Source organism: Danio aesculapii, chromosome 10 (assembly GCF_903798145.1).
Source record: "Danio aesculapii chromosome 10, fDanAes4.1, whole genome shotgun sequence".
Taxonomy (NCBI): domain Eukaryota; kingdom Metazoa; phylum Chordata; class Actinopteri; order Cypriniformes; family Danionidae; genus Danio; species Danio aesculapii.
The window spans coordinates 762,897-873,952 of NC_079444.1; the positions used below are offsets into that span (position 1 = coordinate 762,897).

At 37.5% G+C, this 111,056-nt stretch overlaps 5 protein-coding genes across 8 annotated transcripts in view; 2 read left to right on the forward strand and 3 right to left on the reverse strand.

Moving 5' to 3' along the window:
• LOC130236459 (endoplasmic reticulum aminopeptidase 1-like) overlaps window positions 1-25,383 on the reverse strand; it is a 27,505-nt gene extending 2,122 nt beyond the window's left edge. The window contains 19 exon segments of the mRNA XM_056467170.1: window positions 1-618; window positions 1,026-1,107; window positions 1,806-1,946; window positions 4,879-5,040; window positions 6,862-7,046; window positions 9,167-9,323; window positions 10,797-10,980; window positions 11,066-11,154; window positions 13,434-13,582; window positions 13,992-14,075; window positions 14,152-14,283; window positions 15,809-15,940; window positions 16,522-16,635; window positions 18,174-18,205; window positions 18,208-18,327; window positions 20,112-20,235; window positions 20,315-20,449; window positions 23,089-23,227; window positions 24,507-25,383. The exon segment at window positions 1-618 is cut by the window's left edge and continues 2,122 nt beyond it. Coding sequence (XP_056323145.1) covers window positions 469-618; window positions 1,026-1,107; window positions 1,806-1,946; window positions 4,879-5,040; window positions 6,862-7,046; window positions 9,167-9,323; window positions 10,797-10,980; window positions 11,066-11,154; window positions 13,434-13,582; window positions 13,992-14,075; window positions 14,152-14,283; window positions 15,809-15,940; window positions 16,522-16,635; window positions 18,174-18,205; window positions 18,208-18,327; window positions 20,112-20,235; window positions 20,315-20,449; window positions 23,089-23,227; window positions 24,507-24,994 — 2,799 coding nt within the window. The 5' untranslated portion in view covers window positions 24,995-25,383 and the 3' untranslated portion in view covers window positions 1-468.
• Window positions 25,384-35,736: 10,353 nt separating this feature from the next.
• On the forward strand, window positions 35,737-39,039 carry LOC130236464 (occludin-like). The gene is made up of 4 exons (XM_056467181.1): window positions 35,737-35,984; window positions 36,153-36,324; window positions 38,570-38,611; window positions 38,741-39,039. Exons 1-4 carry the CDS (start codon window positions 35,749-35,751, stop codon window positions 38,837-38,839), a joined length of 549 nt encoding a protein of 182 aa, XP_056323156.1. The 5' UTR covers window positions 35,737-35,748; the 3' UTR covers window positions 38,840-39,039.
• A 3,310-nt stretch (window positions 39,040-42,349) lies between these two features.
• Window positions 42,350-67,080, reverse strand: LOC130236677 (endoplasmic reticulum aminopeptidase 1-like). Its single transcript, XM_056467428.1, is given in 19 exon segments — window positions 42,350-42,447; window positions 42,449-42,520; window positions 42,925-43,006; window positions 43,703-43,843; window positions 46,782-46,943; window positions 48,886-48,956; window positions 51,076-51,232; window positions 52,709-52,892; window positions 52,978-53,066; window positions 55,350-55,498; window positions 55,908-55,991; window positions 56,068-56,199; window positions 57,728-57,859; window positions 58,441-58,554; window positions 60,096-60,250; window positions 62,047-62,167; window positions 62,247-62,381; window positions 65,084-65,222; window positions 66,516-67,080. Coding segments are annotated over 19 exon segments (2,679 nt in total). The 5' UTR covers window positions 66,998-67,080; the 3' UTR covers window positions 42,350-42,369.
• A 1,458-nt stretch (window positions 67,081-68,538) lies between these two features.
• On the reverse strand, window positions 68,539-91,750 carry LOC130236461 (cell division cycle and apoptosis regulator protein 1-like). 4 transcript variants are annotated; one of them, XM_056467171.1, is made up of 19 exons: window positions 91,664-91,744; window positions 91,366-91,428; window positions 91,183-91,268; window positions 90,992-91,106; window positions 90,313-90,448; window positions 89,149-89,266; window positions 88,865-89,014; window positions 87,182-87,392; window positions 86,992-87,102; window positions 85,173-85,336; window positions 83,871-83,988; window positions 82,432-82,560; window positions 80,355-80,492; window positions 78,192-78,398; window positions 76,085-76,231; window positions 74,178-74,286; window positions 72,350-72,538; window positions 70,618-70,789; window positions 68,539-68,978 (listed from the first exon to the last, which is right to left on the reverse strand). In XM_056467171.1, exons 2-18 carry the CDS (start codon window positions 91,375-91,377, stop codon window positions 70,731-70,733), a joined length of 2,199 nt encoding a protein of 732 aa, XP_056323146.1. In that variant the 5' UTR covers window positions 91,378-91,428; window positions 91,664-91,744; the 3' UTR covers window positions 68,539-68,978; window positions 70,618-70,730. The 4 variants fall into 4 exon arrangements, with proteins under 4 accessions (XP_056323146.1, XP_056323147.1, XP_056323148.1 ...); XM_056467172.1 differs by having other exon boundaries at window positions 91,366-91,425; window positions 91,664-91,736; XM_056467173.1 differs by having other exon boundaries at window positions 91,366-91,395; window positions 91,664-91,733.
• Window positions 91,751-92,017: 267 nt separating this feature from the next.
• Window positions 92,018-108,118, forward strand: ddx56 (DEAD (Asp-Glu-Ala-Asp) box helicase 56). Its single transcript, XM_056467224.1, has 14 exons — window positions 92,018-92,088; window positions 94,409-94,570; window positions 94,871-95,025; window positions 97,001-97,171; window positions 98,735-98,825; window positions 100,228-100,469; window positions 101,946-102,074; window positions 102,159-102,272; window positions 103,250-103,344; window positions 104,368-104,441; window positions 104,515-104,604; window positions 104,703-104,808; window positions 105,484-105,578; window positions 107,736-108,118. Exons 1-14 carry the CDS (start codon window positions 92,032-92,034, stop codon window positions 107,817-107,819), a joined length of 1,665 nt encoding a protein of 554 aa, XP_056323199.1. The 5' UTR covers window positions 92,018-92,031; the 3' UTR covers window positions 107,820-108,118.
• The last annotated feature ends 2,938 nt before the right edge of the window (window positions 108,119-111,056 follow it).

Consider the following 111,056-nt stretch of genomic DNA (forward strand, 5'->3'; position numbering starts at 1 on the left):
ACAGTGAAAAAAGCCAGTGCAGTGTGCCTGTCGTTCTCAGAACAGAAAAGTGCATTCGGTGCGGTCAGCACAGAAAAATGAGGAGGTCTTTATTGTAGATTGTGTGAGTGCTTCACGTAAAGCCTTGTTTGGAGCCGCTGTGGATGTTCTACAACAGTGCAGTTATGCTTGCAGTGTGAAACCGCTGTAAATGGGGACGTTCCATAGGTTTCCATTGTTTTTGTACTGTACAAAGTGTATTTTATATTTCCCTAACCCCACCATAAACCCTAAACCCCAACCCTCACAGGAACACACAGTTTTACTTCCTGTAAAATACTCATTCTGTGTGATTTGTAAGCTTTTGGAGAACTGCTGACGTCCTCATATTTCACCTTCCTGTAATACCAGTGTCATACCTGCTGTATGACATCCAGATTTGAGTCCTGATATGTCATTCACACACAGCTGAACACACTTTCTGGAGCATCATGGACTGTGATGGTCCAGCCAGGCTTTGAGCAGTGGGATGTTCCTGTCCATCCAGAGGATGTTCTGCTGGATTTTCTCCAGAGCCTGCTGAATACTGCGAAGCCCGGAGCCCTGATCCTGCGCCAGAGACCCAAAGAACAACTCCACCTACATCACAAACAAACAAAGATGGAGTCATTTTTTTTTTTTCTTCTCCCCCCTTATATATGTACTCTGACCATCCACCCAGTTACCTTTACATGCACACACACACAAACAGCTGTGTGTGTGTGTGTGTGGACTATCCTGTCACAAAACGTGGTGAAAAGTCCTACATGAACGGTAATAGTTTGATTGCGGTGTTTCCATGTCTGTACTGCACTTTAATAATGCCACTAATATCTGCAGACTCCACACGTCTTAATCCAATCTCTCTTTAGTTTGATTATGACCTTAATCGAATTAAGTTGATCAAAACTCGCTGTTTACATGGTCGACTCTTAATCGGAGGATTGTCTTAATCGCGTTCAAATCAAATTATTGGTGTCCATGTAAACATGCTCATTGTGACGTACCTCATCAAGCATTTCTTTGGTGGAGTATTGATCGGTGACTCCGACGACCACACGAGATATTGCTGACGAGCCCAGATCAAACCTGGAACGAGGATTTACATGCATTAATACAACTCCAAATCAGAAAAAAACGTATAGAAAACACAAATAAAAATGTACTTTGACGTGTTTCATTGCAGATAACACAACAAACATTAATTAATGTGTGTTTTTCTACAAAATAAACCGGTCTTCCAACTTTGGTTCTTGCAGCACAGCAGTTTAGGGCTAGTAATCAGGTAAAATGGTTCAATAATAATGTGATTTAAAACAGGTGATGTCAACAGGCGATTGTAATTTTCATTTGGTACAAAAAGGCATCCAAGAAAGGTGCTTTAGGAGCAAACGTTCAGCACACATCGCTGGCTGTGGAGGAAGAGAATACAGGTACTTGACTGGCCTGTCTGCAGTCCCGACCTGTCGCCGATAGAGAATGTGTGGAGTGGAAATGCGACAACGAGGATCCCGTACTTTTGCCCATCTGAAGACTTGGGACAAAATGAAACCTGAAACACTTCATCACTCGGTGTCTCCAGTCCCTAAACGTCTATTAAGTGTTGCGAAAAGGAACGGCAACATTACAAAGTGCTACAGTAAATGCTTTACTGTTACAACTATTCTTAAATGTGTTGCAAGAACCAAAATTGGACGACGTGTTTATTTAGAAAAACAATACAAACTCATTTTCTGGTGGATGTTAAAGCTGTTAACAATATATCAGACGGATCGTTTGCCACGCACTTTTTCACAAGTTTCCCCCAGTTGCTTTTCAGGAAGTCCCAGGCCAGTTTGAAACCTTTGGGGTTTTTACTGACGCTGATTAGCATCGACGGCAGGTCTTGAGTTTTCATGATCTCTCCTTCACTGCTTCTTTCCAAAAGCCTAGACGGTATGAGACACACCAAAAGGGATTAAGGATTGAAAACATGAGAAGTTCATCATGTTGATGTTGTTTTGGTTTTATTTCAATTTCATCACTTGTTCTTTAAAAATAAATCAATTGTGCTAAATAATCTGGGAACACACAATATGGGATTGCAGTCATGCAAAGGTGACTTGTTACATTTATTGAAATTTATAATAATCTTATTAATATAATAATAATAATAATATAACACATTTCTAATAATTTGCAAAAGCAAACAATTAAAAATATCAAACAGCAACACAAATAAATATCAAATGGAGAATTTCAATGTGTTTTAGAATCTTCATTCATTCATTTTCTTTTCATCTTAGTCCCTTTATTAATCTGGGGTCGCCACAGCGGAATGAACCGCCAACTTATCCAGCATTTTTTTTACGCAACGGATGCCCTTCCAGCCGCAACCCATTTCTGGGAAACATCCACACACACTCATTCACTACAGACAATGTAGCCTACCCAATTCACCTGTACCGCATGTCTTTGGACTGTGGGGGGAAACCGGAGCATCAGGAGCAAACCCATGCGAACGCAGGGAGAACATGCAAACTCCACACAGAAACGCCAACTGACCCAGCCGAGGCTCGAACCAGTGACCTTCTTGCTGTGAGGCGACAGCACTGCCTACTGCGCCACTGCGTCGCCCCTTGTTTTTAAATGTTAAAATATACATTTTGTGAATGTATATCACACATTTCTTCAGCCTGGTTTATACTAGATGCGTTCGCTAGTTCGCTTGAGTGTGCGTGTGGAGAATGTGACCTCATTGCGGTGTTTGCGGAGGTTTGCTTTGGGTACGACAGTACACACATCTTTATGATACGTGATCATAGAGATAACCAGATCAATAATTCTTGGCTAAAAATTGCAACAGCAGCGGGAAAGGAGGAAAGTTTTTGTTAAAAGGTTTGGAAAAACCTGAGGGATGAGCCGTGGCAAAAGTGGAGACCCATGAACACAATCCCAGAATGTTTTTCCACCATACATAGGTTTTACACTGAAGTATATACCACAATTCAGAATTTAAAACAATTTAATAGTTACAAAACTATAATTAAGGAACAATTTATTTCTTTGATAACTGGAAAGTTGTAAGATCACTTTGACCCTATCGGTTTACAATATACTGATGCCCTGTTTCTAGGCTTTATTGGTGATAATGGACAGGAATGTTGGACCATTATTGCCTTTTAACATAAGAAGAGGACAGAAACTAGCCAGACAGTGATGTGTGAATTGTGGAGCGGGCTAAATCTAAATAAACATCTGTATTTTTTAGTAAGTATCATTTTTTTTTTGCTTTGATTCTTGCCATAATAAAAATATATATTTGTAGAGAAACCCATGTTCTCTGTTATTAATATTTTAATCAATTTTAATAAGTAAAAACTGTCTGAGATACAAACAAAAGCAACTGATGCATCAAAGTTTGATTTAAAAACATCTTGAATGGTTATAAAAATCCTTATAATCAATAAAATAATTAATAAAAATAATAAGTTTAAAAACATCAATAATATTAATGATATGACGTTGTTCTGAAAACGCTCTGCTTCTCTGTTCATCCGTCTGACTTTAAGGTGGGTTTCTTTTGACTGCCCCCTGTTGTTTAAAAGAATATCACAACGGCGAATGCGGGAAGTATAAAAGCCTCGTCCATTTCATGAGGTGTGCGTGCAGTCAGCGGAGGTCTGTGACGCGGTGCCAGGTGAAAGTATAAATCCAGCTTAAGGAAAAGTTTGCCGAAGCATTAAGCCTAAAAATGAAATCTCTATGGACCCCTGCTGGATATATGTGGAAATTACACTTTCTGTTTTTAACAAAAAATCAAAACGGTTTTCTCTAACCAGCAGAAGGTGGTATTTTATCCCTTAAAAATATGAGCCAACATCCAGAAACCTTTTAGTTTACATTTTGGTCAGAATTTTAGAGAAAGTTTTTGTAATTATGTCGTTGTTTTTATTAGTCGTAGTTTTTTGTCGTAGTTTTTTGTAATTATGTCGTAGTGTTTGTGTTGTAAATGGGTAAAAAACAATATAAATCCACAAAAACAGCCTAAATGCAAAGCTGAGAAGCAGATGTAAATATTATATAGTCATGTAATTCCTTATGTAATTGCTCTGTAAAAGTTTGGGGTCCATATGACCCCAAGGAACCTGAGTGTGATTTTTTTGGGGGGGATTTTTAAAGTCCATGTGAAATCAAAATTCACAACGTGTGCTAGCTCACATTGTTATTCTTAAGGTCAATAATTAATCCATGCAAGTTAATCCACTGGAAAAAAAGTGTTTGTTGTGGTAATCTTTAGTCAAATTCTGACCATTTACTTCTGTTGGGGGTCCTTCTGTTGACGTCAACCAGAGGGCTTCCATACAGTAGCAACTGCATATTAATACCCTCTCTTACCATTAGTTGCTAAGAGGGAACGATGCGCAAAAAAGCCCCGCCTCCTACTCAATATTCCGTCTCAATTGGAAGTACATCAACAATCATTCATTCATTCATTCAATTTCCTTTGGCTTCGTCCCTTAATTCATCAGGGGTCACCACAGTGGAATGAACCACCAACTTATCTAGCATATGTTTTACGCAGCAGATGCCCTTCCAGCTGCAACCCAGTACAGGGAGACATCCACACACACTCGCTCATACACTACAGCCAATTTAGCTTATTCAATTCACCTCTAGCGAATGCGTGGAGTTTGCATACAGAAATGCCCACTGACCTAGCCAGGACTCGAACCAGCGATTTTCTTGCTGTGAGGCGACAGTGCTAACCACTGAGCCACCATGCCGCCCTGTACATCAACATATTGAAATAATTCTGTTTCACGTGGACTTCAAGGGTTATTGTCGGGTTTGGGTGAACTTTAGCTGCTTTAGACTCACCACTGAAGCTTGTGAGCTAACGGACTGTACGAGAGGGCAGCTTTAATCATCCACTTCTCTGATGGAGAGACGGATCGCTTGTATTTCTCTAACAAAAAGTCCCAGCCTTCGTCTGTTCGCGCCCCTTCAGTGTAGACCACCAAACTGACGTCGGTAGGAAGCCTGAAACAAATAACACAACCATCATGTTTGGAATGAACAGTTTGAGGTGCACATCATTCCAGGCTTTGATTACGATATAAAGTATTATGGCGATATTGAGCTAAGCTGCAAAAAAAGATTCGTTTGACACTCAGAAGAACCAAAATAATACTTGGTGTTCTGTGTATATACACATTCAGAGAAGAGAAATGCTTTAAACAGATTCATTTGCAAAAGCAATATAAGGTACAAAAGGATAACACTTTATAATATCATAGTAAACGTTAGGTAATGCATTCAAATGAACAGTGAGAGGTAACCAAATACTGCAGCTATAAGTTGAGTTAATAAAACAAATACTGAATTTTGAAATAATTTTGATAAAAGGATTACGGCTTTTTAATGTGTCAGTAGACGGCTGACAGGAATACTCGCTCCTGATTGGTCAGTTGTGACATTACAAGGTATGTTATTCTTAGATAACAACCACTGAATAACAATTCTTCGATATACGGAGCTAATAAAGAAAATAACAGAATTTCGAATCACCTTCACCATCGGTTAAAATATTCACATCCATATACTTGCATCCACACTCGTATATATCTGCTCGTCTGTCAAGCTTCTTTTTTTCTGCCGTCTTGTGAATTAATAACATGTAAAGTAATATCGTTCAGGGAGTTCATTTTCTGTCAGCTTTGTTATTTTGACTGTTTGGCGCCATCTTGTGTCTGAATAATGCGCAGGTTAGTGTATACTCCATCAGCTGTTTTCATTTCTGTCAGCTTTGTGTTTTAGACTGTTTGGCGCCATCTAGTGTCTGAATAATGCACAGGTTAGTGTATACTCCATCAGCTGTTTCTGTCAGCTTTGTGTTTTAGACTGTTTGGCACCATTTTGTGACTGAATAGTGCACAGGTTAGTGTATACTCCATCAGCTGTTTTCATTTCTGTCAGCTTTGTGTTTTAGACTGTTTGGCGCCATCTAGTGTCTGAATAATGCGCAGGTTAGAGTATACTCCATCAGCTGTTTTCATTTCTGTCAGCTTTGTGTTTTAGACTGTTTGGCGCCATCTAGTGTCTGAATAATGCACAGGTTAGTGTATACTCCATCAGCTGTTTTCATTTCTGTCAGCTTTGTGTTTTAGACTGTTTGGCGCCATCTAGTGTCTGAATAATGCGCAGGTTAGTGTATACTCCATCAGCTGTTTTCATTTCTGTCAGCTTTGTGTTTTTGACTGTTTGGCGCCATCTAGTGTCTGAATAATGCGCAGGTTAGTGTATACTCCATCAGCTGTTTTCATTTCTGTCAGCTTTGTGTTTTAGACTGTTTGGCGCCATCTAGTGTCTGAATAATGCGCAGGTTAGAGTATACTCCATCAGCTGTTTCTGTCAGCTTTGCGTTTAATTAAAGAATTAATAAACTATTATGGCTCAGAGCAATGTTTTGTGTGTAATGTTTATGTTTTGTGGCAAGTAGTCATGTAATAAGCAGGATAAAGTACATCCAGCATGGTTGTTTTCGCAGAATAAAGTCCTTCAGTCCTATACATCAGTGCTCCCCTTTGCGTCGGGCTGTAGATAATCCTGTCAGGCTTTATTCTAAGATAACAGCCTCCTGGATGCACTTTGGCCCTAACACAACTAAGAAATGAACATCACTTAAGATAAATAAATGCTTTTGTAGCTTGCATTACATTGACTTTAGTTAAATTAACTGATGTTAACAAATGAAGCCTTACTATAAGCCCCGCCTCCTACTCAATATTCCATTTCAGTACATCAACATACTAAAACAAAGCTCAGTATAAATATATTGAAGTCAAAACTCAAACTCTTTACCACATTTTGCCATCAGACTCCTTCCATTTGTGAAAGAGCTGTGTGGCGGTGCTGACGCAGGACGGGTAGCGGCGGACACACGCAAAGAGCAGCAGATAATTCCTAAGCATCCGCTCGGACACAGACCCGTCATCAGACCAGCTCTGCCGGTCAATCAGCGGCTGGAATAACTTCACTAGATGACCCTGAAAAACACAACAAAACAGTCTGTCCAAAATATATGCTCTTATTTGCACCTTATATCTAAAGGGACGGGTGGCACGGTGGCTCAGTGGTTAGCACTGTTGCCTCACAGCAAAAAGGTGGCTGGTTCGAGTCCCGACTGGGCCAGTTGGCATTTCTGTGTGGAGTTTGCATGTTCTCCCCATGTTGGCCACAGAGTTTCCTTGCGGTGTTCCAGTTTCCCTCACAGTCCAAACACATGCGTTGTAGGTGAATTGCGTAGGCTAAATTATCCGTAGTGTATGAGTCTGTGTGAATGGGTGTTTCTCAGTACTGGGTTGCAGTCGGAAGGGCATCCACAGCGTGGAACATATGCTGGAGTAGTTGACGGTTCGTTCCGCGGTGGCGACCCCTGATAAATAAGGCACTAAGCCGAAGGAAAATGAATGAAATTATATATGTCGCCTTATACTTCAGTTCCTCGTCAAATCTTCTGACCAATCAAATGCTCTCTAGTATCTGACATGTCCCGCCCCCTTTAAGACGCTTTACATTTGATGTCCTTGAACTCAACCACTCTCACTTGCAGAGCTGGGATGAAAACAAAATTCTATTGGCTGTTTTTTTAAAGGGGAGGAGCTACTCCACATTTCAAAGCACTTTGAAGCTTTTTAGTTCAGCAATATCATTTGTTGTTCGTCCTAAGGGGGCTAGGTCTCTGTTAGTTTGTTTGTTTGTTTCTGTTCAATAAATACTTTTGTTTGTACTGCATTTGGAAACGTCCTTTACCCATTTTCGCTACATCCATAACTTTTTAAATTCCTACTACAGATGCTTTTTCCAGGGTTCTCCAGAATATCTTGTTTGGTGTTCAACAGAAGAAAGAAACTCACTAAACTTCAGAACTACTTGAGTGTGAGGACATTTGTTCGATTTTTGAGTGAACTATATGAACTTGAGTTGTTTATCTGTTACAATAGTTCATTCATTCATTCATTTTCTTTTCGGCTTAGTCCCTCCATCAATCCGGGGTCGCCACAGCGGAATGAACCGCCAACTTATCCAGCACATGTTCTACACAACGGATGCCCTTCCAGCCGCAACCCATCTCTGGGAAATACAATAGTTCAGTGAATAATAATTTTAGCAATAATTAGTTTATTAATTTATTTTCCTGTGGCTTAGTCTCTGATTTATATGTGGCCGCCATAATGGCAAATTTTGCTTATCTAACTCACCTATAACGCATGTCTTTGATCTTTGGGGGAAACCGGAACACCTGGAGGTGCACCCGACAATGCTAACCACTGAGTCACTGTGCTGTCGCTAATTATTATTCATTCATTCATTTTCTTTTCAGGTTAGTCCCTTTATTAATCTGGGGTCACCACAGCGGAATGAACCGCCAACTTATCCAGCACGTTTTACGCAGTGGATGCCCTTCAAGCTGCAACCCATCACTTGAAAACATCCATACACACTCATAAATTACGGACAATTTATCTTACCCAGTTCACCTATACCACATGTCTTTGGACTTGTGGGGGAAACCGGAGCACCTGGAGCAAACCCACGCCAACACTGGTAGAACATGCAAACTCCACACAGAGATGCCATCTGACCCAGCCGAGGCTCAAACCAGCGACCTTCTTGCTGTGAGGCGACATCGCTACCCACACTGCACCACCGTGTAGCCCGCTAATTATTCGTTAATAATAATTCATTATAGTAATGAGTTCACAAAACGAAAAGAACGATTCTGGAATGCAAATGAATGAATTCTATTAAAATGGAATCAACACCTTTCATTTTGTTTAGGTATGTTTTGGTTTATCAGTTTAAGCATCAGCGTGATGTGCCTGATGTTTCTTCATATGTATTGTTTTACTTTCTCATCTTTATTTTGGCAGATTCAAACACATTCTGTGTACTGTTATATAGTAAATTAGATTTGTGTGTCGAGCTTCTGTGATTACATTTGTGATTTCTGCATTGTGGAAATGATGTTTTTGTCTTGCTTAGCTATGTTAAAATATCTAAATATGTAACACGACATCAAATATCTGAATATGACACTTCATTTGAATATTTAAAAATATTCCACATTTCATCTTTAGCTGGACGGATTTGTCTGCATTGATACCTTGAGCTGGTTCTCCAGTTCCTGCATGTTTCTCTTCTCCATGAGTTTGTAAAGCGGCACCAGTTCACTGAAGCCCTGCGTCACCGGCATGATCTCTGACTCTTTACTGAGATACAAACTCAGATTCAGAGCTTTATCCAGAGGGACCTTCTCAACGCTGAGGGGAAGACAAACAGATTAATTATCAGGTCATCAATTATCTGGCTCTGAAATAAAATAAACTAGTTGAAGAACTTTTTTTTTCTAAATAGTTTTTTTTTGGCTGGAAAAAATATGTTAATTTTTTTTCTTTTCTAAATTGTATTTTTTCAAAATTATTATTCTTGATGAAACAAAAAAAAAAAAACGTACTCATTATCAGGACATCAATTATCTGTCTAAAATAAAATCAAATCAATAAAAAAAAATAAAAATAAAAAAATAAAATAAAATAATAAAAAAAAATAATAAAATAAAATAAATAAAAATAAAATAAAATAAAAATAAAAAAATAAAAAATAAAATAAAATAAAATAAAATAAAAATAAAAAAATAAAATAAAATAAAGAAAAATAAAATAAAAAATAAAATAAAACAAATAAAATAAATAAAATAAAATAAAAAATTAAAATAAAATAAAATAAAATAAAAAAATTAAATATAAAAAAAAATAAAATAAAATAAAATAAAAATAAATAAAATAAAATAAACATTAAAATAATAAAAAAAATAATAAAATAATAAAATAAAATAAAATAAATAAAAAAGGCGACACGGTGGCTCAGTGGTTAACTCAATTCAATTCGACAGTTAACACTGTCACCTCACAGCAAGAAGGTCGCTGGTCCCGGTTTCAGTCTCGGCTGGGCCAGTTGGCGTTTCTGTGTGGAGTTTGCATGTTCTCCCTGTGTTGTTGTGGGTTTCCTCCGGGTGCTCCGGTTTCACCCACAGTCCAAACACATGCGCTATAGGAGAATTGGGTAAGCTAAATTGGCCGTAGTGTGTGTGTGAATTAGTGTGTTACCCAGTACTGGGTTGCGGCTGGAAGGGCATCCATTGTGTAAAAGATATGCTGGAATAGTTGGCGGTTCATTCCTCTGTGGTGACCCCTGATAAATAAAGGGACTAAACTAAAGGAAAATGAAATAAATAAATAAATAAATAAATAAATAAATAAATAAATAAATAAGTTGAAGAACAGTTTTTTCTAAATGGTATTTTTTTCTAAAATATTGTTTTTACCCCTAGTTTGGCTAAAATAAAAATAAAATGTTATCTAAAATAAAAAAATAATAAAATAAAATAAAACGAAACAAGATATTGCGATGTTTCAGATTAGATATCGTACCATGCCAAATTGGTCAACATCGCCCAACCCTAGTGAGTACACCCTGAATGTCACTTTAAGCTGTATAGTTCTGTATATAATCTGAAGTGTCTTGAAGAATATCTAGTCTAATATTATTTACTGTCATCATGACAAAGAGAAAATAAATCAGTTATTAGAGATGAGTTATTAAAACTATTATGATTAGAAATGTGTTGGAGAAATCTGCTCTCTGTTAAACAGAAATTGAAGGACAAAAATATACAGGGGGGCTAATACTTCTGACTTCAACTGTATATGTACTCTATTCATGAAAGCACAGACCTGACCAGCTGGAAGATGTCATGTATGAGACTGGCTCTGTCGTTGCTGCTGAACACAGTGTGGTTCATTCGGAGCTGCTTAATCAAACAATCCCAGCCTCCAGACTCATAATGCACAATATAATATCCTCGCAGATCCACGTTGAATTTAATCCACTCCACCTTCTCTGGCAGGTAAAACACATCTGCAGGCACACACAAGAGTTCAATCTCAGCACAGCTGAAGGTAAGATGAGTGGGTTTAATATTTGATCATGTGACGCAGCAAACCTCTTTCAGTTTTCAGCAAGAAACGCTGCACTGCATTACTGCCGCTGGTGATGTACGTCAGAGGAACCTGCCACAGGAAGCTTGATGAACTGGGAGACATGAAAAATACAGAGGATCAATATAAAACTAAACTATACTAATAATAATATAATGATAGTAATACACCATGAATGTGTCTGGTTGTGAGTACTAATTTAAATTTAGAAAACTATTCTTAACTATTATTATTACTATTATTATTAAAAAAATGATCAAGAATCTGGGTCTGAAATAAAACAGAATGTTAGGACAGAATGTTAGCCTGGTTGTCTCACAGCAAGAAGGTCGCTGGTTCGAGTTAGTAGGCATTTCTGTGTGGAGTTTGCATGTTCTCCCCATGTTGGCGTGGGTTTCCTCCGGGTGCTCCGGTTTCCCCGACTAAACTAATAGGGTTGTATGAGTGTGTGTATATGAGTGTGTACAGGTGGTTTCCAGTACTAGGTTGCGGCTGGAAGGCCATCCGCTGTGTAAAACATGCTGGAAAAGTTGGCGGTTCATTCAGCTGTGGCGACCTCTGAAAAAGGCTGCACTCACACTATGCTATCCGAACCGTGCCCAGGCCCATTTCCTGGATCTTTGAGAAGTGTGAGGCACTCATTCAGTTGGAAGAGGTGTGCCTGAGCACGGTTCACTTGGGCTTTGGGGCAGTACGCTTGTTTGTGAGTGCAAAGCGCGTCTGAGCCCAATACTAAAAGCGAGACTTTTAAGGGCCTGTTTCATATGTGTTTATTAATCATTCTTACTGTTCAATGAACGCAAACTGTTGTAGATTATTAAAGACGCAAACCCCTCACTGCACCACAGCTGCACCTTCAGCAAACCTTCTAATACCTGCAGCATGAGGACTTCATGATTGTTTATGAGCGTCAACAGTGGCTGATCTGTTCGTGTCTGCGTGTCACTGCATCTCAAATCACTAAAACGATAGAACTAAAGAAATCTCCACTGTGCTGAGCGAGAGCGCTTCTTTAACTGAACAGCGCATCATCGATGACGTAAGCGTGCCCAGGCCCGAATGCCATGTGAGTGCGGGCCGTCTGGGGAGACGGGAGGGGGGACAAGCGTGCTTTGGCCTGGTTCAATGCAACTGTACACAGTGTGAGTACACCCTAACCTGAAGGAAAGGAAATGAAAATATTCCTCAATCATTTTTTTTTCCTAAATTGTTATTCTTACTTTCATATTATCTGAATAAAAAAAATAACACAAATTACAGGGCTGTCTAAAATACTTGATTCTGATTGGTCAATTGCAACACTCCAAGATATGAATAAGAATTTCAAGAGTTCACACTGAGCTGATGATTGATTATAAAGCGTGTTTGGCATGCTGTCCCGGGAGAGAGCCCTGAGCTCATAAGATCCTCGAGCCTGGGGCTCCCTCCCATTTGCAAGGTGAGAGGGGAGTTTGAGCTCAGGTAGATCTGGAGAACTCCCCTGCTGTAGTAGCTAATGAACAGATAGTGATCGCTCTTGAGAGATAACTACTTACTAGGAGCATGTCTATGGTGCCGATTTGGATTAGTCGATTAACTTTGTGTTTTTGGATGGTGGGAGGAAACCGGGGAACCCGGGGGAAACCCACGTGAGCATGAGGAGAACGTGTAAACTCTGCACAGAAACGTCGTCTGGCTTGGTAAGGACTAGAACCAGTGATGTTTTTGCTGTGAGGCAACAGTAGGGGTAGATGGGGGGGATTCTTCAAAACGAAGATGGCTGTTTTATGGAATTAGAGTATTTATAGTGGCTTAGGCATCGTCTGATTGGTGAATCATAAATTGGATAATGCGAGACCAGCCGCAAGCAATCATAAGCACGTGATCCTCTCGACATTAGTTTATAAATAAACCACATAAAAATAAAAAACTATAATAAAAAAATCACTCATTCTTCTCAATACAGAGTGAATGTGTTCAGAATAGCACCTCTGTCTTTGTGTCGTGTCCTTTTGAAGGCCAAATACAGAAACAGAAGAAGCTCTGTGGAAATAGCAGCGTTTGAGCTCCATTTTAGCTTTCTCTGCTGTAACATTTCAGCGCCTCTGGCCACGCCCCTTCGCAGCGCAGAGTGTGTGCGCACGGTGAATGCGTGTAACCTGAAGTGTTTGTGATCTCACCAACCCGAATGCATTTTTTTGTAGTCCCCAAACTTTGTTCACTGTAGGCTTCGCTAAGATAACTCTGTAAAAGCCAATGTCTTCCTTTGCATTAAACAGAGCGTCTTACATTCAGAGATGTTGTTTATGTTCACAAAGCTACATTACACATCAACTAAAGTTTAACACATGATATCGTAGTGGACCATCCGTATACGACTTAACATGGCCTTACTTTGAAGATTCTGCTCCTTTCAGGAAGCGCTCCTGTTTAAGAGTGACCTCTTGACCTTTGACCTCCACAGTGATTAACGGAAAGCCCTCCTGCAGAGTCCAGGTGTCCATGATGGCTCCAACGTCAACACTGTCCTCCTTGAACCACTTCTGCCAGAACAGGTTTTAATGATTACTTAAAGGGATAGTTCACCCAAAATGAAATTGACGCATTATTTACTCACCCTCGAGCGGTTCCAAACCTGTTCTGTTGAACACAAAAGTATAACCACAGACTTTCATAGTCAGAAAAACAAACACTATGGAAGTCAATGGTTACTCGTTTACAACATTTTTCAAAATATCTTCTTTCCTGTTCAACTCAAACAGGTTTGGAACCACTTGAGGGTGAGTAAATGTTGACAGAATTTTCATTTTTGGGTGAACTATCCCTTTAATACTCTGATTTATTCAAGTTGAAATTTAGGGAGGAAACATTGTAAAAGTAAGCCGAATATCCCAAATACACAAATTATTTGAACACATTAAAAATATTCGAATCATTTGCTGCAGCACTTACAGAGGCTGGCGTTTCAGCCGTGCTTTTGGAGCAGAATCCGTCAAGTTTTAGTCTCCCTGAATCCAATCCATCTGAAGTGCAGATCTGAAGAGATTGAGAAGCATTGGGTCTCAACAGCAAGCATTTAAATGACTGAATAACTCAGACAGAGGTCACTCACATTGGTAAGACTCTCCCAGAGGTGTGCGTTGACTGTGTTCTGGTAGCTGTGTTTCTTCAGGTAATTTATAATACCATACTTGAACACCTCCGGAGTCAGAAAATCCCTCAGCATATTCAGGATACACGCGCCCTTGAGAGATGATTAACCATCAGTTAGGAAGGAAATGATTAATATAATCAAAATGTATATATAGGCTGATATGTGCGCTATTTAAAACCACCATCTTCGGCTGACAGTTTGTGATTGGCCAGAAGCTTTATTTTTTGATATACTCTGACACCATTAACCCCTTAACTTCCACTCCTTTTCGCACAATTTCTTTGGTTAAATTGTGTTTCTTTCACTACTGTAAGCAAATTTAAAGGGTTTTTTTTTTGTAATGTAATGTAATGTGTATGGTCATACACCCAGAGCGCTTTACAATCATGAGGGGGGGTCTCTCCACACCACCACCACCAGTGTGCAGCATCCATTTGGATGATGCGACGGCAGCCATAGGGCAACGCTGCCAGTGTGTTCACCACACACCAGCTGTAGGTGGAGTGGAGAGACAGTGATAGAGAGAATTCAGTGGATGGGGATGATTGGGAGGCCATGATTGTAAGGGCCGGATGAGAGACTTTGGCCAGGACACCGAGGCTACACCCATACTCTTTTCGAGAAGTGCCATGGGAGTGCCATTTAATTCTTTGTATAAAAGGCTTTTTGGTAATGGCTCTTGTATGGAGAACGGCGTTGCCTTGCTCAGGTGTCATTTTTCCCAGACTTCAACAGAGTCTTCAAATTTTGGGTCTCGTCCGTCAACTCTGATCTTAGTTCTTTTTTTCTACTGGCTTCAGCTCAGGTGATTGGCTGGGCCATTCTAGCAGCTTTATTTTCTTTTCTCAAAGCATTTGAGAGTTTCCTTGTCTGTGTTTGGAATCATTGTTTTACTTAAATGTCAACCTTGGTTTCACCTTCATCATCTAGTATTGTACACTAGGTGTTGCTGAAGCAGCTAATATTCATTTAGACTGATAAGGTTGCTGAAGAACTACTGAAATATTTCAGCTGCTGTCTGGGCTTTCCCTGCATTTCTACACCTCCCTTTCTTCTTGTGTTCAAGACTTCTACCCTATGTCATTTCATTTTATTACACATAACTTCATTTGTAAACTAATTAGATTTGTTTTGTTTGCATGAATGGATTTATTTGGTTGTTATCAACATCTGGTGACAATTTCAAGTCAACAGCACCTTTAGAGATATTTTTTCTGAGAAAAGTGGTCGCATGATCTCCACATGAAATACGCAGAATGGCTTGGAAAACAGAAATATTCCTGATATTGCCACAAGCGTTTGTTTATTGTCTTCATATTAAATCCATTCCTCCACCTCTACTTTTTTATTCTCTTTGCAGTCCTGCAGTGATGGCTGACAGCAGCTGACATCTTTTCTTCAGTAAATTTTATATGGAGATTCTGCACGTGTTTGCCTTCTAGTGTCAAGTATAAATGAAATAATAAAATGTAGTTTTCTTTGTATGTATGGATTACTTTAGCTGTTGCTGATATCTAGTGACAATTTCTAGTCAACAACACCTTTAGAAACGGGTTTTCGAAGAAGATGGCTACCGTATTTTAATAAAGGTTAAAGGTTAACCCATAAAAGGTACCTTCCGATAGGAAACGTCATCAAACATTTCGCTGATCTCTGCGGGATTCTCCACTGGAGTGGAAACGGGGTGTGAGGAGCTCAAAGAGTCCACAGATAAGGCGGTGAAGCACTTCTCCAGGAAATAATCATTCTACAACAGAAACAGAGTCAGATCAAGTACAGCTACTTATCAGCCAAAATCTATCAATGACGTCCATCCTTCAATCAATCAATCAATCGATCAATCAGTCAATCAATCAATCAATCAATCAATCATTCAATCTATCCATCCATCCGTCCGTCCGTCCGTCCGTCCGTCCGTCCGTCCGTCCGTCCGTCCGTCCGTCCGTCCGTCCGTCCGTCCGTCCGTCCGTCCGTCCGTCCGTCCGTCCGTCCGTCCGTCCGTCCGTCCGTCCGTCCGTCCGTCCGTCCGTCCGTCCGTCCGTCCGTCCGTCCGTCCATCCATCCATCTATCTATCTATCTATCTATCTATCTATCTATCTATCTATCTGTCTATCTATCTATCTTGAGAGCTCAGTGTTTGGACTTTCAGCAGTGAAAATTAAACCACACTGAACTGAACTTAACTTCTGAACTCTGAAAACTGGACTGACACAGTTTCAATTTACCAGAACTTTTACGTTAAGCTGCTTTGACACAGTCTACATCGTAAAAGCGCTATAGAAACAAAGATGAATTGAATCAAAAGTCGTAGAGAAATGTCGTCTCACCACTTGCAGCTCAGGGTGAGTGATGTTGACGGACACATACTCCATGAACTTGGCAAAGCCCTCGTTTAACCACAGGTCGTTCCACCACTGCATTGTGACCAGGTTTCCAAACCACTAGAAAGAAAAACAACATAATTCATAATGATAACAATACAAGGATAATGTTGCTCAATTCTAAAAATGCTAACTATATAAAACTAATTTGAATCAATATGTAATCTCCAAGTACAGTATGTTTCTGTTTAGGTAATTATGCAGCGTCACATGATCATGAGTCAAATTAATAAGAAAAACATGGAAAAACATCTCTTCCTGTCAAATTTAAGCACTTTTCAGATGCAGTTTTAAAGATTTCCAGCATAATTTCACATTTCAGAGAGCAAATTTCAAGAGCGGCAGTTCTGTGGGCACAAATGCCTTGTTGATGCCAGAGGTCAGAGGAGAATGGCCAGACTGGTTCCAGCTGATAAGACAACAGTAACTCAAATAAGCACTCGTTACAACCGAGGTCTGCAGAAGAGCATCTCTGAACACACAACACGTCCAACCTTGAGGCGGATGGGCTACAGCAGCAGAAGACCACACCGGGTGCCGCTCCTGTCAGCTAAGAACAGGAAACTGAGGCTACAATTCACACAGGCTCACCAAAACTGGACAATAGAAGATTGGAGAAATGTTGCCTGGTCATTTCTGCTGCCACATTCAGATGGTCGGGTCAGACTTTGGCATCAACAACATGAAAGCATGGATCCATCCTTCCTTGTATCAACGGTTCAGGCTGGTGGTGGTGGTGTAATGGTGTGGGGGATATTTTCTTGGCACACTTTGGGCCCATTAGTACCAATTGAGCATCGTGTCAACACCACAGCCTACCTGAGTATTGTTGCTGACCCTGTCTATCCCTTTATGAGCACAGTGTCTCCATCTTCTGATGGCTACTTCCAGCAGGATAACGCACCATGTCATAAAGCGCCAATCATCTCAGACTGGTTTCTTGAACATGACAATGAGTTCACTGTACTCAAATGGCCTCCACAGTCACCAGAGCTCAATCCAATAGAGCACCTTTGGGATGTGGTGGAACTGGAGATTGGCATCATGGACGTGCAGCCGACAAATCTGCAGCAACTGCGTGATGCTATCATGTCAATATGGAGCAAAATCTCTGAGGAATTTTCCAGTAACTTATTGAATCTGTGCCATGAAGGATTAAGGCAGTTATGAAGGCGAAAGGGGGTCCAACCTGGTACTAGTAAGGTGTACCTAATAAAGTGGCATGTGAGTGTACCTCATTACATTGTATTATATGCTGTTTGTTCTAGTATTCTAGAGTGCAGTATAGTATTCTAAGGAATGAAAATCTTTAGTTGAATAACTTTCATTTACTGTTTTTTTTTAAGATTAACTTATTTTAATCGAAATATTTCATTATTAATACCCATTTAATACAATCAATTATTATCAAAGCAAGACATTTTCAGCAGTTTCAAGCACTTTATCTAAAATCTAAGTTTGTTTGAAAACTTTGAAAACACTAGGTTAAAATTGAAGCATTTTCAGGATTTCCAGCACCCCTTACGAACCCTGAGAAAATGTCTGTCTGGCCGTGCATTTATCATTGCTTGGACTGAATTAGTAATATAAAAATCAACCTGATGGGCTAGTTCGTGAGCGATGACTTGGGGATGCCTAATTTGTCAGAGGAAGAAGATTTCTCTGGGTCAAAGAGTAAACCGGACTCTCGGTACGTCGACAGACCCCAGTTCTCCATAGCACCTGACTGGAAATCCGGGATGGCCGCGAGATCTTTAAGTAAAAAATAATTATAGACACAATTCAGTTCTAAAAATGGTCAGATTACAGTTTGGTAAACAAATGTGTTCATGCTAGATTTTAAAGGGATAGTTCACCCAACAATGAAAAATCGCTCATCATTTACTCACCCAGCATTTGTTCCAAACGTATTTGAGTTTGAGATTAACAAAAAAGAAGATGTTTTGAAAAATGCTGAAAACTGGAAGCCATTAGCTCTGTTTTATCCAAAGAACGTGAATTACATTTATGCCGAAAACTGGAATATCGGAATAAACATTTGTGAATAAAGCATCCAGTGAGTCAAAGAGAACAAAGCTGTCATTTCCTGCCAAACTGGCTCTAAATATCAAAAAGAAAAATGGCGTGTACTGCAGTAGGAAAAGCCACTGCGTATGATACATTTCCTGCGCCTAAGAAAATGAAATAAGTGTTCGGTGGCTTTTGGAGGTGTTTTGGCCAAAACAGACAGACACTCAAGACAGTTCTGGAGGTAGTAGTAGTAATAATAATAATAATAATATAATACTGTGATGACAAAGAATTTAGAATGACCAAGCAACATTTCAGATGTTTTACAATGTGCTCGATCAACTGGTTTGTCCATTAATGGTGTCCAGTTGTGCGAAATTGTATCGTCGCAGGAATTAAATTGTAATTTTATACAGCACAATGAATAAGAACTCAGTTAACAATAAAAGGACGTTTCGGCCAATGTGCGTTTGTGGAAACATGGATATACTTGAATTGTGACACCAATAAAGGGTGAACAACTTACATTTCTATGGTAAGTTAAATTCAAACAGCACTCATGAGTGGTGATGGCGAAATAAAAATGCTATAAATTGTTCTTTCTTCATTCATGGACTTGCTCAACATGTGATGCTTCATATTGTTTATTTTTGAGTTGTGCATGGACATAAATTAAGGTTTTGTTAAACCTGTATTATTTATAGTAATGTATTAAAATACAAATAATAATATAGTGTTAGTCGTAATACTATAATGTCATTTATAGTAATACAGTAGGCCAATGCATTTTAAAAGGCTTTTTGAGATATATATGCACATCCAAATGGCTCTTTACAAAAATACATTTGCCGTCGGTGCAATAGCCTAGTGGTTAGCGAGCTGACATTTGTGTCAATAGCACATCAGGGCGTCCTGAGTTCCAAATCCCGGCTCGAGGACATTACCCTACCCCTCTCTCTCTCCAACTTCACTTCCTGGTCTCAATACTGTTCTATCTAATAAAGGCTAAAAATAAATCTTTAAAACAAAACACACACATTTGCTAAAAAAAATAAAGGGTTCCCGACCCCTGGGCTAGAATAAAAGCAGTTTTTAATGGTTTTAAAGCCATTTAAGGTCAGTATTATTAGCCCCTTTAAGCAATATTTGTTTTGGATTGTCTACAGACAAGCCACTGTTATGCAATGACTTGCCTAATTACCCTAACTTGTCTAATTAACCCAGTTCAGCCTTTAAATGTCACTTTAAGCTGAATACTAGTGTCTTGAAGAATATCTAGTCTAATATTATTTACTGTCATCATGACAAAGATAAAGAAATCAGTTATTAAGATGAGTTATAACACTATTATGATTATAAATGTGTTATAATTCAGAGGAATAATAAATCTGACTTCAATCATACGAGAATAAGATAATAATGGGTAGTAAGCACATGAGGGCGAGTAAACTGGGTAAATTTTCATTGTGAGTGAGCAATGCCTTAATCATGCATACCATTTTCAGTAGCAAAACTTTCACACTCACCGTGTTTGGGAAGCGGATACGGGATGTCAAAATACTCATCATAAAAGTCGAGCATTGTGACGGCGGTGGTGTCGAGAGCATACTCTGCTTGACCGATCTTCTCAGGAACTGTATACACTGATATCTGCAATAAAATCAGGATATGAAGAGCAGGCTGTTTTGTTGAGGTCTGGTTACGTTTGAAAGTGCATTTATTGACTTGCCTCAACTCCATGCTGGCTTTTTTTACTGATGGAGTCGAAATCGCTGATGATGAAGGCCACTAGGTAGGTGCTCATCTTTACCGTGGTGTCAAATTGATCCTCCAGAATCCCGTCCGCCAGCTCTACAGTTCTCAGCTATTGGGAGACATAAGCTTCAGCATTAGAATGTATTTAGATGAAATAGTCTGAAAATGTTTGTTCATTTATTTCCATCGGCTTAATCTCTGATTTATCAGGGGTCACCACAGAGGAATGAACCACCAACTATTCCAGCATAAGTTTTATGCAGTGGATGCCTTCCAGCCCCAACCCAGTACTGGGAAACACCTATACACTCTTGCATTCACACACACTCATACACTACGGCCAATTAAGTTTATTCAATTCACCTACAGCGCATGTGTCTGGACTGTGGAGGAAACGGGAGCACCTGGAGGAAACCCACGAAAATACTGTGGTAAAATACATTTCCATATATTAAAGACAACAATGTAATTTAATGTTGTGCGTCTTGTCTAGTGTGAGACCCACTTCATAACGTTAATCAATCAGGAAGTGAAGATCATCAGCCAGATCTTATCCGTGGTGAGTTTACAATGGCATGACAGGTCACACTGAATGCATCTTTGCTTCTAAAAACTCTTGATGCGGCACTCACCAATGGGGTTAAAAAGACACAAGGTCCATGAGATGCGATATTATGAATATGATGTAATAACGGCAATAACAAACCGATTAGAAATAGGAAAACAATGTGTTATGATAAGCACATGAAGATACATCATATACCTCAGAATATCTGGACACAGCCACAAAGAGCGCATCCCCCACTATGATATAACGGTAAATAAAGCAGTTGCCATGGCAACTTTCTACTATAAACAGAAGCTGGGATTGTTTGCCCCTGCCTCCGAGCTCTTCTGGTTGGTCCACTGCTGTGGAACTGACAGTGATGAGCTGCGCTTCATGCATGACGCTTCAAAATATGCGAGACGCGAGTGTAACGGTCACACACGTCCGTCAACAATGTGTTTACATTGTAAAACAATAGAAAAGTAGCACGTTGGAGAGAAAAAGCACATTCTATGTGAACGGCTCCTCATTTTAAAATGAAAAAGTCCCTGTGCATAAAGCCCATTAGGCCGATAATTATGTCGATAAATATCATTTGGTTGAACCACTTCACATGCTTGCTGTAGTCCACTTTTTTGTTATTTTACTGGTATTTATTAAATTTTTATTAATATTATAATGTAATTTATTTAAAGTAATTTTTGATTACTGTTATTTAGATTTCGTTATTGTTCAGTGACTTGTCTATACAATTATTTATACTTTTTGTCCGGCACTAGATTTTTGTCACGATCCCCAGCGATCAACTCCTGGCAGATCGCTAGTGAACTACACGTCACATTAACGAACTACAAATCCCATCATGCCATTTCACACACACCAGTTGCCGATCACTGCTGATGAGACACACACCCTGAAAACTGTGATCGCGATAATTCAGACTATTTATGCACCACACATACACCAGTTCAGTGTTGAGTTTTTGTATGTTGTTGTAGTGAGTCTTCTAGAGCAGTGTTCCCAACCCTGTTCCTGAAGCACACCAACAGTCCACATTTTCAACCTCTCCCTAATCAAACACACCGTGAATCATCTTATTATAACATCAGAAGAGACTCCAACACCTGAAGTTAATGGGTCAGAAACGGGAGACATCCAAAATATGTACTGTTGGTGTGCCTCCAGGAACAGGGTTGGGAAACATTGTTCTAGAGTTTCTTTTGTAGCATAGTTTTTGACCTTAGCCTTGATTTTTGACTGATTTGGATTGCCTCTATGCACCCAGCTACTCCTGAACTTACCTTTGCTTCCTGTACAATTAATCATTAAACTGCCACTTGTTCTTATCTCTGTGTCCTCTACTCACTACATCAAGTGACAATTTTTTATATGAAAAAGAAAGTTAGAGTATAAAACAATAGAATTGTTTTAATAGAGAATATATTAATAAAGTCAGAGATCAGGTAACCCCTGAACGCTAAGGTTTTTAAATAAATCAGTTTTCACTGTATGTTGACTTTTTTTACCATGCAAAAAGAGTTTAAATATTCCTATTTATAGGCTAATATATCAGCCTCCAAATCTAAAGAGTTCTGCAGATTTCCATTTATAATCGATTTACTTATGTGGATAGTGTAAATATATCTATATTTTTGGTTTATATTAATTTCTGTAATATCATTAACTAATATCAAATGTTTCTATGTTTTTAATAAAACAGTTGTAAAAGTATATTTTCTGTTTTAGTAAATATATCAGACACTTGCTTTGTTTATAAAGACAATGGATCTAATTACATTTGTATTGTAAACTTTAAATAAAGTTTTTTGAATGTTTTAAGCTTTTAGTTCAATACTTGCAAAATCATCTGCATAAATCCAACGATTTTTTTCCTAAATTATGCACAGAAATAGCAAAAAATGTGCGCAGATTCTGTCTGGCCCTGACTATCGGTTATCTGTCTCGGTCAAAAATTCATATCGGCGCATCCTATAATCAACCAATTCTTTCCTGAAATATTGTATCTATTTTTTATAATTCAATTCACCACATGGATGCACTTTAAGCACTCTGCATAAGATATCTGGTGATTTTTCAGATTTTTATAGTGTGATTTTGATGAAATATATAATGAATACGAATGAAATTAATTTTACTTGAACCCAAATTTTTTTTACATAATAAAAGTAAATATCGTGCACCTTGGGCATGTTTGAGATGGATATGTGCCTTGATTCTCTGCGCACGCGGATGGTAAAGTTGGCTTTGAATGCAGGCTCATCGAAACAAGGAAAGGCAGCTCGAGCATGTGTCGGCTCAAACTGAGTGGACGCCAACATCCTATAGGAAGAAAAAAATACATCACTTTAATGGGGTTTAACCCTTTAATGCTAATTCACATACACCACCAGTCAAAAGTTTGAAATTAGTAAGTTTTTAATGTTTTACTTATTCTGCTCACAAAGGCTGTATTTATTTAATTAAAAACACAGTAAAACTGTGGAATCTGAAAATGTTATTGCAATATTAAAGAGTTGTTTTACGTTGTTTTATTGAACGTAGTTCTACATTCTGTAATTAATTCTTGTGGTTTAAAACTGAATTTTAAGCATGCTAGTCTTCAGTGTCACATAATACTTAATATTCAGGTATTTTGATTATATCAAGAGCGGCATGGTGACTCAGTGGTTAGCACTGTTGCTTCACAACAAAAAGGTCGTTGGTTTGAGTCCCAGCTGAACCAGTTGGCATTTCTGTGTGGAGTTTGCATGTTCTCCCGTGTTGTCGTGGGTTTCCTCCAGGTGCTCCAGTTTCCCCCACAGCCCAAACACATATTTCTGCAGGGAATTTTGTACAATTTGGGAGTATCATAACTAAAAACTTAATTAATGAAATAAAAAATCATATCTTTTTAACTCTTATTTAATGTTTACAATTTACCCCACAGTCCAAAGACATGTGTTATAGGTGAATTGAATAAACTAAATTGGCTATAGTGTGAGTGAATAAGTGTGTATGAGTGTTTCCCAGTACTGGGTTGCAGCTGAAAGGGCATCCTCTGTGTAAAACATATGCTGGATAAGTTGGCAGTTCATTCCGCTGTGGTGACCTCTGATGAATAAAGCGACTAAGCCGAAGGAAAATAAATGAATGAATAATGGAGCAGCAAGTCATCACATTATAATGATTTCTGAAGGAACATGCGACACTGAAGACTGATGATGATAGTAAAAATTTAGCTTTGAATGACAGGAATAAATGAAACATGACACTACATTAAATAACAAAACAGTTATTTAAAATTGTATTAATATTTCACAGTTTCTACTGTATTTTTCATCAAATAAATGCAGCCTTGGTAAGCAGAATTGGCTTCATTTGAAACGATAGTCTCAAACTCAATTCCTGGAGGGCCACAACTCTGCATAGTTTAGCTTCAACCACCTCCAACTCACACCTGTTACTATCTCTACTAGTCTTGAACACCTTAGTTGGATCAGCTTGTGTTTGATTGGGGTTGGAGCAAAACTGTGCAGAGCTGCGGCCCTCCAGGAATCAAGTTCAAAAATCTTCTGACTGCTAGTGTATATATTTTGAACCAACAATGTATTTGTCTTACCTAACCTCCCCTCTATTTGTAGTGTATTGGCCTTTATAAAAGCCATGGAAGCTGTCAGATAAGTTGGCATAGAACTCCAAATGCACCACATGGCTTCCTTTCTCAAAAGTGAAGCCTTCAGAGATGAGTGCAATTTGCTCATTGGCTTCAAACTCACTGATCTGAAGATCCTGATGATGATGATGTCTGGAGCCTAAAAGACGAGCTTTGGAGATCTGGAGGTTCTTGCTGTGAAGGATGATGGATCTGGTGTCCTGTTTTACCTCTATTTGGATCTGAACCTCTCCAGTAAACGTAAGAGAGGTCAAGTTAGGGTGTATGAGGAGGTCATAATGCTGGGGTTTGACAATTTCTGGTAACCTCATCTTATCCCAGGGAAAAGGCAGCACGGTTTTGTTCATGTTGACGGTCATGGCATGGTTGCCAGCAAAAAGAGCACAGAACAAAGCTACTGGTGTACAATAAAAATACTTTGCGAATAATAACATGGCGGAAAATATGAGTTTAACGTCAGCTTTCTGAATGTTTAATTAGGATATGTGCTCTTGTTACTTGATTAACACACATGAGATAGTGTGTGATGTTTAGACGTCACAAAGGGACATATATGCGCTCACGAATTTACGACATTAATTAAAATAGGCGAAGAAAAGCTTCGAACAAACCTGCACGAGATATCCAATCTGTAACGTGAATGAAAGTGAAACTACGCAGTTGTCCTCAAACTCGTATTTCCTGGTTTGTCAGAGGTCTAATTTTACCCTTATACTATAGTATTATGTGCTATAACTGCATGTACATATTATATAGTTTTAGAAATATCGAATAACGTTATCTTTGTTTAAATAAACAGGGTTTTAAACGTTGAGGCGAACACTATTCCTCATGAATATTAATTACGTAAAGTGCCGTAAGCGAATCACAGTGCGGGCTGTTGAATATTAACAAGCTTACGTTCGTCGAAGCATGAATTTGTTCACCATGAAACGTCAACAAAATCGTTAATATTAATGAGCTACGCTTTATAGCTGAAAAAAAAACAGCGGCCTCTGTCGCAGCGGGTCAAAACACTTATTACAAAATAGATCAATAAATAACAGTTTCAAAATCGATTATTTACACTTTATTGGTCGTCTTTGTCACAAAACGAAATGCGATTTTATTGTGGAAAATCAAAAGAAATGAAAGGTATACTACATGGGATTTTCATCAAATGTACTCCATTTTAGTTACTATCCTGGAAGACATATAAACATGCTATTGTTCAGAAACAGACTTTTAGAAAATATAACTGGTCCCTGAGAAAAAGACAAAACTATTTTTGATAATTATATCTAATACACTTATCTTGGTAACACTTTACAATAAGGTTCATTAGTTAATGCATTTACTAACACGAACTAATCATGAACAACACTTGAACAGCATTTATTAATCATAATTGAACATTTACTAATGCATTATTAACATCCAAGTCCATGCTTGTTAACATTAGTTAATGCACCGTGAGTTAACATGAACTAACAATGAACAACTGTATTTTCATTAATTAGCGTTAACTAACATGAAGTAGTACTGTAGTAAATGTATTGTTCATTGTTTGTAAATGCATTAATTAACATTAACTAATGAACCTTATTGTAAAGTGTGACCCATATTTTGACTGATTGTAAACTTTTTTGATAAAGACTTGATTTTAAACTATATTCATTGTCAAAATAGGCTGAAGTGGGTAGATTCACGATTATTTTAATTGCAATGGAAATTATGGCAGTATTTCCAATAAGTGACCTTTCACTATATCTTAACCATCAGAAATCTAGTTATGGCTGTGAATGCTTTATAACAGTAATGCTTCAATGCTCAATAACAACAAAAAAAAAGATAAATACAAATCAATAAAATCCTATTCATCAAAATCATTTTAAAAGAGATCTGATATTAGCCCATCATTATAAACTCACATGGAAAAAGAAAAGAAAACCATGAAACCAATTAGAAAATACAATAAATACAACAAAACCATTGTACAGCACTACAAACAGTCATATCCATTTATGAGAGTTGACAGTTTTGTGGAAGGATTATGCTTTCATAGCTGCCAAAAATCATAACTAAATAAAATTAAATAAAGCTAAATACATGAAGCCCAATGTTTGCTTTCCATTATAAAAAACGTCACATGGTTTTACATTCTAAAGTGAGTCAAAGTTTCATTTTAACGAATAAAAACTTTTACAAAGGCCCACTGACACAGTTCTTCCCATTATCTATGTGCATGAAAACACCTACTATTGTACACCCCAAAATAATAACAATAAAATAACCCGTTTATTTAATAAACAAAGCTAAAGAATCATTTAATTTGCAGGTTTCTTTTTATTCTACTCAGTCCAGCACTGTCCAATCAGCTTCCGGTACTTCACACCTTCTCTTCCTTTCCTGCATTCGCATTTGTGAGGGTCGTTGTCTAAACAGCAAAAACAAAGCACATCAACACAAATCTCTCAAAAAAAGAGATCTAAAAAATGCATATAGTCATGTCATGTGTAGAAGTTAAGACATATACACTTTTTTCTGATTTTGGCATAAAGGAACCCTCCTCTATTTTTTAAATAGGCTAAATTTACAAGTCTCAGGAGTAATGCATTCAGCCAATCTCCAGGTCTGGCGAGAGCACTTTTAGCTTAGCTTAGCATAGATCATTGAATCGGATTAGACCATTAGCATCTTGCTCAAAACTGACCAAGGAGTTTCAATAATTTTCCTATTTAAAGTTTGTTAATAGAAAATTACTGAAACTCTTAGATAATTTTGAGTGCGATGCTAATGGTCTAATCCGATTCAATGATTTATGCTAAGCTAAGCTAAAGGTACTCCTGCCAAACCCAGAGAGCAGATGAATATATTAAAAAAAAGGTGAAACTCAACCATTTAATACTTTAAGAGTTGTAAAATGAGCCCATTTTCAAAAAAAAGTGAAACAATTTGGAAAATAAAATCTCGGATAAACATCTTTTTTTATTTTGGTATAAAGCAACCCTCCACTATTTTTAAAAAGGTTAATTTAAAACTCTCATAAGTTAAACAGTTTTTGAATACATTCAGTTGATCATCGGGTCTGTCAGGAACACTTTTAGCTTAGCTTAGCATAGATCACTGAATCAGATTAGACCATTAGCTCTCGCTCAAAACTGACCAAAGAGTTTCAATAATTTTCCTATTTAAAGCTTTAATGTTAAATGACTGAAACTCTAATATAATTTTTGAGTGAGATGCTAATGGTGTAATCCGATTCAATTATTTATGCTAAGTTAAGCTATAAGCCATAAGCACCCACAGATTTCTATTTGGGCTCTATTTTTGTTAAATAATATATTTAAAATAATAATGACAATAATAACAATGACACAAATAATGTCTCAGGTTTTATCTTACAAATTTTAAAACTTGCCAAAGACCATATAGTTTACAATATAGTTTATGCCAGAATGACAGTATAGTTCTTAGTGATATTGCCCTAGAAAATAGTCATGTTTGATTTTCTGTCTGTTTACTACACCATGTAACTACAGAAGACTTGAGCTTTAAATAGTAAACTTATCAAAACCCTTTTTTTGAATACATTCAGCCAATTTCTTGTTCTTGGTACCTTTTAGCTTAGCTTAGCATAATAAATTGAAGTGGATTAGACCATTAGCATTTAGTTCCAAAAATAAAAAATATTACTTAATTATTAATTAATTAATTACTTGATGAACTATGAACTATTCAACTCTAGAAAACTTGGACTTTAGATGTTCCTTTAATATGTCCTGATACGGAAAGCCACGAAATTCAAAAGGGTGTCCTGATGCAGTGTTTCTGAACCACGTTGCTGGAGGACTCCTTGGATGTCTCCTTTGTCTGTCACACCCATCACAGGTTTCAGTCTCTGCTAATGAGCTGATGATCTGAATCAGGTGTGTTTGGTTAAGTAGACATGGAAAATGTTCAGAGCTGGTGGTCCTCCAGGAACGTGGTTGAGAAACACTGTCCTAAAGTTTTCACATAACTCTAAAACACACAAGCATTCAAGAAGCATTCACCTGTTCGACCATCCTCTGCATCTTCTCAATGACAGCGGTCATCTGTCCCGTGTTTTCTCTCAAACTCTTCTCGTATGTTTTATTGAGCATCTCAGCTTTCTCCAGTTTCCTCCTCAGCTCTTTCTTTTGGGCCAGCTCCTGTTCACTGGAGGCCTGTAGTGCTTCTGCTGCATCTGAAGCACAGTATCCCATACCCATTCAAATGCATGCAGAAAATCTTGTGCCATGTTTCCAATCAAAGATGCGAACTGGATTTATGCGCAAAACTGGAATATCGCATAAAAGACGTGCGAATAAATCAGTTTACATTTTAAAGAGTCAAAGAGAACAAAATCGTCACTTCCTGATAAACTGGTGGATGGAAACAGCTGTTGTAAATATGATTAGTTGTAAATACTCTACCTGACAAAAGTCTTGTCGCCTATCCAAGTTTTAGAAACAACATATAATATCTTGACTTCTAGTTGATCATTTGGTATCAGAAGTGGCTTATATGAAAGTCAAAGGCCTCTAGATTACGTTACCACAATAAGATATGATCATGGCTTGATTTTGAATGATTGATTAGGACAGTAAGGTCTGACTCTGCTTAGACTAAAGTCTGCTCACTGAACCTTCAATAATGTCCAGTATAGAATATGTGCTCATGCTGCAGTGGAAACAGAATGAATATTGTGTCTGACTCCATCATGAGCTTGGAGGACTGCATCCATACATCTCTGCAATGACTCAAATCACTGATTAATAAAGTCATCTGGAATGGCAAAGAAATGCAGGACTCCCAGAGTTCATCAAGAGTCTTTGTGTTCATCTTCAATGCCTCCTCCATCTTACCCCAGACGTGCTCAATAATGTTCATTTCTGGTGACTGGGCTGGCCAATCCTGGAGCACCTTCTTTGCATTCAGGAACTTTGATATGGAGGCTGAAGTATGAGAAGGAGCGCTATCCTGCTGAAGAATTTATAAATATAAAAAGTTGACTCAAAATTGTAAGGCAACCTGCTACACAGGTTTTGAAGTTAACTCAAATTTTAACCCAAGTACTGTAAATGACTCGATTTAAGTGGAGTCAACTCAAAAAAAAAACTGTGCAGTATGTTGCCTTACAATTTTAAATTAAAGTCAACGTTTTTTGTTTTTGTTTACAATGCAGTACTACAAACTGCCTGTGTGCACAACTGAGCAGGCTAAACTTTTGATTTGATATGAAAAGATGTACATGAACTACAAACAAACACATTTACCTGTGCCTTACACAGGTGAGTAGGCTTGACAAACCACCTGTAGAACACTCCATCTTTCGTCATTTTAACTGACATTTGCACCAGTTTTGCACATCCGCACCAGACACTTTCTTACAATCAACTCCATCTCTCGATAAAACAAAACAAAAAGTGTGCTTCACACAGGTGAGTGGGATTGACAAACCACCTGTAGAAACACCCTTCTCTCTCTGTCAAAATAACCTCCCCCCTCTTAACCTTATTTTCTGAGCACAAAACAGTTTCTTTGTATAATTAGCACTTGTTGTGTGTATTGCCTCCTCGTGTTGAATCACTGAATGCCTCCTCAAATATCACTTTGGACAAAAGCGTCTGCTAAATGACTACATGTAAATGTTTTGCAAAAAGAGTTTCATGGCCGGTAACAGAATTGCCTGGTAGACTTTCACATCACTAGCCATTGTACATTCGGCAAATATTTATTTTTGGCCTGTAATGTACTCACCAAGTCTGGATTGTAGTGCAGACACACTCTTCTCCAGGTCCCGCTGCGCCACTTTGCTACTTTCCAGACACTGCAGCAGGTTTGGCAGGTTGACGACTTTCCCTTTGTAATTCCACATCGGTGTTACTGGTGCGACGGACCGACCCTCTGTCCTTACACAGCTGGCTGGGCAACATCGCTTTTTCCTGTGAGGATGAGACAAATGTGTTTACATTAGGGCTGTCAGTGTTAATACTGGTTCGCTTCAAAGAATCGACTCATCAATCGAATCCAGCAACAGTTAACTTAAACTACGGCTATTGCTATCAAAAATAAAAACCCATTTATGTTTAAGCAGGGTAACAAGATCGAAGTTTAAGACATTAGATTCACAAACACGCACAGGCACCTTTCTTTATACAAAATGAAGCTTTATTGACTAGTCTAACAGAAACTAACACCTAACACAAACACACATTCACACAGTTGTAGAGAAGAGTAAAGGAAGTACAATAAGAGTCATGGAAAAACCTCGGATTTTGTAAGACCAAACTGAGCGAACCAAAAACAAACAATTTAACCCTTCTATCCTCGCTTTAGGGTTACATTTAGTTTACGTCAGTTCGGTGGTAGTCTGGAAGTGTTACTTGTGTTCCTTTTGTGATGTGAAGAACTCCCTCTGTTGAGCACGTGGTTAAGCTGGTGGTCAGTTCTTTGTCCTCGCGAGGCTTGGGTGGGGTAGAGTTTCAAGTTTTGAGGTGGCAAAAACGGCTAGTCGTGTTGACTACTGGTTTTGCGGCGCAGTAAACTTAACTAGACTCTCAACGGAAAAGAAAGAAAGAAAGGTATCGAAGATAGGAATGTCTGAGCTGTGTGGTTAACCCATTTTGTCTGGGTTTCCACCTGCTCCCTAGAGTCCTCCTTGAATCTAGTTCTGGGTTCACTCCGGTCTGCCCTCTAGTCTTCTAAGGTGTGGCCTTAGGCACAAGCAGTGGTCTAAAGTAACAAATTACAAATACTCAAATGACTTTAATTGAGGAGTCCTCTCAGGAGTTGTAATTTACTTAGTAGTTTTATAAATGTGTACTTTTACTTTCCCTGGAGTACATTTTCAGTGCTGTATCGGTACTTTTACTCCACTACTTTCAACCTGCAGTCACTACTTATTTTTCCTTGTCTATGGGGATTAGAAAAATCAGTCCTGTGATTCCTGTCTAATCAAAACGCACATAGAAGATTAATCGCATCATTATGAACTACCTCAAGACATGGCTGCGTTATAATTGCAGCAAACTGCTTGGAAGAGTTAAAAGTGTCCAAAGTGTGTGCAAGTTGTCCAAAATCTTTACACACATTGACCCAGAGACTGTTTAGATGCATGTTACGGATTACAAGATGACTGATGTTTACTGTATGAGGACCAAAATGGCCTTAAACACCCTGCAGGCACAAGACGTCAACATGACGTCAGATTGATATACCCCAAAGTCGTGGGGACGTTGCATTTTGTTTGGAAATGAAAATCGGGTTGACGTCAATGTCTAATATGCAACCTAAAATCAACCAAATATCAACATCTAAAAATGTTACAGCTGACGTTTTGGAGACGTTACCACTATGACGTCTATCAGATTTTGGATTCTGGTTGCCATTCCTGACAAATAAATGTCAGTATTTGACGTCAATATGACGATGGTTTAAGATGTTGGCTCAATGTTGGATTTTGGTCAGTTTCTAACACAACCTAAACTCAACAAAATATCAACGTTGTACTTTCATACTTTTTTTAATCCACTGACAATCCTGGTTTACATGCATTGTGAGACTGCATTCATTAGCACTGACCTTCAGCTATGGTGCTGTCGTCTGACGGAGCGCTGTCTGACCAGCGACTGCACAGATTTCTGTAGAGGCAAAGTCCACGACAGCAGCCTTTCTGACCAAATCTTGCGCCTGAGGAGAGATGGGAAATTCACAGCAGAACACATTACTTTGTCTTTTTTCCAAGTTCTCATTTGATAGCATGAATAAAACTGAAGATATATTTATTTATGATCCACAAAGCATTAATATATTAACCCTTGTGTGCTGTTGGGGATGTTTTCATCCACTCTGGGGTGATTTGAGTCTTAATTTGGCCACAACTTATTCTGTGCTTCAGGAGATGGACTGATTTTTGGTGCCAAATCTTATTTTGGCACATAATATAAGAAAATTCTTTGAAAGAACTCAACAATACACTCTGGGCAAATTGACTAACCTTTTGCTATGTTCGGGATGAAAACATCCACTGAATTGAACTGCTGTAAAATGAATCAGATTCATATTTTTGTTCACATTTTTTTAGCATAAATCTGTTAATCAACCTGAGTCCTGATCAAAATTACAGATTTTTTTTTTAATTACAGGATTTTAACTCTTTAATTGTCAAATTCATAAATTACGTCACTAATTTGGTGATAAAACACACTAAATGACGTATTTTCAATGTAAAAATATTTATAAATTTTATATAAAGAAAAAATATATAATCTTATTTTAAAAACATAGTAAAATGTTCATAAATCATAAATTCATCTTATAAAGATTTAGATATGTCTATACAGGAAAACAAGGCCTGATCTATTCCTTGAAGATGCTTTTTTGCAGTGTAGTTTTATATTCTACCATTATTTCGGATAGATGCATTTGAGAACACAGACTTTTTAAATTTAAAATACTTAAAAATCTGAGTTTGTGAGTGCTTTAAAAAAAAATATAAATAATTTATTATAAATCTTCCACTAGGCTCGTAGTTTTGTTCATACTAGGTAATTTTGTTTTGTTCATAACTCAAAATAATAATAATAATAATAATTGACCACTTTACATATTGTTTCATTAGTTAACACTTGTTAACGTATTGACTAAAATGAATAAATAAATAAACAGAATAGCGGGATTTATTCGCTCATGCTGTGTCTGGTGTGAACACAGCATTCAAAATCTTCATTCGGCTTAAAAGGACTTTGAGCAGAAAACAGTACATTAATAGTCATGATGGTATTGAATGTACTGAAAAAAACATGAATATTTTCTTTAGCGTTATTTATTTTCCAAAACTAATGTTTAAATGAACATAGATTTCTAATATTAGAACCTATATCTAATAGGAAGAAATGTAGTGTTCTCTTGTGATAAAACTGAACAAGATTAAGAGACATATAAATCAAAACAAATGCCTATTAAGGGTGTATGACAAGACATTTTTTCATATTTTAAATTTAGTCGATTTCTCTAAGCCAAGGGTCTTAACCTCCAGGCCTGCGGGCCAACTGGCGTCACGAGATTCGGCCCCCAAAACATATGTTTTTGAATCACTATCGTTATTATGCTGTCGCGTATAGCCACTTGTGGTTTAGACACTGATGTGTATGATGCTGTATTTCAGTTTCACTATTGTGTTTTTCCTCAGCGTGCGGTCGAGAGTAACACGCATGCATTTGATTTCTGTGGCTGAAAGTTCTCTATTTTTACTAAAGCGCTATTTTTGTAAATATTCAAGGGTCATTTGATTATGAACAGTTTTATACCACCTGTATTCTGTTTAACAAACTCTTTTTCCATTGCTTACACGATATACTGGTGGAGTAACAGATATGCAGGTTTTGCTATTACTTGATTCAGATGGTTTAATAGATTTTCCCTTATATACGTATTGAGATTTCTGTGAACACCATGTACATTTTACTGCTGGATGAATTGAACATGTTAAAGTAAATGTAAATGTAAATGACTAAATGTGAATATATACTTACTTTCCCCCCCTTTGCTAAAGTTTTACAAAAAAGAAAGATACTAAGAAGAACAATTGGCAGTGAAGTCAGTGAAGTTACCCAAATTGTCTGCTGCTCTTGCGCTCTCTGTTAACCTTTGGTGAAGCAACAATTGGTCGGGACAGAATAATAATATTTATTATTATAATTATTATGACTATTTAAATGTCAAAATGCTAATTTAATGAGCCGTAGATATATTTCAGCAGCTGATTCGCATGACCACTGGTGATAGGTAATGCTGGACATGTATACATCAGGTCTGTATGTGTGAAAGGGGCTAATGAAACATTCAGCCAGGTATGTGTGGTGGATTTTTGTGTTTGTTTGTAGTGCTGTGAGTGTAAAAATGTATTAGTGGTCTTAAAAAGGTGCAAAATTCAACATATTACATTCCCAGAATCAGCCCCGTCTCTGACTTCATAAGCGTTTGGCAGATGAAGAGCTGTAAAACAATCATGCGTGAATCTGTCACACATTAACGAAACTAAACACAACCTAAATCTATTAAAGGCTTCAAGTTACCCTGAAGGAATGAAATGAAAGCGGACGGCGTTAACAGAGCAGGTGCTGCAGCAGAGATGAATAAAGACTGCTCTGACATCACACCTGATTAAGAGGAAGTTTTCTCATTCTTTCACTTCCTGCTTTCACCGTTCCTCTCACATCTGCTTCAGTTGTGGATCTGTTTTAGGTGGCGTTTACACTGCAGATCCTGATGGTCAATTCTGATTTTGTGACTGTATCCAACTTTTTATTTTAATTTAATTTATTTTTTATGACCGGCTTACATCATCTTTTAAAAGGGACACCTATCTGATTGTCTGCATTTACACAGCACACGGCAAAGCTGCAATGACCAGGAAATAAAGAGAGCGGGCACTGACTGACAGCTGATAATAAGAGCGCCGTTTTCTCCGTTCCTGTACGCTGTAAAAAATGGCTGTGATTTCATTCACTTTGAATTGGTGACGTCAGGCGTTGCCGAACTGCATTGTGGATCCGTCGGCGCCACTTCAGAGCAGTGCTCACTTCAAAAAATGGGACTTGCTCAATTTTTCAAGCTCCGATGGAAGCGTCAGCCAATCAGATTGCTGTATGCAAATACACCAGCTCAGACAGTGGCCTATTGCTAATTTAATTGGCTGACGCTGCTATGACGATCGCGTCAGCCCCAACGTCAGACACTCCCTCTGTCAAGCATTGACGCTGAAGCGCCGTGTGAATGGGGCGTTAGGACTTATGCGGTCTACTGTCGCCATCTATGTGGCGTGAACGTCAACCATCCACTAGTCATTAGTTGTCAAGCTATAGAGAGTGTCCTCTGCTTGTTGCTGTAATTGTGGGCGGAGTACAAAGGGTGAAGAGGCTGGATGAGTGCTGTTTGCAGAATATTGTACGGCTACCAGCCAATCAGATTGAAGAACCAGACAGTAGTGAGGTTTTGAAAATAAAATCATTCATTATTTAAGCTTTTACAAGTTTCAGTAGGCAACAAATATGCTTTATTTTATTGTTTTGAATCATAATAATAATAATAATAATAGAGTTTTGTGCTACTGCACTAATTAGAGATCCCTCCATGTTCGATACTGTATGTCGGTCCGGCTCATGTAAGACCCAAATATGTAATGATGATTGACTTATGTGTTTGTGTAACACTGCTGATGTTTGTGTTGTTCAGGGAGATTCAGAAGGAGCTGCCCGTCCGTAATTCCGTCCCCATGAGCAGCGGCTCTGAGATGAACAGCTCTGTAGGTCGTCCCAAGAAGAGGCGTGCTGGACGTCCACGCACCGCTGACGGTCGCGATTACGACGCGGACTATGCTTCTTCAGGAGACGAGCTGGACGATGAGGACTTCTTCAGGTTGGTGAAACTGATGAAATCAACAGGGGTCTAATTTATGAAATGAGTGTAATTTTCACACGAAGTTGAGCACCAGTTGTGCTTTCCCATCATATAGTTCAGCCCTAGTGTGACGCACGGTGTGGTTCCAGATGTGATGGCTGTCCTTTTGATTTTGTTTTTTCCCAGTGAATTTCCTCCCATTGTGAATACTCAAGAGAGAGACGATTACAAACACCTCTTTGACCAAGACCACCAAGAGTACAAGGACCTGCAGGCGGAGATGGACCAGATCAACAGGCGTCTGGCGGAGGTGGACAGAGAACTGGACGGCCTCCAGGAGGGAAGCCCGCAGTTCCTGGTAGGATAAAACACTTCAGCATTCATATCCATTTACATAACACAGCACTGGAATATGCTTTATTTTACTAGTGTTATTCAGTGGTTATATTTAAATAGAATTTTATAATAATTATATTATTACAATTATTATCAGTACATATAATAATAATAATAATAATAATATAATAATAATAGATATTAATTAGATATTAAGAGAATATTGATTATGATAATAATCAAAATAATAATTTATTATTATAAATAATAATAATAGTAATAATAATAATAATAAATATTCAATATTCAGATATTTAAATATTACAAATATAAAGATAAGTTAAGTTGTCAATATTATATTTTTATCAATATAAATTTTACAATATATTTGTATCAATATTAAGTCAATATTACAGTTTTCGTCAATATTAATTTTATCAATATGAAATTGTCAAGTTTCATCTTATTACTGAAAACATGCTGTAAAACAATTCATATTACCATTAATCTTATTATTATTATTATTATTATTATTTCAATATTAAACATTATTATACTATCACACATTATTATGATGTGTCCATTTTAAAATATAACATTTATTATTATTAGTAGTAGTAGTAGTAGTATATAATTTTAAAAGTAATATTATTGATGATGAGCATGAAGATACTCCTAATAATGTTAACAATGATTTATTTCAGATTTCTTTATTAGCAAAAATATGTAATTGTTCAAATGTTAATTTAAATTCAAAATATAAAAGAAAAGATTTAGTTAAAAATATACTGTAAAACTATAGTCATACTGCCATTATTCATATATTTAGTAGTATTTTATTAATATAATTCATTTATATTAATTTTTTTGTCATAAGTTTTATTTAAGAAAATTCTCTCTTTACATATTTTGTCCACATATAACAAGTAAAAAACAATATAAAAAAACCATAATAATATAATAAATAAAATTAAAAACACCCACAATGATTATTATTAATAGTATTATTAATATTTCAGTAGTGACTGTTTTATACTAGCTCTCATTTTAATTATAAGTATAAATTTTACATTATAATCGTAATAATAATAATAATAATAATAATAATAATAATATTATTATTATTATGTGTTGTTGTTGTTGTTGTTGTTGTTGTTGTTATAAAAATAATTGTATTTATTACTAGTTTCTTTTATCATTATTATTAAAAACTAGTATATGATGATGGATGATGATGATAATAACAACAATAATATAATAATAATGTTAGCATAAAGTACAATTAAAATTAATTGTGCAAATGTAAAGTGAAATGTCGATAAATTAAATATAATATTTTCATTTTATAAATGGATATAGTTTTCAGTGGTATATATTATTTATACTATTAATAATTACTATATTTTTAATCCATTTTAATATGATGTGTCCATTGTAAAAATAATAGTATTCATAATAATAATAATAATATTAATAATAATGTAGCATAAAGTTAGTACCAATTGTGTAAATGTAAAAATTATGTTAATATAAATTCTAAATATAATACAAAAGATTTAGTTTCTTGTATGAAGTTGTCAATATTCAAGTATCAACTTATTACTGAAATATACTGTAAAACAATCTTCATATTAACATTCATTTTATATTGCAGTATTATTATTATTATTGTTATATTTAAACAGGCTTTTATTATTATTACAATTATTATCATTAAATGTTGTTGTTGTTGTTGTTGTTGTTGTTGTTGTTATTATTATATTATAATAATAATATTAGTATTCTTAAGTTTTAATCATATTTATAATAACAATAATAATCATTACTATATGATGATTATTATTAATATTAATAATAATAATGTTAGCATATAGTATTAATTGTGCAAATATAAAAATGTCAATATATTTTCTAAATATAATATAAAAGTCTTAATACTGAACATATTCTATAAAACTATTTTCATATCTGACTTTACTAGGACTGCTATGTTAAGCTGCTTTGACCCCGATCTACAATTTAAAATAAACATTTTCATATTACCATTAATCATATATTTACATTATTATAATTATTATTGATATATTATTTTCTACTATGGCAGGTTTTAATATGAGGTGACCCGAGTGTTAAATGTAAGAGGTAAAAGTCTGAGATTCAGAGTGACATTAGAGATTGACCCAGTTGTTTGCCTTCTGTTGGTTGTTTTTAGTAAATAATTAACGTTAGCATGTGAAAAGCTGACTCTAATCATTCTCTTGTAACAGGACGCCATGGACGAGTACAACGCGATCCAAGACCAAAAGAGGGTGAGCAGACTTTCACACACAACTGTTTGTATTAAAACACAATTGTATAGTTGTGTTGTGAAGTAAAGAAACCGTATGGGAAACATCGTCAATGCACTGTGATGCATTTAATATCATAACTCTCTGCAGAGCGGCGATTACAAGCAGAAGAAGAAGCGGTGCAAATACCTGAAGGCCAAACTCAACCACATCAAGAAGATGGTCAGCGATTACGACCGCAGATCCTGAAGGTCAGAGACGGACAGTATTGAGAGCGCTTCCTGTCCAGGCCTGAGTGCCTTCATGGACATTTACTATTCAGATGTGTGTTGATCGTTGCAGTATCTTCATCGAATCCTCCTTTAGACTATATTAAGATGCTTCGTTATTGTTCTTAATGTGCCTCATTAGCTGTTACAGTCGTTTCAGTTTAGTGTTTGTCTGTTTTTAGATATAGATATAGATATTAAGTGGTTTCTTAATGGGTACCGTGACCGTGCCAAATCATTTTAAATGTTGGGTGTTTTGAAATCTCGATGTTAATCGTGTTGGTCGTAAATTAAGCAGTGATTGGTTACAGCTCGTCTTTTAAACTGTATTTATGTCGACTTTTTGACATGCTGGTATGTAAATATGTAAATTAAACCTTTTGATTTGTCCTTTCGTTCGCTTCAATGAAATCATTTTTTATTGCCGTCATATAACTATAAGCGTTTACCAGCATTTAAGAGTGTGTGTTTATTAGAAGTGTCGCATAAATCAACGACGTCTTATTAATAGTAGTTTCTTTTAGTAATGAACTTTAAATTTTAGCAACAACAACTGCAGTGGACGGCATGTCGGAGTGGACAAGTGTCTTTTTATTACTATATTTAGTTTGTTAATGTCTTGATGCTTCAAATTCTGTCACTTTTATAATAAAAACGTTAACTATAGTGGCGTCTGCGTTTCAATTCTGGAGTTTCACTCAATTTCAGTTCAGCGGATCACTAGTTTCCGGATCTGTGTGGGATGCAAAGGTGACCCCCATGTCTAATGATTGGTCGGGTTTTGAATATACGAATATAAATCACGTCTGAAAATAAAACACTAGAATGTAATAACTGATATTATCACTAATACAGTCAATTTAGTCAACAGCATTCTGCTTTGTAGACTATACAGCCTTATTCAGAAATACAACTCTACTTAATGTGTTGCTTTTTTATTGTTGTGTTTAAAAATAAACACATATTCCAGTTTCCTGCAACACATTTCAACAAACGGTAAAGCATTTAGCACTTTGTAATGTTGCTATTCCTGTTTACAACACTTACAAGACGTTAGGACAGTGTTTCAGGTGTAATCTTGTCACATCCTTCTTGCAAACAAGTCTTAAGGCTGGCAACAGTACTGTGTTTTCAAAATACGCCACACATTCTCTATTGGAGACGGGTCAGGACTGCAGGCAGGCCAGTCAAGTACCTTTATCCACTTTCCCCACAAGGCAGCAGCATATTGTGTTCCAACACCCCTATGTACTTTTCAGCAATAATGATGCATCATAGTGCAAGTTACCATCGCCAAGGGCACTGACACAACCCCATACCATGACAGACCCTGGGTTTTAGACTTGTTGCAGTCCTGAGGATCCTTGATGAGAGGTGCACGTCAGTGACGGCCACGGCGAGGGGCTATGCGTCCACGCATAGGGTGCGCCGTAGCACGCAGAAGTATAAATCAGCCTTATCTGTTGACACCTTGCGCTCCCAGTAAATAATACTAAGCATTTCAGTTGATGCAAGCATACGATTGAGCTCAGTGTGTCATATTCATCACATCAAAATTAGAACTCATGAAGCGTGATTAAACACACACTGAATATAGCAATGCAGTCATTATGAATATGTACATTTCCAGAAATCAATGACCCAGAACTCCTATGATTTGACATCATCAAACTATGCTTTAGTTGGTTTCATAAAATAATTTATTATTTACACTTCCTGTTACAATCTGCTCGCATATTCAGCATGACGGAGCCAATTCAAAGGCACTTCCATGTGTCCAGAAAACTGCGGTTTCACACTGCAAAGCGTGAGCTGTGTGTGTGTGTGTGTGTGTGTGTGTGTGTTTTGTTCAGTGTGAACACATTGGGAGGGCTTAAACCAACAGAGCACTTTTGATTTCCACAAATAAATCTGATTTCACTCAAAACATTCTATAAATGCACAGATAAGCATCATGTCTGGTGTGTTTAACAAGAACTGTTGTTGCAGATCTGAAATGTGAGGCTAAATAGGTTTTTAATTATTCCATTTGGGTCCAAGTATGGTGTATTTAAAAAAAAACACACCTCAATTCCTGCCATTTTTAGCTCTGAGTTTAGCTTTGGGCTGCTCCAATTCAATTCATCTTTATTTCTATAGCGCTTTAGAAGTTGTAGGAAATTGGAACTGTCAGTCCAGTTTAGCCAAGCCAATAGCAGAGCAGCAATTACTGGGGAGGCAGGGCTTAAGATAGTAAGGCCCCATCTGATTGGACTTTAGAAATTTAGATAACCAATGCATTATAAATGTAATGTGATCAGACACGTCTGCGATACGCAACTGCACTGAGGGGTATGCGGGTTCACGTTTTACTAAATAACTTAAATGCCAGTTTAATTTACCATAAAGACACCATTATCCAGCAAACAATATTAATGTGATGATAATAAAGGAATTCTGGAAAAATATCTTAGGAGTTAAATGTTAATAATGTCAAAATGCAGTCTTAGGGGGCCGTTCACACAGAACTGGTACTTTTCTATTGTTTTTCAATGTGAACGCACTTGATGGATGTGTGTGTGACCGTTACGCTCACATCTTGAATTATATGAAGCGCCGCGCACGTGAGCACGATGTTTTTAGACGCTGTGTCAAGTTAAAAGATCGACAACTTTCTCATGCGGCGGTGCTCATCACTGTCAGTTCCACAGCAGTGAGCCAATCACAAGAGCTCGGATGTGGGACGACATTTGCAAGTTTCTGTTTTGAGCTGCGTGTCCAGATTAAAAGAAAGTAAACTTTAAGCGGAATAAACGCACTACACATCAGTAGCGTATTTTAGATTCTCCAATCAAATGAAAGCAGAGGCGGGGTTTCTGTTGACATGAGTGCAGTGTTTGTGTTGTCAAGACGACTACGGAGACTTTTAAAGACGGAATGGAAACTATCGGTCGCAGTTTCGACTGATGCGGAGCTGTGGGGACTTCACCAATCCTGAATATCACAATATTATTAAAAGGCAGCTACTTCCCTGCATCCCATTAAAATAAAAAGCACAGCACACAGTGAAAAAAGCCAGTGCAGTGTGCCTGTCGTTCTCAGAACAGAAAAGTGCATTCGGTGCGGTCAGCACAGAAAAATGAGGAGGTCTTTATTGTAGATTGTGTGAGTGCTTCACGTAAAGCCTTGTTTGGAGCCGCTGTGGATGTTCTACAACAGTGCAGTTATGCTTGCAGTGTGAAACCGCTGTAAATGGGGACGTTCCATAGGTTTCCATTGTTTTTGTACTGTACAAAGTGTATTTTATATTTCCCTAACCCCACCATAAACCCTAAACCCCAACCCTCACAGGAACACACAGTTTTACTTCCTGTAAAATACTCATTCTGTGTGATTTGTAAGCTTTTGGAGAACTGCTGACGTCCTCATATTTCACCTTCCTGTAATACCAGTGTCATACCTGCTGTATGACATCCAGATTTGAGTCCTGATATGTCATTCACCACACAGCTGAACACACTTTCTGGAGCATCATGGACTGTGATGGTCCAGCCAGGCTTTGAGCAGTGGGATGTTCCTGTCCATCCAGAGGATGTTCTGCTGGATTTTCCTCCAGAGCCTGCTGAATACTGCGAAGCCCGGAGCCCTGATCCTGCGCCAGAGACCCAAAGAACAACTCCACCTACATCACAAACAAACAAAGATGGAGTCATTTTTTTTTTTTCTTCTCCCCCCTTATATATGTACTCTGACCATCCACCCAGTTACCTTTACATGCACACACACACACACAGCTGTTTGTGTGTGTGTGGACTATCCTGTCACAAAACGTGGTGAAAAGTCCTACATGAACGGTAATAGTTTGATTGCGGTGTTTCCATGTCTGTACTGCACTTTAATAATGCCACTAATATCTGCAGACTCCACACGTCTTAATCCAATCTCTCTTAGTTTGATTATGACCTTAATCGAATTAAGTTGATCAAAACTCGCTGTTTACATGGTCGACTCTTAATCGGAGGATTGTCTTAATCGCGTTCAAATCAAATTATTGGTGTCCATGTAAACATGCTCATTGTGACGTACCTCATCAAGCATTTCTTTGGTGGAGTATTGATCGGTGACTCCGACGACCACACGAGATATTGCTGACGAGCCCAGATCAAACCTGGAACGAGGATTTACATGCATTAATACAACTCCAAATCAGAAAAAAACGTATAGAAAACACAAATAAAAATGTACTTTGACGTGTTTCATTGCAGATAACACAACAAACATTAATTAATGTGTGTTTTTCTACAAAATAACCGGTCTTCCAACTTTGGTTCTTGCAGCACAGCAGTTTAGGGCTAGTAATCAGGTAAAATGGTTCAATAATAATGTGATTTAAAACAGGTGATGTCAACAGGCGATTGTAATTTTCATTGGTACAAAAAGGCATCCAAGAAAGGTGCTTTAGGAGCAAACGTTCAGCACACATCGCTGGCTGTGGAGGAAGAGAATACAGGTACTTGACTGGCCTGTCTGCAGTCCCGACCTGTCGCCGATAGAGAATGTGTGGAGTGGAAATGCGACAACGAGGATCCCGTACTTTTGCCCATCTGAAGACTTGGGACAAAATGAAACCTGAAACACTTCATCACTCGGTGTCTCCAGTCCCTAAACGTCTATTAAGTGTTGCGAAAAGGAACGGCAACATTACAAAGTGCTACAGTAAATGCTTTACTGTTACAACTATTCTTAAATGTGTTGCAAGAACCAAAATTGGACGACGTGTTTATTTAGAAAAACAATACAAACTCATTTTCTGGTGGATGTTAAAGCTGTTAACAATATATCAGACGGATCGTTTGCCACGCACTTTTTCACAAGTTTCCCCCAGTTGCTTTTCAGGAAGTCCCAGGCCAGTTTGAAACCTTTGGGGTTTTTACTGACGCTGATTAGCATCGACGGCAGGTCTTGAGTTTTCATGATCTCTCCTTCACTGCTTCTTTCCAAAAGCCTAGACGGTATGAGACACACCAAAAGGGATTAAGGATTGAAAACATGAGAAGTTCATCATGTTGATGTTGTTTTGGTTTTATTTCAATTTCATCACTTGTTCTTTAAAAATAAATCAATTGTGCTAAATAATCTGGGAACACACAATATGGGATTGCAGTCATGCAAAGGTGACTTGTTACATTTATTGAAATTTATAATAATCTTATTAATATAATAATAATAATAATATAACACATTTCTAATAATTTGCAAAAGCAAACAATTAAAAATATCAAACAGCAACACAAATAAATATCAAATGGAGAATTTCAATGTGTTTTAGAATCTTCATTCATTCATTTTCTTTTCATCTTAGTCCCTTTATTAATCTGGGGTCGCCACAGCGGAATGAACCGCCAACTTATCCAGCATTTTTTTTACGCAACGGATGCCCTTCCAGCCGCAACCCATTTCTGGGAAACATCCACACACACTCATTCACTACAGACAATGTAGCCTACCCAATTCACCTGTACCGCATGTCTTTGGACTGTGGGGGGAAACCGGAGCATCAGGAGCAAACCCATGCGAACGCAGGGAGAACATGCAAACTCCACACAGAAACGCCAACTGACCCAGCCGAGGCTCGAACCAGTGACCTTCTTGCTGTGAGGCGACAGCACTGCCTACTGCGCCACTGCGTCGCCCCTTGTTTTTAAATGTTAAAATATACATTTTGTGAATGTATATCACACATTTCTTCAGCCTGGTTTATACTAGATGCGTTCGCTAGTTCGCTTGAGTGTGCGTGTGGAGAATGTGACCTCATTGCGGTGTTTGCGGAGGTTTGCTTGGGTACGACAGTACACACATCTTTATGATACGTGATCATAGAGATAACCAGATCAATAATTCTTGGCTAAAAATTGCAACAGCAGCGGGAAAGGAGGAAAGTTTTTGTTAAAAGGTTTGGAAAAACCTGAGGGATGAGCCGTGGCAAAAGTGGAGACCCATGAACACAATCCCAGAATGTTTTTCCACCATACATAGGTTTTACACTGAAGTATATACCACAATTCAGAATTTAAAACAATTTAATAGTTACAAAACTATAATTAAGGAACAATTTATTTCTTTGATAACTGGAAAGTTGTAAGATCACTTTGACCCTATCGGTTTACAATATACTGATGCCCTGTTTCTAGGCTTTATTGGTGATAATGGACAGGAATGTTGGACCATTATTGCCTTTTAACATAAGAAGAGGACAGAAACTAGCCAGACAGTGATGTGTGAATTGTGGAGCGGGCTAAATCTAAATAAACATCTGTATTTTTTAGTAAGTATCATTTTTTTTTTGCTTTGATTCTTGCCATAATAAAAATATATATTTGTAGAGAAACCCATGTTCTCTGTTATTAATATTTTAATCAATTTTAATAAGTAAAAACTGTCTGAGATACAAACAAAAGCAACTGATGCATCAAAGTTTGATTTAAAAACATCTTGAATGGTTATAAAAATCCTTATAATCAATAAAATAATTAATAAAAAATAATAAGTTTAAAAACATCAATATATTAATGATATGACGTTGTTCTGAAAACGCTCTGCTTCTCTGTTCATTCCGTCTGACTCTTAAGGTGGGTTTCTTTTGACTGCCCCCTGTTGTTTAAAAGAATATCACAACGGCGAATGCGGGAAGTATAAAAGCCTCGTCCATTTCATGAGGTGTGCGTGCAGTCAGCAGGAGGTCTGTGACGCGGTGCCAGGTGAAAGTATAAATCCAGCTTAAGGAAAAGTTTGCCGAAGCATTAAGCCTAAATAATGAAATCTCTATGGACCCCTGCTGGATATATGTGGAAATTACACTGTCTGTTTTTAACAAAAACTCAAAACCGGTTTTCTCTAACCAGCAGTAAGGTGGGATTTTATCCCTTAAAAATATGAGCCAACATCCAGAAACCTTTTAGTTTACATTTTGGTCAGAATTTTAGAGAAGTTTTTGTAATTATGGTCGTTGTTTTTATTAGTCGTAGTTTTTGGTCGTAGTTTTTTGTAATTATGTCCGTAGTGTTTGTGTTGTAAATGGGTAAAAACAATATAAATCCACAAAAACAGCCTAAATGCAAAGCTGAGAAGCAGATGTAAATATTATATAGTCATGTAATTCCTTATGTAATTGCTCTGTAAAAGTTTGGGGTCCATATGACCCCAAGGAACCTGAGTGTGATTTTTTGGGGGGGGATTTTTAAAGTCCATGTGAAATCAAAATTCACAACGTGTGCTAGCTCACATTGTTATTCTTAAGGTCAATAATTAATCCATGCAAGTTAATTCCACTGGAAAAAAAAGTGTTTGTTGTGGTAATCTTTAGTCAATTCTGACCATTTACTTCTGTGGGGGTCCTTCTGTTGACGTCAACCAGAGGGCTTCCATACAGTAGCAACTGCATATTATACCCTCTCTTACCATTAGTTGCTAAGAGGGAACGATGCGCAAAAAAGCCCCGCCTCCTACTCAATATTCCGTCTCAATTGGAAGTACATCACAATCATTCATTCATTCATTCAATTTCCTTTGGCTTCGTCCCTTAATTCATCAGGGGGTCACCACAGTGGAATGAACCACCAACTTATCTAGCATATGTTTTACGCAGCAGATGCCCTTCCAGCTGCAACCCAGTACAGGGAGACATCCACACACACTCGCTCATACACTACAGCCAATTGTAGCTTATTCAATTCACCTCTAGCGAATGCGTGGAGTTTGCATACAGAAATGCCCACTGACCTAGGCCAGGACTCGAACCAGCGATTTTCTTGCTGTGAGGCGACAGTGCTAACCACTGAGCCACCATGCCGCCCTGTACATCAACATATTGAAATAATTCTGTTTCACGTGGACTTCAAGGGTTATTGTCGGGTTTGGGTGAACTTTAGCTGCTTTAGACTCACCACTGAAGCTTGTGAGCTAACGGACTGTACGAGAGGGCGGCTTTAATCATCCACTTCTCTGATGGAGAGACGGATCGCTTGTATTTCTCTAACAAAAAGTCCCAGCCTTCGTCTGTTCGCGCCCCTTCAGTGTAGACCACCAAACTGACGTCGGTAGGAAGCCTGAAACAAATAACACAACCATCATGTTTGGAATGAACAGTTTGAGGGTGCACATCATTCCAGGCTTTGATTACGATATAAAGTATTATGGCGATATTGAGCTAAGCTGCAAAAAAGATTCGTTTGACACTCAGAAGAACCAAAATAATACTTGGTGTTCTGTGTATATACACATTCAGAGAAGAGAAATGCTTTAAAACAGATTCATTTGCAAAAGCAATATAAGGTACAAAAGGATAACACTTTATAATATCATAGTAAAACGTTAGGTAATGCATTCAAATGAACAGTGAGAGGTAACCAAATACTGCAGCTATAAGTTGAGTTAATAAAACAAATACTGAATTTTGAAATAATTTTGATAAAAGGATTACGGCTTTTTAATGTGTCAGTAGAACGGCTGACAGGAATACTCGCTCCTGATTGGTCAGTTGTGACATTACAAGGTATGTTATTCTTAGATAACAACCACTGAATAACAATTCTTCGATATACGGAGCTAATAAAGAAAATAACAGAATTTCGAATCACCTTCACCATCGGTTAAAATATTCACATCCATATACTTGCATCCACACTCGTATATATCTGCTCGTCTGTCAAGCTTCTTTTTTTCTGCCGTCTTGTGAATTAATAACATGTAAAGTAATATCGTTCAGGGAGTTCATTTTCTGTCAGCTTTGTTATTTTGACTGTTTGGCGCCATCTTGTGTCTGAATAATGCGCAGGTTAGTGTATACTCCATCAGCTGTTTTCATTTCTGTCAGCTTGTGTTTTAGACTGTTTGGCGCCATCTAGTGTCTGAATAATGCACAGGTTAGTGTATACTCCATCAGCTGTTTCTGTCAGCTTTGTGTTTTAGACTGTTTTGGCACCATTTTGTGACTGAATAGTGCACAGGTTAGTGTATACTCCATCAGCTGTTTTCATTTCTGTCAGCTTTGTGTTTTAGACTGTTTGGCGCCATCTAGTGTCTGAATAATGCGCAGGTTAGAGTATACTCCATCAGCTGTTTTCATTTCTGTCAGCTTTGGTGTTTTAGACTGTTTGGGCGCCAATCTAGTGTCTGAATAATGCACAGGTTAGTGTATACTCCATCAGCTGTTTTCATTTCTGTCAGCTTTGTGTTTTAGACTGTTTGGCGCCATCTAGTGTCTGAATAATGCGCAGGTTAGTGTATACTCCATCAGCTGTTTTCATTTCTGTCAGCTTTGTGTTTTTGACTGTTTGGCGCCATCTAGTGTCTGAATAATGCGCAGGTTAGTGTATACTCCATCAGCTGTTTTCATTTCTGTCAGCTTTGTGTTTTAGACTGTTTGGGCGCCATCTAGGTGTCTGAATAATGCGCAGGTTAGAGTATACTCCATCAGCTGTTTCTGTCAGCTTTGGCGTTTAATTAAAGAATTAATAACTATTATGGCTCAGAGCAATGTTTTGTGTGTAATGTTATGTTTTGTGGCAAGTAGTCATGTAATAAGCAGGATAAAGTACATCCAGCATGGTTGTTTTTCGCAGAATAAAGTCCTTCAGTCCTATACATCAGTGCTCCCCTTTGCGTCGGGCTGTAGATAATCCTGTCAGGCTTTATTCTAAGATAACAGCCTCCTGGATGCACTTTGGCCCTAACACAACTAAGAAATGAACATCACTTAAGATAAATAAATGCTTTGTAGCTTGCATTACATTGACTTTAGTTAATTAACTGATGTTAACAAATGAAGCCTTACTATAAGCCCCGCCTCCTACTCAATATTCCATTTCAGTACATCAACATACTAAAAACAAAGCTCAGTATAAATATATTGAAGTCAAAACTCAACTCTTTACCACTTTTGCCATCAGACTCCTTCCATTTGTGAAAGAGCTGTGTGGCGGTGCTGACGCAGGAACGGGTAGCGGCGGACACACGCAAAGAGCAGCAGATAATTCCTAAGCATTCCGCTCGGACACAGACCCGTCATCAGACCAGCTCTGCCGGTCAATCAGCGGCTGGAATAACTTCACTAGATGACCCTGAAAAACACAACAAAACAGTCTGTCCAAAATATATGCTCTTATTTGCACCTTATATCTAAAGGGACGGGTGGCACGGTGGCTCAGTGGTTAGCACTGTTGCCTCACAGCAAAAAGGTGGCTGGTTCGAGTCCCGACTGGGCCAGTTGGCATTTCTGTGTGGAGTTTGCATGTTCTCCCCATGTTGGCCACAGAGTTTCCTTGCGGTGTTCCAGTTTCCCTCACAGTCCAAACACATGCGTTGTAGGTGAATTGCGTAGGCTAAATTATCCGTAGTGTATGAGTCTGTGTGAATGGGTGTTTCTCAGTACTGGGTTGCAGTCGGAAGGGCATCCACAGCGTGGAACATATGCTGGAGTAGTTGACGGTTCGTTCCGCGGTGGCGACCCCTGATAATAAGGCACTAAGCCGAAGGAAAATGAATGAAATTATATATGTCGCCTTATACTTCAGTTCCTCGTCAAATCTTCTGACCAATCAAATGCTCTCTAGTATCTGACATGTCCCGCCCCCTTTAAGACGCTTTACATTTGATGTCCTTGAACTCAACCACTCTCACTTGCAGAGCTGGGATGAAAACAAAATTCTATTGGCTGTTTTTTAAAGGGAGGAGCTACTCCACATTTCAAAGCACTTTGAAGCTTTTTAGTTCAGCAATATCATTTGTTGTTCGTCCTAAGGGGGCTAGGTCTCTGTTAGTTTGTTTGTTTGTTTCTGTTCAATAAATACTTTTGTTTGTACTGCATTTGGAAACGTCCTTTACCCATTTTCGCTACATCCATAACTTTTTAAATTCCTACTACAGATGCTTTTTCCAGGGTTCTCCAGAATATCTTGTTTGGTGTTCAACAGAAGAAAGAAACTCACTAAACTTCAGAACTACTTGAGTGTGAGGACATTTGTTCGATTTTTGAGTGAACTATATGAACTTGAGTTGTTATCTGTTACAATAGTTCATTCATTCATTCATTTTCTTTTCGGCTTAGTCCCTCCATCAATCCGGGGTCGCCACAGCGGAATGAACCGCCAACTTATCCAGCACATTGTTCTACACAACGGATGCCCTTCCAGCCGCAACCCATCTCTGGGAAATACAATAGTTCAGTGAATAATAATTTTAGCATAATAGTTTATTAATTTATTTTCCTGTGGCTTAGTCTCTGATTTATATGTGGCCGCCATAATGGCAAATTTTGCTTATCTAACTCACCTATAACGCATGTCTTTGATCTTTGGGGGAAACCGGAACCACCTGGAGGTGCACCCGACAATGCTAACCACTGAGTCACTGTGCTGTCGCTAATTATTATTCATTCATTCATTTTCTTTTCAGGTTAGTCCCTTTATTAATCTGGGGTCACCACAGCGGAATGAAACCGCCAACTTATCCAGCACGTTTTACGCAGTGGATGCCCTTCAAGCTGCAAACCCATCACTTGAAAACATCCATACACACTCATAAATTACGGACAATTTATCTTACCCAGTTCACCTATACCACATGTCTTTGGACTTGTGGGGGAAACCGGAGCACCTGGAGCAAACCCCACGCCAACACTGGTAGAACATGCAAACTCCACACAGAGATGCCATCTGACCCAGCCGAGGCTCAAACCAGCGACCTTCTTGCTGTGAGGCGACATCGCTACCCACACTGCACCACCGTGTAGCCCGCTAATTATTCGTTAATAATAATTCATTATAGTAATGAGTTCACAAAACGAAAAGAACGATTCTGGAATGCAAATGAATGAATTCTATTAAAATGGAATCAACACCTTTCATTTTGTTTAGGTATGTTTTGGTTTATCAGTTTAAGCATCAGCGTGATGTGCCCTGATGTTTCTTCATATGTATTGTTTTACTTTCTCATCTTTATTTTGGCAGATTCAAACACATTCTGTGTACTGTTATATAGTAAATTAGATTTGTGTGTCGAGCTTCTGTGATTACATTTGTGATTTCTGCATTGTGGAAATGATGTTTTTGTCTTGCTTAGCTATGTTAAAATATCTAAATATGTAACACGACATCAAATATCTGAATATGACACTTCATTTGAATATTTAAAAATATTCCACATTTCATCTTTAGCTGGACGGATTGTCTGCATTGATACCTTGAGCTGGTTCTCCAGTTCCTGCATGTTTCTCTTCTCCATGAGTTTGTAAAGCGGCACCAGTTCACTGAAGCCCTGCGTCACCGGCATGATCTCTGACTCTTTACTGAGATACAAACTCAGATTCAGAGCTTTATCCAGAGGGACCTTCTCAACGCTGAGGGGAAGACAAACAGATTAATTATCAGGTCATCAATTATCTGGCTCTGAAATAAAATAAACTAGTTGAAGAACTTTTTTTTTCTAAATAGTTTTTTTTTGGCTGGAAAAAATATGTTAATTTTTTTTCTTTTCTAAATTGTATTTTTTCAAAATTATTATTCTTGATGAAACAAAAAAAAAAAAAAACGTACTCATTATCAGGACATCAATTATCTGTCTAAAATAAAATCAAATCAATAAAAAAAAATAAAAATAAAAAAATAAAATAAAATAATAAAATAAAATAATAAAATAAAATAAATAAAAATAAAATAAAATAAAAATAAAAAAAATAAAAAAATAAAATAAAATAAAATAAAATAAAATAAAAAAATAAAATAAAATAAAGAAAAATAAATAAAAAATAAAATAAAACAAATAAAATAAATAAAATAAAATAAAAAATTAAAATAAAATAAAATAAAATAAAAAATTAAATATAAAAAAAATAAAATAAAATAAAATAAAAATAAATAAAATAAAATAAAACATTAAAATAATAAAAAAAATAATAAAATAATAAAATAAAATAAAATAAATAAAAAAGGCGACACGGTGGCTCAGTGGTTAACTCAATTCAATTCGACAGTTAACACTGTCACCTCACAGCAAGAAGGTCGCTGGTCCCGGTTTCAGTCTCGGCTGGGCCAGTTGGCGTTTCTGTGTGGAGTTTGCATGTTCTCCCTGTGTTGTTGTGGGTTTCCTCCGGGTGCTCCGGTTTCACCCACAGTCCAAACACATGCGCTATAGGAGAATTGGGTAAGCTAAATTGGCCGTAGTGTGTGTGTGAATTAGTGTGTTACCCAGTACTGGGTTGCGGCTGGAAGGGCATCCATTGTGTAAAAGATATGCTGGAATAGTTGGCGGTTCATTCCTCTGTGGTGACCCCTGATAAATAAAGGGACTAAACTAAAGGAAAAATGAAAATAAATAAATAAATAAATAAATAAATAAATAATAAATAAATAAGTTGAAGAAACAGTTTTTTCTAAATGGTATTTTTTTCTAAAATATTGTTTTTACCCCCTAGTTTGGCTAAAATAAAAATAAAATGTTATCTAAAATAAAAAAATAATAAAATAAAATAAAACGAAACAAGATATTGCGATGTTTCAGATTAGATATCGTACCATGCCAAATTGGTCAACATCGCCCAACCCTAGTGAGTACACCCTGAATGTCACTTTAAGCTGTATAGTTCTGTATATAATCTGAAGTGTCTTGAAGAATATCTAGTCTAATATTATTTACTGTCATCATGACAAAGAGAAAATAAATCAGTTATTAGAGATGAGTTATTAAAACTATTATGATTAGAAATGTGTTGGAGAAATCTGCTCTCTGTTAACAGAAATTGAAGGACAAAAATATACAGGGGGGCTAATACTTCTGACTTCAACTGTATATGTACTCTATTCATGAAAGCACAGACCTGACCAGCTGGAAGATGTCATGTATGAGACTGGCTCTGTCGTTGCTGCTGAACACAGTGTGGTTCATTCGGAGCTGCTTAATCAAACAATCCCAGCCTCCAGACTCATAATGCACAATATAATATCCTCGCAGATCCACGTTGAATTTAATCCACTCCACCTTCTCTGGCAGGTAAAACACATCTGCAGGCACACACAAGAGTTCAATCTCAGCACAGCTGAAGGTAAGATGAGTGGGTTTAATATTTGATCATGTGACGCAGCAAACCTCTTTCAGTTTTCAGCAAGAAACGCTGCACTGCATTACTGCCGCTGGTGATGTACGTCAGAGGAACCTGCCACAGGAAGCTTGATGAACTGGGAGACATGAAAAATACAGAGGATCAATATAAAAACTAAACTATACTAATAATAATATAATGATAGTAATACACCATGAATGTGTCTGGTTGTGAGTACTAATTTAAATTTAGAAAACTATTCTTAACTATTATTATTACTATTATTATTAAAAAAATGATCAAGAATCTGGGTCTGAAATAAAACAGAATGTTAGGACAGAATGTTAGCCTGGTTGTCTCACAGCAAGAAGGTCGCTGGTTCGAGTTAGTAGGCATTTCTGTGTGGAGTTTGCATGTTCTCCCCATGTTGGCGTGGGTTTCCTCCGGGTTGCTCCGGTTTCCCCGACTAAACTAATAGGGTTGTATGAGTGGTGTATATGAGTGTGTACAGGTGGTTTCCAGTACTAGGTTGCGGCTGGAAGGCCATCCGCTGTGTAAAACATGCTGGAAAAGTTGGCGGTTCATTCAGCTGTGGCGACCTCTGAAAAAGGCTGCACTCACACTATGCTATCCGAACCGTGCCCAGGCCCATTTCCTGGATCTTGAGAAGTGTGAGGCACTCATTCAGTTGGAAGAGGTGTGCCTGAGCACGGTTCACTTGGGCTTTGGGGGCAGTACGCTTGTTTGTGAGTGCAAAGCGCGTCTGAGCCCAATACTAAAAGCGAGACTTTTAAGGGCCTGTTTCATATGTGTTTATTAATCATTCTTACTGTTCAATGAACGCAAAACTGTTGTAGATTATTAAAGACGCAAACCCCTCACTTGCACCACAGCTGCACCTTCAGCAAACCTTCTAATACCTGCAGCATGAGGACTTCATGATTGTTTATGAGCGTCAACAGTGGCTGATCTGTTCGTGTCTGCGTGTCACTGCATCTCAAATCACTAAAACGATAGAACTAAAGAAATCTCCACTGTGCTGAGCGAGAGCGCTTCTTTAACTGAACAGCGCATCATCGATGACGTAAGCGTGCCCAGGCCCGAATGCCATGTGAGTGCGGGCCGTCTGGGGAGACGGGAGGGGGGACAAGCGTGCTTTGGCCTGGTTCAATGCAACTGTACACAGTGTGAGTACACCCTAACCTGAAGGAAAGGAAATGAAAATATTCCTCAATCATTTTTTTTTCCTAAATTGTTATTCTTACTTTCATATTATCTGAAATAAAAAAAAATAACACAAATTACAGGGCTGTCTAAAATACTTGATTCTGATTGGTCAATTGCAACACTCCAAGATATGAATAAGAATTTCAAGAGTTCACACTGAGCTGATGATTGATTATAAAGCGTGTTTGGCATGCTGTCCCGGGAGAGAGCCCTGAGCTCATAAGATCCTCGAGCCTGGGGCTCCCTCCCATTTGCAAGGTGAGAGGGGAGTTTGAGCTCAGGTAGATCTGGAGAACTCCCCTGCTGTAGTAGCTAATGAACAGATAGTGATCGCTCTTGAGAGATAACTACTTACTAGGAGCATGTCTATGGTGCCGATTTGGATTAGTCGATTAACTTTGTGTTTTTGGATGGTGGGAGGAAACCGGGGAACCCGGGGGAAACCCACGTGAGCATGAGGAGAACGTGTAAACTCTGCACAGAAACGTCGTCTGGCTTGGTAAGGACTAGAACCAGTGATGTTTTTGCTGTGAGGCAACAGTAGGGGTAGATGGGGGGGATTCTTCAAAACGAAGATGGCTGTTTTATGGAATTAGAGTATTTATAGTGGCTTAGGCATCGTCTGATTGGTGAATCATAAATTGGATAATGCGAGACCAGCCGCAAGCAATCATAAGCACGTGATCCTCTCGACATTAGTTTATAAATAAACCACATAAAAATAAAAAACTATAATAAAAAAATCACTCATTCTTCTCAATACAGAGTGAATGTGTTCAGAATAGCACCTCTGTCTTTGTGTCGTGTCCTTTTGAAGGCCAAATACAGAAACAGAAGAAGCTCTGTGGAATAGCAGCGTTTGAGCTCCATTTTAGCTTTCTCTGCTGTAACATTTCAGCGCCTCTGGCCACGCCCCTTCGCAGCGCAGAGTGTGTGCGCACGGTGAATGCGTGTAACCTGAAGTGTTTGTGATCTCACCAACCCGAATGCATTTTTTTGTAGTCCCCAAACTTTGTTCACTGTAGGCTTCGCTAAGATAACTCTGTAAAAGCCAATGTCTTCCTTTGCATTAAACAGAGCGTCTTACATTCAGAGATGTTGTTTATGTTCACAAAGCTACATTACACATCAACTAAAGTTTAACACATGATATCGTAGTGGACCATCCGTATACGACTTAACATGGCCTTACTTTGAAGATTCTGCTCCTTTCAGGAAGCGCTCCTGTTTAAGAGTGACCTCTTGACCTTTGACCTCCACAGTGATTAACGGAAAGCCCTCCTGCAGAGTCCAGGTGTCCATGATGGCTCCAACGTCAACACTGTCCTCCTTGAACCACTTCTGCCAGAACAGGTTTTAATGATTACTTAAAGGGATAGTTCACCCAAAAATGAAAATTGACGCATTATTTACTCACCCTCGAGCGGTTCCAAACCTGTTCTGTTGAACACAAAAGTATAACCACAGACTTTCATAGTCAGAAAAACAAACACTATGGAAGTCAATGGTTACTCGTTTACAACATTTTTCAAAATATCTTCTTTCCTGTTCAACTCAAACAGGTTTGGAACCACTTGAGGGTGAGTAAATGTTGACAGAATTTTCATTTTGGGTGAACTATCCCTTTAATACTCTGATTTATTCAAGTTGAAATTTAGGGAGGAAACATTGTAAAAGTAAGCCGAATATCCCAAATACACAAATTATTTGAACACATTAAAATATTCGAATCATTTGCTGCAGCACTTACAGAGGCTGGCGTTTCAGCCGTGCTTTTGGAGCAGAATCCGTCAAGTTTTAGTCTCCCTGAATCCAATCCATCTGAAGTGCAGATCTGAAGAGATTGAGAAGCATTGGGTCTCAACAGCAAGCATTTAAATGACTGAATAACTCAGACAGAGGTCACTCACATTGGTAAGACTCTCCCAGAGGTGTGCGTTGACTGTGTTCTGGTAGCTGTGTTTCTTCAGGTAATTTATAATACCATACTTGAACACCTCCGGAGTCAGAAAATCCCTCAGCATATTCAGGATACACGCGCCCTTGAGAGATGATTAACCATCAGTTAGGAAGGAAATGATTAATATAATCAAAATGTATATATAGGCTGATATGTGCGCTATTTAAAAACCACCATCTTCGGCTGACAGTTTGTGATTGGCCAGAAGCTTTATTTTTTGATATACTCTGACACCATTAAACCCCTTAACTTCCACTCCTTTTCGCACAATTTCTTTGGTTAAATTGTGTTTCTTTCACTACTGTAAGCAAATTTAAAGGGTTTTTTTTTGTAATGTAATGTAATGTGTATGGTCATACACCCAGAGCGCTTTACAATCATGAGGGGGGGTCTCTCCACACCACCACCACCAGTGTGCAGCATCCATTTGGATGATGCGACGGCAGCCATAGGGCAACGCTGCCAGTGTGTTCACCACACACCAGCTGTAGGTGGAGTGGAGAGACAGTGATAGAGAGAATTCAGTGGATGGGGATGATTGGGAGGCCATGATTGTAAGGGCCGGATGAGAGACTTTGGCCAGGACACCGAGGCTACACCCATACTCTTTTCGAGAAGTGCCATGGGAGTGCCATTTAATTCTTTGTATAAAAGGCTTTTTTGGTAATGGCTCTTGTATGGAGAACGGCGTTGCCTTGCTCAGGTGTCATTTTTCCCAGACTTCAACAGAGTCTTCAAATTTTGGGTCTCGTCCGTCAACTCTGATCTTTAGTTCTTTTTTTCTACTGGCTTCAGCTCAGGTGATTGGCTGGGCCATTCTAGCAGCTTTATTTTCTTTTCTCAAAGCATTTGAGAGTTTCCTTGTCTGTGTTTGGAATCATTGTTTTACTTAAATGTCAACCTTGGTTTCACCTTCATCATCTAGTATTGTACACTAGGTGTTGCTGAAGCAGCTAATATTCATTTAGACTGATAAGGTTGCTGAAGAACTACTGAAATATTTCAGCTGCTGTCTGGGCTTTCCCTGCATTTCTACACCTCCCTTTCTTCTTGTGTTCAAGACTTCTACCCTATGTCATTTCATTTTATTACACATAACTTCATTTGTAAACTAATTAGATTTGTTTTGTTTGCATGAATGGATTTATTTGGTTGTTATCAACATCTGGTGACAATTTCAAGTCAACAGCACCTTTAGAGATATTTTTTCTGAGAAAAGTGGTCGCATGATCTCCACATGAAATACGCAGAATGGCTTGGAAAACAGAAATATTCCTGATATTGCCACAAGCGTTTGTTTATTGTCTTCATATTAAATCCATTCCTCCACCTCTACTTTTTTATTCTCTTTGCAGTCCTGCAGTGATGGCTGACAGCAGCTGACATCTTTTCTTCAGTAAATTTTATATGGAGATTCTGCACGTGTTTGCCTTCTAGTGTCAAGTATAAATGAAATAATAAAATGTAGTTTTCTTTGTATGTATGGATTACTTTAGCTGTTGCTGATATCTAGTGACAATTTCTAGTCAACAACACCTTTAGAAACGGGTTTTCGAAGAAGATGGCTACCGTATTTTAATAAAGGTTAAAGGTTAACCCATAAAAGGTACCTTCCGATAGGAAACGTCATCAAACATTTCGCTGATCTCTGCGGGATTCTCCACTGGAGTGGAAACGGGGTGTGAGGAGCTCAAAGAGTCCACAGATAAGGCGGTGAAGCACTTCTCCAGGAAATAATCATTCTACAACAGAAACAGAGTCAGATCAAGTACAGCTACTTATCAGCCAAAATCTATCAATGACGTCCATCCTTCAATCAATCAATCAATCGATCAATCAGTCAATCAATCAATCAATCAATCAATCATTCAATCTATCCATCCATCCGTCCGTCCGTCCGTCCGTCCGTCCGTCCGTCCGTCCGTCCGTCCGTCCGTCCGTCCGTCCGTCCGTCCGTCCGTCCGTCCGTCCGTCCGTCCGTCCGTCCGTCCGTCCGTCCGTCCGTCCGTCCGTCCGTCCGTCCGTCCGTCCGTCCGTCCGTCCGTCCGTCCATCCATCCATCTATCTATCTATCTATCTATCTATCTATCTATCTATCTATCTGTCTATCTATCTATCTTGAGAGCTCAGTGTTTGGACTTTCAGCAGTGAAAATTAAACCACACTGAACTGAACTTAACTTCTGAACTCTGAAAACTGGACTGACACAGTTTCAATTTACCAGAACTTTTACGTTAAGCTGCTTTGACACAGTCTACATCGTAAAAGCGCTATAGAAACAAAGATGAATTGAATCAAAAGTCGTAGAGAAATGTCGTCTCACCACTTGCAGCTCAGGGTGAGTGATGTTGACGGACACATACTCCATGAACTTGGCAAAGCCCTCGTTTAACCACAGGTCGTTCCACCACTGCATTGTGACCAGGTTTCCAAACCACTAGAAAGAAAAACAACATAATTCATAATGATAACAATACAAGGATAATGTTGCTCAATTCTAAAAATGCTAACTATATAAAACTAATTTGAATCAATATGTAATCTCCAAGTACAGTATGTTTCTGTTTAGGTAATTATGCAGCGTCACATGATCATGAGTCAAATTTAATAAGAAAAAACATGGAAAAACATCTCTTCCTGTCAAATTTAAGCACTTTTCAGATGCAGTTTTAAAGATTTCCAGCATAATTTCACATTTCAGAGAGCAAATTTCAAGAGCGGCAGTTCTGTGGGCACAAATGCCTTGTTGATGCCAGAGGTCAGAGGAGAATGGCCAGACTGGTTCCAGCTGATAAGACAACAGTAACTCAAATAAGCACTCGTTACAACCGAGGTCTGCAGAAGAGCATCTCTGAACACACAACACGTCCAACCTTGAGGCGGATGGGCTACAGCAGCAGAAGACCACACCGGGTGCCGCTCCTGTCAGCTAAGAACAGGAAACTGAGGCTACAATTCACACAGGCTCACCAAAACTGGACAATAGAAGATTGGAGAAATGTTGCCTGGTCATTTCTGCTGCCACATTCAGATGGTCGGGTCAGACTTTGGCATCAACAACATGAAAGCATGGATCCATCCTTCCTTGTATCAACGGTTCAGGCTGGTGGTGGTGGTGTAATGGTGTGGGGGATATTTTCTTGGCACACTTTGGGCCCATTAGTACCAATTGAGCATCGTGTCAACACCACAGCCTACCTGAGTATTGTTGCTGACCCTGTCTATCCCTTTATGAGCACAGTGTCTCCATCTTCTGATGGCTACTTCCAGCAGGATAACGCACCATGTCATAAAGCGTGAATCATCTCAGACTGGTTTCTTGAACATGACAATGAGTTCACTGTACTCAAATGGCCTCCACAGTCACCAGAGCTCAATCCAATAGAGCACCTTTGGGATGTGGTGGAACTGGAGATTGGCATCATGGACGTGCAGCCGACAAATCTGCAGCAACTGCGTGATGCTATCATGTCAATATGGAGCAAAATCTCTGAGGAATTTTCCAGTAACTTATTGAATCTGTGCCATGAAGGATTAAGGCAGTTATGAAGGCGAAAGGGGGTCCAACCTGGTACTAGTAAGGTGTACCTAATAAAGTGGCATGTGAGTGTACCTCATTACATTGTATTATATGCTGTTTGTTCTAGTATTCTAGAGTGCAGTATAGTATTCTAAGGAATGAAAATCTTTAGTTGAATAACTTTCATTTACTGTTTTTTTTTAAGATTAACTTATTTTAATCGAAATATTTCATTATTAATACCCATTTAATACAATCAATTATTATCAAAGCAAGACATTTTCAGCAGTTTCAAGCACTTTATCTAAAATCTAAGTTTGTTTGAAAACTTTGAAAACACTAGGTTAAAATTGAAGCATTTTCAAGGATTTCCAGCACCCCTTACGAACCCTGAGAAAATGTCTGTCTGGCCGTGCATTTATCATTGCTTGGACTGAATTAGTAATATAAAAATCAACCTGATGGGCTAGTTCGTGAGCGATGACTTTGGTGATGCCTAATTTGTCAGAGGAAGAAGATTTCTCTGGGTCAAAGAGTAAACCGGACTCTCGGTACGTCGACAGACCCCAGTTCTCCATAGCACCTGACTGGAAATCCGGGATGGCCGCGAGATCTTTAAGTAAAAAATAATTATAGACACAATTCAGTTCTAAAAATGGTCAGATTACAGTTTGGTAAACAAATGTGTTCATGCTAGATTTTAAAGGGATAGTTCACCCAACAATGAAAAATCGCTCATCATTTACTCACCCAGCATTTGTTCCAAACGTATTTGAGTTTGAGATTAACAAAAAAGAAGATGTTTTGAAAAATGCTGAAAACTGGAAGCCATTAGCTCTGTTTTATCCAAAGAACGTGAATTACATTTATGCCGAAAACTGGAATATCGGAATAAACATTTGTGAATAAAGCATCCAGTGAGTCAAAGAGAACAAAGCTGTCATTTCCTGCCAAACTGGCTCTAAATATCAAAAAGAAAAATGGCGTGTACTGCAGTAGGAAAAGCCACTGCGTATGATACATTTCCTGCGCCTAAGAAAATGAAATAAGTGTTCGGTGGCTTTTGGAGGTGTTTTTGGCAAAACAGACAGACACTCAAGACAGTTCTGGAGGTAGTAGTAGTAATAATAATAATAATAATAATAATACTGTGATGACAAAGAATTTTAGAATGACCAAAGCAACATTTCAGATGTTTTACAATGTGCTCGATCAACTGGTTTGTCCATTAATGGTGTCCAGTTGTGCGAAATTGTATCGTCGCAGGAATTAAATTGTAATTTTATACAGCACAATGAATAAGAACTCAGTTAACAATAAAAGGACGTTTCGGCCAATGTGCGTTTGTGGAAACATGGATATACTTGAATTGTGACACCAATAAAGGGTGAACAACTTACATTTCTATGGTAAGTTAAATTCAAACAGCACTCATGAGTGGTGATGGCGAAAATAAAAATGCTATAAATTGTTCTTTCTTCATTCATGGACTTGCTCAACATGTGATGCTTCATATTTGTTTATTTTTGAGTTGTGCATGGACATAAATTAAGGTTTTGTTTAAACCTGTATTATTTATAGTAATGTATTAAAATACAAATAATAATATAGTGTTAGTCGTAATACTATAATGTCATTTATAGTAATACAGTAGCAAATGCATTTTTAAAAAGGCTTTTTGAGATATATATGCACATCCAAATGGCTCTTTACAAAAATACATTTGCCGTCGGTGCAATAGCCTAGTGGTTAGCGAGCTGACATTTGGTGCAATAGCACATCAGGGCGTCCTGAGTTCAAATCCCGGCTCGAGGACATTACCCTACCCCTCTCTCTCTCCAACTTCACTTCCTGTCTCAATACTGTTCTATCTAATAAAGGCTAAAAATAAATCTTTAAAACAAAACACACACATTTGCTAAAAAAAATAAAGGGTTCCCGACCCCTGGGCTAGAATAAAAGCAGTTTTTAATGGTTTTAAAGCCATTTTAAGGTCAGTATTATTAGCCCCTTTAAGCAATATTTGTTTTGGATTGTCTACAGAACAAGCCACTGTTATGCAATGACTTGCCTAATTACCCTAACTTGTCTAATTAACCCAGTTCAGCCTTTAAATGTCACTTTAAGCTGAATACTAGTGTCTTGAAGAATATCTAGTCTAATATTATTTACTGTCATCATGACAAAGATAAAAGAAATCAGTTATTAAAGATGAGTTATTAACACTATTATGATTATAAATGTGTTATAATTCAGGAGGAATAATAAATCTGACTTCAATCATACGAGAATAAGATAATAATGGGTAGTAAGCACATGAGGGCGAGTAAACTGGGTAAATTTTCATTTGTGAGTGAGCAATGCCTTAATCATGCATACCATTTTCAGTAGCAAAACTTTCACACTCACCGTGTTTGGGAAGCGGATACGGGATGTCAAAATACTCATCATAAAAGTCGAGCATTGTGACGGCGGTGTCGAGAGCATACTCTGCTTGACCGATCTTCTCAGGAACTGTATACACTGATATCTGCAATAAAATCAGGATATGAAGAGCAGGCTGTTTTGTTGAGGTCTGGTTACGTTTGAAAGTGCATTTATTGACTTGCCTCAACTCCATGCTGGCTTTTTTTACTGATGGAGTCGAAATCGCTGATGATGAAGGCCACTAGGTAGGTGCTCATCTTTACCGTGGTGTCAAATTGATCCTCCAGAATCCCGTCCGCCAGCTCTACAGTTCTCAGCTATTGGGAGACATAAGCTTCAGCATTAGAATGTATTTAGATGAAATAGTCTGAAAATGTTTGTTCATTTATTTTCCATCGGCTTAATCTCTGATTTATCAGGGGTCACCACAGAGGAATGAACCACCAACTATTCCAGCATAAGTTTTATGCAGTGGATGCCCTTCCAGCCCCAACCCAGTACTGGGAAACACCTATACACTCTTGCATTCACACACACTCATACACTACGGCCAATTAAGTTTATTCAATTCACCTACAGCGCATGTGTCTGGACTGTGGAGGAAACGGGAGCACCTGGAGGAAACCCACGAAAATACTGTGGTAAAATACATTTCCATATATTAAAGACAACAATGTAATTTAATGTTGTGCGTCTTGTCTAGTGTGAGACCCACTTCATAACGTTAATCAATCAGGAAGTGAAGATCATCAGCCAGATCTTATCCGTGGTGAGTTTACAATGGCATGACAGGTCACACTGAATGCATCTTTGCTTCTAAAAACTCTTGATGCGGCACTCACCAATGGGGTTAAAAAGACACAAGGTCCATGAGATGCGATATTATGAATATGATGTAATAACGGCAATAACAAACCGATTAGAAATAGGAAAACAATGTGTTATGATAAGCACATGAAGATACATCATATACCTCAGAATATCTGGACACAGCCACAAAGAGCGCATCCCCCACTATGATATAACGGTAAATAAAGCAGTTGCCATGGCAACTTTCTACTATAAACAGAAGCTGGGATTGTTTGCCCCTGCCTCCGAGCTCTTCTGGTTGGTCCACTGCTGTGGAACTGACAGTGATGAGCTGCGCTTCATGCATGACGCTTCAAAATATGCGAGACGCGAGTGTAACGGTCACACACGTCCGTCAACAATGTGTTTACATTGTAAAACAATAGAAAAGTAGCACGTTGGAGAGAAAAAGCACATTCTATGTGAACGGCTCCTCATTTAAAATGAAAAAGTCCCTGTGCATAAAGCCCATTAGGCCGATAAATTATGTCGATAAATATCATTTGGTTGAACCACTTCACATGCTTGCTGTAGTCCACTTTTTTGTTATTTTACTGGTATTTATTAAATTTTTATTATATATTATAATGTAATTTATTTAAAGTAATTTTTGATTACTGTTATTTAGATTTCGTTATTGTTCAGTGACTTGTGTCTATACAAATTATTTATACACTTTTTGTCCGGCACTAGATTTTTGTCACGATCCCCAGCGATCAACTCCTGGCAGATCGCTAGTGAACTACACGTCACATTAACGAACTACAAATCCCATCATGCCATTTCACACACACCAGTTGCCGATCACTGCTGATGAGACACACACACCTGAAAACTGTGATCGCTGATAATTCAGACTATTTATGCACCACACATACACCAGTTCAGTGTTGAGTTTTTGTATGTTTGTTGTAGTGAGTCTTCTAGAGCAGTGTTTCCCAACCCTGTTCCTGAAGGCACACCAACAGTCCACATTTTCAACCTCTCCCTAATCAAACACACCTGAATCATCTTATTATAACATCAGAAGAGACTCCAACACCTGAAGTTAATGGGTCAGATAACGGAGACATCCAAAATATGTACTGTTGGTGTGCCTCCAGGAACAGGGTTGGGAAACATTGTTCTAGAGTTTCTTTTTGTATGCATAGTTTTTGACCTTAGCCTTGATTTTTGACTATGATTTGGATTGCCTCTATGCACCAGCTACTCCTGAACTTACCTTTGCTTTCCTGTACAATTAATCTTATTAAACTGCCACTTGTATTCTTATCTCTGTTGTCCTCTACTCACTACATCAAGTGACAATTTTATTTATATGAAAAAGAAAGTTAGAGTTATAAAACAATAGAATTGTTTTAATAGAATAGAATATATTAATAAAGTTCAGAGATCAGGTAAAACACACCTGAAGCTAAGGTTTTTAAAATAAAATCAGTTTTTCACTGTATGTGTTTGACTTTTTTTTACAATCATGCAAAAAGAGTTTAAATATTCCTATTTATAGGCTAATATATCAGCCTCCAAATCTAAAGAGTTCTGCAGATTTCCATTTATAATCGATTTACTTATGTGGATATGTGTAAATATATATATATTTTTTGGTTTTTATATTAATTTCTGTAATATCATTAACTAATATCAAAATGTTTCTATGTTTAATTAATAAAACAGTTTGTAAAAGTATATTTTCTGTCTTTTAGTAAATATATCAGACACTTGCTTTGTTTATAAAGACAAATGGATCTAATTACATTTGTATTGTAAACTTTAAATAAAAGTTTTTTGAATGTTTTAAGCTTTTAGTGTCAATACTTGCAAAATCATTCTGCATAAATCCAACGATTTTTTTTCCTAAATTATGCACAGAAATAGCAAAAAATGTGCGCAGATTCTGTCTGGCCCTGACTATCGGTTATCTGTCTCGGTCAAAAATTCATATCGGCGCATCCTTATAATCAACCAATTCTTTCCTGAAATATTGTATCTATTTTTTTATAATTCAATTCACCACATGGATGCACTTTAAGCACTCTGCATAAGATATCTGGTGATTTTTCAGATTTTTATAGTGTGATTTTTGATGAAATACTATATAATGAATACGAATGAAATTAATTTTACTTGAACCCAAATTTTTTTTTACATAATAAAAGTAAATATCGTGCACCTTGGGCATGTTTGAGATGGATATGTGCCTTGATTCTCTGCGCACGCGGATGGTAAAGTTGGCTTTGAATGCAGGCTCATCGAAACAAGGAAAGGCAGCTCGAGCATGTGTCGGCTCAAACTGAGTGGACGCCAACATCCTATAGGAAGAAAAAAAATACATCACTTTAATGGGGTTTAACCCTTTAATGCTAATTCACATACACCACCAGTCAAAAGTTTGAAATTAGTAAGATTTTTTAATGTTTCATACATTTATTCTGCTCACAAAGGCTGTATTTATTTAATTAAAAACACAGTAAAACTGTGGAATCTGAAAATGTTATTGCAATATTAAAGAGTTGTTTTACGTTGTTTTATTGAACGTAGTTCTACATTCTGTAATTAATTCTTGTGGTTTAAAACTGAATTTTAAGCATGCTAGTCTTCAGTGTCACATAATACTTAATATTCAGGTATTTTGATTATATCAAGAGCGGCATGGTGACTCAGTGGTTAGCACTGTTGCTTCACAACAAAAAGGTCGTTGGTTTGAGTCCCAGCTGAACCAGTTGGCATTTCTGTGTGGAGTTTGCATGTTCTCCCCGTGTTGTCGTGGGTTTCCTCCAGGTGCTCCAGTTTCCCCCACAGCCCAAACACATATTTCTGCAGGGAATTTTGTACAATTTTGGGAGTATCATAACTAAAAACTTAATTAATGAAATAAAAAATCATATCTTTTTAACTCTTATTTAATGTTTACAATTTACCCCACAGTCCAAAGACATGTGTTATAGGTGAATTGAATAAACTAAATTGGCTATAGTGTGAGTGAATAAGTGTGTATGAGTGTTTCCCAGTACTGGGTTGCAGCTGAAAGGGCACTCCTCTGTGTAAAACATATGCTGGATAAGTTGGCAGTTCATTCCGCTGTGGTGACCTCTGATGAATAAAGCGACTAAGCCGAAGGAAAATAAATGAATGAATAATGGAGCAGCAAGTCATCACATTATAATGATTTCTGAAGGAACATGCGACACTGAAGACTGATGATGATAGTAAAAATTTAGCTTTGAATGACAGGAATAAATGAAACATGACACTACATTAAATAACAAAACAGTTATTTAAAATTGTATTAATATTTCACAGTTTCTACTGTATTTTTCATCAAATAAATGCAGCCTTGGTAAGCAGAATTGGCTTCATTTGAAACGATAGTCTCAAACTCAATTCCTGGAGGGCCACAACTCTGCATAGTTTAGCTTCAACCACCTCCAACTCACACCTGTTACTATCTCTACTAGTCTTGAACCACTTAGTTGGATCAGCTTGTGTTTGATTGGGTTGGAGCAAAACTGTGCAGAGCTGCGGCCCTCCAGGAATCAAGTTCAAAAATCTTCTGACTGCTAGTGTATATATTTTGAACCAACAATGTATTTGTCTTACCTAACCTCCCCTCTATTGTAGTGTATTGGCCTTTATAAAAGCCATGGAAGCTGTCAGATAAGTTGGCATAGAACTCCAAATGCACCACATGGCTTCCTTTCTCAAAAGTGAAGCCTTCAGAGATGAGTGCAATTTGCTCATTGGCTTCAAACTCACTGATCTGAAGATCCTGATGATGATGATGTCTGGAGCCTAAAAGACGAGCTTTGGAGATCTGGAGGTTCTTGCTGTGAAGGATGATGGATCTGGTGTCCTGTTTTACCTCTATTTGGATCTGAACCTCTCCAGTAAACGTAAGAGAGGTCAAGTTAGGGTGTATGAGGAGGTCATAATGCTGGGGTTTGACAATTTCTGGTAACCTCATCTTATCCCAGGGAAAAGGCAGCACGGTTTTGTTCATGTTGACGGTCATGGCATGGTTGCCAGCAAAAAGAGCACAGAACAAAGCTACTGGTGTACAATAAAAATACTTTGCGAATAATAACATGGCGGAAAATATGAGTTTAACGTCAGCTTTCTGAATGTTTAATTAGGATATGTGCTCTTGTTACTTGATTAACACACATGAGATAGTGTGTGATGTTAGACGTCACAAAGGGACATATATGCGCTCACGAATTTACGACATTAATTAAAATAGGCGAAGAAAAGCTTCGAACAAACCTGCACGAGATATCCAATCTGTAACGTGAATGAAAGTGAAACTACGCAGTTGTCCTCAAACTCGTATTTCCTGGTTTGTCAGAGGTCTAATTTTACCCTTATACTATAGTATTATGTGCTATAACTGCATGTACATATTATATAGTTTTAGAAATATCGAATAACGTTATCTTTGTTTAAATAAACAGGGTTTTAAACGTTGAGGCGAACACTATTCCTCATGAATATTAATTACGTAAAGTGCCGTAAGCGAATCACAGTGCGGGCTGTTGAATATTAACAAGCTTACGTTCGTCGAAGCATGAATTTGTTCACCATGAAACGTCAACAAAATCGTTAATATTAATGAGCTACGCTTTATAGCTGAAAAAAAAACAGCGGCCTCTGTCGCAGCGGGTCAAAACACTTATTACAAAATAGATCAATAAATAACAGTTTCAAAATCGATTATTTACACTTTATTGGTCGTCTTTGTCACAAAACGAAATGCGATTTTATTGTGGAAAATCAAAAGAAATGAAAGGTATACTACATGGGATTTTCATCAAATGTACTCCATTTTAGTTACTATCCTGGAAGACATATAAACATGCTATTGTTCAGAAACAGACTTTTAGAAAATATAACTGGTCCCTGAGAAAAAGACAAAACTATTTTTGATAATTATATCTAATACACTTATCTTGGTAACACTTTACAATAAGGTTCATTAGTTAATGCATTTACTAACACGAACTAATCATGAACAACACTTGAACAGCATTTATTAATCATAATTGAACATTTACTAATGCATTATTAACATCCAAGTCCATGCTTGTTAACATTAGTTAATGCACCGTGAGTTAACATGAACTAACAATGAACAACTGTATTTTCATTAATTAGCGTTAACTAACATGAAGTAGTACTGTAGTAAATGTATTGTTCATTGTTTGTAAATGCATTAATTAACATTAACTAATGAACCTTATTGTAAAGTGTGACCCATATTTTGACTGATTGTAAACTTTTTGATAAAGACTTGATTTTAAACTATATTCATTGTCAAAATAGGCTGAAGTGGTAGATTCACGATTATTTTAATTGCAATGGAAATTATGGCAGTATTTCCAATAAGTGACCTTTCACTATATCTTAACCATCAGAAATCTAGTTATGGCTGTGAATGCTTTATAACAGTAATGCTTCAATGCTCAATAACAACAAAAAAAAAGATAAATACAAATCAATAAAATCCTATTCATCAAAATCATTTTAAAAGAGATCTGATATTAGCCCATCATTATAAACTCACATGGAAAAAGAAAAGAAAACCATGAAACCAATTAGAAAATACAATAATACAACAAAACCATTGTACAGCACTACAAACAGTCATATCCATTTATGAGAGTTGACAGTTTTGTGGAAGGATTATGCTTTCATAGCTGCCAAAAATCATAACTAAATAAAATTAAATAAAGCTAAATACATGAAGCCCAATGTTTGCTTTCCATTATAAAAAACGTCACATGGTTTTACATTCTAAAGTGAGTCAAAGTTTCATTTTAACGAATAAAAACTTTTACAAAGGCCCACTGACACAGTTCTTCCCATTATCTATGTGCATGAAAACACCTACTATTGTACACCCCAAAATAATAACAATAATAAATAACCCGTTTATTTTAATAAACAAAGCTAAAGAATCATTTAATTTGCAGGTTTCTTTTTATTCTACTCAGTCCAGCACTGTCCAATCAGCTTCCGGTACTTCACACCTTCTCTTCCTTTCCTGCATTCGCATTTGTGAGGGTCGTTGTCTAAACAGCAAAACAAAGCACATCAACACAAATCTCTCAAAAAAAGAGATCTAAAAAATGCATATAGTCATGTCATGTGTAGAAGTTAAGACATATAACATCTTTTTTCTGATTTTGGCATAAAGGAACCCTCCTCTATTTTTTAAATAGGCTAAATTTACAAGTCTCAGGAGTAATGCATTCAGCCAATCTCCAGGTCTGGCGAGAGCACTTTTAGCTTAGCTTAGCATAGATCATTGAATCGGATTAGACCATTAGCATCTTGCTCAAAACTGACCAAGGAGTTTCAATAATTTTCCTATTTAAAGTTTGTTAATAGAAAATTACTGAAACTCTTAGATAATTTTTGAGTGCGATGCTAATGGTCTAATCCGATTCAATGATTTATGCTAAGCTAAGCTAAAGGTACTCCTGCCAAACCCAGAGAGCAGATGAATATATTAAAAAAAAGGTGAAACTCAACCATTTAATACTTTAAGAGTTGTAAAATGAGCCCATTTTCAAAAAAAAGTGAAACAATTTGGAAAATAAAATCTCGGATAAACATCTTTTTTTTATTTTGGTATAAAGCAACCCTCCACTATTTTTAAAAAGGTTAATTTAAAACTCTCATAAGTTAAACAGTTTTTGAATACATTCAGTTGATCATCGGGTCTGTCAGGAACACTTTTAGCTTAGCTTAGCATAGATCACTGAATCAGATTAGACCATTAGCATCTCGCTCAAAACTGACCAAAGAGTTTCAATAATTTTCCTATTTAAAGCTTTAATGTTAAATGACTGAAACTCTAATATAATTTTTGAGTGAGATGCTAATGGTGTAATCCGATTCAATTATTTATGCTAAGTTAAGCTATAAGCCATAAGTTTCTCACCCACAGATTTCTATTTGGGCTCTATTTTGTTAAATAATATATTAATTAATAATTAAATAATAATGACAATAATAACAATGACACAATAATAATGTCTCAGGTTTTATCTTACAAATTTTAAAACTTGCCAAAGACCATATAGTTTACAATATAGTTTATGCCAGAATGACAGTATAGTTCTTAGTGATATTGCCCTAGAAAATAGTCATGTTTGATTTTCTGTCTGTTTACTACACCATGTAACTACAGAAGACTTGAGCTTTAAATAGTAAACTTATCAAAACCCTTTTTTTGAATACATTCAGCCAATTTCTTGTTCTTGGTACCTTTTAGCTTAGCTTAGCATAATAAATTGAAGTGGATTAGACCATTAGCATTTAGTTCCAAAATAAAAAATATTACTTAATTATTAATTAATTAATTACTTGATGAACTATGAACTATTCAACTCTAGAAAACTTGGACTTTAGATGTTCCTTTAATATGTCCTGATACGGAAAGCCACGAAATTCAAAAGGGTGTCCTGATGCAGTGTTTCTGAACCACGTTGCTGGAGGACTCCTTTGGATGTCTCCTTTGTCTGTCACACCCATCACAGGTCTTTCAGTCTCTGCTAATGAGCTGATGATCTGAATCAGGTGTGTTTGGTTAAGTAGACATGGAAAATGTTCAGAGCTGGTGGTCCTCCAGGAACGTGGTTGAGAAACACTGTCCTAAAGTTTTCACATAACTCTAAAACACACAAGCATTCAAGAAGCATTCACCTGTTCGACCATCCTCTGCATCTTCTCAATGACAGCGGTCATCTGTCCCGTGTTTTCTCTCAAACTCTTCTCGTATGTTTTATTGAGCATCTCAGCTTTCTCCAGTTTCCTCCTCAGCTCTTTCTTTGGGGCCAGCTCCTGTTCACTGAGGCCTGTAGTGCTTCTGCTGCATCTGAAGCACAGTATCCCATACCCATTCAAATGCATGCAGAAAATCTTGTGCCATGTTTCCAATCAAAGATGCGAACTGGATTTATGCGCAAAACTGGAATATCGCATAAAAGACGTGCGAATAAATCAGTTTACATTTTAAAGAGTCAAAGAGAACAAAATCGTCACTTCCTGATAAACTGGTGGATGGAAACAGCTGTTGTAAATATGATTAGTTGTAAATACTCTACCTGACAAAAGTCTTGTCGCCTATCCAAGTTTTAGAAACAACATATAATATCTTGACTTCTAGTTGATCATTTGGTATCAGAAGTGGCTTATATGAAAGTCAAAGGCCTCTAGATTACGCTTATTTTACCACAATAAGATATGATCATGGCTTGATTTTGAATGACTTGATTAGGACAGTAAGGTCTGACTCTGCTTAGACTAAAGTCTGCTCACTGAACCTTCAATAATGTCCAGTATAGAATATGTGCTCATGCTGCAGTGGAAACAGAATGAATATTGTGTCTGACTCCATCATGAGCTTGGAGGACTGCATCCATACATCTCTGCAATGACTCAAATCACTGATTAATAAAGTCATCTGGAATGGCAAAGAAATGCAGGACTCCCAGAGTTCATCAAGAGTCTTTGTGTTCATCTTCAATGCCTCCTCCATCTTACCCCAGACGTGCTCAATAATGTTCATTTCTGGTGACTGGGCTGGCCAATCCTGGAGCACCTTCTTTGCATTCAGGAACTTTGATATGGAGGCTGAAGTATGAGAAGGAGCGCTATCCTGCTGAAGAATTTATAAATATAAAAAGTTGACTCAAAATTGTAAGGCAACCTGCTACACAGGTTTTGAAGTTAACTCAAATTTTAACCCAAGTACTGTAAATGACTCGATTTAAGTGGAGTCAACTCAAAAAAAAAACTGTGCAGTATGTTGCCTTACAATTTTAAATTAAAGTCAACGTTTTTTGTTTTGTTTACAATGCAGTACTACAAACTGCCTGTGTGCACAACTGAGCAGGCTAAACTTTGATTTGATATGAAAAGATGTACATGAACTACAAACAAACACATTTACCTGTGCCTTACACAGGTGAGTAGGCTTGACAAACCACCTGTAGAACACTCCATCTTTCGTCATTTTAACTGACATTTGCACCAGTTTTGCACATCCGCACCAGACACTTTCTTACAATCAACTCCATCTCTCGATAAAACAAAACAAAAAGTGTGCTTCACACAGGTGAGTGGGATTGACAAACCACCTGTAGAAACACCCTTCTCTCTCTGTCAAATAACCTCCCCCCTCTTAACCTTATTTTCTGAGCACAAAACAGTTTCTTTGTATAATTAGCACTTGTTGTGTGTATTGCCTCCTCGTGTTGAATCACTGAATGCCTCCTCAAATATCACTTTGGACAAAAGCGTCTGCTAAATGACTACATGTAAATGTTTTGCAAAAAGAGTTTCATGGCCGGTAACAGAATTGCCTGGTAGACTTTCACATCACTAGCCATTGTACATTCGGCAAATATTTATTTTTGGCCTGTAATGTACTCACCAAGTCTGGATTGTAGTGCAGACACACTCTTCTCCAGGTCCCGCTGCGCCACTTTGCTACTTTCCAGACACTGCAGCAGGTTTGGCAGGTTGACGACTTTCCCTTTGTAATTCACCACATCGGTGTTACTGGTGCGACGGACCGACCCTCTGTCCTTACACGGCTGGCTGGGCAACATCGCTTTATTTCCTGTGAGGATGAGACAAATGTGTTTACATTAGGGCTGTCAGTGTTAATACTGGTTCGCTTCAAAAGAATCGACTCATCAATCGAATCCAGCAACAGTTAACTTAAACTACGGCTATTGCTATCAAAAATAAAAACCCATTTATGTTTAAGCAGGGTAACAAGATCGAAGTTTAAGACATTAGATTCACAACACGCACAGGCACCTTTCTTTATACAAAATGAAGCTTTATTGACTAGTCTAACAGAAACTAACACCTAACACAAACACACATTCACACAGTTGTAGAGAAGAGTAAAGGAAGTACAATAAGAGTCATGGAAAAACCTCGGATTTTGTAAGACCAAACTGAGCGAACCAAAAACAAACAATTTAACCCTTCTATCCTCGCTTTAGGGTTACATTTAGTTTACGTCAGTTCGGTGGTAGTCTGGAAGTGTTACTTGTGTTCCTTTTGTGATGTGAAGAACTCCCTCTGTTGAGCACGTGGTTAAGCTGGTGGTCAGTTCTTTGTCCTCGCGAGGCTTGGAGTGGGGTAGAGTTTCAAGTTTTGAGGTGGCAAAAACGGCTAGTCGTGTTGACTACTGGTTTTGCGGCGCAGTAAACTTAACTAGACTCTCAACGGAAAAGAAAGAAAGAAAGGTATCGAAGATAGGAATGTCTGAGCTGTGTGGTTAACCCATTTTGTCTGGGTTTCCACCTGCTCCCTAGAGTCCTCCTTGAATCTAGTTCTGGGTTCACTCCGGTCTGCCCTCTAGTCTTCTAAGGTGTGGCCTTAGGCACAAGCAGTGGTCTAAAGTAACAAATTACAAATACTCAAATGACTTTAATTGAGGAGTCCTCTCAGGAGTTGTAATTTACTTAGTAGTTTTATAAATGTGTACTTTTACTTTCCCTGGAGTACATTTTCAGTGCTGTATCGGTACTTTTACTCCACTACTTTCAACCTGCAGTCACTACTTATTTTTCCTTGTCTATGGGGATTAGAAAAATCAGTCCTGTGATTCCTGTCTAATCAAAACGCACATAGAAGATTAATCGCATCATTATGAACTACCTCAAGACATGGCTGCGTTATAATTGCAGCAAACTGCTTGGAAGAGTTAAAAGTGTCCAAAGTGTGTGCAAGTTGTCCAAAATCTTTACACACATTGACCCAGAGACTGTTTAGATGCATGTTACGGATTACAAGATGACTGATGTTTACTGTATGAGGACCAAAATGGCCTTAAACACCCTGCAGGCACAAGACGTCAACATGACGTCAGATTGATATACCCCAAAGTCGTGGGGACGTTGCATTTTGTTTGGAAATGAAAATCGGGTTGACGTCAATGTCTAATATGCAACCTAAAATCAACCAAATATCAACATCTAAAATGTTACAGCTGACGTTTTGGAGACGTTACCACTATGACGTCTATCAGATTTTGGATTCTGGTTGCCATTCCTGACAAATAAATGTCAGTATTTGACGTCAATATGACGATGGTTTAAGATGTTGGCTCAATGTTGGATTTTGGTCAGTTTCTAACACAACCTAAACTCAACAAAATATCAACGTTGTACTTTCATACTTTTTTTAATCCACTGACAATCCTGGTTTACATGCATTGTGAGACTGCATTCATTAGCACTGACCTTCAGCTATGGTGCTGTCGTCTGACGGAGCGCTGTCTGACCAGCGACTGCACAGATTTCTGTAGAGGCAAAGTCCACCGACAGCAGCCTTTCTGACCAAATCTTGCGCCTGAGGAGAGATGGGAAATTCACAGCAGAACACATTACTTTGTCTTTTTTCCAAGTTCTCATTTGATAGCATGAATAAAACTGAAGATATATTTATTTATGATCCACAAAGCATTAATATATTAACCCTTGTGTGCTGTTGGGGATGTTTTCATCCACTCTGGGGTGATTTTGAGTCTTAATTTGGCCACAACTTATTCTGTGCTTCAGGAGATGGACTGATTTTTGGTGCCAAATCTTATTTTGGCACATAATATAAGAAAATTCTTTGAAAGAACTCAACAATACACTCTGGGCAAATTGACTAACCTTTTGCTATGTTCGGGATGAAAACATCCACTGAATTGAACTGCTGTAAAATGAATCAGATTCATATTTTTGTTCACATTTTTTTAGCATAAATCTGTTAATCAACCTGAGTCCTGATCAAAATTACAGATTTTTTTTTAATTACAGGATTTTAACTCTTTAATTGTCAAATTCATAAATTACGTCACTAATTTGGTGATAAAACACACTAAATGACGTATTTTCAATGTAAAAATATTTATAAATTTTATATAAAGAAAAAATATATAATCTTATTTTAAAAACATAGTAAAATGTTCATAAATCATAAATTCATCTTATAAAGATTTAGATATGTCTATACAGGAAAACAAGGCCTGATCTATTCCTTGAAGATGCTTTTTTGCAGTGTAGTTTTATATTCTACCATTATTTCGGATAGATGCATTTGAGAACACAGACTTTTTAAATTTAAAATACTTAAAAATCTGAGTTTGTGAGTGCTTTAAAAAACAAATATAAATAATTTATTATAAATCTTCCACTAGGCTCGTAGTTTTGTTCATACTAGGTAATTTTGTTTTGTTCATAACTCAAAATAGATAATAATAATAATAATTACTTGACACACTTTACAATATTGTTTCATTAGTTAACACTTGTTAACGTATTGACTAAAATGAATAAATAAATAAACACTACTAATGCTTTGCTTCTTAGACTTTACACACCTGAAACTTGTCTATAGCACTTATTCACTGCTGCTCTTATAGTTGTGTAAATTGCTTCCTTGTCCTCATTTGTAAGTCTCTTTGGATAAAAGCGTCTGCTAAATGACTAAATGTAAATGTAAATAATCATCAATACTAGTACAGCACTTATTAATCATTTAGTTTAATACTAATGCATTATTACAATCCAAACACATGCTTGTTAACATGTTTTGTGTATTCGTGTTTGTTCATGTAAATACATTGACTAACATTAACTACAACCTTATTGTAAAGAGAGTTACCTTATTAGTATTATTAAATATTTCATATTATTTTATCACTTAAATTTCCCAAAACGTTTATTTCTCAGGCAGAATTTTTAAAAAATCATATACTTTTTCTATATATTTTGACTATCTTGGAGGGCCTGAGGGTGAGTTAAACGTAAATATAATATTGGGGTGATCTATTCTTTAAACTTCTAAAAAATAATGAACCACAAATCTATTTTTGGGCGACACGGTTGGGCAGCGCTATCGCCTCACAGCAAGAAGGTCGCTGGTTCGAGCCTCGGCTGGGTCAGTTGGCATTTCTGTGTGGAGTTTGCATGTTCTCCCCATGTTTGCATAGGTTTCCCCCGGGTGCTCCGGTTTCCAAAGACAAGTCCAAAGACATGTGGTATAGGTGAACTGGATAAGCTAAAATTGTCCATAGTGTGTGTGTGTTTCCCAGTGATGGGTTGAATCTATTTTCCCCATTAAACTGAATCCAAATGAAATGTCTGAGAGGAATTCAAACCTGAGCAGGACTGAGAAACAGGCCGAGCGACAGCAGGATGTTGACCAGATCTGCTTCCCGAAGACTGCCTGTCAGCTGCCGGTCAAAGAACACGCAGGACAGAAGCACTTTCCGAGGCAGTTCGTCTGTCCAGCCTGGAGGACGCTCCTTCATGACACAGACAGAGAGGGTTAGAGGAGAAACACCAGACTTGTGGCTCAGGCCATGTTCACACTGGTATTAAGATGCGTTTTTGTCAATCTGATCACAAGTGAACAACACTAAGTACAGAGGCCTATACCATGAATAGGCTAGCCACTCAACCCTTGTGTATTGTTCAAATTTACAACCCTTTCGGTATGTTGGTGGCTGTTTTTGTCCCATTGACTTCCATTATAATGACATTTTTTGATTGTAAAGCCATGACAGCATATAATCATGTATCAATATAATCATGCTTTCTTGATTGTTGGTGGTTTTTCCTGTAGGAAAGAGGTAAAATATAAAGTTCTCGACATAGAAACCAATCATCAATGAGGTATATGCACAGCTAGTGCTTTTCAGCCAATGATAAACCTCCTGTGAAAGGTTTAAGTGACTATTTTAATTGAATTTGGCTCCTTTAACAGCATTGATGTCTTAATGTAATTAAGATACAATCAGTTAAATAGACTTAAGCATTTATTTAGTTGTTCAATCTTAAAATGGGATGAAACACCGTGTGAACGCCAGCACCTTCAGTAGCAGTAGGCTAGCACAGAAACTCCATTGAAAATACTGCGGTGAGATAAATGTCTATATTTTAAAGGAACGACGGGACATTTTTTAATTTAATTCAGTGCTCCTTGTCTGGTCTGAGACCCACTTTATATCGTGTATCTATTAGGCAGTGAAGATCGCTGATTTTTAAAGGAATCAGATCTTTAATGTGGCGGTTTTGTAATGGAGAGACAGTTCACCGGAAGTGCTTGGGCTGGTGACTGAAATTGCATATACCCCATTGACTGAGTATTCTCAGAGGGAGGGTTTAACAACAGTTTCTGCTGTTATGATCTCTCTGGGGTTGGCAAATGTGCTGGAATCTCAGTGAATACTAGCCTCACAGATATGAGATATTAATCTACATAAAGCTTGAAAGTCCTACTTTTAATTGAACCAAATAGACTTGAAAACAAATGTTCTCTGGTTTAGTAATCTGTACAATGAGGTAAAGACCGTGTGAATTCCCGCCTCCGCCATTCAAAAAGCAAATAAAATGACAACAACTAATTGAAAGCCCACAACGTTGTAAACAAAAAGGCTGCAGTCATTTTATGAGGAGATTTGGTGTCACGAATAAGTCCAGCATGATCGGATGAGGCATTATTGACAATAATAACGTAAACAGAAATGGCCTTAAAGGTGGTTGGTGTCGTGATCTCGTTCTCGTTCAAATTTTTTTGTGATTCAAATGAGTAGAAACAAAATTTAAGAGACAGATGTTGTTTAACTTTATTAATGAATCCAAATAATCGTACGTTTGGCAAACACATTTGGAGAATTTGATGTTTCCCCATTCAAACAGAATGCCTGAGAGGCTTTTCAAAGATGAGTGAAAGTGAAATTACTTGCCTTAAAGGGACTTTGACAAATTCTAAAGGTACCATGAAATTAAAATAAAGTTTTTAAGATGTTAGTATCAGTATTAACAGATTTTAAGATATCTATAAGCTATTGTGCTCTAAAACAGTAATGAAATTCACATTTAGAAGATATAAAACAGATGTAAACATGTAAAGTTTGTCACTTCCACCTTAATGGATCAACTGTTTTATTCACGTCACCTCATACTTCAGTTTCTCATCTAATCTTGACCAATCAAATGCTCTCTAGTATCTGACATGCCCCGCCCCCTTCACATTTGCTTTTCATTTGATGCGCTTGAGCTCGACCACTCTCACTGGCAGAGCGGTGACTACAAAAACGCTATTGGCTGCTTTTTTTTAAAAAAGGGGAGGAGCTACTTTCATGTTTTGGTTGAGATTACACCAAACATCGAATAAAGATGCACATTTCAAAGCACTTAACAGGACTTTTAATACCAGCTATGAACAGGGCCTGAGATGCAGACAGAAGTATGATTTCTTACACAGTGTTTGGAGGTCTGATTGTCCGCTGCGCTGCTGCTCTGCTCTTCTACTCCTTTACCGTCTCTCGAAGGCTGTTTTTCCGCAGCTTCAGTCTCATCTGTCAGCATGGCGTCCTCTGCGTCTTTCTCTTCTTTGACTGTTTTCTTTGCATCACTCACTTCTTTATTCTTCGTCGTCTTTTTGTCTGACTTTTTGATCTCCTCCTCCTTCAGAGAGAAACCGATGATAAGGAAACTCAATAAGCACAGGATTTTAATTATGTTTTGCAGATGTTTGCTCATTAATGAATGTCTGACCCCGTTTACATTAGGGATGCACCGAAATTAAAATTCTTGGACGAAAGCGAGAAAGAGAAAAGCAATGCCGAAAACCAAAACACTGAAATTATGCTAATTATTAGCACCATTCCATTTATGGCTATGACTGTGTACTAAACTTACCATTATCAAGACTTTGCAATTGCATGAATTAATATTAAAGCTGTAATTAGGCTTAGTTAGGGTAATTAGGCAAGCGATTGTATAACGAGGGTTTGTTCTATAGCCAATCGACAATAAATATTGGTTAAGAAGGCTAATAATATTGACCTTAAAGGGTCACGAAAGACCAAAACCCATTTTTTGAGATGCTGACAGTCATATATGCGTCCCACGCTGCTAAAAACACTAGTAGGACACATTTATTTCACTAAAAAGTGAAAATTGGTTATTTTGCGTCACGGCCATGAGATCCTTGTGTGTATTCCAGCATGGAGAGTGGTACCTGCGAGTACATTGTGACGTCTCTGAGTGTGCAGCATTAATTCATGAGAAAGACTTGGTTCAACCCAATCAGCGCACTCTATTGTGTATGAGGTGCAACTTCATTAATATGCATGATCACTTCGAGGACTGTTTCTACTTGTTACAGTGTTCAGACTGCAGATAGACGCCACATTGTGTTGCCAAAACAAGTGGAAGAACAAGACATTGGGTCGTCAGTGTAGCGTTTATTAATGTGCTGCAACGAAGGTTTTGTTTTCATTTCCCGCTATGAGAGCGCAGCTGGACTCACATGTGGACTGCAGTGCATGCGACAGAAATGCGTTTGTAGGGAGCATTTTTTACCTGAGAGCTCTTCGCATCTGGAAATGGTGAAATCCGGATTTGACGCTCATCTTCTTTTAAAAAAGGCACGGCTCTAGTTGGTGTTGATTGTCCTGTCTCTACAGATTTGGTAAGTGTGTGTGATCAGTGCTCTTTGTTTGTTTATTCAGATGGCAAAGTTAGTACCGTCAGCAGTACTCTTTCAGTGTTTAAAGACATACCATACTCAAAATTATTTAGTTACTAAGTTCACAGCACGTTAGTATCACTACAAAATTATGGACTGAAAGATCCGCTGTAAATGCTGCTCTCCGAGTGTAAACACCTTAATTAAACTATTACCGTCATGTAGGATTTTCGCCGCATTTTGTGACAGGATAGTCTATACACACACGGCTTTCTGACGCTAACTACCGAGTGCATCTAGGTTACAGAGAAATGCTGAGGGTTGTTTTCTCCCATTCGCTGTGCGGTATCAAACATTGCATTAAAACTGCACTCTTCCAGCAGTTCCTTGCATCCAATTTCTCGTTTGTCATGGGGGCATGCATGAAATGTTCCTGAACAAAAGTGAAAGTGCCAAACTGCAGTTAAAGTCCACAAATTTAAGATTTGGCTAATAATTCGATTACTGATGCCCATGTAAACACAGTCACTGTCTTTCTCCTCTGCGTCTGTGTGTTTGTTTCGCCTCTGTTAAAATCAGCGCGTGCCCAAACTGAAACTCCATTTTTATGTAAAACCTTCCCTCTTTCCCTCTCCCGACACTTCCACCTAAACAGAGCTGGACTCACCCACTTTCCTGACTTTTTACAAACTAAAGGTGTTTGAAACCCTGCTAAGACAGAGGGGTTTCGTGGCCCTTTAAAATGTTTTACTTTATTAAAAACTGCTTTTATTCTAGCTGAAATAAAACAAACACTTTCTCCAGAAGAAAAAATAGTACAGGAAATACTGAGAAAAATTCCTTTCTCTGTTAAACATCATTTGGGAAATATTGGTAAAAGGATTCACAGGAGGGTCGAATAATTCTGACTTGAACTGTATGTGTGATAAAAGTTTACTGAACTAGTGTACCTTGGGAGTGCTGTTGTCCTGTTTGGCTTCAGTCTGTGGGACGCTGGTGTTTTGGGGCAGACTGCAGAGACACTGATACAGCTGAAGCCCAAAATCCCTCTGGAGCATCTCGCTGAACATCTCCGCCATCAAGCTCACCTGACAGCAGCACATGATAGAGGTCAGAAGATGATACTGCATCCTAAAATACAGTGCTCAGCATAAATGCGTACACCCCTTATTAAAAATGAATATCTGAATCCATTTCTCAGAGTACATAAGCAATAATGCAATTAAACAAAACCGCTTTATTCATTAAAATAAGAGTTTGGTCACTGATCATGTTTGGGTATAGAAAGATTTACATTTAAATTCACATGAGTTATTTGAAAAACACTACAAAACCTTAACAAAATTTGATATTTAGGTTTATCTTGATTTTTCCTGTTTATTAAAATTGTTTTTATTTTCCCCCAACGTATTAATGAGGGTTTACTAGTGTTGTCACGAGACTGGAATTCGATATCAATGGACGCTAACATTTTTAAAATGTCCATTTCCCACTAACATTTGAGCGCTGTTGAGCAAGTTCTTAAACAGCGCTTATTTGCCTGTGTTCACATGCTCAACAGAAATGACTGTGATTGGCCGTGAAGATCATCAGTTCACCGAACTCACCGAGTGAAACCACAAATACAGAAACACTGGAGTGTTTCAAAGTCTCGTCGATCAGCTGGTTTGTCTATAAGCTGACGAATCACGGCTTTAAAGTGCTCCAGTGTCCCTGTATCTGTGTTTATACTTGGTTAACAGCCGTGAGTTCGGTGAACAGATGACCTTCATGGCCAATCACAGTCATTTCTGTTGAGCATGTGAACACAATGGCAAATCAGCACTCAAATGTTAGCAGGAAATGGACGAATTTTAAATTTCAGAATCGATTGCTACCAAATTTCAGTATCGTGACAACCCTACAGGTTTTTTGTTGTTAGATTAGTTCTGGTTTTGGCTTTGGTACTGACTAATCTGTTGCATATGCACAAATATAAAAATGAAAATATGAATTTAACATTAACATTTAGTCATTTAGCAGACGCTAAAGTGACTTGCAAAGTAAGCCATTCCACAATTCAACAAAAAGAGGTAATACACACAACAAGTGCTAATTTTACAAAGGAACTGTTTGTGCACAGACAATTAAGTGTTAGAGCAGGGGTCACCAAACTTGTTCCTGGAGGGCCGGTGCCCTGCAGATTTTAGCTCCAACTCTAATCAAACACACCTGAACAAGCTAATCAAGGTCTTACTAGGTATACTTGAAACATCCAGGCAGGTGTGTTAAGGCAAGTTGGAGCTAAACTCGGCAGGGACACCGGCCCTCCAGGACCGAGATTGGTGACCCCTGTGTTAGAGTAATGGGTCCCACTTTATATTAAGTGTCCTTAACTATTATGTACTTGCATCAAAAAAATAAACACAATGTACTTACGGGGTTCATAATGTATTTGAGAACAATTGTGGTGGTCTTGAGTTGGGATAGGCGTTGGGTTTTGGACAGATTTGGTGGTATGGTTAGGTTTAAGGGTGGGTTAAGGTGTAAGGGATGGTCAACAGTGTAATTACAGAAGTTAGTTACAGATGTAATTACATACATGTATTTTATCAAGTATAAGTACACAGTAAAAACATATATTTACACAATAAGTACACTGTAACGGACTATTAATTCCTGTGTAAATACATATTAGTTAAGGCCACTATATATAAAGTGGGACAGAGTAATGATTTTTTTTATATAGAGAGAGAAAGAGGAGTGTTCATACAGGTGGTTTGTCAAGCCCACTCTCCTGTTTGAGGCACACCTCATAAATGCACAAGGGTTTTTTTTAGGGATATGGAGTGATTGTAAGAAAGTGTCTGGTGCAAATGTGCAAAACTGGTGCAGGTGTCTGTTAAAGTGTCAGAGAGATGAAAGTTTTCATCAGGTGGTTTGTCAAGCCCACTCACCTGTGCGAGGTACACTCAGAATTGACAATGTTTTGAGGTTGCTATGTGGTGTGATGTGGATCAATGATGGGTTAGGCTTATTTACACACACCTCACAGCTGTCCCTGGTCTGCAGGGTCTGCGGCTCCAGCAGCGACGACAGAGACACCGCAGACAGATTTAGTCCAGCTGATGGGTGAAAAACCACAGACGGAGCTTCTGGGAGCGACAGGTCATCTTCCTGGAGGACAAGAAGGAAGACAGATTAGTTAGTGATGAGGTTGTGCATGATAACATTATACAGCTGAAGTCAATATTGTTAGCCGTCCCTGCGAAGTTTGGATTGTTTTTTTAAGTATTTCCTAACAAGAAATTTTCATAGCATTTCCTATCATGTATATAGTCTTTAGAGAATTTTAAAGAGAGGTTGTCCTGGTTTGAGCTGCATTTTTGCCAGTGTTGTTAGCATTATTGTCTGAATTGATGCAATTGTTTAAAGTACAGATAAGTTTAACCCATTATGCCATGCTTTCTAGAAAGGACTTTCAGATATTATCATTTTCAGCATGATGATGTTCCGTTAATTGCAGTAAAATCCTATTTACAGAAAGAAAACAGCTGATGAAACACAGACAGTCATGAAATGGCCTTCACAGGGTCCAGACCTGAATATTACAGAGGTTGTATGAGTTCACCTGGACAAAAGAAGACAGATATGACACTCTAAACCTAAAGAAGAACTCTGGAAAGTGCTCAAAGAAGCTTGATATTATAACACAGAACATGTATAGAAAATGTATGGATAATTACAGTTCAATCTATGTTTGGTGCTAGGGGAAGCTACATTAAACATAGTATTTTGCTTGAAGAGGAAACGCTATGCTGTTGTTGTTGTTTTGTACATATTTTCTATATTTTCTGTTTGCTTTAAATAAAGAGACTGATTGATTATATATTGTGCAAAAGTCTTAGGCCAACAAAGCTAGTACAGTGCTTAGGACTTTTGCTCAGTTGTAGAGCGCATGGATGAAATAAAAAGACTTTCTAAAATAATATATAATAATTAATCTATAATTAATATATAATAATATCTAATTTGCTCTTCAGTGTTTGGACTCTCAGTAGTGATTATTAAACCACACTGAACTGAGCTCAACTGAACTTAAACACTACAAACTGAACTACACTGTTCCTATTTACTGTGACCTTTTATATGAAGCTGCTTTGACACAATCTACATTGTAAAAGCGCTATACAAATAAAGGGGAATTGAATTGAATTAATATAATATACAAGTCTAATATAAAATCATATTCATCTTTCCTACAAATTATTTGATTCTTTTCTAGATATAAAATGCTATTTCTTCAGGGTTTTCTGCAACCATGATGCCCGCGCATCCCGAATGTTTACAAACCGGTAATTTTCCGTTATCATGACGTAAGAACTGAATCATTCTGTTTAGCCCTACTAGAAGCCGTCTATGATGCGAATCGAAAAATCTTCTGCAATATTTATAAGACGGTACATTTTATAAGAATATTACAGTACCAGCTGTAAGCTCGCCCATTCTTCCTCTGCTGGCACTAGATTCCACACATCTGGCATTAAGACCACGACAGTCTCCACTTTATCTCCTGAAAGATATCTCAGCTCCGCCATCTTGTACCTGAAGAGGAGGAGAAAGACTTTTAGAGAGATTTAAAGGGATAGTTCACCCCCAAATTGAAAATAACTTCATCACTGAATTCTCTCTCATGTGGTTGTAAATCTTTATGAGCTGCTTCTTTTATTGAACACAAAGAGGGATGCTGGTTCCTGGCCTTCAGCTTAAAGTGACATTTAAAGGCTTAACTAGGTTAATTAGGCAAGTTAGGGTAATTAGACAAGTTATTGTATTATAATGGTTCGTTCTGTAGACAATTGAAAACAAATATAGCTTAATGGAGTTAATAATATTGACCTTAAAATAGCTTTAAAAACATTTAAAACTGCTTTTATTCTAGCTGAAATAAAACAAATAAGACTTTTACCAGAAGAAAAAATATTATAGCAAATACTGTGAAAAATTCCTGAATCTGTCAAACATCATTTGAGAAATATTGGAAAAAAGAAATCTAAATAAAAAATTACAGGACGGCGAGTTTTTGATCAAATTTGGAAAATTATAATGAATAAAAGGCTTCAAAATATCTTTTATTTACATAAGAAATAAACTAAAAGTAAAACTGCAACTGGGCACAGACTTTAGAACAGTACTGTGTGAAAATGGCTACGAGGTCTATTTAAACCTGGCCACTTCATGTGCTTTTTCTGATTGGATAGCGATCCGATGAGTGTATAAATGCCCCCGAAACGCATATAAGAAAGACATAAATCCGATTGCTCAGACTACTTCAGGAGGTATTTTGGGACACATTCCAGATGAAACTGGACTGATCTAAATGCATCTGGTTGTTGAAATCACATATGAAAAATTTGACTCCTCCCAAAGTGCGAGAGTGCACGTGTGGTGGGCTATATGACCGTAAGATATACAAGCGCAAAACCACATGCAACAAAAGACCACAGGTGACAGCTGGAGATGTTTGTTTTGTTTTGATATTTTTAATTTTTTCCAGAATAAATCATATTATAGGAAAAACTGTGAAAAAAACTCTGTTAAACATCATTTGGGAAATACTTGAAAATTGACTTCAACTATAAACGGAACCATTATCACATATCAGATAGTAAAGTAATTAGAACAAAAATGCATTAAGTGATCGGGTGTAAACAGTTCCAGAGTAGTAGACAATAGTGAGACAATACAACTTGAGTATTAAACTAAAATGACAAATGAAATAAACGGACCACTGTGTGCAGGCCGAGAGGTCCAGTCCAGTTTGGTCCTTTAAGCATCGGACTGCAGTGTTGACCAGCGTCAAACTGTCCTTTACTGGATTGGCTCCGTCCGCTGCAGGGGACCAGTGGCCTCCTGGAAGACGCAGTTCACCTCCACTGTCCACTATTAGAAACTATGAAGAAGAGGACCACACAATTACACATACGCTTCATTAGAAAACATGTTTTACACTTATGAAAACATTTTTGAAGTTTCTGTCTTGTTTCTAGTCCAAATATCTAGAAAGTCTTAAATCAAGAAGCATTTTCTAGACGAGCAAAAACTACTGTCTTGTTTTTGGAAATAATGAGTCAAAATTAAACGAGTTTTTCCTTAACACAAGCTAAGTAATCTGCCAATGGGGTAAGTGAAATTATTTCCACTTTGAAATAAAATTACTTCACTTAAGCTACTAGCAGATTATTTTGCTTGTTTTAGGGGGGAAAATATGTTGAAGTACTTCCAACTCAAATTTAACATTCAGTAGGGGGCAGGGCTTTCTTTTGCACATTGTAGCAAACAATCACAAATACTGCAGAAAACCTATTAGAACCCAAATGGACCAAAGATTCTCACAGAAATCAGTCAAGTTTGGAGAAGGAAAAATCATGGTTTGGGGTTACATTCAGTATGGTATCTGGACATTTGGTATCAAGACATTTGTGCTGAGGTAAAGACATTTGTGCTGCCCATTACATTACAAACCACAGGAGAGGGCAAATACTTCAGTAGGATAGCGCTCCTTCTCATACTTCAGCCTCCACATCAAAGCTCCTGAAAGCAAAGAAGGTCAAGGTGCTCCAGGATTGGCCAGCCCAGTCACCAGACATGAACATTATTGAGCATGTCTGGGGTAAGATGAAGGTGAAGGCACTGAAGATGAACACAAAGAGTCTTGATGAACTCTGGGAGTCCTGCATTTCTTCACCATTCCAGATGACTTTATTAATCAGTGATTTGAGTCATGTCAGAGATGTATGGATGCAGTCCTCCAAGCTCATGATGGAGTCAGACACAATATTCATTCTGTTTCCACTGCAGCATGACCACATATTCTATACTGGACATTATTGAAGGTTCAGTGAGCAGACTTTAGTCTAAGCAGAGTCAGACCTTACTGTCCTAATCAAATCAGTCAACATCAAGACATGATCATATTTTATTGTGGTAAAATAAGCATAATCTAGAGGCCTTTGCCTTTCATATAAGCCACTTCTGATACCAAATGATCAACTAGAAGTCAAGTTATTATCAGTTGTTCCTAAAACTTGGATAGGCGACAAGGTTTTTGTCAGGTAATGTAGTCTGCAAACTTTATATGTAGATGTGTTTGTCAGGCCATCCAAAATTCCCTCAAGAAATTTCCTCACTAAGACAGCCATAGTCTGGACATAGCCTTAACACAGTCTTATTTTACCATATTCACCTGTACTGTCTGATGTTATTTTAGTAAACTAAAACTAAGACTAAAACTATTGATCAAAAAACATTTTCGCGAAGAAAAAAATAAAAGAAAACGACAATAAAAGTAAAACTAAAACTGACAGAAATAAAATAATAATATAGCAAAAATAATAATCGTTTCAGATTTAATAAGCACTCATTCTGTGGATTGTACAGCCAAACACATCAGTCAAGAGCATAATTATATATAAAATCATCTAAACATTAAACAAAAATGACAAAAAAAATTAAAATGCGCATGTTTGACTACATATGTGATGTTTAATATGAAGAAGTTTGTCTAAATTCTTCATATATTATACTTTTCTTCATAGGTGTTCTTACTTTGAGAAGTGTGGAGGGATGAACGGCCTCCTTCTGCGTCTGACTGTCATTCGAGAGGTTACAGCACTGTGAATACACGTCCTCAAGACACGGCATAGAAAACAACAGGACCTGTGTGAAGAACAGAACTATTCTTGAACAAAGGCAAGACAACGTGAGCCTGACGTGACCACATGATCTGTACTCGTACCCTAACAGCAAAAGCATCATCTGTAGACTCGCAAACATCAGCTTCAGTCTCCGGCTGGTTTGGTCCTATGTGGAAGAGACAGGGTCCTCTTAGAGGAAGTGGCTGATCTAGAGGGAAACTCTCCGTCCAGGACAGCTGGAGGTGGAAAAGGATGGACAGGATGTGCAGGTGTGGATATCGGCGCTGAAGCTCCAGGTAATCACAGGCCTGGCTGGAAAAACCAAGAGCAAATGTCAACAAACATTTTTTAACCATCTTAAAATTGTTTACAAGCTAAGACATTTGCTATCAATATCCAATGCGGAAAGACTTTATGCTTTCATGACCTCTAGGTTAGATTACTGTAATGCATTACAAGATGGATCCCCTGTAGGCATAATTAACAAACTAAGCTGGTTCAAAAGGCAACAGCTACAGTGCTTTCTACAACTAAGAAATATGATTAAAGTACTCCAGTTCTGGCAGCATCGCATTAGCTCTCTAATAAGGCTGATTTATACTTTTCTTGAGTATCTGCTGTGTGTGCATACAGCGACAAGTTGTGAAGCCTTTTATACTTGACACACTCGCTGTTTTACTATTATTTGTAACAACAGTGGGTGACTCGGAACAGAGCAAATGAACAAACTACAACATATGCGATGAATGACCAATGCAGAAAGCTTAATTCATGCTTTTATGACCTCTCAGTTAGATTACTGTAATGCATTACTAAATGGTTCACCTGTTGGCCTAATTTACAAACTTTAAACTTAAAATGTATTTATTCTAAAGTGTTTTCTAGAACTGAGACATTTGATCATATTACTTCGGTTCTGGCAGCATCGATATTGGCTCCGTTTTAAAGCTGATTAATATGGAGACTAGACCATAATGAACTCAAACTTGACTGTCTAGGCTTGACAGTATCAAGGATATTGTAGTTTTGCATTAATAAATTAGATTTTATATCTAGACTAGTAAATCTGAGTGTATTTATAGTTGGCTTCATTAATAGTTTTATGTTGGTTTCTATTTTGTGAACACATTTCTATGTAGTTTTTATACATTTAGCTGTCATACTTAGTTTTGTACATTTAGTAAATAATGAAGTTAACTGAGCAAGTCCAGTCCTTTTGAAAACCTCCACTAAGTGTGTGTACACAGCATCAAGTTATGAAGGCTTTTATACTTGACACGCTCGCCATTGTACTCTTATTTGTAACACTAGCAAGCGACTCTGAGTGACTGCCATAATGAAACAGTGGTGAAGAAGTAGTCAGCGAGTAGAGTTGTTAAATGAATGAATTTAGTTATATATAAAATGAGTAGGATCATTTTGGAGGACACTTGTAAAAATGTTTGATTTAGTAAAGTTGGGGAAATGAGTAACTTAGGCTACATTTTATAAATCCAAGCTAACTGCGTACTTAATGCAAAAATATGTTATACAGGATACCGGCGCTGAAGCTCCAGATAATCACAGGCCTGGCTGGAAAAACCAAGAGCAAATGTCAACAAACATTTTTTTTCCATCTTAAAATTGTTGACAAACTACAACATATGCTATCAGTGTCGAATGCGGAAAGACTAGTTCATGCTTTTATGACCTCTCAGTTAAATTACTGTAATACGTTACTATACAGTTGGCCTGTTGATCAACTTCAGATGACAAAGATGTGTTCTGTGTGAACGAGCCCTTACGTGTCCCTGGAGAAGCAGGAGAACAGAGGCACGCTGTGTGTGGCTGCAGAGCTGCTCTTTTTGGGCGCTTCCTCTTCTGATGTGGCCCTCCATCTCTTCCGTTTCTGGTGCATGATGTCTCCTCCCCACAGCCCTCCGCCACCGTCCTCCCTAAATAACAGTATAGACACATTATCAAGAGTTAAACTGAATAAATCAGACTGTTAAATAAAGTTCTATTAAAGTATTGATACTTTATTGAGCTATTCTGTGTGCACACAGACTTTTAATTTTCATCCACTCACCAGCGTCCACCTCTGCGTCCTCCCATCCCCTCTGAGTGCCTCTTCCGTCCTCCACCCCATCCGTCAAACGGCCCATTCCAGCCCATCTGCTGGTGATGGGACAGCTGGATCATCCCGCCTGGGACGCATCAGACACAGATTTAGATGACTAACACAAGATTATGCAGCACCCCAAATGGACCCTTTTCACATTTCCAGGTTTCTCAGTAGCTGAAGTCGTCATAGTTGGTAAACTTAGAGTGAATGTGAGAGTACAGCAAATATTTTTACAATCCTATTTGCTAAAATAATAAAAGAAAAACTCCACGATGGTTTTATCAAGACTTTCAGAAAAAGGAAAGGCCAGAAGAGAAAACAACAGCCAATTTACTGTCCTGCCCACATAGACACTGCATTAGAAACACATCACACAAGCGGAATTTGATGCAAAGATGATGAAATGCATACAGCTGAAGTCAAAATTGTTCACCCTCCTGTTATTTTTTTTTCTTTTTCCAATACTTATTATAATAATTTTTTAGATTAGATTTAGATTAGATTCAACTTTATTGTCATTACACATGTACAAGTACAAGGCAACGAATGCAGTTTAGGTCTAACCAGCAGTGCAATAGCAGCAAGTGCAGGATACAGGTATAAGTTATAAAGTGCAGTTATAGAAAAACTATGGTGATATTTACAGATGGAAGTACTATGAACATTATATACAGGTTGTATTAGCTATGACAGATTTACAGTAAATGAATATATGTACAGGATGCTATTAATAATCAGGAGTGGCAGATAGATAACATAATTACAAATGTCCATGTGCTGTGGGTATGTCCAGTTCAGATAAGTGAATCAGTGCAAAGTAGTGCAATGAATATGTGCAAATTTAAATGTGCAAATGTTAAATAGTGCAGTGATTGTGAGGAGTATAAGTTAGAGGAGTGTGGGGGGTGTATTGGGGGGGGCAAAAGAGTCAGTGAGGGGCAGAGTTCAAAAGGGAGACAGCTCTGGGGAAAAAGCTGTTCCTCAGTCTGCTGGTTTTTGTCCGGGGGAGCCTGAAGCGCCTGCCGGAAGGAGGGCTTTTTAGGAGGGCTAATAATTCTGACTTTAACTGTAAATGTTTATGCTTTATTAATAAAAATCTAAATACAAAAAAATAATAATAATAAGTACCAGAATTTGGCTGCATACTAGGAATCAGGGGTGGTATTTTGGGGGATTTCAGCAGAGGTTGTGGTTTGGACCCTAAAATTCCCGGCTTCAGACTGGATGACATGGAAGGCAGCAGCGGAGGGGGAGATTTAAAGGGCTGAAGGAAAAAAAACAAGATAGTTCAGATGTTCTGGAGATCAGACATACAAATAACCTGTTAATTAAACACTAGCAATTATAGGGGAACACCACATATTGACTTTTTTATTTGCAATATTAGGTTCGTTTTCATTATTTGAACGTTTTCACAAAACACAACAGTTAGATATTCATTCATTCAATCATTCATTTTCTTTTTCGGCTTAGACTCGAAGATTGAATGAAACCCATTCATTCATAGAATGGATTCAAAAATGGTAAAACTCAACGTTAAACGACAAGTATATGATTACAGAATTTAATTTTTGGTGAACTGTCCCTTTAAGATGTACATCACATCACTGCTCACCTGTCCAGATGCTAATGGTCCAATCCGATTCAATGATTTATGCTAAGCTAAGCTAAAAGTGTTCCTGACAGACCTGGTGATTGGCTGAATGGATTCAAAACTGGCAAAACTTTAAATGACAAGTATATGTTTGCAGAATTGAAATGTTTTGGTGAACTGTCCCTTTAAGATGTACATCACATCACTGCTCACCTGTCCGTTCAGGGTCTGAACTTTCTGTGCGGTCCAGCTGATGGGCTTCTGAGAGTCCTGGATTGCTTTCACCAACACTTTTTCACCCACGACAGGCATACGACCAACCACAACACTGCGGGACAATGCATAAACCCTCCATGACTACAACTAGATACTCATTTCATGATTAATAACTCAGTCATACAAACCTCATTGGAAAATGAACATCCTGATCCACAATCCCATGATGCTCCTGCATCTGAGTGACCACCCCAGTAAACACACGCTGCCTCATCTGAACACAGATAACAATTCAGTGTTTAGACAATAATACATCAAAAAAATAACATCAATAATAGATAATAATGAACGAATTCCCATTATTTGTATACCTGAGTCTCCATATCAGATTTTCGTTTCTCCTTTGCATGCAAAAGAAAGTATACTGAGTGCTTCTGGGAAACATGCATACACAACAGAAATAAACGCATAAATTAAAAAATATTACAATTAAAGGATTGATGATTTGTTATGCTAGCTGTTTTGGTCAATGTGTGTGTGATATTCACTTCCTGCAGCATTAGCATTACAGTGACACTGATTTCGCGTATCCACAGACCTTTATTTAAGACGTAACTAATAGGGGGGGTATTAATGGACATAAGGCGATATTTAAAAGGTCAAACTTACGTGTATTTTGTATTCGTAGTTGTTTTTTTAATCTACGTTGATGCTTTTGTTTGTTTCGTGTGTCAGCTCATCGAACAGGCGGTTCGGCATTAGCGGCCTCAGAAGGTCAGTCCGTGTAACTGCATGTGAAACGTTTTCAACTGCGATTTATTGTAACCTAAACGTAGGAAAATGACAAAAACGTTTATTAATGTGACGTAAATATTCATTGTTTGATTTATATGCTGTGTTACTCATCGTAAACGCTCGTGTTTGTGATAAAAAGGTCGTTCGGTTTGACCTGCAGTTCTCTTCCAGGACGTATTGTGGCGCTGAGGAGCGGCGCTTTTCAGGATTTCTCTCTCCTGTGCGCAAACACACGTGTGAAGATGGAGGAGGACAGTGTACGCTTTCATGAGATGGGCTTAGATGATCGGCTGTTAAAGGTAGTATATTATATTCTTACTGATAATATAACCTCCATCTGCTTCGGAATGTCTTATAGCAGGATAGCAAGTTCGATTTGTACGTTTTTAAATGTTCATCGTGTCTTTTTATTGACACGCGAACATCACGCTGTCATTTCTGAAATGGAGGAAATTGTATATATTGTTGATTAGTTAATATGTTGTATTGTTATTGTCATTATACTTTGCATCGGGACGTATTCAAGCAGCTTTCTTCCTCGTTAAAATTAGTTTATTTAAGTTGTAAGTTAACTGATGAATGTGTTTACAAAAGTTCCTGAAAAACATGTACAGGTATACACAAAGTCCTGTTTATTAAGTATTTCTAATATTTAAAATGAGCTTTTTCTGTTTACATATTTTTTATAATGTAATGTATTCAATAATTAATTAATTAGAAATCATTTCTGATCATTGGATTTGCTGCTTAAAACATAATTTATTATCATCAGTATTTATTAACAGTTGAGTAATTGCTTTTCAGGATTCTGTGATGACTAGAAAGATCAGCGTTTATATGAAATTAGAGGTTTTTGTAACATTATGCACTGTCATTATATTTTTTCAGTAAAGAAATGATAGAATATTTAGCAATAAAAGCTTTGAATTCATCAAAAGTGACAATAAAGATATTCATAATGTCACAAAATGGTTCTATTTCAGATGTGAATACTGTTTTTGACTTGATGTTCATCAAAGAAAGCTGAACAAATTTTACTCAGCAGCTGTCAGCAAAATAATTATAAATAATAGGTGTTCAAAATAAAATGTTTTTACACTGAAAGTCAGCATATTAGAATGCTTTTATAGGACCATGTGAATGATAATTATGCTAATAAATCTTTGAAATCACAGCAATTAAATTTATTCAAATAGAAAAGTTATTTTAAAATATTTCTGCATTTTATTGTTTGTACTTTGGAAGAGATTTGACAGATTTCTTTAAAAAGCATAAAGAGTTCTACTGTTCTAAAACTTTTGGACTGGTTGTGTGGGTGTATTATTGTAAAGAAATTTAGTTTTTATAATATTTAAAAATCATAACTTAGTCAACTTAAAACATCTTTTTCTTTACTGCTATTGTAATCATATATATATATATATATATATATATATATATATATATATATATATATATATATATATATATATATATAGATAGATAGATAGATAGATAGATAGATAGATAGATACAATATAAAAACTATACAGATATTAAATTCATGAAATAAACAAAAACATAAATAAAAGGAGATTACCCAAAAAAGAAAACCCAATGACTGCTTTATCTTTTATTAATGCTGCAAATGAATACAAAACAATCACAGAATTCAAGATACGTGCATGATTTTATCCTATGTAAATGACAGTTTTAGGGTTTTTGTTGTTTTTGCTTATTTACAAGTTTTTAGCCTATTAAATAGAGCTCGGCAAATAAACAATATCAATATTGAATCATGATCATTTGCGACCATGGACTATAAAAGCAGTCACAAAGTGTACATTTTTTAATTGACATTTCTACATCATCTGACAGATGATATTTGGCAGAGATGCGCATCGATGGATTTGCTCTTCATTCAGCAATGAAATTTAAACCACACTGAACTGAACTTCAACTCTGAAAACCGGATTTTATTGGAACTTCTATGTTGAACTGCTTTGACAAAATCCACATTGTAAAAGCGCAATATAAATAAAAATGAATTGAATTGAAAGATGCAAGTATTTGGAAAATCTGGGATCTGAGGATTTGAATAAATCTAAATATTAAGAAATTTGCCTTTAAATGAAGTGCTTTGCTATGGAGCCAAATCAGTCTGAAAATACATTTACAAAATAAGATTCATACATCCACAACACGATTAATATTTACAAAAAATGTAAGTTCAAAACACGATTAACAAATACACAAATTCAATTCCTACATTCAAAACAGGATTCAGAAATGCGTAAATTAAATTCGTAAATTCAAATTATTATTCAAAAATAGACAAATCCAGTTAATTTGGCTAAAATATTGATGATTTTTACCTGTGAATTAACATAGTTTAAAGTGGCTCGTTTGGCTAATACTGCAAATAAAAATGTTTTGTGTTTGCAAGTTATATTAACATTGTTCCAGGAGTCAGATTTCTGTTAAAACACATTATTATATTGGTAAATTATAATTATTGTTATCTTCAGAATATTATTCAGTCAAATGCATCACAGTCTAAATGTGTCAGCAGTGTAAATACTCTGATTTAGATACTTCAGTCTGTTTTCTGAGTTATTCAGTGCTGAGTTTGTTTCTCAGGCTCTGGCGGATTTAGGGTGGTCTCAGCCAACCCTCATCCAGGAGAAAGCCATCCCTCTGGCACTGGAGGGGAAAGATCTGCTGGCCCGAGCTCGAACCGGATCCGGAAAAACAGCCGCCTACGCAGTTCCGCTGATCCAGAGAGTCCTCACGTCAAAACAGGTGATGCCTGGGTCTCATTCATTCATACTAAATTGGGCTGAGAATGCCAGCCTGAATTTTACTCCGTATCGGATGGTATTGAACATCACTATTGGTTATTTTGTGCATCTCAAGAGAGACAGAGCACCATCTGGCCTTCAGGAGGAGATTTACCACTGATCACATCACATGATGTGCATGGCCATCGCAGCTTTCGCCAATTTGCGAATCGGAATAATACCAATTTATTGTTTAGTCCTACCATAAAGGATATTCAGATAAACAGCAAGATGTTTACTAATGCTTCATTTCTGTGTCCAGACTGTACGAGAGCAGGCTGTCAGAGCTGTAGTTCTGGTCCCCACCAAAGAACTTGGCCAGCAGGTCCAAACCATGATCCGGCAGCTGACAGCATACTGCAGCAGAGACGTCCGAGTCGCAGACATCTCTGGAAAAGCTGATCTGTCTGCTCAGAAGTCAGTGATACAGCAAATCCTCACACAAAGACTGCATACTGGACTGAAAATATGTTTGTTTTGTACATAAGAGCTACCTCATGCAAAATGCATTATTTAAAACAAACGAAAGAGCTTTAAATAGCTGTAATATCATCATTTATTATCATTTAAGCTAAAGGAATTCAATCTATATATATATATATATATATATATATATATATATATATATAAGGGAAATTAGTTTTATTTGAAAATGTATGTAATGCATTTACTCTAAATGTGCTGTTTTTTATTTATTTGTGAAACAGTCATTGAAGTCTATGATAGGTCAAATATATAATACAAGAATTAGTGTTGGGAAAGCTACTTGAAATCAGCTGCACTACTTAAAATGTAGCTTAACTACACTAAAAGTTACACCCTGGGAAACGTAGCAAGCTAAGCTAAAATCTACTTTGCAAAAGTAGCTTAGCTACATTTAAGCTATTTTTGCAATTTTCATTTTTAAATCGACGCAACTTAAATTATCAATCGTATCTTACTGATCACTAAAACTGTCAAGGACTCATATGAGGCAGAATTGTTCAGTTATTTACTGTAATTAATATTGTACCAAACAGAAACAAATTATAGTATATAACAGCAAAAACTAAAAATCCAATAAAACCAGGTGTTACGCATTTAAAATACTATAGTAATGTATAGTAAAGGGGAATATTTATAAATAAGCATCAAATTACACTAACTTGCATATTGTAGTGTCATTAATAACTATCATGAAATAATAGTAATTACCGTAGTACTTGTAGCGACGCTACTGCTCAACACTGCTTATAAATGTATATAGTAGTGGTTGTTAGAAACATCATAAGCTTCCTTCCCTCTTGAAAGACATTTCATTACATCCTGGTCACATGGAATGACTTTGGGGCGGGGCTATCAGTCATTTAGGGTGGGGCTATCAGGGCGTGTTTCGTTTCTGCTCAGAATTCATCCGTTTGTGATTCTTCCTTCATTTTGTTAGCAATGCCCATCTAGCAACAGTCCAGTCTGTTCCCAAAGATCATTTCGATACTGTTTCATAAGTAAATTTTCTCTTTTTAGGCTTTGATTCAGATTGTGCCATTTTGGTGACTGTCGCTTTAAATTCAAATGAGATTGTCATCTTTTTCTAAAAAGGGGCGGAGCTACAAATGCCTGTGTGTCAGCATAGTGGCAGATTCAAAACTCTAATGCTGTAGTCACACTAGAGTTTTAGCTTGCGGATATATGTTGTACAGCGCTGCGAAAAGGGGCGGGATTAAACAAGATGATCAGACATTTAAAAAGCGAGCGATTGGTCCATATTTTAAATTTCTGTCCAGAGAGGTCATGTTTTGATCTTCGATTGGTCTCACTCAATCATGTGATGCAATTCCGCACTGTGATGCGAGTTCACCAAGCTTGAACTTTCCAAAGCAGCAAACTGTGAAACTTGTCACACGAGCTTGCGTGTCCAGTCTGAAACATTTGCATGTGTATGAATGGAAGTCGATGGGGAGAAAAGTGCAGTGTGACCGCAGCTTAATGGCAGATGGCTGCTTCTCACTCAGGGCTGTCTATGCTAATGAGGGAGAGATGGTCACTAGTGGGCGGGGCTTTCTCCCTCTGATGACACGTACAAAGGGAGAATGTCAATCAAAGTGTTTCTGCAGACTGATTTTATCAAGTGTGATTATAAAATAGAGAGTTATTTCATTTTTAGCTTTAGATGCTGACAATATTCACACACTGCTGTCACACAACTGTGCTTAATCCCCTTATAAAAGTGATCTTTACATAATAGGTTCTCTTTAAAAATAAAATAAATCAAAAGAGAAGGGATAATAGGGAAGTGTCAAGCATAATAGGAGAGCTTCTATTGTCATTTGTTCAGACTCGTTTTTGTCATTAAGTTCAAATAAATGTGTTTTAATTCCACTAACACTTCTAATTCATCTTCATTGGTTCGCAGGCCCATTTTAATGGAGAAGCCGGATATAGTGGTGAGCACCCCGTCTCGTATTCAGGCTCATATTAACGCTCAGAACCTGCAGCTTCACTCTTCATTGGAGATGCTGGTCATCGATGAGGCCGATCTTCTCTTCTCGTTCGGCTTTGAAGCGGATCTGAAAAACCTGCTGTGGTGCGTTTCTGAACAGATTGTGCTATCAATAGCATGAGTGAATAGTCTGTTTTGTTAGCTACTGTATTTTCTGTACTGTAGTCAGATTCTCTCAAAGTTGCATTGTAGAGAGATACAGAAAAGGACATATGTCACTTTATTATTACAATCAGAAAAGCTTAAGATACTGGTAGATAAAAGAACAATATTATCAATTTGCATATACAGTTGAACTCAGATTTATTAGCCCTACTGAATTATTAGCCCTCCTTTATCCCCCCCCAATTTCTGTTTAACAGAGAGATTCTTTTCAACACATTTCTAAACATAATAGTTTTAATAACTCGTTTCATATTTGACTAGATCTATTTCAGGATACTAGTATTCAGCTTAAAGTGACATTTAAAGGCTTAACTAGGTTAATTAGGGTTTTTAGGCAGGCTAGGGTAATTAGGCAGGTCATTGTATAACAGGGGTTTTATATTTCTTAAGGGGGCTAATATTCTTGACCTTAAAATGGTTTTAAAAATATAAAACCGCTTTCATTCTAGCCGAAATAAAACAAGACTTTGCCCAGAAGAAAAAATATTAAAGCAAATACTGTGGAAAAAGTCTTGAGTCTGTTAAACATTATTTGAGGAATATTTTATGGGTGAATAATTTTGACTTCAGCAGTATGGGCTCCTCCTGGGTCCACACAAAATCAGCAGGTTTTTTTAGTCCATTATTGAGTCTAGTTATTTACTTGCGTAAATCTGTGTAAATGATTCTTTTTTTGTTGTTTATTTAATATAATTGGATATTATTCAAATATTTATATGATTTCTGTACAATACTGTTCATAAAGTAATCATTTGTCTATTTCAGAAGTATATAATAATTATATTATAAGTAAATATTATTATATGAGAAACTTACTTTAACTAGTAATTGGTTCTAGTTGGATTTGCATTGTAAACCTTAAAGGGTACTTATAATATCTCTTTTCATGAGATGTCTCTAGAGTGTGTATGTGAAGTTTCAGCTCGAAATACCACACTAATAATGTTTTATAACTCGCTGAAACTGACCCTTTTAGGCTTTGATCCTAATTGTCCCGTTTTGGTGACTGTCACTTTAAATTCAAATGAGGTCGTGTTCTTTTTTTATATGCGTGTGTGTCAGCATAGTGGCAGATTCATAAACAGGACTAACGTCCTATGCTAATGAGGGAGAGATCTTCAATAGTGGGCGGGGCTTTCCCCCTCTGATATAACAGGAGAATGTCAATCAAAGTGTTTTTGTGGGCATTAATACATTATTACCATTAGTATCTGGTTATATTCACAGACTGCTGCCACACAACTGTGTTTGAACCCCTTATAAAAGTGATTTTTGCATAAGAGGTGGCCTTTAAATAAAATGAGAAAACATTGTTTTTGATTGCAGGTCATGATTTTTAAGTTGCTATATTTTCTAAATTATTTTGTATAAAATGCTAAATTCTGCATTAAATGTTTGGATGCAGTTTTGAATGGAAACATGACCCCTGTTTTACACACTATATGTATTATATGACATTTCTATCTGTGTCCACCCATGCAGTCACTTACCCAAGATCTACCAGGCGTTTCTGATGTCGGCCACACTGAATGATGATGTTCAGGCCCTGAAGGAGCTGGTCCTCCACAATCCGGTGAGTGCAGAAGCAGAGCCACATGGGCTGGTATGAGATTCTGACAGTATGAGATCCTTTGATCAAAAAATATCACGGGTTTAAGGTATTGCGATGACTTCTCTAAGCTATGTTAATTTTAAATGTCTTATCTTTATCTTGAAATGTGAAATCTTTTATTTCCATTGAACACAATATATTTTATTTTAAGAAACATTTATAATATTGTGGAGCAGTAAACATGTCAGGCTAAATAATTCAGATAAATCACTGAGGCTGATTTATACTCAAGCACATGCGTATGGTCCGGCGCAGCCTTCACGCGGTCGCATAGCCCTTGTCGTGGCTAACGGTGATGCACACCTCTTAAAAAATTCAACTACATGTTGCAACGACACGTAGCGCAAGCTCTGTGATTTGGTTGGCTTGGTAGTGGTGACGAGAGTGGGCGGTGCTAAGAGCTGCGAGCCAGATGAAGCAAGTGTTTACAAGTGTGAAGTCCTGTGAAGGAGCTCCAGATGGAGACTTTTGTTTTGTGTTTACCTTATGAATTAAAGTTGTTGCACGTCCGCGGGTTCCCGCCTCTGAATGAGCGAGTTTTAGCAACTTCTAGCGTTCAGACAAATCAAAACACCCCCGAAGAATGACACAGAGGAACATAACCTACTGCTAGTTAGCGTTTCGGAGGTGTTATCGCAGAGCAACACAAACAGCACGCAGAACTATTAATGCACGACTATGCGCAAGCCAGGCGCCGTGGGTCATGCTGATCACTTGATGCAGAAGTATGAAGTCACATGCGTTGCTCAGGTGTGAGTTTCTCACAGACTTCAACAGTGTCAAAATCTTGATGTTTCTGTGGGTCTCGTCTATCAAATCTGAGCTTGACGTTGTATTCTCTATTGGATTCAGATCAGGTGATTGGCTGGGCCATTCTACAGCTTGATTTTCTTTCTCTGAAAGCATTTGAGAGTCTCCTTGGCTGTGTTTTGGATCATTGTCTTGCTGAAATGTCCACCCTGATTTCATCTTCATCCTCCTGCTAATGTAGATGTTGGACTGAAGCAGCTGATATTCATTTACACTGATGAAGGGCAGAGGGTTGCTGAAGAGCTACTGAGAGATTTCAGCTGCTGTCTGGGCTTTCACAGTTGAACTACACCTGCCTTCATGTGTTGAATATGTTTTCCCTGAGTCATTTCATTTTATTACACATAAATTCATGTGTAAATTAATTTGTTTTGTTTTCTTTGCATATATTGATTTCTTTGGTTGTTACCAACAAATTTCAAGTCAACAGCACCTTTATCAATATGTTTTCTGAGAAAATTGGTTCCAAATCGTGTTAAACTGGTTATCGTCCCATGCCCAGTCCTCAGCTGCTGTGTTTTGGCTGGATCTGACAGTTTTCCTCCTGTGGTAGGTGACGCTGAAGCTCCAGGGCTCTCAGCTGCCTGACAGCTCACAGCTCCAGCAGTACAGCATCAAATGTGAGGAGGAGGACAAGTTCCTGCTCATCTACACGCTGCTGAAGCTCGGCCTAGTCCAGGGGAAGACGCTCCTCTTTGTCAGCGACGTGGACCGATCGTACCGCCTCAAGCTGTTTTTGGAGCAGTTCAGCATTCCTGCTTGTGTCCTGAACTCTGAGCTGCCGGTTCACTCCAGGTAAGACATGGGGTTTGGCCAGTTAAGTTTCAATTTAGTTTGCACCAATTCTGGGTTATACATGCCATGAAAGTAGCTCAGCTTATCCGTAATGACAACAAAGAGTGATTAAAGGGAATTAAAATACCGTTTTTTAGATGTTAGTGCCAGTGTTGTTGGTTTGTAGGATGTCTATAAGCTAGTGTGCTCTAAAACAGTGACAAAATTCATGTTTAGAAGATCTAAATCTGATACAGACATGTAAAGCTTGTAGTTTGTCACTTCCGCCTAAATTAATCCAGGTTTTATTTCACGTCACCTCATACTTCAGTTTCTCATCTAATCTTTTGACCAATCAAATGCTCTCTAGTGTCTGACATGTCCCGGCCCTGCAAGACTCTTCTCATTTGATGAGATTGAGCTCCATCATTCTAACTGGAAGAGCTGTGAGAAAACAAAACGCTATTGGCTGTTTTTTTTTAAAGGGAGGAGCTACAGCATGTCCCACACTCTCTTCATACACACTACCTGACAAATTCTTGTGGTCGATCCCAGTTGTAAGAGAAACAAATAATAACTTGACTTCTGGTTGATCATTTGGAAAAGTGGCAGAAGGTGGATTTTTCCCATGAATCATCTGTTGAACTGCATCCCAATCAATACAAATACTGCAGAAGACCTACTGGAACCTGCATGAACCCAAGATTCCCACAGATATCAGTCAAGTTTGGTGAAGGGAAAATCATGGTTTGGGGTCAAATTCAGTATGGGGGCGTGCGAGAGATCTGCAGAGTGGATGATCAACATCAACAGCCTGAGGTATCAAGACATTTGTGCTGCCCATTACATTACAAACCACAGGAGAGGGGGAATTCTCCAGCAGGAGAGCGCTCCTTCTCATACTTCAGCCTCCACATCAAAGCTCCTGAAAGCAAAGAAGGTCAAGGTGATCCAGGATTGGCCAGCCCAGTCACCAGAGATGAACATTATTGAGCATGTCTGGGGTAAAATGGAGGAGGAGGCACTGAAGATGAATCCAAAGAATCTTGATGAACTCTGGGAGTCCTGCAAGAACGCTTTCTTATCAAGTTATTATTTGGTGTTCCTAAAACTTTGGTAGGCAAGTTTATTTCTATAGCACATTTCATACACAATAGCAATTCAAAGTGCTTAACATACACAGGATTAAAAGAGACAAGCTTAAATAAAATAGAAGCAGATAACAGTTAGCATCTTAATAATAATAAAACTGATTAAAATAGCGTAAAGTTTCTCTCTCACTTTGGGACTTCCCCATTCTGGTGATTACCCCCCTCTGTGGACTTTTTCGTTACCTATTAACCTATTGGACGTCTCCCACAGATTCAATTTTTCATCTACAATCAAAAAGTCAAGCTTTACAGCTCTAATTACGTGTCAAGACTTTTGTCAGGTAGTGTATATGTATATATTGTACACTTAAATGGAAATGTTAATTATTAAATGTTTGTTTTGCAGGTGTCACATCATCACCCAGTTCAATCAAGGCTTCTACAATTACATCATCGCCTCAGATGAGCAGGGATTGGAGAGTCCCGCTGGAAGCTCACAGGAGAAAGGGAAGAGGAAGAAGAACACTGGGAAAAAGTATGGGCGCCTAGCTGAAATGCTCAAATTATATTGTATTTTTCTGTTAATCATGTACACTGATGTTGTTGTTTTGTCCCTCAGAGGCAAAGACAAGGAATATGGTGTTTCCAGAGGAATCGACTTTCACAATGTTTCCAATGTGATCAACTTTGACTTTCCCACTTCGGTCGAGTCCTACATCCACCGCGTCGGCAGGTGAGCAGAGAAATCTTCCCGAATTATTACTGTAGATTGCATATGCTAAACACCTTGTGTCAGCGAGGGAACACTTTACTTGAAGGGGCCGTTCATAAGAAACCTTTACATCATGTATGTTTTTGTTGACAACTTGATATAAACAAAAACATCACAACCTGCTTGTGTCTTTGTCATGACAACTTGACGTTACCAAGATGCACAACTTGTCATAAATCTGTCATAAACATGATTGTAATGAAGTCATAATCATGTCATGTATTTTATTACAGCATAATTTGTATTTTGCCCCCAACTACAGTGATACAAGCTGTATTTGTCATTAAAATTTAATTCAATATTAATGACGCGCTTAAAAATGATTTAATGACACTTTTAATAAGACATTTTAATGACAAATGTGTTTTTTTTGTCCATTGGAAAAACTGAAAAAATATTCATGACACAATTATAATGTCTCATGACAGTCATGTTTATGACAGATTTAGGACCAGTTTTGTTGTCTTGGTAACATCAAGACTAAAACAGGTTGTGATATACGTTTATGTCAAGTTGTCATAACAAACAATGTCATCTTTGCATTTAAAATGACATAACTGAGCAGATTACACTTCACAGTTGTTATGAGCATGTGTAAAATCTCATTAACATTCGTGATGTCAGGGTTATAAAGGTTTTGGTGACAGTATTATGAACACCCTTTTAAATAACGTGTTACCACAATAGCTATTGTAAATTGCTATATGCTAAATAAATTATTTGTTTAATTTTTATTTCAAATAGAAAAAATCCATATTTTTTGCAAAATTCCATTCAAATAAAAGTAGGTAGTCACTGGTTCGAGCCTCGGCTGGATAAGTTGGCGGTTCATTCCGCTGTGGCGACCCCGGATTAAAAAAAGAGACCAAGCCGAAAAGAAAATGAATGAATGAATAAAGCAAGTCTGATGTGTGCTTACTATTTCTGCTTCCCTTTAGAACGGCTCGTGCAGATAATCCTGGCACGGCGCTGTCCTTTATTTCTCATGCAGAACTCTCAATGCTCTCAGAGGTTGAAAACGCTCTTACTGGAGGTAAAAGTCACTGATTTAATATGATATTAATTTAAAAATGATCACAGAAAGCTAAATCCTTTCAGCTTACTGTATATCTTTAAAATTTATAATAAGAAGTGGCCATTTGTAAAGGAACTCTCCTTATTTATTGGAAATATTGTCGTTTTACAACTTTTACCATCTTGTAATCTATTTAACGGATACAGGTCTGACAGAAGCACTTTTAGCTTAGCTTAGCATAAATCATTGAGGCGGATTAGACCATTAGCATCTCGTTTAAAAGTGGCTATAGAGTTTCAATAGTTTAAAGCTGGACTCTTCTGTAAATAAATATTATAGACTGACAGAAAATGAAAAGTTGCTATTTTGTAGGTTGATATGGCTAAGAACTGCTGCAGTCATGGTACAGCAGAAAAGTTTCTTGATTATTATGCCTGAATGTGAGTATAGTGAGTTTTTTTTTTTTTCTTCAATTTTTAAGTGAGATGCTAACGGTCTAATCTGATTCAATGATTTATGCTAAGCTAAAAGTGCTCCCGTCAGACTTCTGGATCTGCTATTTGGATTTAAAAATGGTCAAACTCAACTGTTTAACACTAGGGGAGCTGTAAAATGAACCTTTTTCTTAAAGTGTGGAGAGTTCCTTTAAATATTTAATATATTTCTATTTTCTGCAAGTGAAAAGAGCAGTTGTATTTTAAGATATTTTTTTTCACAAGAAATATTTGTTCTTTCATTTCAGAAAGCAACCATTGTGTTAGTACACGATATAACTACAGAAGAGTCAAGCTTTAAATAGCAAAATAATTTTTCTATTTTTAAATGAGATGCTAATGGTCTAATCTGATTCAATGATCTATGCTAAGCTAAGCTAAAAGTGCTCCTGCCAGGCTTTTGGATCTGCTAATTGGATTAAAAATAGAAAAAATGTGGAGCGTTCCTTTAAATGTTGAACTTAATTATATTTTCTGCAAGTTAAAGGAGAAGTTGTATTTCAAAATATATTTTTACACAAGAAAAAAATGTATTCTTTAATTTCAGACAGCAACAATTGTGTTTTAAAGCCATATGGATTCAAAATGGAGGAAATCGAGGGCTTCAGATACAGATGTCGGGTATGTGTGTATGATTTAGTTTGTGATTTTTTTGTCGATGTAAAAGTTTCTTAATTGTTATTCATTTCGTCAGGATGGAATGAGATCGGTGACGAAACAGGCGGTGAAGGAGGCCAGATTGAAGGAGATCAAGCAGGAGCTGCTCAATTCAGAGAAACTCAAAGTTTGTGCTTATTTTTTTTTTTTAAACCAAGTTCATTTCAACCAGTTAATCCCCACAGTTGAATAAGAGCTGTAAGCGAATCTGTTTATGTGTGACAGACGTACTTTGAAGACAATCCCAGAGACCTGCAGCTGCTCCGACACGACAAAGACCTGCATCCCGCCGTCATCAAACCTCACATGAAAAACGTGCCAGAATACCTGAGTAGGGAGTCATTGCCTATGTACAAGTCACTTTATTAGCTACACATTGCTAGTGTTAGGTTGACTGTGGATGCACTGAATTGTCTGCCTCTGAAAATTGTCATCTGAAAGATAAAACGTCCTCAATTCTCACCCTCGGGATAAGGGAGAGACAGACTGACTAACTTAAGCATAGACCAAATCCCTTTAAAGCATGTCATTTCACTTGACGTCCATCTTTGAAGCGCCGCTCAGGCATTTTGTTTAAATGGGAAAACATCAAATTCTCCAAAACTGTTCCAGCAGGATAACGCAATATGTCATAAAGCGTGAATCATCTCAAACTGGTTTCTTGAACATGACAATGAGTTCACTGTTCTCAAATGGCTTCCACAGTCACCAGAGCTCAATCCAATAGAGCACCTTTGGGATGTGGTGGAACGGCAGATTGGCATCATGGATGTGCAGCCGACAAATCTGCAGCAACTGTGTGATGCTATCATGTCAATATGGAGCAAAATCTCTGAGGAATATTTCCAGTAGCTTGTTGAATCTATACCACGAAGCATTAAGGCAGTTCTGAAGGCAAAAGAGGGTCCGACCCGATACTAGCAAGGTGTACCTAATAAAGTGGCCGGTGAATTTATATATTGAATACACAGACAAAATGAAAGTGCATGTGTCATCTCTGTTTCAGTCCCGACTGCACTGAAAAGTCTCGTCAACCCTCTGAACCAACGGAGGAAAAGGAAGAAGGTTAAATCCAGCGGTGTGATGCTGAGCAGCTTTAAGGTCCGAATACAAACCTTTCCTTTATTTAAACAGTCTTTGTTCACTCTTTTATATCTAGTTTACAGGAATAATTCATCATTCACACACAATGCAGCTCTGTGTTAAAACTCATGGCGCTCAGGAACAATTTTTAGTTCCTCCTCCGCCAATATTGCCAAGTTGTCATGCCAACTTGCTACCGTAAACAGAAACCATGCACAATGCTTGCTCCGCCCCCATGTTCTTCTGATTGGTCCTATTCTTTGAAACTGACAGTGATGATCGACGCTGTGTGTAGTTTAAATTGACCCTTCGTTAAGCCACACCCGAAAACCGCCACACACCAATCGTGGGTTTGGAACCGTAGCTACGGGCAGGATGTCTGTCAAGCTTTGAGGGAAACAGATGCGTTGTGCATATAGATTGTGCAAATCTGATACCCGGTATCCTAAAAGTTTGGACAGGGTGGTGGAATTTTCCCTTTTCAATACCTAAAACCCAGGAGGAGAAATGCTAGCGTGGATCAAGCTCCTGCGCTAAAGGAGCGGAGTTGCTAAAGGAGCGGAGTTAAGTTAGTTTTGATATTCCTGACACATTCAGAGATAGACCGACGGCAATAACTCCCACACATCTTACCCTAAACAGATCTAAACTGTGTTTCCTACAAAAATACAAAGCAGGTTCTGTTTCACAGCGCTCTTTTTCTTTTTCCTTCAATATTAAGAGCACCGCTCCATTTAAACCCTCGCCATAGCTGTAGGGGCGAGCGTGATCCAGTCATATTTCCATCTGTTCCAAGCTACGAATATTCGGATTACATATCAACAGAACAAAACAGAGATCTGATCACAAACTGAGCACTTGCGTTCATTATATACTTCACCCGCAGCTGCTTTTCAGTCATTTATAACCCTCATGTCCATGTCAAAGCTACAGTTCACTGATGTTTTCATCCGTCTTTTGGAGGTTTAGTCATTGGTGATGGCATTAATATTTGCTGGGAGGGAAAATCTATTTGTTCACTTCTGCGATTGATACTTTGATTTGCATTTCAATTGATTTATTTTTGTCCACTTAACTGCAAATTAGAATAGAAACGGTATATAAAGCACACAAACACACAGGTGCTGTACATTATGGGTCAATGATGCTAATATTCAACACAAATCCATCCATTTCCCCTTTCTGGCTGTTCTTTCTGTGAATGAATTATGTAGAAGCTCTGTCCATGCATGTTTCCTCATCAGTAGGCCCACACGGAATCTGCACGCGCAGATTTTCAGCCCATCATTATTTCTGTTTATTTACCTGTGTAAATGTGTGTAAATCTATATTTATTCAGTTTTTAAATTAATTACAGTAATATTATTGACTAATATGAAAATGTTCATCTGATTTATGTACAGTGCAGTGTGTACAGTAATATTTTCTGTCTTTTAGTAGAGATATTATATGAGAGACTTGCTCTGTTTACCAAATAAAGTGAATCTAATTGGATTTGCATTTTAAAAATTAAATAAAAGTTAAAAAGAGATTATTTTTTAGTTCACATATTAAGGTTTTAGTTGTGATACTCCCAAAATAATTCAGCAAAAATCCGCAGATTTTTACCAAAATTCTCAGCAGAAATGGCAAAAAACATTCGCAGAATCTGCAGATTTCTGCAAATTATTTTGGGAGTTTCATAACTAAAACCTTAATATGTGAACAAAAAAATAATCTCTTTTAACTTTTATTTAATATTTAAAATGCAGAAACACTTTGATTGACATTCTCCATTTGTACGTGTCATCAGAGGGGGAAAGCCCCGCCCACTAGTGACCATCTCTCCCTCATTAGCATAGGACGCTAGTCTTGTTTTTGAATCTGCCACTATGTTCACACACAGGCATTTATAGCTCCACCCTCTTTTGAAAAGAGCTCAATCTCATTTGAATTTAAAGCGACAGTCACCAAAACCGCACAGTTGGGATCAACGTCTAAAAGGGGCAGTTTCAAAGGGTTATAAAACATTATTTGTGTGGTATTTTGAGCTGAAACTTCACACACACACACACACACACACACACACACACACACACACACAGACAAAATTAAAAACTGCTTTTATCCTTGTTGAAATATACATTGTATAATATATATATATATATATATTGCGCATGTGTGTTGTATTTGCAGAAGAATTACAGAGGCAGAAATCCACTAAAGAGTTTCCGCTACACAAAGAAGAGGCAAGGGGGGAAGAAGGCTGGCAAACCCTAATGGAGACTTTATGGATTTGGGATTTTGAGGACATTGAGCTGTCCTGGAGCTCACTGAACAGTGTATAGTGTGTCTCACACTCATTTTACACACAATTCAAGACTTCAGCTCTCAAGTAAAGACTGCAGGACTTCAATTGGATGTGTGTGTCACTGGTAAGTGGGTTGAGAATCACCGTCTGGACACAACATAAACATTCAGTCGACTGCTTTTGATTAAGCGACTGTTAGAAATGTTCCTTCTGAATATTGAACGTATAATATTGTATGTTTTGTTAATACTAAAAGCTCTACTTCAGACGTCTTGTGTGTTGACTTTGATCTTAAAGGTGCAGTAAGTGTGACACTCAGTGGTTGAACTAGGTATTGCACTCCTGGATCAAAACACATTTTCACAGGGCTCCTCTGATGAGTCCACGCAACCGCAGGTTGTCAGATTGACGTGAGTGTGCCTGACTATCAAGTGTAAAGGTGGATTTAATACTGTTTTAAGTCGTGTTCTAACTAAAAGCAACGGTACGCGATAGAAGAAATATTTTCCATATTAAAAGGAGGTTTTTTTTCTAACCAACAAATATTTATTAATGATCAATTTTAATACAAATAAGGAGTATGTGAAGGGGAACATCTACTTTTAGACATCGCTAAATGCCCGATTTGTTCTAAAATGAGCCAGCAATGATTTTGGCAATACCAGAAAAGGCACCTAAACAGATTTTTGACTCGATCATCAGTTGTGTCGTCGTACACATGAAGTGTAAGCTGTACACTGCTGAGGGCAGATTGAACACACACACTCGTATAGATGTGAATATAACACTGTCATGTTTCCTGTGCTGAAAAACCTCAACCATTCAAAAAGCAAATGCAAAACAAACATTTACAGAACAGAAACATCTACACACACTGAAGAAATCTCAATCCACCTCTACGGACATGTAAAAAGCACAACATTAGTGTTTAAAGTGGGTAGTTTAACACGTCAACCATACAAAACTTTCCTCTAGCGCCAAATGATCATATATATATATATATATATTAGGGCTGCACAATATAGGGTCATCGATATCACTATATATATATATATATATATATATATATATATATATATATATATATATATATATATATATATAGACATAGATATAAGTTGTTGATGCTTCCAGATTTAAGAGTACCCCAACAATGATTAAAGCCACAAAAATTATATAACATTTTCGGTGGCTCTTAGATCAATATAGAGTAACAGAAGTCCAGAGCTTATTGTTATTGGCATACATTTTTATACGATTCGATATAATATTGTTTATTGGCCCAGCCCTAAGAGTCACTGCTAAGTTTACCCATAATTGAGTGAGAGTTCATCATTTGCATGTGTTTTTAAGGCCTGTGACCGTCCATTTCAGGAAAATTTAAACCTTTGGACGCAAAAAATGATGTTTAGAGGTGTAGCGAGGATTAATTATATTTAATTATTTATACTATTTATGCAAAAAATATATGCTTTTCTTACTTCGATTTTTGTCTTGTTTCTAGTCCAACTATCTACATGTTAAAGAGATCAAATAAGATCGCTTTACTAAGCCTATTGGCAGATAATTTAGCTTGTTTTAAGGAAAAACTCTTAATTGAAAACAAAACTATATTTTTACATGATCTTTTACGTGAAGAATGGTTTGATATTCGTACAAGACAAAGCGAAGTAAGAAAATCATGTTTAGCATTTTGAGTATTCAATTGCTGGACCTGAATACTGCTATAGTCAATATAGAGATATTCAAACCATCTTGTGAAATAATTATGGTAGAAAAATAAAATATCGCAAGTTTTCCAATACCGTGCAGCCCTAATATATGTATAACATTATATATATATATATATATATATATATATATATATATATATATATATATATATATATATAAATATAAACACACTGAAAAACAGATGAGTGAATCCCTCAAAAAACCTTTCGGTCATATTTCACCTCCAAAAAAACAGGATACATTTAAGGGCTCATTCACACAAAGACAACAACACATCTTTGCTTCTAAAGATGCAAAACGCAACAGTTCGGATTAATTTGAAGCACAGCATAAGGGGGCAATTGCATAAAATGTTTAATTGATTTGAATTGAATGTACTTTTCCGTTTCGATAACGCAAGGTGCACCACACTGCCTTTTTTTGTCGACGAGAAAAAAGAAGTGTGCTGCACTATTTATGTTGCTAGGCAACCACTGAATCAGCTGTGTATTGCGTGTGAGCGCTACTGTTGATATTGGTTTAATTGTAATATTTAATAATATTAGGATATTCACGATTTGTGAAGTCTTACAGCTCTGGATAACTCGACAGCGAGCGCTAGTCTCTCCTCCATCTTCGAAAGTCTCTGTAGTTGTCTTGACAACACAAACACTGCTGTGTTTGTCACCTCATCGGAAACCCTGCTTCTGCTTTCATTTGATTGAAGAATCTAAAATACGCTACTGATGTGTAGTGCGTTTATTCTGCTGGACACAGAGCTCAAAACGGAAACTTGCAAATTGTCGTCCCACATCCGAGCTCTTGTGATTGGCTCACTGCTGTGGAACTGACAGTGATGAGCACCGCCGCATGAGAAAGTCGATCTTTTAACTTGACACAGCGTCTAAAAACATCGTGCTCATGTGCGCGGCGCTTCATATAATTGAAGATGTGAGCGTAACGGTCACACACATCCATCAAGTGCGTTCACATTGAAAAACAATAGAAAAGTACCATGTTCTGTGTGAACGGCCCCTAAGACTGCATTTTGACATTATTACCATTTTACTCCTAAGATATTTTTCCAGAATTCCTTTATCATCATCACATTAATATTGTTTGCTGGATAATGGTGTCTTTATGGTAAATGAAACTGGCAACACTCACCAGTAAGAGCGATGTTAACCTTAACAAACACAACTTTTGAATATAACCACGTGTTAGTAAACGAAAATATTTCCGGTAATATTATTAAAATATTTTAGATACTCTCATTAAACAGAACGAAGCTACCATGAACATACCATGTATGTTTATTAACTAATATCAACAAATATAATTAATACATACTGTAAATGTATTGCTTATTGTCAGATAATGCGAAGACAAATCTTAAAGTTTGAGTGAACAGGAAGTTGCGGAGACTTATTTCAGTATGTTGATGTACTTCCAACTAAAATGGACTATGGTTGTTGCTAGATTGGATTAAATTA

Bases quoted from the DNA above. Each gene is read 5' to 3' on its own strand.
- LOC130236461 (XM_056467171.1), bottom strand. The intron at 78,399-80,354 runs GTACACTAGTTC...TTCTCTCTGAAG, and splicing joins AGGACAACAGCACTCCCAAG to GAGGAGGAGATCAAAAAGTC. The intron at 76,232-78,191 runs GTAAGAAATCAT...TGTGTCATGAAG, and splicing joins ATCAGACCTCCAAACACTGT to GAGCGTCCTCCAGGCTGGAC.
- LOC130236464 (XM_056467181.1), top strand. From the start codon at position 35,749: ATGATGATTGACTTATGTGTTTGTGTAACACTGCTGATGTTTGTGTTG. The intron at 35,985-36,152 runs GTTGGTGAAACT...GTTTTTTCCCAG, and splicing joins GACGATGAGGACTTCTTCAG to TGAATTTCCTCCCATTGTGA. The intron at 36,325-38,569 runs GTAGGATAAAAC...CTCTTGTAACAG, and splicing joins AGGGAAGCCCGCAGTTCCTG to GACGCCATGGACGAGTACAA.
- ddx56 (XM_056467224.1), top strand. From the start codon at position 92,032: ATGGAGGAGGACAGTGTACGCTTTCATGAGATGGGCTTAGATGATCGG. The intron at 102,075-102,158 runs GTATGGGCGCCT...TTTGTCCCTCAG, and splicing joins AAGAAGAACACTGGGAAAAA to AGGCAAAGACAAGGAATATG. The intron at 102,273-103,249 runs GTGAGCAGAGAA...GCTTCCCTTTAG, and splicing joins TACATCCACCGCGTCGGCAG to AACGGCTCGTGCAGATAATC.